The sequence below is a fragment of the Nuphar pumila genome, chromosome 4, assembly GCF_984573655.1.
Source record: "Nuphar pumila chromosome 4, dmNupPumi1.hap1.1, whole genome shotgun sequence".
NCBI lineage: Eukaryota > Viridiplantae > Streptophyta > Magnoliopsida > Nymphaeales > Nymphaeaceae > Nuphar > Nuphar pumila.
Genome location: NC_143252.1, coordinates 121,360,692 through 121,504,870, shown reverse-complemented (window position 1 = coordinate 121,504,870; position 144,179 = coordinate 121,360,692). Strand labels below are relative to the sequence as shown.

Genomic DNA, 144,179 nt, shown 5'->3' with positions numbered 1-144,179 from the left:
TAATATAAAACTTAGAAGACAAATCTTTGGTATAAACTTAAATATTTTTCTAAGTTTGGTTTTTAGGAGAGAGACCTCCATAGGGTGGGATGTCCAACCCTATTGGGCCCTCCTTAATGGCTAGACCTCTATATGAGGCAAGCCAATACTAAATCAAGGATTTTTCTAAAACTTTTAATAAAGATTTAAAGCTAATAAGTTAAAACTTTCTAAAATCCACTAAAAAGGCTAATTAGATCTAGGATTTTTAGGAAGGGAAGGAGGGAATGTTTGGGCTGGAATTGGTTTGAAAGAAAGTAAAGGTGTTGGGGGTTAGAAAAAAAAGAAAATATCAAAGCTTTAAAAAGGGGAAGGCTTACACGCCCTCCTATTTTTTTCTTTTTGATTTCTTTTTATCTTCTCTCTCTCCTCTCCAAACATTTCATCTCTTCTCTATATTCTCTCTCTTTCACCTCCTTCTTCCTGCATACTAATTTAAAGGTCTGAAACTCCATTAGAGAAGCGGCTGGTCAAGGAGGGACATATACTGTTTGGAGGAGGAACCTGGTTCAAGCCAACAGACCAACCGCTTCGATGCTTTGATCCAACGTTTTCGTCGATTCAATGTAGGGATTATAATTCGATACATGTAGACTAGAGTCAGTATGCATGAGCCTACTTCTGGAATTTAAGGTTTACATTAGAACCTTATATCAGTCTTAACATCGTTAGAACTAATATAGGTCTTAATCCCGCAACTACCCGAAATCAATTTTGAGAAAAACCTCAATTTTGGTACGGAGATGAGATTCTTCCCAAAACCAAATTGGGGTAAACCAATATATTGAATGTTATCAGATCTAAACCCCATTATTTGAACCATAATAGTCCCCTGGACTGATTGTTTTTTTTTTAAATGTACGGTGCAAATTGAAACCGTTTGGGCGCCGCTTATGGGAATTGGGCATACGCGCCTAGCCTTTTTTTTTTCAGAACAGGCTTAGGAATGAACTAGACCAGTGCTTTAGTGGGCTGGGTCTGTTCAGTTCCAAGAAAAAAAATGTTTCGATGTAGTCTTGGGTTTGGACGTTCTTTTTTTTAGGTATGTTGTGAAATGGCCTTGAGGGACTGATCCATTCCAGGATAACATTTGAGAACGGTTCAGATCAGTTTCTGACCGAGTAAGCGCATGTAATTTCTCATTTTCCTTTTTGTTGGATATATATATATATATATATATATATATATATATATATATATATATATATATATATATATATATATATATATCATGCATGTGATAATAGGCTTAAAATTAGAGTTCATTTTTACAATATGTATTAGAAAATACTCAATTGTTAACATCAAAAGATTATTATTAGTAACAATGTTTGGATTGATGAACTTGCAACAGGTTGTAATTATCAATATGATGTCTTTTACCGATTTCATTGCAAAGGCTTCTCAATTGCATCGTATTTCTAAGAAAAGAAAATTAATAGTAATATTACCTTCCTTTGGAACATGAGTCAATTGAAAACTTGAATTTGTTTAGAATATTTCACATCTTTCATTGTATAGTAGCATCTAAAGACGTTCAACAAATTCACTTTTTGTTGGCCTACTACTGCAACTTCAATAATTCAATTGTTGCCTATCTATTGAACTTATTTTTATGATTTCTTCATTAAAGTTGTGACTTTGAAGGCTGACTAGGTTGCTCATGTATTAATGGTAGAGTTTTAGATGTCAATTTTTGCATAATTCAAGACTACGCTTCTATTAGAACTTGGTTTTTTAAGACAATCATGCTTCTATATCAAGAATTTAAAAATGTATTGGTCTCATGAAATTAGCAAAATGTTTGAGTTCTTTGCTAAGAAAAAAAAAATCCGACCAGCCCCAATTGGGCTGGGTCTGTTCGGTCTAAAAAAAATATGTATATATGCATCAGTTGCCCTTGTGATGTGCAGGCCACTGTTGCCTTGACAACACAGCAGAACAATGCTGCTGAGTTGGTTGATGGGCAACAATTGGTGCACCTTCTTGATGGTAGCAGGCTGAGGTCAACTCGACCCCAGCTTGCCAATACACAACGTGAGTCCAGTAAGGTGCGACCTTGCTGGTGCACCGCAGCTAGGCTGCAACGAACTGCAGGCCTGTCATAGGACAGTTTTGTGTAAATACATGCTTTAAATTCCCAAAACACAAAAAAACAAATAAAAAAGAGACATCACATTTGACAGTTTTTAAAAAAAATAAATATATATTCTAAGTTAGCATTTAACGGTGATCATTAACCATGCAGTTTACAACCGATCACTACCTGGTAAAATGTACATAACTTCCTTGATATGGGAAGGTTTTACAAACAGTTTGCGGCATATGAAAGTTGATGAAAATATGCATGTATGACAAAAAAATGAGACTAGATCTCAATCTGTGTATAGAACAGCGACTGCTATAATAGTAGGGCAAATCTTACCTAAACGGGTCCCGAACGAAATACGACTCGGTTAAGTTATGAGAAGTATGAACTCTTGATGTTAATCCATAGATTTGAATGCTAAATTAACATGAAATTGTGACCTAAAATGTTGTGTAAATACATGCTTTAAATTTCTAATAAGCATAACATCAGATGAATTGTTATTACATGCTAATGAATGAATGGGCACTACTATTGAATTACATATGCATATGCATTGTAGTGTGACATATGACTATATGCAGATGCATGCTATTACTCATATTCAATGCCTATGAATGAATGCATGAATATAAAGTAAATGTGTTACAATTTGCATGCGCGACATAAAAATATTATTGACATTGAATTATGCATCAAGGTGCCCAAAGTGGAGGCACAAATATTACTGACAGATTTATTATGTGTCTAGTAAAACATTATAATTAATGTAATTAAAAGAATGTGATGTGAACATTAATTCTATTGAGGCTTACAATGAGAGGGTAAACGATACTTCAGGCTTCATAAAATCAAGTTTTTGAGCATGAAAAGTTGCTTCTCCTCAACCACAGAGATACGAATAGCCTTCACATTAGTTGCGAGGTGGCATGTTAAGAAACTCATCAGTAAGGTCTTATGCATCATATTGGATGTATTGGGAGCTCTCTTTCGATTAGGTCATCCCTCCTCCGAGACTAGTGAAAGGTGTCCAATCAGGGTTAAGCCACAACTTATTTGAATATACTTCTCCTGAGCCATGGTCCTAATCCAGGTTAAGAATGTGAAATACTTACATGGCTAAGAAGTGAAACCTTAAATGTTTGTGCATTTATATAGTCCTACCATGCATCATATAAAAAAACTTAAATAAAGGCAATTAAAGTCACTCATGCATGAAAGATCGCTTGTTTTGCAATGGTAAGTGCATGCATGATCTATTTGCTCATGTATAAAATTGATATTTTCCTATGAATTGATTTGTGTTATGCAGTTGTGATCATGCATCAATTTAGTATTCATTTTTTAATAAATTTGTGATATACAATGTGTGTTGAAAGCATGGGTAAAATGATTTGTTGTAAAGTGAATTAAGCATGTTCATGTATATTGGTTCGATTTACCTTTATTGGTATTCCCTATCAGGCTTTCACGAGTCTGATCTTTTTATGGGTTTTTAGGTGAAGTATAATATATAGTTGCGGAGTGGATGCTGAGGTGGCATTGAGAGCCAATATTTTTTCTTTTTAGAGATTGTTTTGAAAAAATATTTATTATTATTTTAGATTAAAAAAAATTTGATATGAATTTTAAATTATTAGGATTGGATTAAATATTAATAGTAAATATTATTCATATTTTAATTCAGTTATGATGATTGCTCATTTTGTAACCCGCTCAGAATGTTTAACCCAAAGAAACATGTTATTTTTGCTAATTTTAAAATAAAAAAATCATAATTTTTTTGAGTTAAAATTTTGGGGTGCAACTATGCTGATGTACTATCCCTTAGTTGCGAAGGAAAGACTGCATATTGTAAGAAAAAAATTTAGTTTCATTATCACTTCGAAGATGTTGTATTTGAATACCAAATTGGGTTTTGATCATAGAAAAAATTCTTGCATAAGTTGCAAGGTTTCAGATTTATATCTCATTAGATAAACCCAGGTACTTCTAGAAAAATCATCAATAATGGTTAAAAAATAATGAGCACTTGAACTAAAAGGGGTTTGGTATCCTTCCCATAAATCACAATGTACAAATTGGAAATTGGTACTAGTTGAAATAGAGCTTATGGGAAATGGTAAACGAGATTGTTTAACAAAGTGATAAATATCACAATGGTCATCAAATGAACAAGCATCTATTTTATTGAAATTAATGAGAGTTTGCAAACATTTATTAGAAATGTGAGCATGTCTGGAATGCCAAATGTGGGCAGGTGTTAGGACAGTCAAGGCTATCTCACTGGCATTCTAAAAAATATAAAGACCATTCTGCCTCCTACCCGCTCCAATGATCAGTTTCGAGACATGGTCCTGCGACAAACAACAATCATTGTCAAACATAGCTATACAATCCAGGTCTTGAGTTAGTTTTTACTTATGAAGATTAGGTTGAACTTAAATTCAGGAATATGCATAACATTTGAAAGATTAATTTTGGAAGATATTGTGGTATTTCCAACATGAGAGACATGAGTTAGGATCATATTCGAAGGTTAATAGGGGGGCAAGATGCAAGTATTAGTGAGGTGAGATTATGGAAAAATCTGGTCATATGATCGGTTGCACCAGTGTAAAAAATTCATTGTTGCAAAAGAGAGGCAACGATAGTGAAGTTTGAAACATTACCTGTCAAATACACTTTTGGACTTGCTCAATTACCTTGATTGATAAAAGTAAAAAAACTATTCAACCTGATATTTGGTGAATGGTGGGTTTGGTGTGGTTTCATTGACTATGCTTGTATGAGCCAAAGATTTCTGTTTTACACTAGGTGTCCCATCACTTGATTTTAATTGATTCATGCCCCTTTCAATTTGTTGATTAGGAAAACTGTGTTAGTGAAAGCATTTAGCCTTGATGTGATCGACTTTTCCATAGTGATCACAGTGCGGTCGAGACCGGCCTTAACGTGATTTTTCTTGTGTCTCAACTATCGCAATAAGAAGGGTATCAATAACGACATTAGGAACGTTGTGCATGCCATGTTGTTGCTCTTCTTGCATAACTAGAGAATAAGCTTTCGATATGGTTGGGAGCGGTTGCATGAGAAAGCCTTGACTACGAATCGTGCCATAATTGTCATTAAGTCCTATTGGGAACTTGATGAGGTGATCCAATTGTTGACGATCGTGAATGGTCTTCATGGCACCACAAGCACATTCATGAAGGGTGTGTGTGAATCAAGTTCGTCCCATAGGCTCTTTAGTGTTGTGAAGTATTCTGCCATTAAAGATTGTATTTACTTCGCATTGATTATTTGATATTGGATCTAATAGATCCTTGGAGCGTCTGATTGAGAGAACCGATCCTCCATGTCCTTCCATACCTGGGGTGACACTTTGAGCATATATAACACTTTTTGATAAATCTTTATGAATAACATTGAGAATCTACGAGAAGATCATATCGTTACACATCTCTCAGGAGGCTATCATTTTTTATGGGTTTGTGGGTTTTGTGATGGTGCCATTGATGAAGCCCATTTTGTTCTTGGCACTAAGCACCATAGATATTGCCCGCTTCTACATCGAATGATTTTTTATGTAAGAACTTGTGATATAAGCAACACTCTTAGATTATAGGAATGATGTATATAAAAGGGATTAGAACCTGTTGCATCTTTATTCTCTTGCAATTGATTGTTAGAAGCCATGAATGACGAGCCTCAAGTTCCTCTAGACTAAATCTCGATGCGGCAGAAAAAAATTGACATGATATGATTGTTGTGTATGATGCACTGCTTCTGAAAAAAAAAACAGATCCTACTCCCGCTCTGATATAATGAAAGTGCGCAGACCAAGAAAAAGAGGAGAAAAAATATTTCTGATATATTTACTTGCTTGATACTTTTAAGTTTTATACAATACATAGAAGAAAATAGAAAACCATGTGAGATGGTTAGGATGTTATCACATTTGATATTATCCTCTCAGTTAATGTTATCATATCCATATCCAAACCTGGTCTCTATTTGGGAAATGGTCTGGATAGGATAATTCCTTCATTATCATACCAAACGGTTGGATAGAGATAAGCCCTTCCTTATCATAACAGTATCATAACCAACGGCTAGATAAGAACAGTTCTAACAAGGTCTCCTGGTGGAACTGGAACTACCCTCGCTATTGGCCTCTTTCTCCTCCGTCTCGTCAGCCCAGCCTCCGGCCCACAGAATAGCATGCTGGATCATATTTCGGATCACGTAGTTTCACAATCAATATCATGACATAAAACATGAAATACAACAGTATGGAAATCATGATTGACAGTCGATCAAAACAAGAACAAAGAGCAAGCATGTCGGTTTCCGCATAAAACCAAAATCCAGACAACAACATATGAACAAACAGATGCATAAAACACAATAAAAACAACGAAAGCATGTTGATATTGTGTAAAAGGCTAAGGCGTACGAAAGCACTCCCCTTAGAGAAGATTCGCCCCCACATACAGTGCAAATAGTGTCCGACGTCCTTCCTCTAGGATACAATAGCCTCGGCGATCTGGATCGGTGCACGCCGATGGTAAATCGCCCTTCGAAAACAACCTCAGGAACTACAACTGCAGACCTCACAGTTTTAGCAAAGCAAGAGAGAGAGAGAGAGATGATAGAGTGTACATCCATCCCATTGGAACCTCTCTAACCACGTTTATATAGACGTGCACGAGATTTGTTCGAAAGGACATGACTCTTGAAGAGTTGCCCATTTTGAATAGACATGACCCTTCAAAGAGTTACTAGATTTGAACAAGTGTGACTCTGCCAAGGGTCACCAGTTCTGAACGGGTGTGACTCTGCCAAGGGTCACCAGTTCCAAATAGCATAACTCTTTTTCTTTATATAATCCAAGGAAAAACAGAAAATCGGGGCAAAAGGATACATTGGTCTTGATTGAATATAGCCCTAAAGGGCCAATTACCCGAACCCGAGCCTGACTCGGCTCAGCTCAGCACGACACGACGGGTGCATGAGCATGTGTGTGGTAGTCATCCCAACCCCTTGTTCTTAAAAACAAGTGTAAGAGTTTACATATGGGTTATAAAGCCCACAACAAACTCAAACACCATCAATATGGGACTATTTCACACCATCAAAACCAAACTTTTTCCAAAAAGGAAAAACACCTCACATTTCTTCTTGAAATTTTCTCTCCCCTCTCTTCTTGCACCTAACATTCCCCTACAAATTCAAAGAATGAAACAGGAGGAAACCAAGATGCAAGATGAGATAATCTGCAGCAGGACATATCATGCTTTCAGTAAAGGTACCTTCCGGTTTGAACCACTACCTTAGTTGACTAACTTTACCCCCACAGGAACAAAGTGAACTGAAGTCTTGAACTTGAACCTTTGGTATAGGAGTGTCCATTAGCAACAACGTGATAAAGGTTCTGGTTGTAATCTTTAGGGGCAGCGTGTTAAGGCCATGCGCCCGAATCCTGTTTCATGAGTGACTTTAGGAATAACCCAATTCCTTAAACTGCAGCCACACAGTCATAATCACATAGGTGGGCTTCTCCAGAGATGCACTGCTAACATCTCGCCTAGAAGGCTTTGAACCCATTAAGAGTTTTAACTCTTCCTTAACTAGCAGCTACAACACCCTTCCAGAGTAAACAGGGGAACATACACAGATACATAGTATCACATGAGTAAGATGCTATCTAGTTCACCCTACAACTTGTTATTACCACATTGAACCTACTTTGTAGGATCTTCACTCAGATAGGTTGGGTTGCTACTGTAGATGAACTACTGATGGGTTTCAGTCTCATCCCCTCTCTGGATTTCAGGACCAATGACTTATCTAGTCCTTTCATTAATGGATCAACTATGTTTTCTTTGGATCCAACATAGTCCACAACAACCACTAACTGAGACACTAGTTCCCTTACAGACTTTATTCTGACTTGGATGTGTCTCCTCTGCTTTTGGTTATATTTTGTGCTTTTAATCTTTGCTATTGTAGCCATATTATCACAATGCACATATATCGCAGGAATTGGTTTGCATATTAAAGGAAGTTCCTCAAGAAGTCCCTTTAACTATTCAGCTTCCAATCCTATGACATCTAAAGCACAAAGTTCAGCCTTAAAAGTAGATCGAGACAAAATGGTCTGCTTTATTGATCTCCAGGCGACTGCGCCGCCACCCAAGGTAAATACATACCCTGTCACGCCATAACTCCCAGAGTTCATGGCTATCCAGCTCGCATCACTATATCCCTCCAGAACTACAGAAAATCTCTTGTAATGCAAACTCAAGAAAATGGTTTCTTTCAGGTATCTAAGTACCTTGTTCAATGCCTTTCAATGAGTGTGATTTGGACAACTTGTATATCTACTTAATTTTGTCACAGAGAACGAAATATCCAGTCTCGTGCAATTTGCAAGATACATCAAACTTCTAATAATCTGGGAATACCTCAATTGAGACACAGGAACACCAGTCATATTCTTATGAAGAGAGATAGAAGGGTCATATGGAGTTGTTACAGATCTCTCTTGGTTATAGCTAAATTTCTCAAGTACTTTCTCAACAAAGTGAGATTGAGAAATGGGTATTCCTTCAGCTGAACGAGTCAGCTTTAAGCTAAGATCACATTTGCAACACCCATATCCTTCAAATCAAACTTACTACTAAGAAACAACTTTGTCTCATTCACAATTCCCATATTGGAACCAAACAATAGAATATCATCTACATACAGGCATAAAATAATACAACCATTATTTTTAACCGTGCAATAAACACATTTATCATATTCATTGACAACAAAACCAAATGATAAAATAATATTATCAAACTTCTCATGCCATTGTTTAGGGGTTTGTTTTAGTCTATATAATGACTTGAAAAGTCTACAAACTTTGTTTTCATTACCAGAAGCCACATAACCCTCAGATTGATCCATATAGATCTCTTCTTCAAGATCGCCATGCAAAAAAGCAGTCTTCACATCCATTTGATGGACTGAGAGATCATAAATGAAAGCAAGTGCAATAAGCACTCTAATAATGGTCATCCGGGTAACTGGAGAATAGGTATCAAATTAATTTATTCCCTCCTTTTGCTTGAACCCCTTGGCAACCAATCTCGCCTTGTAGTTGTCAATGGATCCATCTGGTTTCAATTTCTTCTTAAAGATCCATTTGCACCCAATAGTGGAACTACCACGAGAGAGGTCAACCAATTCCCAAGTGCCATTAGAGACGATAAAGTTCATTTCACTCTTTATGTCTTCTTTCCAATGCCTTGCTTCAGGTGAAGCCATCGCATCTCGGAAAGTGAGAGGATCATCCTCGATAAGGTAAGTGATAAAGTCACTTCTCAAATCCTTGGAAATCTGTAGTCTCTTGCTTCTTCTAGGTTCAACCACTTTTTCAGACTCAATGGGTCTAGGATGAGAACAAGATGATTCTACTCCCACATCTGTCATCCTTTCCACATGTTCGAGAATGAAACCAAAAGTTGAAGGTATATTTAAAGAAGAAAGATTATGAGGTACACCAACTTTCATGAGAAATACATCCTCAAAGAATATAGCTTCTCGAAGCTCAACAATAGAGTTTACATCTATGCCAGATATCTCAGACTTAATTACTAAGAACTTGTAGGTATAGTTGTTCTCTACATAACCCAAAAAGACAACATCTACTGTTTTAGGACCCAACTTCTTCCTATTGTGCTCTGGAACAAGTACCTTAGCAAGGCACCCCCACACTTTAAGGTATTTCAAGCTAGATTTTTTATTTCTTCAGAGTTCAAAAGGGCTACTATCCTTATGCTTATGAGAAACTCTATTCAGAATATGACAAGCCGTATTCAGAGCATCCCCCCACATATAGGTAGGTAATCTATAACTCCCAAGTAGAGCATTTTTCATGTCAGTTAGGGTTCTATTCTTTCTTTCTGCAATCTCATTAGATTGAGGAGAATATCGAGCAGTAAACTCATGAACTATGCCAACAGATTTGCAATATTCATCGAGTTTATTAGAGGTATATTCTCCCCCTCTATCAGATCTCAATATTTTAAGTTTTCTACCAGTTTGGGTTTCTGCTTCATTCTTAAAAATAAGAAACTTATCAAAAGTTTCATCTTTTGATTTTAGCAGATACACATAACAGTATTTAGTGTCATCATCTATAAAAGTGATAAAATACTTTTTATGATTTCTGATTGATACTCCATTTAACTCACAGATATCTGTGCGCACCAGATCCAATATTTCAGAATTTCTAACAATCGTATGAAAATATTTCTTATATTGTTTTGCTTGCATACAAATTTCACATTTTTTAGTTTTATCCATGGAATGCTCAAGAATCATTTTCAAGTTCATCATGCGTTTCACAAAATTGAAATTCACATGACCTTATCTATTATGCCATAAATCAGATGATTCTATATTATATGCAACTTTAGACAATGAATCAAAAGAAACATCATTTTCTAATTTATCACTGCAAACATGTTCAACACGAAGTTTAAACAAATCATTATCTAAATACCCCTTGCCAATAAAGGTTCCATAATGTAAAATAACAACTTTATTACATTTAAAGTTAAATTCATAACCCTCTCTAACAAGACATGAACCACTTAGAATGTTCCTTCTAACTACAGGCACATGGTGCACTTTGTGTCTAGATAGAACTCGTCCTCAAGGAAACTTCAGATCCATGCGTCCAATCCCTAACACCTTTGCAACCGTTGAATTGCCCATAGTCACGGATCTGCCTACAACAACCTGGTATGACACAAAGATAGACTTATCAGCACAAACGTGCACATTCGCCCCAGTGTCAACCAACCACTCAGTTGGCTCATAAATGTGATAGATTTGTGGGTTAACAGAAACATACCCTGTACTGGTCCCAACGACCTCAGTCACCATATTGACTTAAGGCATTCCATTAGTGGTCCCATGAGATTTGACCTTCTTGGAAGGACATTCCTTAGCCCAATGCCTAACCTGCCCATAGTTCCAGCACAATTTGTTCTTTGCCTTTTTCTGGATTTTGGCTTTAGGTTTAAACTGGTTTTTCATTGCAGATTTTGGTTTTTGTCCCTTGTCCTTAAAAGATCCGGTCATCATTTTCACTTTAGGTTGTTCAGTTGGCATCACGACCTGTTTCTGGCTCCTATGCTCTTCTTCAATGGCAATGGCTACCATAAGATTATCAAGGAAAATCTTCCATCTACGGTGTTTGAGAGACATACCAAAGTCTACCAAAGACTTAGGAAATTTCTCCACGATGGTCATAACTTGAAACTTCTCAGGAAGTTTCATATCAGCCTCAGCCAAACTATGGAGCAACAACAGAAACTCATGTGTTTGTTCAGTGATTGATTTGCCCTCAACCATCTGATATTTCAGAAACTTGGCAACCGAGTACTTTTTAAGACCTTGGTCTTCGGTATTATACTTTTTGTCAAGTTGATCTTATAGAGCCTTAGCAGTGGTAGACGAGGAACAGTATACATCGAACAACGTGTTGGACAAAGGCAACAATATGCAACCACGATATAGACTGTCCTTTTCTTTCCACTCTACAGCGGCAGTGACCGCAGCAGGGTCAAGTTCAATATCAGAAACTGAAGGGCAATCGAGTTCCAGAACAAACAACAACCCTATCGTAGTGAACCAGATTTTTATGCGTTGCTTCCAACGCTTGAAATTCTGACCGACAAACTTTTCTGGCATACCGGACATGTCCACTTTTGGTATAAAAGCGGAAGAGGTCGACATGCTTCGAATCTTCTTTAAGACTGCTGGATCATATTTCGGATCACGCAGTTTCACAATCAATATCATGACATAAAGCAAGAAATACAACAGTATGAAAATCATGATTGACAGTCGATCGAAACAAGAACAAGGAGCAAGCATGACAGTTTCTGCATAAAACCAAAATCCAGACAACAGCATATGAACAAACAGATGCATAGAACACAATAAAAACAACGAAAACATGTTAATACTGTGTAAAAGGCTAAGGCATACGAAAGTACTCTCCTTAGAGAAGATTCACCCCCACATTACAGTGCAAACAGGGTTCGACGTCCTTCCCCCAGGATACAATAGCCTCGGCGATCTGGATCGGTGCATGAGTCTTGATTGGATATGACCCTAAAGGGCCAATTATCCGAACCTGAACCCGAATTCGGCTCGACACGACACGGCGGGCGCACGCATGTGTGTGGTAGTCATCCCAACCCCTTGTTCTTAGGAACAAGTGTAAGAGTTTACATATGGGCTATAAAGCTCACAATAAACTCAAACACCATTAATATGAGACTATTCCACACCGTCAAAACCAAACTTTTTCCAAAAAAGAAAAACACCGCACGTTTCTTTTTGGAATTTTCTCTCCCCTCCCTTCTTGCACCTAACATAGCATCCCCGACACAACTGAGTAATGCTGTCGGCACCTGCCGGAACTGACATTAAGCCCTTCAGCAGAGGGGTCCGTCCCAAATTTCCGCCACAGCATGCCCGATCATCCCTTCCGAAAACCTTTGCAATCTGCCCGGTAATCGTCGGCAACGGGCGCTCACCGGCAAATCAGTGCAGACCGATACGACCATGGTGGTCTGTGAGGGCCGTATCCCGACGGACACAGTGAAACCCAACTACCCGGAAAGCTACAATAACGGGCTCCCTTCGCAGGCCTCTCTCTCGGTGGGTTGCGGATCCCCAAGTACAGGCACAGCTCAGCAGAGCAGGCCTTGACATCTGGTCTGTCGGCTGAGCAGCTGAGGACTCCTGGCCAGCCTCCATCGCCCTTCTCCTTCCCTCCTCTTGCGATAGCTGGCCAGGCCTCTCGATCTCTCTCCCTCCAAACGCTCAGGTCATGGACCCGAGCCCGAAACAAAGCCCCATGGTTCCAAGTACTCGGAACTATTCCAACACCTCGATCAAGACTCGAAGCAAGGGGGCAATGGCTGCGGAACCTCAGGGGTTCTCCAAGGGCCTCCTCAACCTTGTTAAGAAGATAGGAACCCCTTCTCGCTGAGGGGATCAAGACCTCCGAGAGACCAATGTGGACACCTTCATGGCATTGGATTCAAGGCTAGAGGTTAGAGGACTACACCACAGGACTCTCCTTTTTCCTATGCCTTAATGAAAGACCATAGTTTGGAATATTATGGGATTGTGTTGCCGATGGACCCATCGGCATTTTTTGGACATCAAACGGACAGCCCAGGTGGTCAACATCCCATCGAATCTGGTTTTTGTTTTTTGCAGTTTTGCTAGTTTTTGTATTTAAAAAGATAAGACTCAACTCCAATACGATTACCTTCACGACTTGCCAAATCAGTGAGAAGGGGAGTCCAAAAATCTTGCAAGGACCATCCCCAAGACATTTCCCTTCGAGGGAAGACATATAATGTAACATGCTCTTTTAGTTAATGGAATCTGGTAGGGTCTGCCTAACCCAGCTTGCCTTTAAATGTATCAATGTTGTCAGTATTAGTATCAGCCCTGAGTCGTTTGGCCACCGATTCAGCTGTATATATTGATACTGAAGTGAATCGTTTCGTGTCAACAAAAAAACTATAAAAAAGATTATGTGTCAATCATAACGTGACACATGTTAAAACTATTTAAATAATATTATAAAAACAAATTTTTTAATATTTTTTACATTTATTAAAAATAATCGATTAGGGCTGAAGTGTATCGATTTTCTGTCAGCATGAGGTTGATCGGACAATACAGGCCGATACACACTGGTACCGATAACATTGGGTTGTACACTTTCTTGATCTCAACATGCATCTTCCTCAATGGACTAACAAAGTGATTTCTTGTTGGTCATTTAGTCTTTTCCTGCATCTAAGAGCAGAGTTAGGAATCTAAACTAAGGTGGGCACAAATGTTTATAAATCATAAATCTCTCATCTATGCTATTTTTTTTATTATCTCTCATCCATGCTAATTGATGAAAACAAAAACCATTAATATTCCACCCAAAATCAAGCATTCATTGTTCAAAGATTCATGCTTAATGCTAAATAAAAAAACACATAAAAATCTTAAAGCCACAATTAAAATGCATAGACTTTGTCAACCTGGTGACGATCACCGAGATCGCATTCAATCCCTCATTGGACTTAGGAAAGCCTGTGACAAAATCCATCGTGATGTCCACTCACTTTCATTCAAGGATGGGTAGCGATTGCAAGAGTCCACCCAGTTTCTGATGTTCGATCTTCATTTGCAGACATACAAGGCATCTGCTGACAAACTCAGTAACATCCTTCTTCATTTCATTCCACTATAAGTTGTCCTTCAAATCCATGTACATCTTTGTACTACTAGGGTGAATGAAATACCTGAAATGATGAGCCTCATCTAGAAGTTGTTTCATAAGTTCCTCGTCCTTAGGAATACACACTCAATCTCGAAACCTCAAAATTTCTTGGTCATCCACCTTGAAATCTAAAACCTCACATTTAGATACTGCTAATTTAATTTCTTCTAATTCTTGATCTAAGGGTTGCTTCTCCTTGATCTTGTCTCAAATTTTAGACCCTAACGTCATCTGTATAAATATCAACTGACATGGTAAACATTGCAGTACAACTTTTTGTTCTACAATGCAGACAAGCAAGTTTGATATGGATAATCTTAAAGTCATTTATGCTCTCTGACTAAGCATGTCAGCTACCATGTTAACTTTTTTCGGATGATACTTTAACTCAAAATCACAATCCTTGAGTAGCTCAGGCCATCACCTCTGCCTCGTATTCAATTTCTTTTGAAAGAACAAATATTTCAAACTCTAGTGGTTAGTATAAACCTCAAATTGCTATCCGTATAAGTAGTGTTGCCAAATTTTGAGTGCAAACACTACCATCGCCAACTCTAGGTAATGAGTTGAGTAATTCATCTTGTGCACCTTTAATTGATGAGATACATATGTGATAACCCTACCATACTGCATTAGGACACATCCTAAGTTTTTATGTGATGCATCGTTATAAACGGTAAAACCACTAGTGCCAGAAGGCAGAATTACTACTGGTGTAGTGGTTAATCGCTTCTTTATTTCTTGAAAACTTTGTTCACACTTCTCGTTCCACTCAAACTTTGCATCCATCTTTGTAAGTTTGGTCATTGGGATTGCTAATATTAAAAATCCTTCAACAAAATACCTATAATATCCTACTAAACCTAAGAAACTCTAAATCTCAGTGGCATTCTTGGGTCTAGACCAATTGGTCACTGCTTAAACTTTTACTAAGTCCACCATCACACCCTCTTTACTGATCATATGTCCCAAAAATGAGACTTGATCTAGCCAGAATATACATTTAGAGAACTTAGCATATAGCTTATGCTCCCTAAGTGTTTGCAAAACTATTTTCAAGTGTTCTGCATATTGTTCCTTATTGGCCAAATAGATAAGAATATCATCCGCAAACACCACCACAAACTTGTCCAAAAATGGTTTGAACACCCGATTCATTAAATCCATGAATTTTTGTTGGGGCATTCGTCAGACCGAAGGGCATGACCAGGAATTTATAATGCTCATATCTTGAGCGAAAAGCTATCTTGGCCACATCCTCCTCTCGGATTTTTAACTGGTGATACCCAGAGCGTAGATCCAACTTAGAAAAACAAGCTGCCCCTTCGGGTTGATTGAATAAGTTGTCTATCCTTGGCAGTAGGTACTTATTCTTTATTGTCACTCCATTTAATTTTCTATAGTCGATGTACATCTGCAGTGACCTATCCTTCTTTTTCACAAACAAAATCGGTGCGCCCCAAGGTAACACCGATGGTCGGATAAATCTAACATCCAACAATTCCTGCAACTGAACCTTGAGTTCTTTAAGTTCTATAGGTCTTATCAGTATGGTGCAATAGAGATGAGTGTCGTGCTAAGAACTAAGTCAAACTGGAACTCGACTTTCCTATATGGTGGAAGTCCTGGTAGTTCTTCAGAAAAACTATGAATTCTTGTAAAATATGTACCTCTATCATCGTAAGATTATCACTAACTTTTGTCTCCATATAAGCCGAATACCCCAGGCAACCCTTTTATATGTAATGGTTGGCTTGAAGACATGAAATAATTATTGGTTTTGCTAGTTTTCTAACACCCTGAAAGGTGAATATCGGGGCATTGAGGTGTTGAAAACTGACATTTTTTCTCCAACAGTTGATAGTTGTATGATGGTTAGATAACCAATCCATGCCTAAGATAACATGCACTCTCTTAAATTCGAATATCAGGAGGTCTACCAACAATAGATGTTCTTCAATTTTTACCATGCATCATTTGGTAACCTTATCCACATAAAGGGTTTTCCCCACTGGTGTTTCTACTTGATAGCTCATGTCTAGAGGTGTAGGTGGAACATGTAATAGTACCACAAAAGTAGGGATAATAAATCTATGTGTTGCTCTCGAGTAAAAAAAAAACACAAGCACAAACACTAGAGATAAGAAGTGTACCTTTCACAATGTTTGGACTAGCCAGAGCTTCCTAAAGAGTTGTCACATAAACTCAGCTTGGAGCAACTAGTTTGTCTTTGGGTCTTGCTTTATCTCTTCGCACTAGCTTGAGACACTTCCTGGCGAAATGAAACCAACTAAGCAACCCGTAGCTTGACTAGGTTTGGCTCGTTCATGATCAGGTCGTGTAGATGGCGAGCCGAGCCAAATGCAACTCATTTACCTTAAACAAGTCAAGCACGACAGTTTGGCTTGGCTCGATTTAATACGTAGTCCTAATATATTACAGGTTACTAGAAAACAATATGGTACGTGGGGTTAAGAGTATATGGCTGTCAAAAAGCAGCTTCAAGGTTCAAATATCACTGTTTTCACTTTTAAAAACGCATTTAACCATATTGACATGAGCCAACTCAGGCTTGGCTAATCTGGCTTGGACTTGGCCCAAGCTCAGCGCATATATATGAGAAGGGTGTATCGTCATAACGTGTGTCGCTGATCATGCACACAAAACAAAAAATATCCGATTTCGACTGATGAAAGGGGGATCAGATGATACCCCTTTCATATATATATATATATATATATATATATATATATATATATAAACCTACCCAATGAAAAAGTTTTGCTGTTTTTTTCAAAATTCTGACTGTACAAGTTGTGTTCATCATGATTGCTAGCAATCGACACTTGGATCATGAATTTTGGATAGAAAAAATGGTATTTGGACCTTCAAAATTTTATAAAAATTATACATTGATTTCTAAAACTTATAAAAACCTATTCACGCATCGAAATCAAATGCTCAAAGAACTGATTCCTATAAAAAAACACTTATATCACATATGTATGGTCAAAATTTTGAAAAAAACACCAAAAATCCAATAAAACATGTGGTAGATAAGTTTGACATGTTTTTTAGTGGGTAGGTTTTCTCTCTCTCTCTCTCTCTCTCTCTCTCTCTCTCTCTCTCTCTATATATATATATATATATATATATATATATATATATATATATATATATATATATATATATATATATATATATATATATATATATATATATATAAAACAACATATTGTCGAACACTAGTAGCCAATGGCCAGCATTAAGGGCCGTGCTCTGGGGTTGGGCTACTAAGCTAGGAAGAGAAGGCTCCTCAGTGGGAATGAGAGAGGGAGGGAGGGGAAGAGAGCGATTGTAGATAAGTGCTTCGCTGGTGGTCGGACCATGCTCCGCTGATGGATTTCTGGCATTGGGCTCCACAGTAGGGTAGAGAGGGAGTGTGAACGAGAGAGGATAAGAGGGATAGTGGGAACGAATCAGACACCGGTGGTCAGGCCATTCTTTGCTGGTGGAGCTTTGGCGTCAGGCTCTTTAGCAGGGAAGAGAGGGAGTGGGAATGAGAGAGGGAGGGGAAGAAAGGGAGTGTGATGCAAATTGGTTACCTGATTCATGAAGATCTACGCTACGATCTACGATCTACAATATCAACTATGAAAAGAAAGTAGAGAATAGTGTTTAGAGAAAGAAGGGAAAGGAGAAACCAAGTTTAGAATAATTAATCAATAACGCTAATAACAAAATCACTCAAAATAACATATTTATACTTGAAAAAGAAAACCCTAATGGACCTTGAATACATTAAAAATCCAAACACAACTCAAAAATAAATGAACCTAAACTGGATCCAGGTGGATCATAAAACTAGTAGTATTCCAGCTTCTTCTTGTCTTTCTTCTTATTTTTAGATTGATCCAGATCTGACTTTGCCCGGACACCATTCTTATCAAGTTGGAAAGAGCTCAACTCCGACGAACAATGGGGATATGGGTCAGAACAACCAAGCATCAAGTTATAGATATCATTGTCATGAATAACGACAACATCATCTTCGTCGACAACATCACCACTTTCATCATCTGGCTCTTCACTCACTTCTTGCTCTGCGAGATGAACACGCTTGTTGAAGGTAGCGATATGCCCAACACCATCACACCTGAAGCAACGCTACCCATTCTCAATAGCTCATGGTCGAGACCGAGTATTGTATGCAGGACCTGATCCCTCGACTCAAGGCACTTGCTTATAATCTGCTTGTTCTGGGGCTTTCTCATCATAGGAACTCACTCTTCGAGTTGGAGGAGTTTCCTTATACCAAAAAGAAAGGTCTGATGTGTCACATTGAGCTTCAACATGCTCTTTTTGTGTTTGCTCCACATTAAGAGAGTAGTGATATGCTTGATTTACATTAAGAATTGTAACAATCAAATTTCTCAGAAAGATAAGATTTGAGCCCAGAAATATACCTTGCCACCATTTGTTCATCTGACTTAGTCACCTGACTTTTATAAATTAAGTGGTGGAACAACTTATTATATTATTTCGTGGATCTGGATCCTTGATGAAGTGTGATATACTACTTATGAATTTATAGCACGTAGTTTGGAGCGACAAACTTTTCTCTCATGGATCTACACAACTCTTTTCATGCTTGAACCAGAGGCAAGCCTTGATCGGCTCGACTCTGCTCCATACGTGCCCATCATGCTTGTGTCAATCCACGCAGCTTCGTAGACACCAAAATCACTTTGCAATGTTTTGGGGGATATGGTGCCATATGAAGAAGCGTTTTTGTTGTGTACTTTCATAAAAAGAACTCATATGGATCCAAGCGACCCCAAAACTCTGAGAACTCCACCTTCACTCCATAGTGGTGTCTTCGCTTATAAGGACCTATGTGGGGGATCCATATCTTGACCAAGTATCTCGCCTCCAACCACTGGACGATGATCAATATATCTGGTAGGATGCATGAGCCAAGCAAACAGATATGTTGCTCGTGTATGAACATGTTGCCCCTGTTGAACTCCATGTTGTAGGGGTTGCAAGTCTTGGTGACCAAGCAGCCCTTGGGTTCTAGTAGGTCCAAAATCTAGGTTTGGGTCATGATGGGGTGGTCAGGGTAAGGGATTCAATCGAGGATGAGTTTGTATTGGGTTGGGTTGGGGGCGACTTAGGTGTGGGTTGATTTGAATTTTCGTTCTGGTTAGGATCTGGTTCATGTTATTAGTTTAGTTGGGATCTGGTTGGATCATGATTGAATCGAGATTCACATGATTCGTTGGACCAAGATTTGATTGTGATGAGTTATGGATTGCATTTGAGGAATTTAAGGTCTTGTTTAAACGTGATCCATAACCAAAGCGATTTGGGGTCTGGCCTTGACCCGATCTAAATGCGAATTGGGGCTCCATCTGGGTCCAATAAGGTCCAATGATAACATTGTCGAAACCACCACAATGTTGCTTCCAACTGTGTTTGGGATAGTATGGTGTGGGGGTTCATTAGTTTGGGTCAATGAATCTTCAAGGGACCCAAGTGGTTGCCCGACCATATTGTTGGCCCCTTCGTAGAGGACAGGTTTGCTAACACTTGAACTAAACCGCTCGTCAACCACTCTAGACGCTCGAATCGTTCCCTAAACATCTTCAGCATCGCTACAAAATTTTGATCCATCATGTCAACTCTTTAAGTCAATCCATCGATTTTTTATTAATCCATCGATTTTCTAATTAGTAATCAAAATTTTCTCCTCAAATATTTCTTGCAGCTCTTGCACGTTTTGATCAAGGTGATCAACACACACATCTACCGAGTCCATGATTTCATGCTTTGAAACATGCACCATCACGATTTCTGATTGGACAAACTCAGACTCTTATACCAAATTGATGCAAATCAGTTGCCTGATTCACAAAGATCTATGCTACAATCTATGATCTACAATATCAACTACAAAAACAAAGTAGGGAATAAGGTTCAAAGAAAGAAGGGAAAGGAGAAACCAAATTTAAAATATTTAATCAATAAATATCTCAAAATAACGTATTTATACCTGAAAAAGAAAACCCCAGCCCTACGTCAGATCTTGGATACATCAAAAAATTTATACACAACCCAAAAATAAATAAGCCTAAACTAGTCTTCCAACTTCTTCTTGCCTTTATTATTCCATCCATATCCGGCTCTGCCCTGCATCAGAGTGGGAGAGAGAGAGAGAGAGAGAGATTTGAGGGTTTCCAAGGTTTTGCATGTCTCTTACCATTGGTTGTCCGATTTCACTTAAAATCAGACGGACAAGTGACAACATATGTTTGATAGCCGTCCGACACTAATAGCATCCAACAATACGTTGTTCCCTATATATATATATATATATATATATATATATATATATATATATATATATATATATATATACGGTTCATATTCTGTGAAAACTTGTTAATTAAAAAATCAACTTTTCTGGCTAAATTGATTCAATATAAAGCATGCTTTTTAATAAATAAACAATGATAAGCGGATATGAGGTTGAAATTAAGCAATAGATAGTAACTATATATTTTTAGTGTTTAAAATGTTTAGGAGATACCAACGCTAAAGTCTTTCAACATCAAGACAGGTGTGCGATGGACCCATTTTCATTTGCCAGAGCGAGGAGCAGGGATGGCAGTGGATCAGGGGAAAGCGGAGCCCTGCCCCGTTTGGACCGGGGATGAAGGGCATGAAACGGTGATGGAGGCGGGGATGAAGGTTAAAATCCATCCCCGTGCAGGGATGGACTTACGCTTTCCACCGCTCCACCCCGTCCACGTCCCGATCTCTGCCCCGCCCCACCCCACCCCACCCCCAATCCTTCTAAGGGATGACAATAGACCGAGGGGAAAAGGGGCCCCACCCTTCCTCGCCCCCATTTGGATCGGGGATGGAGGAAGGGGTGGAGGTTAAAATCCATCCCTGTGCGGGGATGGAGGCAGAGATGGAGGTTCGGATTTTGAGACAGGGCGAGGGTGGAGTGTAATGCCCCAAAACCCAGGACTTGTAACTTTTAGAAGAATTTGGAAAGCCTTTGAAATCATTCATTTATCGGATAATAATTCAGCGAAAATAAGGTTTTTGAAATAACAAGTCAATGGTCCTTGGGCGCATTACAGCGTAAAATTTCATTTTTAAATTCCGCACAACCATTGAAAGCAAATGGTTTCAAAATGCAGTTTCAATAATTAGGAATTGTACAATAGATTTGCAACTCATTATATTTATTGAAACAAATAAAGGAGGTTTTATAATACAGTTTAATCAAAAAGAGACTTTCAAAGATACTCTTATTACCAAATTTATCAAAATCTCCTCAGGAGCGGAATGTCAGGGAAAGAGACCCATCTTGATCTCATCACGTCATCGTGTTATCGCAAGCTGCTACATTCTGCTCACCATCTGCCCATGAAATGGGTCAGTTCGCAAAAAACTAGTAGGGGTGCAAAAGACAAGAAGGAACAAAGACTACAATAAGCGAGATAATTACTAAACTAAACAAGAGAAGTAAAACTAACAGAGCTATCTATACATGTTGAGTATTGCAAGCAACACTCGAATAAAGCAAGTAGTAACAAACAAAGTGCTAAACAAGCAAAGCAACTATAGCAGTCCGCCTAATTCTATAGGTAGGGAGTAACTAACTCTACCAAGCAGTCAAACATAGTAAGTAGAGTAACTGAATAAACAAAGCTCACAATGCATGCAATTACCACTGAATTCTTCAGTCTAATGACAAGTAACTATATTAATCACAAGATGCAAGCCATTGCACAACAACCAGTTTATAAGCTACACGCGATAAGCAATCACATGACAACAGTTATATCACAAGATGTAAGCAGCTTATAAGACAATCAACTACCTTAGTCCTAGTTGTAAACAGTTCATAAATTATGAATTGTAAGTAATCACATTCGTCATAAGAGACGCAAGCCAACAAGTGCTACATTACAATAAGCACCAAGTAGTTCAACCAAGTAGTAAAGCAAATCACATACTAATATATTGCAACTAGCATAATGTTGTTATCATAAGTATTTAACTAGTATGAGCAGTTAGTTATTACTAGCAAAGAACTATGTAAGCAATTCAACCAACTAGAGCAACGCCACAACAGACGTGCATAATTCAAGTAGTATGCTGAACTACAGAGCAAACAAATAATTCACGTCACAACACACACATCTCATAATAATGTGAGTAGGTTATGTTTTGTTCTGATTATTAGCTGACCATTGTGGGTACGCACAAGGCACGAAACGTAAAAACAACCGAAATCAATATGAGGGTTTATTATGCTATATATTTTATGATACCCCGAATGACTGACTGAGTCTGCTCCTAAGGGGATGGCCAATGGCCAAAAGAGTAAATCCCCAAAGGCATAAGTGGCCTGTGGATGTGGTTGATATTTTGAAATGATCTTTTTAAAACAAGTATTTGCAATAAACTTTGGAAAATCGTCAACCAAAAATATAAAAACTGACTTTCCACCGAAGTGGCGAGTACGGGTCGAATCCACAGGGAACAGGAACATTCTGAATTAATTCCAAAATAACACTTTATTAATAAAAACAAGTTTACAACTATGTCAATGTTTACAAGTTACATTAAATAACATTCTAACTTTGAAAATAAACTACAATAGGTACGTCTTCAGCAGGTCTTCAGGGGCATTTCTGTCTTTTCACATCAAGTGCAGTCGCACATCACAATTGAATTGCATCTGTTAACCTGTTCTAACTTAACAACCTTTTGGGCGATCCGAAGAATGGGGGGATGAAGAAGAGCGGACTTTGCTTGGCTTCGCACCGTTCGGGACCTCGTTGATGCTGGAAATATGCCATGGTACCATGTCCTACAGCTGCAACACGTTGGAAATCCACCGAAGATGAATTGTGAACCGATTCTCAATCGGGGGGCGTAGAAGACCGGATGGAGGTAGAGCCGGCCCTTCTCGTTGGAGTGTTTCGCACTTCCACACGAGAATAGATGCTTCCCACCTCTGCTGCACCTGCAAAACACAACAACAATGGAGATTAAACAACATGGAAGATAAAGAAATGAAAAGAGTTGAAAGGGAGACAAGGTAGAATGCTTGGTTCTCAAGCTTTTCTCCATATCTTCAATGGAGATGGAAGGAGGTGGAAGATGAGAAGGGGCTGGAGCTAAAATCGTGCCCCTAGGGCATGAAAACCAAGGCAAAGACAGGGCTGGAATGGGCGCCCCCGTCCTTTTTACGTTTTGGCTACTTTGGGTTTATTTTCAAAAACAGGTTTAAAATAAAAATATTTGCTGGGCGCCTCTTTCTGCAGGGGGTTTTTAGAAAATATTTTTACAAAACTTAAGTGGGCTGGATCTAGGTTAAATCCATGTAATTTGGTCCAGATCCAAAGTCCAAATGGGCGTCTGGATCCAAATCTCTCAAATCGGATCCGATATTTGATCCGTTACACTGTAAATGACATAATTCCTTCAAATTAACTCCGATTTTGATGAAATTCGAACCAGAGCTCCCTAACATCATTATGCACCTAAGTGTATGCTTTAAACCTATAGATGATGCATTTATGCAGTGAAAACATGTTAATAAAACGTATAATTTATGCATCATCAAATACCCCCATGCTAGAATAATTGCTAGTCCCTAGCAATACACTCTACCATGCAATGAAATTATGGGCTACCCAATTAACATGAAAGCTCTTATTAAAAAAAAAAAAAAACTAACTCACTTTCGTAGGAATCACGGTTGCATTTAGCATATGCAACAAGCCCTTTAAACCCCTGGGTTACCCCAGTGGACGAGTAAGGTCTCGTGAGGGTTTGCAGAGATGCTACCCACAAACATCAAAATCATGCATGAATAATTTCTCAGAAATAATAGGCAATTAAGAACTTTTTGTAAACATATATTTCATGTAATCTACATTTTCAAAACAAATTCAGAAATTTCTATGCCACCACAGTAAAAATCATTTTTCTTTCACTTCTCTAAACTTGTAATTATTTATGAATCTTTTTCAGAAAATCAAGTATTATCATGTTTTACTCATTTATCCTCACCTGTATATTTTCTGCACAGTAATTCAGTAATTATTCTTAAGCATTGAATTTCTCTCTTTAAGCTCATTCTTTTTCTTTTTATATTCAATTTTCACTCTTTTTCAATCTTCTAAATTGAGCACTATTTCGAATATCAAGTCTCATGACCCGTGTAGCGAGCTTTAGGTCAGTGACTCCCAAGTCGGCCGGTCTTAGGGTACTAGATACAAAGTATCCCTCGGACTTAATTGCTCGAGTCACTAAACCTTCAATTCTAATAGTTACGTATAGTTTTCCTCTCATCATGTGCAATGTCTATATCTCTTAGGCTTTCTATGCAGTCCATGTAGCAAGCTTTCGAATGGATGACTCCCAAACCAGCTGGCTTTAGGGCACCAGGTGTAAAACACCTTTCAGACTCTACTTACTCGAACCACAAAGGCCACATATATCGACTAGATAAGAGAATGATCTCCTTCGTTATCCATTTCGTAAGAGACTCAAACATTTCATCTCGTGTCTGAGTTCTACTACTTGGATTCACGAAGAAATCAACAACTAAACATAGCTCTATACTATTAAGCTCATTTTTCAAAAACATCATTAAATTGCTCATTTTTCTCATAAAACTCACTGTGCATACTTATACTTAAGTGAATCAAAACTTTCTAACATATCAAATACTATCTTTTCTTTTCTATTTCATAAACAACTACTCTATTTAAATCAGATAAGAAAAAAAAATTCACATGGGGCTTATCCATTTCTAAATTGTAAGATCATGCAGAAATACAATCATAAATGCTACAAATAATTCTAAAAAGACCTACTTCTATGAGTTTTAAGCAAACAGACATAAAGAAAAAAATTTAAAATTTGTGCGTCTAAACCATCCCCCCATGCTTGAATGACATTGTCCCTAGTGGCATACAGAATAATGTAAACGTGTAATACAGATGCACACTATAGAACAATAAAATGAATAAGGAGAAAGGATTGATACAACCTGGCATACTCGACCCTCTGGAGTTGTCGATTGACTGGACTCTGCACTACCACTATGCATGTACAAATGCATAGTTTTCTGCTCATTTGGTCAATGTTCTACTCTTGAAGGCTTCTTCATATCCGATTACTTGAACTCATACATTGATGGATCGATTGTTCATACATGTAAACCATAAAATTCAAATGAAATCAAAATAACATTCAGAATAAAATACATGAATACTACTACTTTATTTTAATATACATATGATACATCATACACTATAGTTAATAACATAAGAACACTAATACATAAAACGACTAGACTATGTCAGAATAATATATCAATGCAATTAGTAAACCTAAATCTAGGTCTAAATCAGTAAAACAATGAACAAAAATAGCAGCTAACCTATGTTAGAATTAAACTAAGTTAATCAATCTAATCTAAATCAGCAAATTAACAACTATTCTATTTTAAACTATGTTAAACTAATCTAATTATTCTATGAAATAAAAGATACATCTACTCTAAATCAGAAAGTTAAACAACTAACTATTTTTAAACTATGTTAAAGCTATCTAATTAATCTATGAAATGAAAGACAATATAAATTAAATAACTAAGTCAATAAACACAGAAAATCACAACTATTTCTCTAAGAATCACCTATCTAATTGATCATTGAAGCATGGAATTAAGTGAATCTCAGAAAAAACTGCAAGTGAACCTATATTTATTTAACTATGTTAATTCTACAAACTAAAACAATTAAAACAAACTAAACTAAACTAAACACATATATTAATAAAATGATATTTCAGAAATAATCAGAATAAATCGCCGTTCCCCGGCAACGGCGCCAAAATTTGGTTGATATTTTGAAATGATCTTTTTAAAACAAGTATTTGCAATAAACTTTGGAAAATCGTCAACCAAAAATATAAAAACCGACTTTCCACCGAAGTGGCGAGTACGGGTCGAATCCACAGGGAACAGGAACATTCTGAATTAATTCCAAAATAACACTTTATTAATAAAAACAAGTTTACAACTATGTCAATGTTTACAAGTTACATTAAATAACATTCTAACTATGAAAATAAACTACAATAGGTACGTCTTCAACAGGTCTTCAGGGGTATTTCTGTCTTTTCACATCAAGTGCAGTCGCACATCATAATTGAATTGCATCTGTTAACCTGTTCTAACTTAACAACCTTTTGGGCGATCCGAAGAATGGGGGGATGAAGAAGAGCGGACTTTGCTTGGCTTCGCACCGTTCGGGACCTCGTTGATGCTGGAAATACGCCATGGTACCATGTCCTACAGCTGCAACACGTTGGAAATCCACCGAATATGAATTGTGAACCGATTCTCGATCGGGGGGCGTAGAAGACCGGATGGAGGTAGAGTCGGCCCTTCTCGTTGGAGTGTTTCGCACTTCCACACGAGAATAGATGCTTCCCACCTCTGCTGCACCTGCAAAACACAACAACAATGGAGATTAAACAACATGGAAGATAAAGAAATGAAAAGAGTTGAAAGGGAGACAAGGTAGAATGCTTGGTTCTCAAGCTTTTCTCCATATCTTCAATGGAGATGGAAGGAGGTGGAAGATGAGAAGGGGCTGGAGCTAAAATCGTGCCCCTAGGGCACGAAAACCAAGGCAAAGACAGGGCTGGAATGGGTGCCCCCGTCCTTTTTACGTTTTGGCTACTTTGGGTTTATTTTCAAAAACAGGTTTAAAATAAAAATATTTGCTGGGCGCCTCTTTCTGCAGGGGGTTTTTAGAAAATATTTTTACAAAACTTAAGTGGGCTGGATCTAGGTTAAATCCATGTAATTTGGTCCAGATCCAAAGTCCAAATGGGCGTCTGGATCCAAATCTCTCAAATCGGATCCGATATTTGATTCGTTACACTGTAAATGCCATAATTCCTTCAAATTAACTCCGATTTTTATGAAATTCGAACCAGAGCTCCCTAACATCATTATGCACCTAAGTGTATGCTTTAAACCTATAGATGATGCATTTATGCAGTGAAAACATGTTAATAAAACGTATAATTTATGCATCATCAGGATGCATCCAAACTTCTGCATAAGTGGCCTGAAAACTATCTTTTGTAGCATTTTCCCTAACTCTGATGACTGGAAAAGCTGAGTCATTTGCTTGAAATAGTCATTAACGACCTGTCCATCAGAGTTTTGTACCATCCATCCTCTCTCTTGATGAACTATTTCCAACGAGCATAAAGGGGGTTTCTTAACCGCCGCCCTGTCTTACATGCTTTGGTCTTTCGACCCACTCGAGCATCTTGCCTGTGAAGGTGCATAATTACCATTATGTGAATTATACGTGCCATTGCACATTCGAGGCAACCACACACCTCTCATCCTACTCACCGCAATATGCAACATACATGTTCAAAAGTACAACCACAATAAAAGGAATCAACTAAATGTGAAGTTGAAAATATCACCATTTTGTTATCTCAAAACACGTATCATTGCATGTTCGAGGTAGACATAGACCTCTCATCCTACTCATCGTAGTACGCAACATACTTATTCAAAATGACAACCATGATGAAAGGGAAAATAGATTTCTCAAAAGAAATCCCAAAATATCTACTCTGCAAAAGTGTATAGTGTAATCATTCGAGTTCAAACTTGTCATGCTCTAGTCCTTTAGACCGTTACGAGCCACTTGCCTGTTAGGCGATCAACAACCTTACTTTATTACCATAAGGTGTTAAAACACATCTCGAGGTTGTCATAACTAAGAGTACGACTATGAGGAGAGGGGCATGGACTTCTCAAAAGAAATCCAACAACAATAATCTCATGAAGGAAGGAATGTGCCAACTATCTTAGTTTGGTGAGAAACCCAATAATTAGGTCTCACATCAGAGGTGATGTAGTAATGGTCTAGCGATGGTGCAGGTTTCCTAGTAGAACCCTCGCTCAACCCATGCATATGCCCCTAAACAGGGTCATCCGAATTGTATCGAATACATGAATTGAAGTTGTAAAACACTTTTCCCAAATACATCGATTTGGGAGATCCAACCGCTATCTCGCAAAAGACTTTTAAAATCTGCTTTACAAAACTATACATTTCAAAAATAGTTTTGTGCCTAAAACTCATCGTTTTTGGAGAACCAAAGTGCATAAGTGTGCATTGTGTCTTTTAACACAAATTAACGAAAAGAAATACGCTCAAAGCTACACTTAAGTGCAAGTCAGCAGAAGCGGGCTCGTGCACAATATAGTGCGACGATAAAGTGTGATTAATCCCTAAAGTGCAAAACTGTGTGTCGAGCGCAAAACCTCGTAGGCAATGCACAAGGTATGAAACCATACCTCAGCTAGTCAACCAAGCAAGTACGAGAATACTAAAGGCAATGCATAAGATATGAAACCATGCATCGGCCAAACAAACACGCAAGCAAGTGAATACCCAAAGCGGTGCACAAGGTACGAAACCGTACCTCGACTAAACAAGCAATCAAATACGAAAGACAATGCATGAGGTACGAAACCGTACATCGACTAAATAGACATGCAAGCAAGTAATACACAAAGCAGAAGAGCATCAACAATGTCAAAACCAGAAAAGACAGAAAGACGCATAAACCGCGGGGCAACAGAAAGGAAAGTACTGAAATAAAAAATAGAAAGTAAAAGCCTAAGCACATATAGCGTGGTGGCAACAAAAAAGTAAAGTGCAGAGAAAGTAAAGAGGACAAGGATCGCGAAACTGCGTCCTTGAGTTAAAAGACATACGTATATAATTTTATACATATATATGTATAATTAACTCTTTCTTTCTATTTTTAATTATCTTTTCTTATTTTAGCATTTGTCCATTCATTATCCTTTTACACAACATTCCCTTACCTTTAGGGGTTGCAGGTCCCCATACGCCTGCGGCGTAGGTAAGCATGGGCTCAAGCTATAGTAGCGAGCCGACTCCGTCGTGCAATCTACGAGCGTAAAAGCATTAATATGCCACAAATTGCAAGAGAAAAATGGGTTGGTAAAGCCCGACCGAACAAGGCAATAGGTTTGATCGTTAGACCAGACCTATCCTTCTGCCCAACCAGCCAGAGGCAGAGAAATGAAAAGGGGTAGGGGGCTCTGCTCTCTGTCAAACGGGTTGCAGCGGCAGGGCCCCCAGCCCCAAACATACCCAAGAAGACAGAGACAGGGAGTTGTCGCTCCCTGTCTGCAGAAAACTCAGGCGACAAGGGTCCAACAACAACATGATGCAGTGTGGCTCGACAAAACTGCATGTCCAAGCCCTCTGGCAAGATGCACAAAGAACCCTGCAGTTTGACTGAGAACACTGAGGGGACACGATTCCGCTGTGGCAAAAGGAAAGCAAACATAGAGACCCAAAAAACACCAGTCTTGCACACAGACTCATGCACGATGGACAAGTAGAGAAGCCAAGCAATCAAGCACCTCATGGCAGACTAGCACAACTCACAGCCACAACGACGATGAGCATCAAAGCCAACGCTACTCATGCGCTAAAGCATGCACAACATGCCTGAAACTCTACCCACTAGCCGGCGCAACAACCGAACGAGTGAGCAAGCAAGTCAGGGGCAACAGACACGCTGAAAGCAAGAGAGGGAGAGCAAGGAGGGGCTCAGCCCCTCCCTTGCAAACAGAGGAACCAGGGAGGGGTGCGGCCCCTACCCTGTGGAAACGAAAAGGCAGGGAGGGGCAGCCCCTCCCCTGCGGACACATGGCAGCAGGGAGGGGCCCGACCCCTCCGCTACGAAGACAAGGAGAAAAAGAAGAAGAGGACCGAAAAAAGGGAGAATAAGACACACGAAAAAGAAGGGGAAAAGGTTACCTGCGAAGACGACCGACGTCGGGGCCACTGTGATCGAAAGCGCGGGACGAAGGGGGCGACACGGGGTGTCAGGCGATCATCCGAGATCTCAGCAGAGGGGGCTAGCGGTGCTGCTGGAGAACCCAACGAGGCTGAGAGAGAACATGTGACAAAGGGAAAGAGGGCTCAGGGTTGGGTGGTAATGGAGGGTCACCGAACACTGCCGCAACCAAGGAGGAAGCTTAGGGCGGCAGGTGGCCTCTGGTGAGGCGGAGATGGGAAGGAGGTTGGTGAGGCACAGACGACAGCGAGGCTAGGAAGTTCACTGCAGGGAAAGCCAATGGGTTGCTGGCACGATCGTTGGTGGCTTCGATCGTCGGTGGCCGCAGAAGATGGGAGGCAGAGAGGAGAGAGAAAAGGGTGAGGGTTTTACCCCTCGCCTGCCCATCCTGTGTCTTTTAAAGACATAGGCTCTCGATCCTTCGAGAAGTCGGGTCTGGGTCAAACTCGGGTTCGGGTCGGGCTCAGATCTGGGTCTGACACGACAGACCAACCTCGGTACGTGCCTGACACGATTTTTTTTTTTGGCCTTTACATCCTACCTCCCTTAAAAGAATTTCGTCAACGAAATTTCATGTGAAGGTCATCTATAGAGATCACAGTCTAAGTTAATCGTTGTCAAAAAGGATGCACAACATTTGTGTGTGATCTCCCAAACATATAAGATTTTAAAAGGGTCAGGACAACACATAATGAGTTCCTGAGAAAGGTTCGAAGTCAACAACTCGGTTGAACAAATATATATGTGATTTCATTAAAAAAACTTTTGTCTTCGCAAAAGTTCATACAGAATCATAAAAAGTTTTAGCCAAAGACTATAAGAGTGTTTATTCGTTATTTTCTACTTGATTTGTCACAGGTGAAAAGACACAATGAGACACTTCTCTAGCTTGTTTTTGTTTCTAAAACGGGGTCTCTAAATTTTACCATTATCAGATCATCGTTTGCTGCCCTCACTAGGTCTAACAAAGTTTTTTGACCTGAATAACCTTGATTTATTCTCATGCCTTCCTCAAGGCCTTACGCGGCCAATTGTCTCCTGCCATAACTTCGACCAGAGATGAAGGACATGAAACGGAGATGGAGACGGGGATGAAGGTTAAAATCCATCCTCGTGCGGGGATGGACTTACGCTTTCCCCCGCTCCGCCCTGTCCCCGTCCCACACCCGCCCCACCCCATCACACCCCACCCCCAATCCTTCTAAGGGATGACAATAGACAGAGGAGAAAAGGGGCCCCGCCTTGCCCCCCGTTTGGACCGGGGATGGAGGACATGAAACGGGGATGGAGGCAGGGGTGGAGGTTAAAATCCATCCCCGTGCGGGGATGGAGGTTTGGATTTTGAGATGGAGCAGGGGTGGAGACCTTGTCCCCCGCCCCGGTCCATTGCCATCCCTAGCCGGGAGGTGGAGGTGGGGGCAAGCAGTTATCCCCTGCATCTTTCAAAATGTCAAACCAAATAAGACTTGACTCGCTCTTATTTTTATGTGTGAAACAATGTCAAACCAACCAAGGTCGGTCTGAAAAAGCAGTGATCCAGCTGCATCTTTCAATACGGCTACCTTATTATGACTTCACTCCAATCACTAGTCTAGCCTTTGGCATTCCCCTCTTTGTGGTTAAGGTAATCATTTCGGGCATGACTAGCTCTCATAATGTGATGGCAGTGCCTACAACACCAGGAAACAAATTTGCTATATATATATATATATATATATATATATATATATATATATATATATATAGAGAGAGAGAGAGAGAGAGAGAGAGAGAGAGAGTTACCAACAGTAGCAAACTCCTGTGCAACGTCCATCACGCAGGCAATGGATGGCGCATGCTTTTTTTTTTCACTGATGGGGCTTTAGCGGCGGATAGCAACCATCCCTAATTCTTGTTTTTGCATGTGCATGGTGCACCAATGCCATCCATCACCCACAATGGATGATGCTGGTGTGTTGGCCGTCCTTGGCAGCTAATCCCATTATATATATATATATATATATATATATATATATATATATATATATATATATATATATATATATATATATATATAGAGAGAGAGAGAGAGAGAGAGAGAGAGAGGGAGAGTAATGGGTAGGTGCAAAATGATAGATCATTTCTAGTTTTATTTTTAAATTCTGACGTGATCTATGCAATTGATTTTATAGGGATAGCTCTTGAAGTGTTTGATTCCCACACATGGGTGGGTTTTTATAAGGTTCAAAAAATCAACGGTCTAAAATCTTTGTAAATTTTTGAGGCTCCAAATATCATTTTTTTCATCAAAAATACATGATCCAAGTGTTGTTTCTTCATAAATCAACCATGCCCAACACATTTATGGGGTCAGAACTACGAAAAAAATACTGGAAGGGCAGAAAAACCCATTTAGCACGCATCAATTTTGCACCTACCCATTTCTCTCTCTATATATATACAGAGAGAGATGCGTATCTTACATACCATTTATCTCTGACTGTCCCAAGCCTCTTTAAAAAACATATTTATGCAAGCTTTTTTGCTGAATCCAAACCTGTAAATGTGTTTCTCATTGCTTATTTACTAAAAACCATGTTTTGGATCAAATCAATTTAACAAGAATTCTTGATTTTTAGCTAATCAAGTTTTTGATGCAATATATCCTGTTGATTTTTCATTGAGCTAAAAACACATATAAACATAAAAAATGTTTAAACTTAATACAGGTTTTCTACTAAATAAAGCATAGAGATCGCATCTATAAGTTTAGATTAAACAAAAAACACATGCTGACAGTCTTAAAGATAAATGGTCGTGAAGATACAGCTCTCTCTCTCTCTCTCTCTCTCTCTCTCTATATATATATATATATATACATAAAGCAATCTCAGTCCCATGCTCAACCATTGACATCACAAAGAGAAACATGTGGGTGTGAGTAGGCAGATGATCACATGCACATACAGATGAACAACATAAAGTTGGAAACAGATCCAAACATTAGTTTCTCAGCTGTATCGAAGCTCTCATGCTAGCCGAACAAACTGATTCTACAAACATATTTTAAAGTGGGATGAAAACTAGCTGCTGCATTTACATGCAATACTCGGTGACACGTCACAGGGTAGGTGGTATCCAAACATAGCCATGGGTCTGCATGTATCCAGCTTTTGTCAGTAGGTTATCTGCTTCATCCGGACCCCGACTTCCCACTTTGTAGGGAATTGGCTTGAATTCTCCATCATCAATTCTATGCAGCAAAGGGGTGAATATCTCCCAGGCCGCCTGCAAGAGAAATTCTTTTAGATTTTTTTCTTCCAGTTAGTCCAATAGAACATGATAATCCAAGTGAAGAAACAGCATAATTTACCTTCAACTCATCCCTGCGGACGAAATGTTGCTGGTCACCTCTTATTCTGCAAATATTATACGATCTTGTTAACTTGACACATTGTAACATCAATATATCACAGGGAAATTCCAACACTACTGTTTATAATGACCAAATAATACCACCAATGCACCTTAAGGATGAGCTAGACATGCACTCCCTTTTAGAAGGCTCAATATTTCAGCATAGGCTATGCGCACAGACACATGTAAGAGAGAGGATTTCAGGCCCTCAAACTTCCTAATTCTTCTATTTCCCTTTTCCACCACAACCCAAATAATATTGTTGTGGAGGATTAATAGTACTTTGCCAGGCTTGACTGAACAAGACTCATTTTGAAATTGATGGTGGCTAAGATATCTCTCATAATACTTGTGCTTATGCATGTGTATGCATGAATCTCAATTTAATATTATCTACATAAGCTGTTGAAGAAAAATGTAAGTAAACATGAAAACCTAACTTATCCATATGAAAGCAATACACGGTATGACTAGTAGATCTAATGCTATTAAAATAGTCTGTTGAACAATAAACAAACAATAACAGACTAGGATAATACGAGAATAAGATTGCATTTTGGTAATCAAAAAAAGATTACATCCCTTCCTACATCCACTACAAACACCAAAACTAGCATATGCATCTTATTGGGATGATAACTCAACCTAATTTCCACTCTTCATTCATACAATTAGTTATAGCAAAATGAAACCACTGAACAAGGTTATCATGAAATTCCTCGCTAGTCTATCTGATTTCATATGGATATGTGGTTTGCCATCAAACACCTTACAAAAGACATTAGACAAGCTCAATCACTTCTATTTTATTAACCAAATTAATCAGGTTGCATGAAACTTGTAACCAATTTGTACCATTTCCATAGTGCATTCACAACCATAAAGATCACAGCTGTAATCACTGTTAGTATGGAACATACGGAAAATGGAAAAGTTCAGAACATACGTGTCCAAGATTAGCCGTTCATAAGCCTCAGGAATTACAACATCTTGATAACGTTGCCCATAAGATAAGTCCATTTCACTTAAGATAGTTGACATCTCCAGTCCAGGTTGTTTAACCTGGGTGAACATAACAATGCAGTCAAAATCATATGGAGAGTGCATCTTTCTTTATCAACACCCCATGGAATCATCAAAACACAATGAAAAAGTAAAACCACTCATCCAGACCTAGCATGTCAACATAAATTTCTTCATGTCATATCAATCAAGATATGAAACTCGTTGAATAAGTGTAGCACGAATAATTGAATGGGGTGGCAGCTCTTTCCTTAACATATACAATACTACGAAATATTTCAAAAGTCAGATACTAAAATGAGCTTATTCTCTAACTAATTAACGTGCTTTCAAATGAGTATGGTCAACCGAACTGCTAGCACAAAAGTATGCTCGCATATCTATAGATAGAAATGGGGGACGGTCCATCAATTTTTCAGCTTTCCGAACCACAAAAGGTTTCTTGGACAAAATTTGAAAATAGGAAATGGGGAAGATTGAATTTTCTAATAACCATGAATTCAATAACATCATCAAGCAATTAGAAGCTAGAAAGCATTATATTGTATAAGTACGTCTGGATCTATAAGGCCAGCATATGCAATAATATGATCTCTAAACTTCTGTCAGTACAGGTGTGATAGGAATGGTATTTATGTGTTATGAATCTCAATATGGAAAATATATCATGTTAATACCTTGTTTCAACAGCATAAAAGTTGGTAGACCATTAAGGATAGTAGATGACCCACTACTCACCAATCACAATTTGGGTATATTGTTCATGCGAACTTGATCAGATGACTAAAGACCACAAGTAGTAGGGGACATTGATCAGTCATCACTGCTTAGATCCAAACAATTTCTTTCCCAATGTGTCAGACTTGAACCTGGACTGATCTGGTCAATTAGCTATAACATAAAGTTAATGGAAAAAGTAAATGAGAGGTACTGAACCACTTTGAAAACCCATCAAGATTCAAGGCATGGCCAACAGTCACAGCAACAGCAAATGGAAATAACCATGTAGTATGATTTTCGGTATGTAGTAATTGAATCATATACAATAATTGTGAAGCTTCCTTTACCACTGATGCATGCTCTACAATAGTACTATATCATAACAAATAAAGGGCATTATTCTTTCAGACTTATTATGGAATAGAGTTTGACAATGCAGCAGGCCAGCAATTACAGATGGAGCAGACTGATGGACAACTTTGCTCCTAGCCCAAAATTTTCATACATACTTTGAGTTCCAACACAATGCAAGTATTGGATATGATAATGCAGCTTTCAGAATGAACTGCTTACTGTGAGTTTCATGTACATGGCCTCAGAAGGTTGCAGTCGTATGACAAATTCGTTTCTACCATGTTTTTTGCCTGCATCAACCAAGAATCAATAAATAAAAAGAAACAGATAATTCCATAACCAAAATTAAAGAATTTGAGACACAACCAAATGAAATTCAAAAAAATATGAACCAAGGTCATCCAGTATTGAAGGAAAGTTTCTGATTTCATGTACATTCACAAAAAATGAAGGTAATGAAGGAAGGCATGAACACAATTTCAGTTTAACATTTTCAGGGAGATTTTTTTTATTGTGCCACACAACATTTATATTAAGTTGTGCTTGAGAGTCAAAGATGTCTATTGCCCTGGGTTGTAGTTGACGTCTTATGTTGCATATTTGCAACTCCTCTAGTGCTCATAAAGAAGAATTGGTCTTCACACTCTTTGAGTATTCTGCAGGATCATGTTCATCATGAATTTCATCTATTTTGTCTCATCCTCAAAATTTTGTTTTGTTTGTGCCATAGCACCAGATGGTGGCAGTAAATGCCAAAGACGCAATCAACCAGACAAAATTGAAATAAAAAGCAATCTTTATCTGATACTTCATTTTGAACAAACTAGGTTTGAGCTACCATCAGGGAAAACAAAATATCTTAGTCAATTTTGGGGTTTTCCTGAATTCTTGCTCAACCCGTCACTTCTTTGCGAGGCGGATTTATAGGTTTGCCCTATCTCTTTGCATGCTCTAGCAGTTTTTACTAGATATTTTAAGGAACCTCTGAGTTTTCATCAGTTGCAAATCTTGCAGTTGTAATATTTATGCTTGATTGACACGAACTGAAGAATATGCCTTGATGTGCTACTTATGGGCAAGAGAACACTGATCACTTATGGGTCAATACACGAAAACACAAGAATGAGCCACTAAGGGCTGAGAAACACTCATAAAAATAATGGATATTATTGGGGAATAATCCCTTTTAGAATACATGAATGGAGAGAGGGAGTCTCACCCCTTTATAAATAAAAAGAAGGCCCTAGGGAGCCGTTTGGTAGGGTCCGACTCCCTACCCATTTTCCAAAAAGCCCTTTAAGGTTGGGAATAAAAACAGAAAAAAAATAATAAAAATAAAAAAAATGAAAATACACTTATTTGAATACATATGTGAAAAAGACTAAAATGTCCCTGAATAATATATGTATAGACATACATATGTAAAATACACACACACACACACACACACACACACACACACACATATATATATATATATATATATATATATATATATATATATATATATATATATATATATATATATATATATATTATGTGTATACATTAACACTCCCCCATCAAACTTGCGGTGAAATCACCGAAAGTTTGTTCAACAAAAAATGAAAGAGTTTTGTGAAGAAGTCTGTAAGCTGATATTCTGAATATATGGCAGTGAAATAATCTTGTTCAAAAACTCTTCATGAACATAATGATAGTGCATCTCAATATGCTTAGTCCGCTCATAAAAGGTGTGATTTCCAGCAATATAGATGGTACTCTTGTTATCACATCATAGTCTTGATGACTCTATCATGAATACTCCCATATCTTGAGAAGACGCCTCATCCATACAATTTCAGTTGTAGTAGTTGTCATAGCTCGATATTCGGCTTCTGTGGAGAAGAAAGATATTTTTTGTTACTTTTTACATTTCCATGAAACTAGAGAATTTCTTACAAACACACAGAAACCAGTAGTTGAGCGTCTGTCATTTGGGTTTTTACCCCAATCAGAATAAGAATAAACAATTAAATTACAAGGAGAAGACGAAGATAAAAATAATCCTTTAGAAGCAGAATTTTTTGAATATCTAATAATATGCATCACAACACTTATGTGCACAGTGGTAGGAGAATGCTGAAATTGACCGACCGTGTGAACTGCATGTGCTATGTCGGGTCTGGTAATGGTCAAATACGTCAATGCTTTGATCATCTGCTGTAATATCACATATTTTTTCATGATTTTTAATTTTGAAAATTATGAATTTTTAATTTAATATTTAATTAAATTAATAAAAAATCATAGAAAATATATTTAAATATAGGTGACGTTAGCTGGGTCTGGGAAGAAACCAGAGCCCACTAACAAGACCTAGATGAGCCAATTAAAGTTTGAGAAACTTTTTGTTTTTAACCTTTAAATTCGAGCAAAAATTGAGCGAAATTGAAGTTAAATTCAGGCGAAATTTGGAGGCAAAAATCAATTATGTATACCGTTAGATGTGCCTCGTAATTTTGAGAATGTTGGTGTCCTGTTTTCTGAAATCGAATTACGATTGCCCCGAAAATTGCATTTTTCAAAAATAACCCGCCTTTATTTTTTACTTTTTTTATTGGATCGGACTGGATCCGTTCTGTTTGATCCAAGTTGATATAGATTTGGACCCAGTCTAGGACCCATATTAACTAGGATCTGGTCCAGGTAGGATCCATATGAATTTTGGATATAGATTTGGATTTGGATCCGAAATCCATCTATGACTAATTTAAAACTTTAAAATCAATTTAAAATTTAAATTGGGTAGGTAGAGTTCTACCTGGAGTAGAACTCTACTCCAGGAAGGCTTCTAAAGGGGGGCGACACCCTCTGGAATATTCTATAGAATATTATATTTAATAATATAATAATTAATTAATTAAAGTAATTAATTAAAAGGGGTATTATCTAGAAGAGGTAGAGTTCTACCTTTGGTAGAACTTTACTCTCTAAAGAGCTCTCTAGTGGGGACGTCACCCTCTAGATAAACCTTAGTTAAAAGAATAAAAAGAAAAAAATAAGATAAAAAATTCTAGAAAACATATAAAGAGGGTCTGGACACCTCTCACTCTAGAAATTGTGATTCTAGAGAGAGAGGGGGAGTTAGAGAGAGAGAGAGTCCCAAAATCACGTGGGAGAGAGAGAAGAAAAAAAAAGAGAGGAAAGAAAAGAGAGAAGGAAGAGAGAAAGGGAAGGAAAGAAGAAAATCTAGTTTTCTTACTATACATTCATCGATTTCTGAACTTTTTTCTACGCTTCGATTAAGGTACGAGTTTCTCTCTAAGTTCGTACGGGATGTGGATTTTACTAATTTAAAAAATGGATATGGATCGGATATGGTTTACTCTTATTGGATTGGATCTTGATTGAATTTAAAGTCCAGTAAGAAAATCTAATAAATATCCAATTAAGGATAAATCATGAATTTTAATTAAAAAAATAAAATTGATATAATTATGGATTTGGAGTTCTATGAGCTGAACGTCCAATGTGGACCCCAGATAGGGTTACACCACTTGGAAGGAGGATAAATACAAAAAAAAAAATATAATAACAAAAAAAAAAGAGATAAAGAAAGAAAAAAAGTAAGAAATTAGTTTTTAGTTAATAGAAGATAAAGGAAGGTAGAAGTCCAAATGATTTGGACTTTTTGAGAGACCTATCCACCTAGGGACTCTAGAGGGGGCGTCACCCCCTTCTAGACCTAATTAAATAAATTAAAACAAAAAAAAGTGTGAAGAAAAAAAAAAAGAGAAGAGAGAGTTACCTTTTCCCTTCTTCTTCCTCACATCTCCTTCTTCCTCCAAGCAATTAGAAAAGTTCAGACCTCCATTAGAGACCTGCAACCACCTTAGTGAAGGTCTAATCCAGCCCAAAACGAGGTGCGAGTGGAGGAAAAAGCAACGGTGTCATTGCGGGAAACACATTTTCGATAGAGAATCTCTACTTTTATGATCGATTTCAGGATGCATTAGCATACCCTCTTTTTTATCAAGGGCTTGGATCTACATGTAATTTAGGCCTAGAATATCTAATAGCTATTAGATCTATCGAAAACCCAAAACAACATTTTAGATGATCGGTTTTGAAAAAATGATTTGGTAAAGACTAGATTCAAAACTCTAAAAAGCAAAAACATGTGAATAGATAGATCTGTATTTTATTTGATTGTTCAACATGTATAATGAATGTAGAAGCATGTTTTTGAGTGTTTTTCTATAAATCTTGATGCCATAAATATGTCTCTTATATAGATATTGGTTAAAAATATGCGAAAATAATTTTGAAGAAGGTTTTTACCAAAAACGTTTTAGGGTTTTGATATTTTATGATAAAGGAAGTTAATCTGATCATATATGGTAGATTAGGACATGCATATCATGATTAAACATGTTATTGCATAAATAATCAATGATTCCATGTTTTTATGCCTCTTGTGATTCTTGCATAGAGAAATTGCATTTGAGATATTCCATAAAGGTTTTGTGATTTTTGGATTATGTTAATGTTTTAGCAAGATTAGAATAAATATGATCAAAGATGTGTTGAATGATGTTGTATATGTGTTTAGAGCATCTAAAAATCGTGATTGTACGTGTAAAACCCGAAAAAAAAAAACTTGGATTCGGGTCGGACTCGACCCGAGGCCACCGCCTCTCTCTCTGTCTAATAAAGGCAGTGAGGCAAAGGGGGGAGGTTTCTAGAAACCTCCTTCCCCTCTGCTCTCTCGTTCTCTCTCTCTCTCTGCACTTTCTCTCCCCCCCGGTGTCCGGTCGACGCCACCACCGTCGCTTTGCTCCCTCTCTGCGGCTCGTCCAGCCATCGCCACTCATGACCGGCGATAGTCCCCCTTTCGTCTTCTCTTTATCTCCAACTCTCGTTCGACCACCGACTGTCATCGCCCTTGCTCCAGCAGCTCGGCCAATGTCCCCGACGTCGTCACCTTCACCTGTGCCATCCGTGGACACCCCCCCCCCCTCTCCCCATCGCCGCGGTCTTCCCAGGTAAATCCCATCCCCTTTTTTCCCTTGTTTGTTGTCGATGGACCAGAGCCACCATCGTGGGTGGTGGCTCTGGGTCTACCAGGAGGGTGGTGCCGAGCACCCCTCCTCGTTGTCTCCTTCTCTCCTCTTCGTCTCCCTCAACCCTCCTGTTTAAGGGTCGGTGGACCAGAGCCACCATCGTGGTGGCTCTGGGTCTGCCAGGGAGGGAGGTGCTCAGCACCTCCCCTCATTATTTCCCCCTCTCCTTTTTGGCAGGCGGCAGGGCTGCTGCCTGCGTCACCTCTTCTCTCGGGCGTAGGACTTCCGGGGGAGGGGCTGCTCGTGCCTTGGTCGGCAGGGTGGCAAGGCCCCCCTGCTTGCCTCTTGTTCAGGTAAGTCGGCAGGGGCTAATCCCCTGCCACTTTGCCGACAGGTCGGTAGGGGTAAAACCCCAGCCGCCTGTGAGAAGGGCCTTGGGGCCCTTGCCTGCCCTTTTGTTTTCACCAGGGAGGGTCAAGACCCCTCCCTGACTCCTTTTTTATTGCGCATGGGAGGGTTCGACCCTCCCTGCCTCTGTTTGTTTCGGGGAGAGGATCGAGCCCTCCCTGCCTTCGAGCTACACAGGGGGAGGGGTCGAGCCCCTCCCTGCTTGTTTATTGCGCAAGGAGGGGGGGGGGGGGGCTCCCTCCCTGCTTCCCTGTTTCGCTGGGGAGGGGCCGAGACCACTTTTCTCCCTTGGTTTGGGCAGGGGAGGGACTGAGCCCCCTCCCTGCACCCTCTTCTTTAGGGCAGTGGCATCGCCCCTGCCATCGCTAGTTTTCAGCAGGCAGGAGCGAAGCTCCCTGCCTCTATACTTTCCGATAGGCAAGGGCGAAGCCCTTGCCTTCGTCAGGCAGGGGCGCAACCCTTGCCTCTGTCTGAGCAATCGGTAGGTAGGGGTGCAACACCCTGCCTCGCAGCTCCTGCCCCTGCTTCTTTCACGTTCAGCAGGTTCGCAGGGGCACGCTGCATCTGCTTCCTTCACGTTAGGTCAGCGGCAGTGCCCCTGACCTTCTATTTTTAGTGTTAGCTTGCTAAGACTGTCGCTTTTGTAGCTCGTACGATGGATCATGCTTGCGCTCCGCGACCCGAGCCGTCAATCTTTTACACCCGCAGGCGCCAGCAAGCTTGCAACTCTCCAAGGTAGGGAAAGATTGCACAGAGGACTTGGACATGTGAATTGAGTTCAATTAACTAAAAAGGATAATTAAATAAATATATATATATATATTTATACGAGTACGCATTTAACTCAAGGACGCGGTTTCGCGATCCTTGTCCTTTACTTTCTGTCATGTCTTTACTTTGTCGTCGCGCTTTGCGCCCAGGCTCCTGCTTTTGCAAATATTTCGTTATTGCCTTGCCATTGCAGATGATGCTCAGGTTTTCACTCATTGCATGTGCTATAAAAGCATCTTCGTGGAGGATGCAAGAGGCATTTACTACTCTCCCTCTTGTGACAAGAGTTGAGTCGGGAGCTTAACGATACATCCTCGTCTAAGGAAAGGGATCCCTAGCAGGGATCCTGGCTTTTCGAGTGAGCAGTTCTGCAACATAGACTTGAGAATTTAGGGAGCTGAGTAAAAGCATTAAAGACTGCCCAAATCAAACTATTTGGAAGGATGTGATTGACTGGTTATGTTCGTCTATTCAACATATCTCGGGTAACCCCGAATTGGGGCTTGAGCAAACTTCTTAGTGGGGGTTCTGTTAAGAAACCCGTATCCCGTTTATCGAGGCCGGTATCGAGTCATGCGAGGCATGTAGATACCACGATAGTGGATAAGATTCTAGAAAATCGCATGCCAAATGTTGGTACAAGTTGTTGGCTGTTTCAAAAGATAAAGAATGTCAAAAGTAAAGTTTGAGAAACATTACATCTTTGTGAAACACTTTTGTTGAGGATCCTATTGAGAAACTATACCCCTTTCATCCTAGAGTACTTGTAGTCATGCACTACATGCTAGTACTGCGATGATCGGATGAGACGGTCGTGCGACCTCGAACAATGCTAAATATACAATGTTGTAAACACATAAAAATGTGATCGCCTTCACATGTAAGATGCTCATTTGGTTAAAAGACCAAAGCATATAGAATGAGTCATCAGTTAATTTACCCCTGACGCGCTCATTCGTTTCTTGTAGTTTGTCAAGGGAGAGGATAAAGTGGTACATACTCTAATGGACAGGTAGTTAATAACCACCCCACGGGCAAAGATTCGGTCTCCTCAGTCATTCGAGTTAGGGGAAGGGACTACCAGACATTATCCTACGTGGTAGATCCCATGGACTTCTGCAGAAGTTGGATGCATTCGTTGCCAAGTACCTGCCTTTGGAGAATCCTCTCTCGGCTAAAGTGGTCCCTTTAGGAGCGAACTCAATTAGCTATTTGGGTTATTGAAAATACATAAAACAACAGACACCCGAACCAGTCTCAGTTGTTTCTACGATTTGTCTGCGCGTACTTGCAGGCCAGTAATATCGAAACATAAAGTTTGTTCACACTAGTTGATGGGTCATGAGACTTGCTTGTTGCGTGGTAGTTCACAGCTTACGATCAAATGAATTGTCATGCTGCGTTTTGACAGTTGCACTGCTTACCTGCTTTAAACTGCTTACCTGTTTTGAACGACTTCCCTGTTTAACTGCATATCTGCTTTAAACTGCTTAGCATGCTGAATTAAATGTACTTAATCCAGTTTCATGTAGTCTCTCTTGTGCACCTACTAATTTTTCGCGAAACTAACTCATTCTATGGGTACAGATGATGATTAAGTACACCACGGACAATGACGTGATGGCAAGATGGCTTCAAGATTTCCTTTTCCTGCTCTTAGCTCGGGTCTTGAACGTTTTTGGGTTTTGTCACGGATTTTCCTTTAGATATCTGAATTTTGTACTATTTGAAAACTTCTTTAAATGAAAGTGGCTTTTCCAAGTGTTTTGCAAGTAACATTGTAGTGAGTTTTGGTTCTTTTAGCTAACGTCCCCAAAGTTGTCAGCTTGCCTTTCTAAATTCAACAAAAGAATTATCTTCCGCTGATTACATAAATAAACTCTGAAAGGAAAGAGATTTTTTCTAGTCTCTTGCCTGTTTTCTGAAAGGTCCACAAGTTTGAAATTTTGGGGCGTTACAATACAAGTTTCACCATGATTCTTGTTCTTGCATAATAGATTTTGCATGAGTTTGAATCTTGGTTATTCTGTCCTCGTTTTTTGTTCTAATTAGTCTCAGAAATAAATTGATATCTTTATGAAAACGAGGTCAATAAATAAAACTAAAAAAACTGGAGTATTCTATACATCCAGGGCTTGAATTTATAATCTTGCTTTGTCCTGTTTGGTTCCGTTTTGAGACTGAAACGTCTATTGCAACAGAGCACAAATTTTCTGCCCTGTCAGCAAGACTGTTCCGACCAAAGATTTTGAAAGCTCTAAAACCATAATCAAAACTTACCAAAATAAATTGTGAAAAATCTGGGTGATGTGTCGTGCATGTGCAAATCTAATCGGATCTGCTAAGTCCAAGATATATGTAAAGCTGAATAGTTTTACAGTATTCAGGTTCATCTTTATGTTTGTTGCAGGATTATGTATCCGATTATATATTTAGATTGGTTATGCATACTTATGCATTCGAATATCATGTTGCAAATGTGTATATCATACGCATGAATCTGAAGTTTATTTTGATGTTTGCATAAATATGATCATGTGCATATTTGGGTATTTATGCATGGAATTGATCATGATAATGTCTATTGCAAGCATTTGTTCACATGCATATGCAATTGACTTTATGTGCATTCATGTTGCATTGTAGACATTATCTGAAACAAGGTGTTGCATGTTCACTGAAATTTTGCAAAATATGCATAAATCGCTTTTGAGATGCTTTAGTGGTCAGATGTGAACCACTGTAGGTCATGTAGGCCAGGAGCATGTGTTGCTCTATTTTTGTTGATTTTATTTATGCATTACAAAATTTATTTCTGAAAATTATTGGTTTTCCAAAAATTAATTACACTGTTAAATTTGTATAGGGCAGGACCCGAAATTGGTTTTACATGTAGATTTGCAAAACAATTCTTGTGTAAAGAACTTGAAATTGTTTAAAAAGAGTAAAAGAGACCAAACAGTGTAATTAATTTTTTCCTTGATATCCTTTTTATAATGTGGGAATCTTGGATAGTGGTCTCGAAGGACCGTGAGGATATTAAAACTCCGTGTGGGATTGTGCCCATGAACCCGATGTGCTGGTTCACCTTCCGACCACGGTTTTAGGGAGACTTCAGTCACTTTGTCTGGGGGGTGTTGTTGACTCAGCTATAGTTTTGGTATACCAAGAAAGTGGCATCCATGGTTGAGAATTTTTATTGATGTCTCGGCATTAGGTGAAGATTCCTAATATTCCGATGGAAGGTGAGGATTCCTGATACCGGTCTAGAAACAAGTGTGGAACCCAGTAATAAAATACAAATTGTGTGTTAAGTTATAACTGAGAACCTAACTTAGACTTCAAGAATTTTGTGCCTATTTTGAGTATCTGCGGGTTTAAGGAAAAGTGAAAAGTAAATTTATGTGCATTTAATAAGAATATGCATACAAAAGCAACTCTAATAAATAACTTAATAAGTTATTCATGTATGTGCATTGAATTATACATATTTATTGTTCATCATTAGTTCATGCATTCATGCTTATTTTGTTTCGCGTGATAAATTGTTATAGCATGATATTTTTTTAAATACTTAAATGGTAAGTTGATTATGGTAAATTGTTATTGTGATATTCCTCTGAAATTTATGCATGAATTTGGTTTATGTTATTCCTTCATTGTTTGGATTTTTAGAGGAATTCGTACAAAGAACTTTGGTTGTTATCTGTTTTCATAAAACTGTTTTACAGGAACGGATGCTCAGTGATGTCTCGACTGGCTGACTAGAGACTGCGAGCCTAATGTGACTAAGTCTGGGTTCTCTGACAGAGTGACTCCTTGTAATAGACGATTTTACTATCTTGGTTTATTTGACATTATTCATTGATTAATAAAGTTTAATTATTCTTCTTTGATTCAATACACAATCAGTTATGGTTTGGTACATTAAATTTGTAAGGCCCTGGATCCTTGGGTTTGTTTTCGCAATTGTTTTAAAAAAAAATCCACTATTTTTACGAGGATTAATTGGGGTCGTTACATCTGCCGATATGGAGTAGGGTTATCTAGTCTTTGCATTTATCACCTTTGGAGTATCTACTCTTTTGTCATTAGTAATTCTAGACCTATCAATAATTTCATTTGCAAATTTGGATTGAGACAACAGATACCCTCAAGGGGAATTTTGAACCTCAATCCCTAAGAAAAATCTGAGAAAACAAAGGTTGTTTCAAAACTTTTCTTGAGAATAAATTTAACTTGATCTACTCATTGTTTATTTGTTTCATATTATCAACATAAAGTAATAAAATAACAATACCTGACGAAATTCTTAACAAATAAAGCAATATCAGTATAACAGGAAGTATATCCAAGCTTAAGCATAACAAAACTAAAGCGATCATACCAAGATTTTGGAGCTTGTTTAAGACCATACAAAGTCTTTCTAAGCCGTAAAACTTTTTCCTTAGGAACATTATATCCAAAGATGGATCCATATATACTTCTTCTTTTAAATCACCATTTAGAAATGCATTTTTAACATCTATTTGATGAATTGAACATTTCCTAATAGGGACTATGGCTATGAGAATTCTAACAATGGTCATACGTGCTACAGGAGCAAATGTTTCATCGTAGTCAATACCATATTGTTGAGCATATCCTTTAGCGACCAACCTAGTTTTATGTCTTTCTAGGGATCCATCACTTTTAGTTTTTACTTTAAAAACCCACCTCCATCCTATTGATTTCTTGTTGGTTGGTATATAAGACAATTCTTAAGTTTGAGATTTTTCCAAGGCTCTAATTTCTTCGCTCATTGCATTTTGCCACTCAAGATAGTCCTTTGCTTGATTATATGTGGAAGGTTTAAAGTATGAATAAATTTTTGCTAAACAAGCTCTATAGTGAGGTTCGAAAGATTCATATGGCACAAATCTATCTGGAATTCTACATGGTCTCTCTGAGCGTCTAATTCTTGTGTTTTTTTGTTCTATGGTTGAATATTTTTCAAAAGCACTTAGTTGTTCGTTATCTTGTCTTCTTTGATATTGAATGACATTTGGATGATTGTGGGGCTCAATAGCTTGAGATTCGTTAAGTTATCTCATTAATGTCTTCATTTAGTGAAGACATTTCAAAAAACTTGTATTCACTTTTATCTTTGGATGAGACAGTTTCAAAACCATTTTCTTGTTCTAGAAATGTGACATTCCTAGAAATATAAAGTTTGTTATTTTTAGTATCATAATACCTAAATCCTTTTTGGCTTTCTCCGTATCCTAAGAATATACATGGAATTGCTTTAGAAGATAATTTATTATTCTTATGGGTGAGAACAAAGCATCTACACCCAAAGACTCTTAGTCTAGGATAATCAGGAGAGATATTATAAAATTTTTCATATGATGAAAGATTTTGAATTTTTAAAGAAGGTAGCCTATTTATGAGATATACGGAGGTGAGAGTTGCTTCAACCCAAAAGTATTTGGGAACACTTTTAGATATAAGAAGAGTTCTAGTAGTATCTTTTATGTGTCAATGCTTTTTTTTGGCCAACCATCATGTTATGGCGTATTAGCACATGATTTTGATGAAGTATTCCATTTTCTTTTAGATATTGTTGAAAATCATTAGACATGTATTCACCCCTTGAGTCAGAATGAAAAATAGACATATTGGACTTTAAAAGATTTGTCACTAACTTATGAAATTTTTTGAAATTCTCAAATACTTCATTTTATGTTTGAGAAAATATATCCAAGTATAGCGGGAGTAATCATCCACAAAAATAACATAATAAGTGTATCCTCCCTAGGGGCAGGACCTCAAACATCATAATGAATTAGTTGAAGCGGTTTAGTAGCAGAGAAAAACCTCTCTTGATATGAATTTGAATTCATTTTTGCAAGAATACAATCAGTACAAGAGATTTGTTCATTACAGAAGATCCTCAAATGAGGAATATTGGATAATTTATACATACTAGGACGTCCTAGTCTTTGATGACACAAAACTTTATCCAATTTTTTAGCATTAAGGCAAAAAGTCTTAACAAAAATTTTCAAAATAGTACAAGTCTCCTTCTCTATGCCCTTACCCAATTTGCCCCCCGTACATGAGATCATGTATTAAGCATTGGTCAGAAGTGAAGGAGACTCTACATCCATGATCAGTAATTTGAGAAATAGAAAATAAATTTAAGTTTAGTTTTGAAACAAATTTTACTTGAGAAATACTAAAACTAGAACATTTTTCAAAATTTTCATTTCCATTAATATCAAGAGAGGTTTCATTGGCAGTGCAAACATTTCTTTTACTAGTAGAGCTTCTACAATTTGAAAGTATAAATTTATCATATGTCATATGAAATAATGCACCCGAATTTAAAATCCAAGAAGTCATACCTGGAGGAGAAGAAGAGGAGACAACAGCGCCGATCACGGATTGTCCTCTAAGTAGAGGTTGCAATGCCTCCGCGAGTTGACAAAGAGACATGTTCGAAATTGATTTACTTAAAGAATCTTGGTTAACTTGTTAAGTACCAACTGAAGCAACCTTCTTTTCATCTTTGTTTGTGAATTTCAGACAAAAAGGTTTAATATGACCCGGTTCCCCATAATTATGGTGAAAAATGCCTATTTTCTTTCCATCCTCTTTTCCCTCATAGACATGATTCTTCCCATAGTTATTGTTATTATAAAAGTGTGAGGGTTTTTATGTATGAGTGTTGGCACTCGATTTTGAAACAACCAACACATTGTCCTTAGCTTCTTTTGCTTCATTTTGAGACCTTAATCTAGTCTCTTTCATGCAAACTTGAGCTAAAACCTCTTGAATAAGAGGAAACTCATATTGTCTTCTATGTATGATGTTGCTTCTCATTTGTTCAAATTCGAAGTCGCAACCCTCATAAATTGAAAGAATTGCTCATTGTTTATTTGTGTCTTTCTAGTTTGGGCATCATTTGGAGTTTCCCAAACGGGTTCTAACTTATCCATTTGATCTCATAACTTTTTTAGAGAGCCAAAATACTCTCTAATACTCAAGTCTCCTTGTTTACAATTGTGAATCTTGTCTTGAAGCTCCCATCGAAATGCATTGTCGCATTGAGTATATCTTTTCTTAATGAAGAGCCATGCTTTATTGGCTTTTTCAAACTCCAAAATTGTTTCACATGTATCTTTGTTCATACTTTCCATTAATAAGGAAAGTACCTTAGCATGGGCAATTTCCCATTCCTTTAAAGCTTTCTTATAGCCTATAAGAACTTTTTCCTTCTCTTATCTTTTAAGAACCTCATCTCTAATGGTTTCATCCTTTTCTTTAATGGATTTTGTGAGAGTGAGTTGTGGTTCTATTGTGGAACCATCAACATACTCCCATAATCCTTTACCAATAAGGATTTTTTTTATGGCGGTAGCCCATAAATTATAGTTCTTTCCATCAAAGTTTATTGGAACTACCGTCACCACTTCTTTTTCGGCCATAGAACCAAAGAACACAAAGTAAGAGAGAAGAAAGAGGAAGATGAATAAATACTTGAGCAAATTTTCAACTCTCTTTGAAGCACCAAAGTCTATGCATTCATAAGAAGACCAATCTTCAAGAAGGTTGGTAGGCATGCTTCCTGGCGCAAGGCCCAATCTTAATAAAGCCTCAAAATACGCTTAAGAAAGAGTTGAAAAGAGTCGATAGGCTCTGATACCATGTCACGAACTAAAGAATATGCCTCGATGTGTCACTTATGGGCAAGAGGAACACTTAGAGAATATGACCTCGTATGGGTCAATACACGAAAACGCAAGAATGAGCCACTAAGGGCTGAAAAACACTCATAAAAATAATGTATATTATTGGGGAATAATCCCTTTTAGAATACATGAAGGGAGAGAGGGTCTCACCTTTTTATATACAAAAAGAAAAGAAGGCCCTAGGGAGCCGTTGGGACCTACCCAATGGCTAGAATTCTAGCATTTGGATAGGGTCCAACAACTCCCTACCCATTTCCCAAAAAGCCCTTTAAGGCTGGGAATAAAAACAGAAAAGAAAATAATAAAAAAATGAAAATACACTTATTTGAATACATATTGAAAAGACCAAAATGCCCCTAAATTGTAACAGCAAAAAAAAAATTGTTTGATTCGGGCCGGATCCGGACCCGACCCGGATCACCGCCTCTCGCTGTCTTTTAAAGACAGCGAGGCAGGCGGGAGGAGGGTTACGAAACCCCCCCTCACCGCCTCTCGCTCTTTGTTCTCTCTCTCTTACCCTCTCGTCCCCGACTCTCTCCCTTACCGACCCTCTTGTCTCCCTCGGTGTCTCTGACTCTCTCTCTCTCTCGCTCATCCATCGACGCCGGCAGCTCTCGACAGCCCGCCGCCACCGACATCATCAACCCTCTTCCTGCCGACGAGTTCCCTCTGGCGACCACCAGGTACGCCTTGCTCTCCCTTTTCTCTTTCGTTTCGCCGCCTCTCCTCCCTCGTTTCTCCTCTTCTCCCTGTCATCGACAGGGGGCAAAGCCCTTCCCGTCGGTTGTTTACGATGGGGAAGGGCCGTGCGACAGGGGTTTTAACCCCACCTGCCGCCTGTGAGGAGGGTTTCGGCAGGGGGTTTAGGGGCCCCTGCCTGCCCTTTGTGCATTTCCAGCAGGGGCCATCGGCCCTTGCCTTTGTGCATTTTCAGCAGGGGCCATCGGCCCCTGCCTTTGTGCATTTTCAGCAGGGGCCATCGGCCCCTGCCTTTGTACATTTTCAGCAGGGGCCATCGGCACCTGCCTTTGTGCTTTTCCAGCAGGGGCCATCGGCCCCTGCCTTTGTGCATTTTCAGCAGAGGCCATCGGCCCCTGCCTTTGTACATTTTCAGCAGAGGCCATCGGCCCCTGCCCTTGTACTTTTCCAGCAGGGGCCATCGGCCCCTGCCTTTGTACTTTACCAGCAATGGCCGATGGTCCCCTGCTTTTCTTTCTCTTTTCTTTTAAGATTTTCAACAGGGGCCGATGGCCCTTGCACCTGTTCTTTAGCAGCAAGGGTCATTTGGCCCAGCCCTATCTATCAGAGAAGTCGAGTCTTCTCCTTGCTTTTGCTTTTGTTTGGGTTGCATGTTAATATCGCATAATTGCAGCTACGACGGATCCCACTCGCGCTCCGCGACTCGAGCCGTCAATCGTGTACATCCGCAGACGCCAGCGAGCTCGTAACTCTCCAAGGTAGGGGAATATTGCACGGAAGACTTGGATAATTGAATTAAGTTCAATTAAACTAAAAGGAATCATTAAATGAATATATATATATATATACAAATATATATATTTATACGGGTATGCACTTCACTCAAGGATGCGGTTCTGAAATCCTTGCCCTTTACCTTCTATCAGGTTACTTGCCGTCACGCATCGCGTCGAGGTTTAGCGTTGCACTTCTGCTTACCGCCTTTACCTTACGTCGCACTCTACGCCCAAGCTCTTGCTTTTGCATAATGTTGGCAAAAGATAAAGTAAAGTTGATAAACTTTATATCTTGGTGAAACACTCATGTTGAGGCTTCCATTGAGGAGCTATACCCCCTTTATACTAGAGTACTTGTAGTCGTGCACGACACGTCTAGTACTGCGATGATCGGATGAGACGGTCGTGCGACCTCGAACAGTGCTAAACGCACAATGCTGTAATCACATAAATGGCCTCACATTCGCCTTCACAGGCAAGATGCTCGAGTGGTTTAAAGTGTTAAATTATGTAATTAAACTTGTAATTTCGTATATATATTTTATATATATAAGGTAATACATATACATATATATAATATATGTATATGTATTTACCAATTATATATATAAAATATATATAGTCATAGTAAGGGTAGTTTAGGAATTTTACACATATTCTTTTTCAAGAATATGTTTTTTTGTATTTTCTTTTTTCTTTTTCTTTTTGTATTTTTGTTTTTGCATTTAATGCATTGTACATGCATTGGGAGGGGCCCAACCCACTAGTCGTTGGACCCCTCCAACGGTCACATTTGTGACCGTTGGAGGGGCTCCAATGACTATGTGGAGCCCCTCCCAAGGCCTCCTCCAAGCCCTATTTATATGGGCAGCTCCTCTTGTATTTCTCCAAGGGATTTGGGATTATAGCCCAACCTCTTTAGTGTTTATGAAACTTATGGGTGCAAGTGCACATTTGTGATTTGGTGTGTTGTGTTTGTTGTGCACAAGTGTTCTTGGGTGTGTATGTTCACACATTTATTCTTAAGGTTGTTGTGTTATCGACTAAAGTATCTTGTTGAAGATACTTTTACATGGTATCAGAGCCAGGTTGAAGAAGAAGAATTGCGACTCGCCTTCTTTTGCATTCCTCGGGAAGCGTGCCTTCAAGTTTTTTTAAATCAAAGAGGATCATCTTCTTCGAGCAATATTTTAGGAGCTTCTTTTGTCAAGAAAGACGCAAAAAGTAATTAAGGTACATACTATCTCTTGCATTCTTTCCTCTCTAATGGGCGAAAAAGACTCTCATTTCTCTCTTGGGTTTCAGCTTAATGGCTCAAACTATCATGTTTGGGCCGGTAATATGGAAGCCCATATTAAAGGAAAGGGGCTTTGGGGTTACGTTTATGGATCCATACCGGAACCGGAACCCAAAATTACCATTGTTGAAGGAGGTGATATTAAGATTCTTGAAGGGGATGAAAGACAAAAGGCCCTTGAAGAGTATTCTAAGAAACATGATGATTGGGAAATGAAGAACTTCAAGATATTATCTTGGATTTTCTCATCCGTCGAGACCAAGATAAATGCCAACATCATCAAATTTAAAAGGGCTTCCGAAGCTTGGGTATATCTTGAGAAAATGTACACCTCAAGAGATCTATCCCACAAGTACTTTCTTCAAAAGAGGGCTTTGACTCTCCAACAAAATGACATGACCATTCGGGAGTACTTTGCCGAATTATCCTCTATTTGGGACGAGCTCGCAATCCTTGAACCTAAATGGAGTGGTGAGGCTATCGAATTAAGGCATAAACAACTTGAAGAAGACCGGTTCTTCAATTTTTTAAATGGCCTTAGACCCGAATTTGAACAAGTTCGGTCCTCTCTTCTCTCCGCCTTCACATCCCCCTCACTCGAAGATGTTATCACCAAGCTAAGTGGTGAAGAAACCCGTATGGGGATTGGCAAAAATAACCCTAGCATTCTTGTTACTTCTTCTACTCAAGAAGATGGTGAAATGGCTAATGCCGTGTCAAGACCGGAAAATAACATGAGGACCTATAGACCTCCTCATTTCAAGAATCAAGGTCAAGGAGGAAATGATCGGTATGACAAAAGAGACTATAGCAAAGTAACTTGCTATCATTGTAAAGAACCCGGACATATCAAACCCTTGTGTCCTAAATGGAAGAAATTGATTGCAACGGCTATGGCATCTCAAGTTGAAGAACGACCCCCTTTATCAAGTGAGTCTCTTTCTCTTCAACAAATCGTGGAAGCCCTACAACCTCTTCTCAAGGGAGGTACTTCCGGAGCCGCTATGTCATCCTCTTCCCCCGGTAAGACATCTTGGCTTTTAGATTCCGGGGCATCCTTTCACATGACCCCTAGTTATTGCACTCTTTCAAATTTTTCTAAAAGTGCTTTTCCATCCTTTGTATCAACTGCGGACGGTATATCTCTTGAGATTAAAGGAATAGGTAATTTTGAAAAACAAGACTTCTTTGTTCCAAAAATTCGTTTTATCCCAAACCTTAACCTAAATCTTCTTTCCGTTTCCCAACTCTCGGACCATGGTTGCGATATAAAATTTTCTTCTAATAAATGTTGGATACAGGATCGCCAGTCCGGGAGATTGATTGGGGAAGGCTCTAGAAGAGGAGACCTCTACTACGTAGATTTTCTTCAAGTTCCCAAGAGTCAATTTTGCAACGTCGTCCAAAACAAAGACATTCATGTATGGCATAAGAGATTGGGTCATCCCAATATTGTTAAAATCTCGTACTTGCCTTTTGTTAAACATCTTTGTAAAAGTGACTTTTTGTGTAATGAATGCATTCTTGGGAAAATGAAATGTTTGCCCTTTCCTCAAAGATCCATGTTTACGACAAAACCATTTGAAATTGTCCATTCCGATGTATGGGGACCGGCTCCGGTAATGTCTAAAGGAGGTTTTTCATATTATATAATCTTTGTGGATGACTATACTAGGTTTTGTTGGATCTATTTCCTTAAACATAAACATGAAGTTTTTTCAACCTTTAAAAATTTTCACATGATGATTTCAAATCAATTCAATGGATGTTTAAAAATTTTTAGGTCTGACTCTGGAGGAGAATACCTCTCAAATGAATTTAAGGGTTATCTTGAAAATTTTGGAATTCTTCACCAAAAATCATGTCCAAAAACCCCTCAACAAAATGGGTTAGCCGAACGAAAACACAGGCACATCATTGAAACAACTAGGACTTTGCTCATTTCTCAAAACATTCCAAAAAATCTTTGGGCTGAGGCAGCTCTTACCTCTGTCTATCTCATAAACCGACTTCCATTGAAAAATTTAAACAAAATTTCTCTCTTTGAAAAACTGTATGATAAGGAACCTGATTATAGCAGGTTAAGGGTCTTTGGGTGTAAGTGTTTTGTTCTTACTGATAAGAATGACAAACTTTCTCCAAAGGCCATTCCTTGTGCCTTTCTTGGCTATTCTGAAACCCAAAAGGGGTTTCGTTGTTATGATATCAAAAGTGATAAGTTGTATGTTTCCAGGAACGTGAGTTTTTTGGAAAATGTTAGTGGATTTGAAAGTTGTGACCCCCATAATGAAAATATGGATTACTCTTTTTTATTTGATTTACTGAATAAGGACGATGATACTAGTGATAATGAGTCAGATCAAGATAACCCAAATGAACTTGAAACCAACGAAAACATCTCCTTGTCTCCTTCGTCACATCAACCTATTGAATTACCTAGAGACCCTATCACCTACTCTCATAGAGATCAAAACAACTTTAGGAGTGCTCTTGACAGATATAATGATGCCAGTTCCAGTGCCTCTCAGAATGAAGTGATCCCTCGTAGAACTGAGAGAAGTAGAAGGCCTCCTTCTAGGTTCATTTCCTATGACTCTTTCTCACCAAGATATAGAGCCTGCCTTAGTGCCATCCACTCTTATATAGAACCTAGAAATTTTGAAGAAGCACGTAAATGCCCTGAATGGATTAATGCCATGGACAATGAACTTGAGGCTCTGAGAAGAGCCAAAACCTGGGAATTCCAAAATCTTCCTAAAGGCAAGAAAACAATAGGGTGCAGATGGGTTTTCAAAGTAAAAACTAAAAGTGATGGATCCCTTGAAAGGTATAAAGCTCGCTTAGTTGCAAAAGGATATAGTCAAGAATATGGTATTGACTATGAAGAAACTTTTGCTCCTGTAGCTCGTATGGTCACTGTTCGATGTCTTATAACCGTTGCCTCTATCAACAAATGGAACATCTATCAAATGGATGTGAAAAATGCCTTTTTAAATGGCGATTTAAGCGAAGAAGTCTACATGGATGCTCCTCCTGGAATGGAGACTCCTAAGGGAAAGGTGCTTCGTCTTCAGAAAGCACTCTATGGCCTAAAACAAGCTCCCAAGGCTTGGTATGATAGATTTAACTCTGTTATGATTGAGAATGGTTTTTCCTCTTGTTTTACTGACACTGCTCTATTTGTTAGAAAATCCAATGCAGGGATTGTTATTTTACTTCTGTATGTTGATGACATGCTCATCACTGGGAGTGATTCTAACGGGGTTAAAAGTATAAAATCTATCTTAAAAGATAAATTTGAAATGTCTGACTTGGGTTTTTTAACTTATTTTTTGGGAATTGAAGTGGCATACTCTCTTCGAGGATATTTCTTATCTCAAACTAAGCTTGCTTCTGAGATCATTGACAGGTCAGGTATTACAGATGAGAAGCTGTGTGAAACTCCTGCGGTAGTAGGAGCAAAGATGAAAATTGATGATGGAGTTCCCCTATTGGACCCTACACCTTACAGACAGCTTGTAGGGTCCCTGATGTATCTGAGTATTACCAGACCAGATATATCCCATGCAGTCCATACTGCAAGTCAATTTCAGCATGCGCCTACATCCGTTCACATGAGTGCCATCTTACGGGTCGTAAGATACATAAAGGGTACTCTAAATAAGGGAGTTTTTCTGTCCTCTTCCTCTGATTTAAAATTGATTGCTTATACTGACTCAGATTGGGGAGGTGACCCAAATAACCGTCACTCCACCACTGGTTTTTGTGTGTTCTTAGGAGACTCACTAATTTCGTGGAGATGCAAGAAGCAACAAAAGGTGTCGCTCTCCTCAACTGAAGCTGAATATCGTGCCATGGCCACTACTACCATGGAGATTGTTTGGATTCACCAACTGCTAGAAGACATGGGGATCAAAATTGAAGGACCCACCAAGCTATGCTGCGACAACAAAAGTGCAATCTACATTGCAAAGAACCACACCTTTCATGAGCGGACAAAACACATCGAAATGGACTGTCACTATGTTCGTGAAGCATATCTCCGAGGAGTTATCGACCTTCCTTATGTCACGTCCGAATATCAGTTGGCCGATTTCTTTACTAAAGCCCTGTGCGCTCCGCGGTTCAACTTCCTTCTTGGCAAACTATCGGTCATCTTGCCCTAAGTTTGAGGGGGGGTGTTAAATTATGTAATCAAACTTGTAATTTCGTATATATATTTTATATATATAAGGTAATACATATACATATATATAATATATGTATATGTATTTACCAATTATATATATAAAATATATATAGTCATAGTAAGGGTAGTTTAGGAATTTTACACATATTCTTTTTCAAGAATATGTTTTTTTGTATTTTCTTTTTTCTTTTTCTTTTTGTATTTTTGTTTTTGCATTTAATGCATTGTACATGCATTGGGAGGGGCCCAACCCACTAGTCGTTGGACCCCTCCAACGGTCACATTTGTGACCGTTGGAGGGGCTCCAACGACTATGTGGAGCCCCTCCCAAGGCCTCCTCCAAGCCCTATTTATATGGGCAGCTCCTCTTGTATTTCTCCAAGGGATTTGGGATTATAGCCCAACCTCTTTAGTGTTTATGAAACTTATGGGTGCAAGTGCACATTTGTGATTCGGTGTGTTGTGTTTGTTGTGCACAAGTGTTCTTGGGTGTGTATGTTCACACATTTATTCTTAAGGTTGTTGTGTTATCGACTAAAGTATCTTGTTGAAGATACTTTTACATAAAGACCACAGCATAGAATGGGTCGTTAGTTAAGCAACCCCTAACGTACCTATTCGCTTCTTTGTGTCTGTCAAGGGAGAGAACAGAGCGGTACAAACTCCAATGGACATGTTGTTAACAACCACCATACGGGCAACGATCCGGCCTCCCCAGTCATTGGAGTTAGGGGAAATGGGCTACATTAGTTAGCTCAACACTTCTGCAGAAGTTGGATGCGTCCGTGGCACAACCTCCTTTGGGGAATCCTCTCTCGGCTAAAGCCGTCCCTTTGGAGCGAACTCAACTAGCTATTCGGGTTATTGAAAATACATAGAATAACAGACGCCCGAACTAGTCTCAGTTGGTTCTACGTTTTGCATGCGCGTACCCGCAGGTTCGTAATTATCGAAACATAAGGTTTGTTTACACTGGTCGTTGAGTCGTGAGACTCGCTTGCACTACTGACTCGCATGCACTACGGATTCGCTTGCACTACTGACTCGCATGCACTACTGATTCACTTGCACTACTGACTCGCTTGCACTACTGATTCGCTTGCACTACTGACTCGCTTGCACTACTGATTCGCATGCAGTACTGATTCGCTTGCACTACTGACTCGCTTGCACTACGTATTCACTTGCACTACTTACGCGCTTGCACTATTTTACCTCGTGCATTGCTTACTTTTTTGACTGCATATTCGCTTTAAACTGCGTAACCTGCTGAATTAAATATACATAATTCAGTTTCCTGCAATCTCTCTTGTGCACCTACTAGTTTTTCGCGAAACTAACCCATTCTATGGGTACAGGTGATGATTAGGTACACCACAGGCGATGGCGCGATGGCAAGATGGCTCCAAGACGTTCTTCTTCCTGCTCTTAGCTCGCGTCCTGATGTTTGGGTGTTTTGTAACGGATTTTCCTTGGGATATCCGAATTTTGTACTATTTGGAGAACTTCTTAAATGAAAATGGCTTTTCCAAGTGTTTACAAGTAGCATGGGTTGTGCGTTTTGGTCCTTTTAGCTAGCGCGCCCAAAGTTGCCAGCTTGCCTTTCTGAAATTAATAAAAGAATAGTCTTCCGCTGATTTCATAAACCATCTCTGAGATAAAGAGATCTCTTTTTAGTCTCTTGTCTGTTCTTCTGAAAGGTTTGCAAGTTAGAAATTTTGGGGCGTTACATGAATAATATATGTATAGACATACATATAAACACACACACACACACACACACACACACATATATATATATATATATATATATATATATATATGTCTATACATTAACATTGATATCTGCATGACATGTATTTGTGATGGCATCTTTTACCAGTTATCCACAATTTCTGGTCATTATGACAGTAATAAAGAATTTTTGATGTTAAAATCCTGCCTACCATAAAAAATCAATACACTTCACATGCATTCCATAGAGTCAAAGGTAGTTTACCTATTACATTAATGTGACTGACAGTATCAATAAATATATGTGACCAAACACACTCTAGGTTGGAACTTGGAACTATGCTCCTCTTGTTGACATTGCTTCTTGAGCTTATAGAATACTCATATGTGCACCGGTAGACAACCTTTCTGATCCATAGCATACGCTAGCTTCTACATGTCTGGTTGATCCATTGGTTTTAGTCGGAGACAAGCAGAATCATTGTGAATGCCCCAACATTCTCTTGAAGCATTGCTAGCAACAACATTAGGTGAGCTTTCACTGAGCAGCTCTTTGACGGCTATACACAGCCATACATATCAGCAGATATTGCCAACTTCCGCATGAAAGTTACTTTTATCTCACTTTCCTAACCTCCTGAACAAACTTCTCTTTGTATTACAGGCCTTAATAAACACCTACTCATATCACAGTGACTTGGACAGTTAGGACGCACAGTTCTCATACATGATCTTTTGACACGAGGCACTTTATCATTTTGCCTTGTTTTCTACCACATTGTGTGTCTTCATTTCTAAAGGGTTATTCTATTTTCCCCCCAGTTGGAATATAGATTTCTTTGTATTCATTATGGTCTTTTTCTATCTAGAGCTTATGCATGATTAGTTGCACCCTTGTTTCACTCCTCTTGTACTGTAAGAGCATTATGATCATGCATTATGTTTGCATATGCAAGCATAAAAGAAAGAAATTTTCTTTTGTTATCCTAACACGACACGAACCCCCATCTTCATCTTCCTTTCCCTGTCTCCCTCTACTCTCAAAATCTTGCACCTATTCAGTTTTCTAATATGTAGTTCAAGAGTGCTGAACCAGTCCTAGCGTGCACTCGCTAATCTTGTTTATAGTGAGTTTTTACCATTAGGGTCTCAATAGGTTGGATTCAAGTTGGATACCAGCATGATCCTGATCTATTGGAATGATGCGAGTATACAACATTAATATGAATATAAAATAGCATGTTTGGATTGATTTTGCTATAATCCAAATCAGATTTGCATCTCATGTGATATCTAACCCAACCCACTCCAGGCAACCGGTCTAGGACTCAAACTTGAGACCTTGAATTGGAAAAGACTTGGACCTTACCATTAAACCAAGGTAAGTTTTCAAGTTTTATTATGTTGTCAACATAGTAAAATATTGTAACAAGATCTCTATTTTTCTGATGTTAAGTTTAGTCAAACTTCATCAGACTATCAGACTAGTTATTACTGGTCATAGTCACATACATCTGTCTTGGATATACTTCAGCAAAGCAAAATCTCAGGATATTTTAGGCTTTTTGATAAATCCTAAAAACTCTTGGGAAAATCTTGGTATTTGAAACATAAAAACATAAAATAAAACAAAATAAGAAAATGATAGTTCTTTTTAATATAAAAAAATGCTAGGATCTGTTAAGAGTCAAGTAAACCTCATGGAGAAGTCATGGGTATGATAAAGTCTAGACTGTCGCTATGAGTACAAGGGTCAGAGTGCTTTGAGAAGGGGATTATTAGCTCTGGTAACAGATTTAAGCTCATTTTAACACAATAAATCATTACACAAAAGCAGCAAGGCAAGTGTTCAACCAGATTAGTGTTACGGACACCAACACGAGGTGGGAAATTGTTATTCTTCAGACACCTATATAACTAACATTTGAATAGTGAAAATAGATACATTGTGAAGAAGAAAAGATTTTGAGGCTACATCAGTTGACATGAAAAGAGAAAATACATCTTAGCTGCAACTTCAGCTATCATGAGATGAAGTGGAATTAGGTGAAAGTGTAATCAGTGAGGTGAAACAAAAAAAAGGTGAAAAGTTAGTGGAGAGTTGGGTCTAAAAAGCCAATCTCCAGGGATGCAGCTAACTTTCTGCTTGAATTCAATTTCAAGATTTATCTGACTAGCAAAGACTACACCAAGGGACTAAAAGTCACTGCTAAGGATTGAACACATCAAGGATGCAAAGCATAGTTAGCAGAAGCTTCTTAAAACCCTGGAAGCTTGCTTTGGAAGTGCAAAGCTACACATCTACAAAAATTTACGAGAAACTTGCTTCCTAAAAATGGAAAGCTGGCTTCTCCCATTATGAAAATAAATTTCTTTGATATTATCAATGCCTTATGTAAAAAAATGTACTTTCTCTTTTAAGTCACATGTAATAAATAACTTTTATCACTAAAATTCCTCTTAATTAAAGAATACAGGTTTTAATTATATTTTTATATTATTTTCTACTTATTTCTACTGTTTATTTTTAACTCACTTCCTCTTATGCATCTTAAATGCTTCACACTTCACACAAGCAGCTCTTAAACATTCGTTTCTCATTTCACATTTCATGCATCGCTTCTCACTCGTGCTTCTTACTTTGGGTAAGTATCTTTATTATATAAAATAAATCAGGATTAAAGTAAAAGTCAAAAAATGACTGAATCATACATCTAAAAATGTCACCAGGAACATCCTTGAATTGAACACGAATTTCTGCTTTCCTTGAGTTCAGTGCTTTTCCCGCTTTGAGTATAAAGGGAACACCTGTCCAGAATCCAGATAATATATATTATGTTAAGAAACATGGAAAGTATGGCAGTTGGAACTATAGACACAAATTTATTCGACAATAGACTCTCAAAAAAAAAAATGGTAGTGTGGACCAAGTTACACATCATGCCATTTGGCCAAACTCAACATCAAGAAGATAGAGATCTTAAATTTTTCTTTTTTAGAAAACTTACACATGTCCACATGCACACAAATGCATGCACAAAGATGCTTGCGTTCGCACACACATATGTGCTGTTAGTAGAGGAATGTAGATATACATAGTTATCAGAAAAAAGGATCAGATAATATAAATTGTAACTTGTAGTCCATATTTCTTGCACAAACTCTCTATCATATGAAGTGCAAAATGCATGGGAAATTGGTAAGTCCAGATGATATTGTTAAGATGGATGTACTTTTCTATGTATATATATATATATATGGTATCTTAGTCAACCTAGGTTGACTAAGGCTAGCCGTTGGACTAGCTCCAACGGCTATAAGAGCTCCTCCATCTCCCATTTTCTCTCTCTTCTTTCTATATATTGTAGTGGGTGTGTGTGAGTGAGGGTTGAGAGAGTGAAGGGTAGCCTTTAGTTTTTTGTGTGTTTTTTAGTGTATTGTAGTGAGGTCTTTATGCATTTTTTTTATGTATATTATTATTCATTATGAATAAAATCAATTATTAATTTAACTTGTATCAAGTTTGTATATTGCGAGTATTCACATACATTTTGGTTGGCATTTGGACTACAATTTGGAATGTCTTGGGTTCCGTGTTATTTCGTGACATGGTATCATAACAAGGCATCTTGGCCTTGACATCTTGTTTGTGTTTGTACTTCAAAAGAAATATTTAAATTGATGTACGGTTTGGACTCAAGACTTTTGTATTCCGGTATGTATGTTTCTTTGGATTCTCTACTTCAAATTTTTATGGTATATATTTAAAAAATGTATTTGAAATATTGTGGTTATTCATTAAAAATAAATATATTTTTAAATTAATTAAAATTAGAATTTATGAAAATTATTGACTTTTGACATATGTTTTTGCGTAAGCATGTTTACTTGAAATATATATTTCGATTATGAATATATATTTTTTGAAAAATATTGTAATAAAAAAATATATTTTGCAAGAATATGTGGTTTCTTAAAATCTAAAATACTATGCTTATAAGTTTTTCATATTGTTTACAAAAATGCTAATTTTTGTTATGTGTATTGTGTTTTATCGTAATTGGTGACTTCATGCACATGTCAAAGCATGTTCTTTAAATTTTATGTGGTGCTTTCATTGAGATGTGACTTATAATCTAGATTGAGATACCTCTCTATATAGTTTGCATATATTCGCCGTGCTTATTGTGCATTGTTATTGATGTAATCTTGTTTTGTGAAAATTTATCATTTGATATCTTGTTTGCATATATTTGCACCACATATGATTGTATTAATTGGCATCTTGTTGTGCACATGATTGCACTATATTCATTCTAAAATTTTCATCTACCATTATTTGATTTGATTTGAAAACTTTGTTTTGTCAAATCGTTCTTATATATGAACTCACTTATTTGAAATTTGATTTCCATGAGTATTTGTTGTCTTCTTATGGAATTTGTTTGTCCATCACAAAATTTTATATGATACATCATTTCTTGGCCTTTTTGTTTGGGTGAGTTATGTGCACCTCAATTTGTGTTAGTTTATATTGTCAGCTTGTAGTCTGGTTTTAACTGATGTTGTTTGATCTCTGGTTAGTGTATCACTCATTTGTTTATTTGGCCATTGTTATTATGGATTCTTATAATTATGATTATCTCTGATGGCTATCTATTTTTGAAACCACGGTGTTTCGAAAAATTGGTAAAATTGATATCTTTATTCTTCTTGGTGACAATAGTTTGTTTTCATTACAAGCTCTCTTACCTCGTATATTCTTCTCCTATTATGTCTCTTATTTAAGTGTCATTATATGTAGACAAGAGATATTTATTCACACTTTTGTGTGTTTGTTTAGCCCATAAGTGACATTGAGATTATACTCTTGTTCTAGTAGTTGATACACTTATTTTGAGTGTCATTACATGTACACAAGAGATGGTTATTCACACTTTTGTGTGTTTGTTTAGCCCTTAAGTGACATTAATGATTATACTCCTGTTGTAGTAGTTGATACACTTATTTTGAGTGTCATTATATGTAGACGAGTTTTCAATGTGGTGAGTTATGTACACCCATTGGTTATGATCTTGTTCTAGTCTCTGATACACTTGATTTAAGTATCATTTTATGTAGACAAGATTTTAATGTGGTGAGTTATGTGCACCCATTTGTTTTAGTCGTCGATACACTTGTTTTTAGTGTCATTTTATGTAAACAAAAGATCTTGGTTATTCATATTTTTGTGTGTGTTTTTAACCCTTTAGTGGCATTATAATTATGCATTTGTTCTAGTCGCTGATACACTTGAATTTTGAGGTTTGGATGTAATATCCCAAAAATTTTGTCTAATTTTAAATTTTAATAAATATAATTTTTATTAAATAAATATATTTTTTATTAATTAAATCGAAATAATATATATAATATAGTGGGTGGCGTTGAGAGGATCTTAATATGGATCTTGGACCCATTGCCAAGATCCATGATCCATTTGTGATATGGATCTTGGACCCCTTGCCAAGATCCATGATCTAGTCATAATATGGATCTTCGATCTGATGCCAAGATCCATGATCCAATTGAAATATGGATCTTAGATTCGATGCCAAGATCCATGATCCGGTTATGATATGGATTTTGGACCGTCGCCAAGATCCATAACTCAGTTGGGCTAAGATAAATTGATCTTTATTCTAAAATTTTAATAAAACCAGATATTATATATATATATATATATATATACATATATAAGAGTCCTAGTATAGAAAGACTTCTATTTCCATGAGGAAATAGAAGCCTTTCTATTTCTAGAACATATGGGACGTCCCCCTTAGAGGAGTCCCATGTGCTTTATAAAAAGCCATGTGTTAGCCTATCTCATTTTGAGAGAGAGGGAGAGGGATGAAATACAGAAAAAAAGGGAGAGAAGAAAAAGAAAGGAGAAAGGGGCTAGAACCGTGGGTGAGAGAGAGAGAGATAGAGCAGCAGGTTAGATAAAAAAAGGGGGGGGGGGGGGGGGGGAGGGTGCTGCTGCAATGTGTCCTCCTTCTCCACCTTCTTCTTTAACTCTTTTTCTGCAGTCATGAGCAAAGATACAGGTCTTCTTCTTAAAATCTGATAGGAAAGGGGTTTAGCCTTAATCAGATCAAGCATGGGTTGAGAAAAGAATCAAATTTGTATGTACATATACAGAATTTTTATTTTTATCAAACCTGGAATTGTTTGGCTGATGCGAATATCAATTTTAATTTGGTTTGGGTGGGCATGAGCATCAAATTTATCGCACATAACAGTAAAAAGAGTTGTTGTGATTAACTGTGTTTGGACCAGATTTTTTTGGCCGATTTTTTGCATGTGTTTGGTTTTCTTGAATCGAGTTCACATTAGATGGGTTATGATATGTCAAACCAATGCTTAAGTTAAAACTGATTCTCCTTTCTGTTTGAGAAAAGGAAAACTGTTGGGTTTGTGTCATATGGATTCCTTCATGCTGTCATTTTTTTTTGTCTACTGAAACTTTAGCATAATTTTTTTACTGCTGTTAGAAATTTTTTGTTATTCTTTTAATCTATCTTAAGTCTGGTCTGAATGGATACTCTAACAGGTGACGTCAAGCCCTAAAATTGTATCTCTTGTTAGATTTAATTATTGTTGGATCTTGTAATTCTGAACAAAGATTTATGTTGTCATACTTATTATACCTAAACTTGATTACAGTAAGTGGATATATATGTCTGCGTTTTTCTGTTCTTGAACAGAGTTGGCTGCAGGTATATATATATATATATGTTTATGTTTTCTGTTCTTGAACCGGGTACACAGTGGATTTATAAACTTTTAAATTTGTGTTTATACTGGATTTGAGTTTAAGATAAAAATTTGTGTTTCTTTTGCAGAACCAATTTTGAAAATCTGAATTTTTGGTTGGGTTTAATACAAATCTGTGTAAATTTTGGTTGGGTTTAATACACACATATATTTTTTCCTGCGTGTGTGTTGACATGACCACACGCAGACCTGTCATTATTTTTCTCTGTGTGTGTGGACAGGAACCATACACTATTCTGTAATTTTTCTTTACGTGTGCAAGATAGTGTAAAAAAAATCAAACTGGAATCCAAGTTTTTCAGATGCTTAGATCCTTGCTTTCCATTAGGTAAAATTAAAAGAGTTCTGTCATATAGTAAATCCGAGGATTTTAAATGTTTGATTTCTCTGTTAATATGGTAAGACTGTTATACATGGTTCAATATGCATCCATCAACTTGTTGTGACTGTACAATGAGTTGTATTGTGAATATAAAAATTTGAATATTTATGTGTGCTTCATGTTCACTGAAATTTTCGCAATGTTATCTTATTGTATTGTGGTAAATTGGTAATGTATGAACCACTGGTGGGCCTTTGAAGGCTATAAGCATGTGTTGCATGAAATGTTAAATTGTAATTTGCATTGCAAAATGATTTGTTGAAAAAATATGGTTTTTGAAATAATTACATTGTTGATGTGACAGAGCAAGGGCCCAAATATGTTATTGCATGATAATTTGCATAATTATAAATTAATTAAGACTGGTAAAAGAGACTAAACAGTATAATAACTTCTCTTCCTTGGTGTCCCTCTGAAAGGTTGGGAACCATGGATGGCAATCATGGGGGACCGTGAGGATACTAAACACCGTGTGCGTTTGTTATCCCCAAGAACCCGATGTATGGTTCGTGTTTTCATTCACGATTATAGGGAACTTCCGCCACTTTGCCTAGAGTGGTGTTGTTAGACTCAGCTATAGTTATTGGTATACCAAGAAAGTGGCATCAATGGATGTCGATTTCCTTGTCGTCCCAACATTAGGTGACGATTCTTGACATCGGACTGGGAACAAGTGTAAGACCTAGTAAATAAAATATAAATTGTGTGCTAAGCTATCACTGGGAACTGCCTTGAACCTTGAGAATTTTACCCGTCTTTAAGTATCTGCGAGTTTTTAAAAAAGTGAAAATTAAAGTTTGTGTGCATTAAATAGGAACATGCATGCAAAAGAAATACTGATAATTTAACTTAAAAAGCTATTCATGCATCCCTAAATGTTTAATTTAATATGAGATTGTAGATTGTTTTGTTTGAACTGTTTATATTGCAAACTTGTTCTAAATGTGTGATGGTTATTGAGCCCTCTTAAACTTGTATTTGATCTGATATATGTTAAATTCTTTACTGTTGGATTTCGATAGGGTCTCGTACGAGAACTTCGGTTCTTACTCGATTTTAAAAAAAATCTTTTTCAAGTACTAAGGCACTATGATGGAGAGACCAGCTGTAAAACCCCATTTAAAAAAAAAAAAATCTGTTTGGACCCGGGTCGGGTCCGGACCCGAACCGGGCCCCCTTTTTATTTTAGGGTTTTCAAAAGAAAAACCCGAGCATTCGGGCGCCGCAACCCCCCCCCCCCCCTTCTTTCCCCTTCGTGTGCGGGCAAGTTTGGGAAACCCACCAGGGGTTTCCCCTTTCGATTGCCCCTGCGCCTTTTTGAGGGAGGTTGGAGGGCGAGGGGAGTCACGCCTCCCTCTCGCAGCCCCTGCTCCCCCCTCCGCGCTGGTCTCCTCCCTGCTGCGCGCGCCGCCGACGCCGGCCACCACTTCCAGGTACGCCGTTCTCTTCTCCTCCCTCTTCTCTCCTTCCCCCCCCCCCCTCTGTCTCCTCGCCGGGAGGCCGACAGGCGGCGCACGGCCCCTGCCGCGCCCTCCCGCGTCCCCTGTACCTTTCGGAGGGTCGACAGGGAGCCCTCGGGCCCTGTCGCCATTTTTTCTTTTTTCCCTTTTCTACCGGGGCTGTCGAAGGGCCAGCAGGGGTCCAGTCACCCCTGCGGCACCTGTTGCCGTCATCGTTTTGGGGGTCGCCATGACTCGGTCTGGCAGGGGCCCAGCCCCTGCCATTCGTTGACTCGGTCTGGCAGGGGCCGAGGCCCTGCCACCTCACCGCCATCGGCAGGGGCTCAGCCCCTACCGTCTCGTGTCTGTCGGCAGGGGCTCAGCCCCTGCCACCTTCATTTTCGCAGGCAGGGGCTCAGCCCCTGCCACTTGACGTTTCTGGCAGGGGCTCAGCCCCTGCCACCTTCATTTACGCAGGCAGGGGCCCAGCCCCTGCCACCTAATCGGTTCTGGCAGGGGCTCAGCCCCTGCGGCTTTCACTTTCGCAGGCAGGGGCTCAGCCCCTGCCACTCGGCTGTTGCTGGCAGGGGCTCAGTCCCTGCCACTTGATTGTTTCTGGCAGGGGCTCAGCCCCTGCCACATTTATTTTGCCGGCAGGGGCTCAGCCCCTGCCGCTTCTTTGCGTTGGCAGGGGCTGACCCCTTGCCGCCTCAGTAGTTTTCGACAGGGGCTCATCCCCTGTCGCCCCGTTGCTGTCTGCAGGCAACGGCCCGCCCCTTGTCGTTTTTCGGTTTTCGGCCAGCAGGGGCACACCCCTGCTGCCTCTCTTTTTCTCCTATAGGCAGGCTTGTTTTTCTACTTCTCCGCATAATAATTAGAGTAGCACTGTTGCAGACCTCGCATCGGACCCCCCGCTCTGGCTCCGCGGCCCGAGCCTCGTATCATCTACACGCGTAGACGCACGCAGCTGCACGACATCCCGAGGTAGGGGAAAGTCGCACGATGGGTTTGTAAGAATGAAATAAAATTATAAGGATTTTGTGATAGAATAGTTTATTTGGCATGCATTCTGAATCGTAGAATTTCCTAACTGGTGATTGCCTGTGTTGTGTTTCTGCATCTGTAATTTCATACTTATTGTTGAAGCTCTACGAGTAGACTCATTGCTAGAAAGACCGTATTCCTGTATGTTCGCCTGGCTCACTGTTATAAGTTACTATAAATGCCTTATTGATTATTGCCTGATGAATCTTGGAGGTGACTTCTTGATTCTTAGTATTCGAGCATGCCAAGCATAATACAGACATTTATAAAACCTCGTGATAGGCTATCTATCGAAAACCCACAAATTTACTTTGGTAATTAGACCTGAAGAAAAGTATGATACAATAGTACGGGAGGTCATTCAGTACCTCAAAGTGATTAAGAAATTCCTTATTGATATCCATGAGATGATACCGGCCTCCCCAGGCCCCTCTGCTCAGAGAGCAATTCATGTTACATATGAACCAAAAGAATCATAAACCATTATGATGCCCTCTCATCGTAGTTGTACCTCTGGGAAGGTACGATCGTACTTTTGGACAAGTACGTCCCATGTGGGTTACGATGGTGGGATGATGAGGTTGTGGCAACCTCGATTAGTGCAATTAGCAAAAGGCTGAGATCACATAAAAAGGTGACCATTCGCCTTCACAGGCAAGATGCTCGAGTGGGTCTAATAGACCAGAGCATGTAGGATGGGGCGGCGGTTAAGAAACCCCCGTCGTACCCATCCGATCTTCACGGTTCATCAAGGGAGAGGATGGATGGTACAAAGACTCCGATGGATAGGTTGTTAACAACCACCCACGAGCAAAAGACTCGGTTTTCCCCAGTCATCGGAGTTAGGGGAATTGGGATTACCATAAATTATCCTAGGTGGTAACTCCCAGGCACTTCTGCAGAAGTTGGATGCATCCATGGGCCACGAATGCCTTTGGAGATTTACTCTCTTGGTCACTGACCGTCCCCTTAGGAGCGGACTCAGTCAGCCATTCGGGTTAATGAAAACACCTGACATAATAAACTCCCGGATCGGTCTCGGCTGTTTCTACGTTTCGCGTCTGTGCGTACCCACAAGCCAGTTAATATCAGAACTTAAATAATAATTTTATGAATAAATGTAGATGACTGAGACTTACACTGCTTCAACTAACCACTCTTTGCACTTATTACATTTGTTAGAATAGACTACAACTGCTTTAATTGCTTAAATATCATAACTGCTTATCTCATGAATGTCCTGTTTTATTTTTATTATACTTATCTGTTCGTGCACCTACTGGTTTGTTATGAAACTGACCCATTTCATGGGCAGGTGAGGAGTAGGACTTCACTGGCGGCCGATGGCGTGGTGCAACATGGATCAAGATTCATCTTCTTTCTGCTAACGGCTTAGCTCTGGGACTTTTTAGAGTTTTTCTTAGATTTATTGAACTTTGGAATAAAATGCTCATTTTGTAATAAACTGCAGATTTTAATCGATTGTCTTATTTCTTAAATTCCTTTAAGATGTTGTACATGTGAATGATGGTTTTTCAGCTAACGTACCCAGGATTGTTGACTTGTGTTCCTTTCTAAATGTCTTCCGCTGTTGTTTTTAAATATTAAACTTTAAATCTTTGAAAGGCTTTTCGAAATCACAAGTCGAAATTTTGGGGCGTTACAACTTGGTATCAGAGCCAGATCAGAAAGAAGTGAATCTTGACTATTGAGCATCCCATCGCGCTGTAAGTAAGTCTTTGATATTTTATAGCATGTTTAGACTAAATTATATTCTTGTGTTATTCGTAGTACCGTTGGATATATGGATCCGGTTACTGGTTCTAATGGTAGTCGCGGTAGGAGCACGCGTAGTGTACGTGGCCGTTCCGTAAGGGAGAGGGGCGGACGTGAGATGTTCGGGGCTGGTTACTTGGCTAACCGCCCTCCTCTACCCATTTTTACGGATGAGCAAGGCTTCGCACTACCGATCGCCTACCAGATACCCTTGGCAGCAGCGTGGGCTGAGGTGCATGCTCGAGAAGGTGGTTTCGCGCCTTCACGCATTCGGGTGCACCATCAGACACCACAGGAGTCATCGGGAGATTTTGTTCCCCCTGAGTTAGCAGAGGAGTGTGGTTTCTGCGGAGAAACAGGCCACACCATGGATGCTTGCCTCCACAAGGCTGAGCATGACGGCAAGATCGCATTTTCAACTGCAGGCGAGCAACCGCCCCCTCCAGCAGACCCAGTTGGCAGTGTATCACCCACATACACACCTGCGACGGATTCTTCAGATTATAGCCTTGCTCACCGGAATATACTCCGGCGACGCCCCTTTACGGGCAGGAGCCCTCCTACGATGAGCCACTTCCCTTCACCCCTAAGCGCAGATTCAGGCGCACGGGCAATAGAAGGGAATATCTTAGGAAGTATTCTAGTCGTCCCTAAGGGGAGGTAGCACTTACCCAGTTTTGTTGGAGTCTGTGAACTCATTTATAATTATAGAATAGAACTTTTGCTCATGTACCAGCACAGCTGGATTCTAAATATTTGACTTTCGTAATAAAGATTTATGTTTTTGCCTTTGCTTCTATACTTATGCCTACTTGTACGTCTTCAGTATTTTTTGACTTTAATCTTGGTTGCTTTTTAAGGATGGCGGGAAACTCAAGCCACAGCATGGCCGATGAGTTGCGTGAACAGAGGGGATTCATGATGGATACCCTCAACTCCTTAGCTGAGGCGATTCGTAACCAGGGTCGCCCCCATCAGGATCCAGGTTCCCTTGTTGAGAATGCAACAACCGCTACCTATGAAAAATTTCTGAAGCTGGACCCTCCTACTTTCTCTGGCAAGGTTGATCCTGACTTGGCGGAGAGTTGGGTTAAAGAGGTGGAACGGGTGTTCCAAGTGTTGTCTGTTCCTGATGATAAGAAGACAATGTTCGGGTCCTTTCGTTTGAAGGACGACGCTCGCGAATGGTGGGACACTACGCGGGAGGTGCAGTTTCCGGGTGCTGAGGTGATTCCGTGGGAGGCCTTCCGAAGAGTTTTTCTCGGAAACTATTTCCCTCCTCATGCGAGGGAAAAGAAGAAGGTGGAATTTCTGGAGTTGTGCCAAGGAAGCTCAAGTTTGAACGAATATATCGCCAAATTTCAACGGTTGGAGCGCTATTGTCCTCACCTATTCGAGGATGATCATGAGCGGGCCGGGAAGTTTATTCGCGGACTGAAGGAAGGACTCAGGCATAGGGTTCTCACCAGCATGCCCGCGACTTTTTCTGCGGCAGTAGCAGCAGCCACCCTACTGAACGAGGATTGGGAGCGTTCAAAAAGTGTGCAAGCCAAGAAGTCAACCGCGTCAGGTGGTGAGCAGAAGAAGACATTTTCCGACGGCCCAGGGCAACGACCACCTTTTCCAGTGAAGACTGAAGCAGGGAAGAAACAGTTTCCTCCAGCAAAACGCCAGCGACAACAGGGCCCTCCACCGTCCAGGCAGCCGTCTGGTGATAACTGCCCCAGGTGCAAGAGGCCTCATGTGGGACAATCTTGTCCGCGGGACACCAGCGGATGCCTGTACTGTGGCAAGATGGGCCATTTCATACGCAACTGCCGGAAGAAAGCAGCAGATGACCTCAAGCGAACCGGCAACGTATCTCAGCCTCCTCGACCACCTCATCAGCAGCAACAGCGAGCACAACCAAGCAGTGGCAGAGAGCCGGGTCGAGTTTATGCAGCCACGGTCGATCAATTGACCAAAGGGGATCTCGATCAAGGTACCATTCTTGTTGCCAATCAAGCAGCTTTTGCACTCTTTGATTGTGGTGCTACACACTCGTTTGTGTCAGAAAAATTCGTAAAACAATTGCATATAACGGTAAAAACGCTTAATAATGCATTAGACGTGTATAACCCCGTTGGGAAGAACACGGTTTGCACCACTTACATACCTGAATTGGATGTAGTGGTGGCAGAGCGGCACTTGCCTGCTTGTGCTATCTTGCTGGAGATGACTGAATTTGACGTCATCCTAGGCATGGATTGGTTGCACAAGTATCATGCCAAGATCTTTTGCCGTGATGGCAAGATCGTTTTATCACCTCCAGGCTCTTCGAGAGTAGAATTCAGAATCCCCAGACCTGTTCGAGCAAGCCGGATGATCTCGGCACTTAAGGCACAGAACTTCTTGCGGAAGGGATGCACTGCCTTTCTGGTTAGTGTTATCCAGTCAGATCCAATGCCTATTCCCATCGGTGAGCTGGATGTTGTTCGCGATTACCCCGACGTTTTCCCTAAAGAGCTGTCGGGACTTCCCCCGTCTCGTGAGGTAGAATTCAATATTGAATTGCTACCAGGTACGACACCAATCTCCAAAGCACCCTACAGAATGGCGCCAGCTGAGCTTGAGGAGCTGAAGAAGCAGTTGCAGGAGTTGTTGGATCAGGGATTCATTCGCCCCAGCGTTTCTCCTTGGGGAGCTCCTGTGCTCTTCGTGAAGAAGAAGGACGGGACTTTGCGGTTGTGCATCGACTATCGAATGCTCAACCAGGCCACAATAAAAAACAAGTACCCATTGCCGCGTATCGAAGACTTGTTCGATCAGTTGCAGAAGGCCAAGGTTTTCTCGAAAATCGATCTTAGGTCCGGATACCATCAGCTCAGAATTAGGAATGAGGATATTCCTAAGACGGCCTTTCGGACGAGATACGGACATTACGAGTTCACAGTCATGCCGTTCGGACTAACCAATGCCCCCGCAGCTTTCATGGACTTGATGAATAGGGTGTTCAAGCCATTTTTGGACACCTTCGTGATCGTGTTCATCGACGACATCTTGGTGTACTCAGAAAGTAGAGAGAAACATCGAGAACACCTAACAGTTGTGTTGGAGACCTTGCGAAAGGAACGTTTGTATGCCAAGTTCTCTAAATGTGAATTCTGGCTCGAGGAAGTCATGTTTTTGGGACACGTTATTTCTAAAGAAGGAGTGTCCGTGGACCCTGCAAAGGTGGAGGCTGTACTTGGTTGGCAGCAACCAAAGAACGCGCGTGATATCAGAAGTTTCCTTGGACTAGCGGGTTACTACAGAAGATTCATTCAGGATTTTTCTAAAATTGTGTTACCCTTGACGAAGTTGCTGAAGAAAGAGACTAAATTCTTATGGGACGAGAAGTGCGAGGCGAGTTTTCAGTTGTTGAAGGAGCGACTTACCAGTGCTCCTATTTTGACCTTACCTTCTGGTAAGGGCGGGTTCGTGATTTATACTGATGCCTCTGGGTCAGGCCTAGGGGCCGTGCTGATGCAGAATGGGAAGGTGATCGCTTACGCTTCTCGACAACTTAAAATTCACGAGAAGAACTACCCAACTCACGATTTAGAGTTAGCGGCAGTGGTGTTCGCACTGAAGATATGGAGACATTACTTGTATGGGGAGCAGTTTGAAGCATTCACCGATCATAAGAGTCTTAAGTACCTATTTTCGCAGAAGGAATTGAACATGAGACAACGGCGTTGGCTTGAATTCCTCAAGGATTACGACTTCACCCTCTCCTACCACCCAGGAAAGGCGAACGTAGTGGCGGACGCCCTCAGCCGCAAAGCACCAGAAGTTTCGATTAATGCTTTATTTGCTGGGTGGAGGTTGGTCGAAGACCTAGCCTCTTGGGAACCTTTCGCAATCACTCAAGGTTCAATCGGTTTATCCCACCTTGTTGCTCAACCTGAGCTACTAGCGAGAATCGTCAATGGGCAGAAGACTGATGCACGCTACGAGAAGTTGAAGGCTCAGGCGATACTGGTAGATACCCCTTTTCGTCTGAAGGAGGATGGAAGTATATGGTTGAGGGAGCGCCTTTGGGTTCCTGATGACCCGGTTCTTCGAGATGAAATTCTTGCAGAAGCCCACAAGTCTAGGTACACAATTCACCCGGGTAGCACGAAGATGTTCAAGGACCTACAACGCAGTTATTGGTGGAACGGTATGAAGCGAGACGTGGCTGAATATGTCTCGAAGTGTTTAACGTGTCAGCAAATCAAGATCGAGCACCAGAGACCCGGTGGGGTCATGCAGCAGATAGAAATCCCTCTTTGGAAGTGGGAAGATGTTACCATGGACTTTATAGTCGGTCTTCCGAGGACGCGGAGGAAGCATGACGCGATTTGGGTGATCGTCGATAGACTCACCAAGTCGGCTCACTTCCTACCTATCCGTCTCAACCAATCGTTAGATAGTCTCGCTGATCTCTATGTTAGAGAGATTGTGAGATTGCACGGTGTTCCAGTCTCGATTATCTCCGATCGTGATCCTAGATTCACTTCAAGGTTTTGGGGACAACTTCAGTTGGCGTTGGGCACCAAGTTGAAGTTCAGCACTGCGTTTCATCCTCAGACCGACGGGCAGTCGGAACGTACGATTCAGACCTTAGAAGACATGCTTCGAGCCTGTATGATGGACTGGAAGGGAGAGTGGGATTCCCACATCAGTTTGGCGGAGTTCGCGTATAACAACAGCTATCATGCGAGCATCGGGATGGCCCCATATGAAGCTTTATATGGGAGGCCATGTCGATCACCTGTTTACTGGGACGAGGTTGGCGAACGAAGTTTGGAGGCACCTATAGTTTTGCAACACTATACTCAACAAGTGCAGATGATTCGGGAACGACTCCGTACCGCTCAGAGTCGGCAGAAGAGCTATGCAGATAGACGCCAACGAGAGCTTACCTTCGATATTGGTGAGATGGTTTTTGTTAAAGTATCTCCGACGAAGAGCGTATTTCGGTTCGGGAAGAAGGGAAAGCTGAGTCCTAGATACGTCGGACCGTTCGAAATCCTGGAGCGGATTGGAGAAGCAGCTTACCGCGTGGCATTACCTCCGCAGTATGCTCAGATCCATAATGTTTTTCACGTATCCATGTTGAGGAAGTATGTTCACGATCCATCGCATATCATTCATTATGATGATGTGGACATTAGAGGGGACTTGACATTCAAAGAAAGACCAGTGGAGATCATCGACCGTCGTGACCAAGTGCTTAGATCAAAGACCATTTCCTTTGTAAAGGTTCGGTGACAACATCATGGGATTGACGAATGTACTTGGGAACCTGAGAACGATATTAGGGAAAAATATACTGACCTGTATTTTGATTCTTCAAGGTAATAAATATTTCGCGGACGAAATTCTTTTAAGAGGGGTAGGATGTAAAACCCCATTTAAAAAAAAAAAAAAATCTGTTTGGACCCGGGCCGGGTCGGGTCCGGACCCGACCCGGGCCCCCTTTTTATTTTAGGGTTTTCAAAAGAAAAACCCGAGCATTCGGGCGCCGCAACCCCCCCCCCTTTCTTTCCCCTTCGTGTGCGGGCAAGTTTGGGAAACCCACCAGGGGTTTCCCCTTTCGATTGCACCTGTGCCTTTTTGAGGGAGGTTGGAGGGCGAGGGGAGTCACGCCTCCCTCTCGCAGCCCCCGCTCCCCCCTCCGCGCCGGTCTCCTCCCTACTGCGCGCGCCGCCGACGCCGGCCACCACTTCCAGGTACGCCGTTCTCTTCTCCTCCCTCTTCTCTCCTCCCCCCCCCCCCCTCTGTCTCCTCGCCGGGAGGCCGACAGGCGGCGCACGGCCCCTGTCGCGCCCTCCCGCGTCCCCTGTACCTTTCGGAGGGTCGACAGGGAGCCCTCGAGCCCAGTCGCCATTTTTTCTTTTTTCCCTTTTCTACCGGGGATGTCGAAGGGCCAGCAGGGGTCCAGTCACCCCTGCGGCACCTGTTGCCGTCATCGTTTTGGGGGTCGCCATGACTCGGTCTGGCAGGGGGCCAGCCCCTGCCATTCGTTGACTCGGTCTGGCAGGGGCCCAGCCCCAGCCATTCGTCGACTCTTCCGGGCAGGGGCCGAGGCCCTGCCACCTCACCGCCATCGGCAGGGGCTCAGCCCCTGCCGTCTCGTGTCTGTCGGTAGGGGCTCAGCCCCTGCCGATTCGATGTTTCCGGCAGGGGCTCAGCCCCTGCCACTTGACGTTTCTGGCAGGGGCTCAGCCCCTGCCACTTGACGTTTCTGGCAGGGGCTCAGCCCCTGCCACCTTCATTTTCGCAGGCAGGGGCCCAGCCCCTGCCACCTAATCGGTTGGGTTGAGCCCCTGCCACCTTCATTTACGCAGGCAGGGGCCTAGCCCCTGCCACCTAATCGGTTCTGGCAGGGGCTCAGCCCCTGCCACCTAATCGGTTCTGGCAGGGGCTCAGCCCCTGCCACCTTCATTTTCGCAGGCAGGGGCCCAGCCCCTGCCACCTAATCGGTTCTGGCAGGGGCTCAGCCCCTGCCACTTTCGCAGGCAGGGGATCAGCCCCTGCCACTCGGCTGTTGCTGGCAGGGGCTCAGTCCCTGCCACTTGATTGTTTCTGGCAAGGGCTCAGCCCCTGCCACATTTATTTTGCCGGCAGGGGCTCAGCCCCTGCCGCTTCTTTGCGTTGGCAGGGGCTGACCCCATGCCGCCTCAGTAGTTTTCGACAGGGGCTCATCCCCTGTCGCCCCGTTGCTGTCTGGAGGCAACGGCCTGCCCCTTGTCGTTTTTCGGTTTTCGGCCAGCAGGGGCACACCCCTGCTGCCTCTCTTTTTCTCCTATAGGCAGGCTTGTTTTTCTACTTCTCCGCATAATAATTAGAGTAGCACTGTTGCAGACCTCGCATCGGACCCCCCGCTCTGGCTCCGCGGCCCGAGCCTCGTATCATCTACACGCGTAGACGCACGCAGCTGCACGACATCCCGAGGTAGGGGAAAGTCGCACGATGGGTTTGTAAGAATGAAATAAAATTATAAGGATTTTGTGATAGAATAGTTTATTTGGCATGCATTCTCAATCGTAGAATTTCCTAACTGGTGATTGCCTGTGTTGTGTTTCTGCATCTGTAATTTCATACTTATTGTTGAAGCTCTACGAGTAGACTCATTGCTAGAAAGACCGTATTCCTGTATGTTCGCCTGGCTCACTGTTATAAGTTACTATAAATGCCTTATTGATTATTGCCTGATGAATCTTGGAGGTGACTTCTTGATTCTTAGTATTCGAGCATGCCAAGCATAATACAGACATTTATAAAACCTCGTGATAGGCTATCTATCGAAAACCCACAAATTTACTTTGGTAATTAGACCTGAAGAAAAGTATGATACAATAGTACGGGAGGTCATTCAGTACCTCAAAGTGATTAAGAAATTCCTTATTGATATCCATGAGATGATACCGGCCTCCCCAGGCCCCTCTGCTCAGAGAGCAATTCATGTTACATATGAACCAAAAGAATCATAAACCATTATGATGCCCTCTCATCGTAGTTGTACCTCTGGGAAGGTACGATCGTACTTTTGGACAAGTACGTCCCATGTGGGTTACGATGGTGGGATGATGAGGTTGTGGCAACCTCGATTAGTGCAATTAGCAAAAGGCTGAGATCACATAAAAAGGTGACCATTCGCCTTCACAGGCAAGATGCTCGAGTGGGTCTAATAGACCAGAGCATGTAGGATGGGGCGGCTGTTAAGAAACCCCCGTCGTACCCATCCGATCTTCACGGTTCATCAAGGGAGAGGATGGATGGTACAAAGACTCCGATGGACAGGTTGTTAACAACCACCCCACGAGCAAAAGACTCGGTTTTCCCCAGTCATCGGAGTTAGGGGAATTGGGATTACCATAAATTATCCTAGGTGGTAACTCCCAGGCACTTCTGCAGAAGTTGGATGCATCCATGGGCCACAAATGCCTTTGGGGATTTACTCTCTTGGTCACTGACCGTCCCCTTAGGAGCGGACTCAGTCAGCCATCCGGGTTAATGAAAACACCTGACATAATAAACTCCCGGATCCGTCTCGGTTGTTTCTACGTTTCGCGTCTGTGCGTACCCACAAGCCAGTTAATATCAGAACTTAAATAATAATTTTATGAATAAATGTAGATGACTGAGACTTACACTGCTTCAACTAACCACTCTTTGCACTTATTACATTTGTTAGAATAGACTACAACTGCTTTAATTGCTTAAATATCATAACTGCTTATCTCATGAATGTCCTGTTTTATTTTCATTATACTTATTTGTTCGTGCACCTACTGGTTTGTTATGAAACTGACCCATTTCATGGGCAGGTGAGGAGTAGGACTTCACTGGCGGCCGATGGCGTGGTGCAACATGGATCAAGATTCATCTTCTTTCTGCTGACGGCTTAGCTCTGGGACTTTTTGGAGTTTTTCTTAGATTTATTGAACTTTGGAATAAAATGCTCATTTTGTAATAAACTGCAGATTTTAATCGATTGTCTTATTTCTTAAATTCCTTTAAGATGTTGTACATGTGAATGATGGTTTTTCAGCTAACGTACCCAGGATTGTTGACTTGTGTTCCTTTCTAAATGTCTTCCGCTGTTGTTTTTAAATATTAAACTTTAAATCTTTGAAAGGCTTTTCGATAAGGTTTTCGAAATCACAAGTCGAAATTTTGGAGCGTTACACCAGCTGGTTGAAGGACACAAGGGTTACGATCTTGTGGCCCGGGTTTTGACGTATAAGAGATATTATGTTTTTGTTTTAGAAACTATGTGAACCTTCATTGAGACTATTTGATTAAGTCAATTCATGGATTAAATTTTTATTCTATATTTGAATGCTTGTTGGGGTTGTGTATATTAAATATGTAATGTGCCCGGATCCCTGGGATGTTTCTCGCAATGTTTAAAAAAAAATTGTATTTTTCGAGAGTTAGTTTTGAGGGGGGTATATTGGAGGTCTAGTGGGGTGATTGCTTGTGGTGGTCAAACTATTGTTGAGATTTGCAAATATAATTCATTGTGTTATGTGGGATTTTTAAATTTGTCTATAAAATTTCTAAATTTTTACTACTCATTTGTCCTTGTATGGGAAATGATTATTGAAATACTTTCATGATTTTGCACACTTGATTTATGTAATAAAATGTATATTTTTTATATTATGTTTATTCTTGTGAGTGTCTCCTCCGTGGGATTTGTGAGTGTGTTCCTTAGAGAACACTTTTGTGATTATCCACTCTAGTTAGTGGATTTTTGGTTTGTGATTAAAGACTTTTTGCATCTTTACATGATTACTTGTGATTATCCAAATATGCTTTAATTGCATGATTAAAGATATTTTTCCATATTGGTTGTCTTGCGTGTTTTTGCATAATTAATGCTTCTAGCTAAGCGTATTATCAATAAAATCATTTATTTTATTTGTTGCAAGTCGTTAGTTGGCTTGTATTTATCTTCCGCTCATATCTTTCATGACTCATTCATACATACATCAGTTGTATGGTTAACATTGCGCCTAAAAATGAAATAGTTAATTAATTCATGTTTGTCATACTTATCTTGTCGTGATCTTTATTGAATGATTTGAATCATTATATCTTTCGTTGAGTAAAAATGTTTTTTTATTAAAAGAAAATCTATCTAAGAGAAATTTACTCTCCTTTGTGGAATTTTATGAGTTAAACTCCTTTGTGAGTTACTTATTGATGTTGTTTGAAAAATCCATATTTAATGCCTTTTATGCATTAATATGTTTTTTTATGATAAATATAAGTGAGTATTGATTCTGAATAATGCATATTTTTATGAATGTTTAAAGTAATTAATGATTTATAAACTTAGCTTTGAGATATTTTGTGCATGCATTTCTTTCCCTTTATATATGCAATTATGCTCTCTTATGAATTAAGAACTATGATTTCTTAAAATTATCTATTGAAGTGATACTCTCGATGACTATTGGGTTTTGAAAAATTGATAATTTTTTTCTACCTTGAATAATTTTTGAAAAAATGTTAAATTGTCTTATTAACTATTTTCTATAAATTATATTTTTTGGTGTGCTTGGCCATCCACTCTCCATAATATATAACTAATATAGTTATCTTTTGAAATCTTCTTATGATATATATGTATATAGTTGGGATATTTTGTTAGCTCTATTTACATGTTCTCAAGAATTAATGATATCGAAGATCCTAAAGATCCTTGTACAATGGAGCATATGATTGATGATCAAGGCACCCTTTAAAGAAGCACCAAACAAAAGAACTTGATGAAGTTAATGAAGACATTTTATCTAATGGGTTTCTTCTTTTTGTAATTGCAAACATGCAGTGAATCACGTAAGTTTGAGAGAGGGTGTTAAGATGGATGTACTTTTCTATGTATATATATATATACATATATATGTATTATATATATATATATATATTAATACATATAATATATATTCATATATTGTATATAGTATGCATATATATATGGTATCTTAGTCAAATTAGGTTGACTAAGGCTAGCCGTTGGAGGCTAGAAGGGCTCCTCCCTTTTTCTCTCTCTTCTTTCCATTCTTCCTTCTATATATTGTAGTGGGTGTGAGTCAGTGAGGGTTGAGAGAGTGATGGGTAGCTTTTAGTTTTTTGTGTGTTTCTAGTGTATTGTAGTTAGGTCCTTATGTATTTATTTCTTTTATGTATTTTAGTATTCATGAGGAATGAAATCATTTATTCATACAACTTGTATCAAGTTTGTATATTGTGAATATTCAAATACATTTCAATTGGCATTTGGATTACGATTTGGACTGTCTTGGGTTCCATGTTATTTCGTGACAGATCTTGCTTGACTTTGTGCAAGTAATCAGATGTGTGTTACATGGTGAATTAAGTATTTGGGATTTTTTAATCTACAATTAAAGAAAAATACATATTGAAATTGGTTTTAGTAAGGTCCTGTCATTAGCACTGCAACTATTTATTTGTTTTTTCTAAATCTACAAAAAGGGGCCTTTTATTAGTTGTTGATTAGCAAATTCATGTTATTCATATATTCAAATTAGATAAGCATGATTCAAAATTCTGGTGACGTTTTGATCAGATATTGAGCAAAGAATTTGTGAGGCCTTGAAAGTGTCATAATTTATGCTTTTAAAATCTTAAAAAAATGGTTATAATAAGAATCAGAATATGAAATAGGCAAGGTATTATATGAAATTGTACAGATATATTGAAAAGGAAGAATTACTGCAATTACTATAGCAATAGTACCCAAAACATGATTTTGAAAAGGAACTTGCAGTTCATAATGGCAGGTGAGGTAACATGATCTCCCTTGGTATGGAAATTTCATACACATCTATACGTGCAAGATTTTCCTTTCTCTCAATTTCTTTTATTTTTTTTAACATTATTTTGCCTAGAACTTCAAACCAAATTGTCATACTTTTTCTTCACAAGGGTATACAAAGATGTCAAAGAAGCTCGAGAAAGAGAGGCTATCAAAGTTTTCAAGCAGGAAACTAATTTTAATGAAGAATATCATTTTATTAATTGTAATTTAATATCTCCTCTAGAACTGTTTGATTGAGTGATTATAATCTGTTCTAATGAGAAGTGTGAAATTGTTTACATGTGCATTGCTAAGGTTAGATTTTTTTTTTTGCTTTTTTGCAGTTAACGTGCATTAACCTCAAAGGGTCTTTTGTTCCATGTTATTCGAATTCTATTTTTCCCCTTGTGAAGATAAGCCTGAAAGATTCTACCCAAGCTATGCTATGAAGGCACATAGTACTTATCAGATATCACAGATTTTTTTTTTATCACAATTACGCACCTTCCCATCTTTCATTGTGAATTCGGAAAATCACAGTTGCAAAAGTTGGCGTATTAGAATTCTTAGGAACTGTTGGATCATCTTTGTAACCTTCATACTGTCCAAGAACAACATCTTCATCCTCTATGGGCAAGACTGAACGAAGAACCTGGATTACATCAGACCATGAATCAGGACATGCTTATAACATACTTGCTGAAATACATTAAGTGAACCTAGGCCAACTATTGATTGACCCCTTGGCAGAGGAAAGAAAAGTAATTAGTTAGAAAGGGTCATAATAACCATATTCATTTATTGATAATAATTGGAGAAAATTACAAACCTTCACTTTCTCATCTCGAATATGCTCAGGTTTAAGAGATACTGGCTTCTCCATTGCAACTAAACAAAAAACCTGAGAGAACAACAGCTATTAATACTAATCAACTTTGATTTTTCTAATAAATCTGAGGATTAGACAAGTAAATACAAGACATTCTATGACCACCAAAGAAAATAATGATGAAAAAGTACGAGGAAAACGATGAAATAAAAAATGTTGAAAACTTGAAATAAACGTTCAATTCAAGTCATAACATGCATTGGAATTTAAGCACATATAGAAACAAAGTAGGAAACTTGACCAAAGTCACAGGTTTAAATTCATATTGTAAATACATTACACTAATTGTTTCCTCTATCTCAAAAGAAAAATCAAGAAGCCTCAAACCAGATGTGGGTTTAAGACCTTATCATTTAACAGAAGCAAGAGTTTACAATGTTTAACAGGTATAATGCAAATTCATGTCATTTTTCTCATTAGTTTTGTGAAACTACCAATCAGATGACTAACTATGCTGCTTTGAGGTGCAGAAATACTAACACTTGGACTTAGATTTGATCATGGAAGAGCTTGCTTGTTAGATATTTCTAAACTGTTACTTCAACAAATGCTTCTGTATCTCAAGTTCTCAACCTATATCTCAATAACTAAGACATGATCCATTCCATATGATTCTTTATGTTTTAGATATTTGTTCCCATCATGTTTTATATGTTATATGTCTGTTTATTAATTACTGAAAAAATATACCCATTTATCAGTCATTCAAAATATGAAAATTGTGTACGCTCATTGTTTGGGCTTCTGTAGCCAATAATCCACAGTCAGTCTTGTCGAGGTTACTTCATCTCTTTTGTCATAACTTACATGTAGTATAAGTTTTCATTTAACTTTTCACATTCTTTGATCTTTCTAAAAAAACTTGCAATACTATTTGTATTTAACATTGAGTTACATTCATTGATATAAATTCTTTCAGATTTCTCAATAGAATCACCATTATTCCAGAATCTTCTTCCATTGCTTAACAAGAATTATATCCATCTTTTTACTTTTTTTACTGTCAAGAACCAAGAGTATTGGGATACCTTTGGTCTAACAATCACATGCAAGCCATTTTTTAAAATTCTTCTCACAATGGGTGTATTAAGTTTTGTGCTTATGTATCACAACTAAATGCTTCTCACAGAAGAAGCACTAAGTTTTACATCTGAACTCATTCTGCCCTACCCTATCAGAAATTTCAAGCATAACAAGTATGAGAACAACCATATTATAATTGTGTGATTAATTAGTAAAATTACCTTCCCAAATATTCTTATAAGCTTCCAATAATTTTTGGGTTGGTGATTAATAATTTTTTGTATGTATCATTGCATAAATCAAGCAAGAAGTTCATACCTGCAGCAAATGATTTTGAATGATGTCGCGGATAATTCTGCAAAAGAATCACACGATGGAAGAAGTTACCATTTGAAGGTGTCACCTCTTATAACTAATGTAACATGCAAAAGTCAACTGCTACAAATTTATGCAATGAAAACAGGCGACCAGCAACCATTGAAATTAGAAACACTATAAGTTATAAATGAATAAACACACAACCTAGTAGTATAAGCAAATCACAATTACTCTTCCACAAAGAGTAAAGAGAGGTGATCACAGTTTGGCGTGTATACACAAATGTCATTAAATCAAGTTGTTACCGCAGGATTCAATAATGATTGTACACTTAGTGCTCAACAAGATTTTAAACACAATTACATTATTGCAGTAGCTTTTTAAGTTGTAGGACAAACTTATGGTTTCAATTGTCACACTATAACACTGTATAAGTTGGGAAAAGAGAAAAGGAAAAAGAAAACCATCTTGATTCCCCAGTTTACTCAGTCTTAAGAACAGTCGGTGGCAAATGAACCATGACAATCACACTGTTTAACCCCAACCAACTTTGTGACAATTTAGTCGATGGCATTTATTACAGTGTCTTAAAGCATAACCATGCATGAATGCCACATGTATGTGGATAAGAAAAAGACAATACATACCCATATTGATCAAAATATCCACCACGTCCTTCAGTTCCAAAATCCTCCCTGAAGACAATCTGTGAAGAAAGAAAAAATAGCAAAGTTTTGAAACATTTCATGAAAACAAAGGGTTATTATTTCCAACATCAGGCAATAGATAATATAATTGGAGTGGAACTGTATTTTCACTGCCAAAATTAGAAATCACCATCAGTGCTCAGTATTGATTTGTCCAATATCCTATATGGAAAAAGAGAAAAAAGAAAAGGCAAAAGAGACAACTGAATGCTCCTAACCTATGTCACATGTTAAAATGTAAACTGTAATATATATATTATTTAATATTATTATATTTTCTTTTATTATTTTCTTTTTCTATTTTTCTTTATTTTCTTTTTTAGCATCTAGTTCAATAGAAACTAGATATTTGATCCAGTCAAGTTCCTGTTGGAACTTGACTGTGCAAATAGCTGTTGGACTGTAGTCCAACTGTAATATCCGAAAGAATTAGGGTATATTTAGTCGATTTGGGTATAGGACCCGATATCCGGACCCATAAAGGAATCGATAAATGGGTGTTAAATTCGGATTTCTATAATGAATTTAATTAGGAAAATACTCAGGCATTAAGGTCGGATCCACAGTTGGACCCGCAAGGATCCACTGAGGATCCATTAGCCCTGAGAGACCCGGATCCATGCTCATGTTGGATCGGGTGTTGCGGGTCGCAGGGTTTGGACCCGGACCCGAGTGCGAGCATTTTTAAATAAAAATCAAGAATCGTGCCTCAAGCACGATTCTTGCAGTTTCAAAAAGGCGAGAAGGGAGAAAGGGGGAGGTTACGCCGAACGTAACCAACCCCTCTTTTCCCGGAAGGAGGAGGGAAGGGGGAGGAGCTCGGCGTTAAAAAGGAGGGGAAACCCCCACATCTAGGATTTTGTTTCCCCCACTCGACCTCCCTCCCTCTCCCGACCGGTGCGCACGCAGTGAAGGAAGGAGCCCTTCACGGCAGTAAGGGGGGGGAAACACGATCGGCCTGCACCTCTTCACGCCGGAAGCCACCAGCCGCCGGAAATCACCGTAATCAGGTACGGCTATCCTCGGAAATGGGTGAGAGATCGAACGTGGGTTCGATCTTGTATGAGGGTTTGAGGGTAGGGTTTGGGGGTTTACCTTAGCCCTAAACCTAAAACCCAAATCGGTAAGATTGGGGTTTCAAATCTTCCATGCGAGGGGTTTAGGGGTAACGATCTGGGTTGGGAAATGATGCGGGGGGGGCAAAGACAGCCGGATACGGCAGCCAAGTTTTGCTTGGAATACCCCGGATTTGGGGGATTTTGTAACCTGGAAATCGATGAACACAGGCTGGGGGTGTGTGAGTGAGTTAAGCTAGGGGTTTTTGCTATATCTCGTGTGCTCAACTGTGTAGTAGATCATGCTATACATAACCTGTTATTTTCTTTGATATTTTGAAAATATTTGCTTTGAATACAACATGGAAATGATAAGTTAGAAGCTGAAACATTAGATGAAATTGAGGGTGTGTTTAGACCATGATTCTTACCATTAACTCGGTGAAGTAAAATATGTTATTGCTGCATGCATGAGGATTTTGCTACGTCTGAATTTACACCTTTGTACTCTTGAAAATTGAGGGAGAAATGGAAAATTTTGGTTGCTGTGTCAAATCTGTTATCATATAATAGAAAAGATGGGGTACAAGGGTTGCACAGGTGATGTAACAGGCATGACAGCAGCCTACCTCGTTGGATACCTTCAATGGGTACCGATGGCTGCCAATATTAGTATCTTTATGCCATTACTGTCTCTCCATGGTCGGCTGCTAAGAGTGATTTCTTTGTATAAAGACCACCAGCCGTAGGGGACTGGCATGTTGTGTTCTTCTCTGTTTTTGTTGTGTGTATGCAGTAATATTAGCAGGGGATGCGCTGGATGCTCTCATCTAGCTAGTATAGCCAGCAGTCGTGGCAAGCCTAACTATTTCTTCTAGTAGGTGCTGGGATTTTTACATCATCCTGATGGATGGATGAATGATAGTATTCCATTTTATGATATTTAAATGGGAGTTTGGTTAGTATACTGCTGGTTGTCTTAATCATGAATGCTTGTTGAAATATGTGGCATGATTACATGGAAGTATGTATTGTTTAAAGCCTTATGTGCATATATGGATCAATGTGGGTTTTAAAATGTGATATCATGCATAGATTGTTGTCATGAATTTATGAACGATGGATGAATGCATAAGAGGTAGGGGGTGACATAGAGACACTTGTACATGGATAGTACATGCATATGGTGTGGTAATTTGTGCACTTTATTAAGAAAGTTGGTTTTGTTTCCACATTGGCTGCATCATCTACACAACGTAAGATGGTGGCATACCACTACACTGTTCACATGGTATTCGTGGGCGGAAGTCCCATATGATCTCTCGCAGAGGCGTATGCGAGTTTTACACTTCACTTTTGCATAGGGTGTTGCAGAATTTAGAACTGAATTAAATAAAAATATAATAAAGAACAGTGTAACTTTTGATCTGAGGTCTTCCATCTGGAGAATGGAGATCTTAGAGTTTCCAGTCCTGGGGAGACTGTGAGGATATAAAAAAAAACTCCGTGTGCGTGAATTTTTGGTCCCCAGAACCCGATATGGAGGTTCTTTCTCCTGACCACGGTTTTAGGGAGAACCCGCCACTTTACCCGGGAGTGGTGGTGATGGTCACAGCTGTGAATTTGTTGGTACCAAAGGAAGTGGCACTTGTGGGCGTGGGGTGTCTCTTGTGTCCCCGACATTAGATGGGGAGGTCTAATGTTCCGAGGGTGACTCGGTCGAGGGCTAGGTTGGGACCCAGTAATAAAATACCAAATTGTGTGTGAATCTACCCTGGGAACCTACTTGACCTCGGGGTTTTTACCCGTTTGGTGTATCCGCGGGCGATGGAAATTTAAAAAGGAGAAACCTAAAGTTGTATGCATTAAATAAGGTTATGCATATGGAAAGAAAACTCAAACTTAAATATAAGATAATGAGGAAGCTATGCATTTTCTTCTTTGCACTAAGTCATGCATCGATTGAAATGATCTCTAATTCATGATATGGTAAATGTATGCAATTCATTTCTTAAAAGCATGTTGAAATGTTTTATTTTTGCTATGTATTACTGACTTACTGTCCTTTAGCCGTGAGTATGAAAAATCTATTACACTTATGCATGATTGGATGTTGCATGTTGGTGGTATCGGCACTCACTCAAACTCACATATGAAATCGCACTCATGATCTTTGTCTCACCTAATTTCCTTGAATTAGTAGTGCTCAGAATTTTGTTCTGACCCTTCTACTTCGTTGGTTTTACAGGAAATGGAGGGCAGTGAGAGATGAGCTGTTCACTATGGATGGACGAGGTTCACAATTTGGAGTGGATAGTTCGGCAGTGGCATAGGGATTTTATGTTTGTGTTTTTGGCTCCATAATTCTTTTCAATTCCTGAACTCTTTGATTGTATGAAGAATGGTAACAACAATTTACTTCGGTTCATAAATAATAGGTTGGTGTTGCTACTCATTGATGATGATTGTCAGTGCTTTGTGATGATGGAATACCCAATGGAAAGTGGAACTGTGAGGACCCCAGATCCTTGGGAAAGTTTCTATAAAAAAAAAAAAACAAAAAAGAGGGTTTCTTGCATTTTTGCAAGGGAAGAAGTTGGGGTCGTTACAGGTTTGGTATCAGAGCCATCATAAAGGACTGAAACTTTTATCATCTCTAAGTAGTAAAAGATCTTTATTTTTGTAAGAAAGTCCTGCCCGGAATATCCACTGGTTGTGACCCGTCCTCCAGAGCAGTCATCCTCACTGGTAAAGTTATTTAATGTTGTTATTTAAAATTATATGAATTATACATGATTTATTGCATTCATAAGTTTGATGTGTTTGATTAGTATGGAATTAAAAGTTTAATATGTTTTTACGAACGTTCTTGTTCGTGATTAAACCCGAGAGGGTAGGACCACTATGAGGTTAATCATGTTATTAATGTGGGTATTGTAGATGTCACATTATACCCGCAGGGGTGCTTCGTCATCTACTGCTGCTCCCGCAAACTGGCAGGAGCAGAGAGATTTTATGATGGAAGTCATTCACACCCTAACCGAGACTATGACGGCTCAGGCAAATCAGACTGCTCAGGCTTTGCAGGCTGCACAGGCCATGCAGGCGGCGCAGGCTGCTCAGGCAGCACAGGCGGCTCAGGCGGCGGCGCGTGACCATCCGATCGACATTGGTACACATGTGGGTGGTGTCTCGTTCGAAAGGTTCCTGAAGTTAGACCCGCCAACTTTTTCAGGAAAGTCGGACCCAGAAGCCGCCGAGAGCTGGGTCGAAGAAATGGAACGAGCGTTCGACGTCCTACCTGTTCCCGAGGACAGAAAGACTCCATTTGGCACGTACCGTCTGCAGGGAGATGCCAAGAAATGGTGGGATACCCTACGAAGGGTAAAGTTCGCCGGCCAGGACGAGATTCCCTGGGGATTGTTTAGGGATGAGTTTTTGGATGCATACTTTCCTCCTTATGCTGAGGAACAGATGCAAAGAGAGTTCCTTGATCTGACTCAGGGAACCATGAGTCTGGTGGAGTACACTACCCGGTTCCGGAATCTCGAGAAGTATTGTCCGAACCTCTTTAAGAGCGAGAAGGCAAGAGCGGCCAAATATGTGCACGGACTGAAAGATGGGTTGAGGACTCGTGTTCTGACTAGCCGGCCTCCTACGTTGGCCGATGCTATCGAGTCAGCCACTGTCCTAACCAAAGATTGGGAGAAGTCTCGAGCTACGTTTAAGAAAGGAGGCGGCAACGGGGATGGTTCTTCTGGTGGACCAAGGAAGAACCCACCAACCGGGGGTAAAGTGCATGGTGGCAAGAAACAACGGACCCATGGTGGGGGACAACAGGGAAGACCCCAGCACCAGAGGCAGCAGGGGAGGGCCTCGCCCATGTGTCGTAAGTGCGGCAAGAGCCATCAACCAGGCTTCTGTCCATTGTTCAAAGGGGTTTGTTTTCAGTGCCAGCAACCGGGGCACATCGCTCCCTTCTGCCCAAACAAGCCAGCATCCGCAGGCCAACCGCAACAGAGGCCCCAACAGCCACAACAACAAGGTCCACGAAGAACCAATGGGCGAGTCTACGCTGCTACAGCAGCCCCTCAGGACGATCAGCCTGACCTGATCGAAGGTATATTCCTAGTTGCTGATTATATAGCACGTGTGATGTTTGATTCGGGTGCAACCCACAGTTTTATTTCTTCTGCATTTGCAAAAACACTCAATTTAATTCCTTCTAGCCTCGAAAAAGTTTTGGATGTGATGTCACCAATGGGTGTGTCTTCTTCCTGCGGGAAGTATTTTCCCGCGATATGCGTTGTGATCGAGGACCATGAATTGTCCGCTGATTTGGTTATTTTGGATATGACCTTTTATGACGTTATCTTGGGTATGGATTGGTTATCAAAACATAACGCGACTCTCCAGTGTCGGGGCAAGAAAGTGATCTTGGAGCGCCCCGAATTGTCTATGTTGTGTTTCTTTCCGCAGAGACCGACCAGTGGAGTAAAGGTTGTCTCCGCCTTGAAGGTATCCAAGTATTACAAGCAAGGTTGCATGGTGTTCTTGGCTAGTGTATCCGCTCAAGATAATCAGGCGATACCTTTAGATCAACTAGATGTTGTCTGCGAGTTTTCGGACGTTTTTCCTGAGGACTTACCGGGGCTTCCCCCGCAGCGGGAAGTCGAGTTCTCAATTGAGCTAGTGCCTGGTACGACACCAGTCTCTCGCGCCCCGTATCGTATGGCACCCGCGGAATTGGGAGAATTAAAGAAACAATTGCAGGAGCTCCTGGACAAGGTATTCATTAGACCAAGTGTGTCTCCTTGGGGAGCACCGGTCCTTTTTGTTAAGAAGAAGGATGGTTCTATGCGGCTTTGTATTGACTACCGCATGTTAAATCAAGTGACCATAAAGAATAAGTATCCCCTGCCGAGAATTGACGATTTGTTTGATCAATTGAGAAAGGCAAAAGTATTCTCAAAAATTGACCTGCGGTCGGGATATCATCAACTGAGGATTAAGACTGAGGACATTCCAAAAACAGCTTTTCGGTCCAGATATGGGCATTATGAGTTTTTGGTGATGTCGTTTGGACTCACTAATGCTCCTGCGGCGTTTATGGATCTAATGAATCGTGTTTTCAGATTATGGCTGGATTCTTTTGTCATTGTGTTTATTGACGACATCTTAATCTACTCGGAAAGAGTGGATGATCATAGGGAGCATCTGCGTATTGTACTGCAGACGCTGAGGGAACATAAGTTGTACGCTAAATTCTCAAAGTGCGAGTTTTGGATCGATAGAGTGATGTTTCTCGGTCACGTAATATCAGAAAAGGGTGTTGAGGTTGATCCAGCCAAGGTAGAAGCTGTGTTGTCTTGGGAACAACCAAAGACTGTGACTGATATAAGAAGTTTCTTGGGACTGGCGGGGTATTACCGTCGATTTATCCAAGACTTTTCTCGTATTGCAGCACCAATGACTAGGTTGTTGCAGAAAGGGGTAAAGTTTGAATGGTCCCCTCGATGCGAAGATAGTTTTCGGGAATTAAAGAAACGGTTGACCACGGCCCCAGTTCTGTCATTGCCTTCCGGTACAGGTGGTTTGGTGGTATACAGCGATGCGTCAGGGACTGGGTTAGGGTGTGTTCTTATGCAGCACGGAAGGGTTATAGCATATGCTTCCCGACAGCTGAAGGTGCATGAGAAGAATTATCCCACGCATGACTTGGAGTTGGCGACAGTGGTCTTCGCGTTGAAAATTTGGCGCCACTACCTCTATGGGGAACAGTTTGAGGTTATGTCCGATCACAAGAGCCTCAAATATATTTTCACTCAAAGGGATTTGAATTTGAGGCAGCGGAGGTGGTTGGAGTTCTTGAAGGATTATGACTTTTCCATCGCTTACCATCCGGGTAAAGCGAATGTGGTGGCGGACGCGCTCAGCAGAAAGGGATCAGTCACAGCGGCAATCTTGTTAGAACGTAGTTGGGATATGGTCGAGGAGTTTGTCAGATGGCAACCTTTTGTGGATAACTCTGGACGCATCCTTTGTTCAGGGATGCGGGTACGACCAGAAATATTGGGACGGATCGAAGAACTTCAGTCGGACGATCCAGATTTTGAGAAATTATGTGAGAGTGCTAAGAAACCAGAAGCACAATTTCGCAGAACAGAGGATGGAGTCATCATGTTTGGGGATAGATGGTGGGTCCCGAAGGCTTTGCGAGAAGAGTTATTAAGTGAAGCTCATAGGTCTAGGTTCTCTGTTCACCCTGGCTCCACCAAGATGTTCAAGGATCTTCAGAGGACGTACTGGTGGAATGGAATGAAGGGGGATGTAGCGGAATTTGTGTCTCGATGCCTCACGTGTCAACAGGTAAAGATCGAGCACCAAAGACCTGGTGGACTTCTGCAGCCACTAGAAATTCCAGAATGGAAGTGGGATGATATTTCAATGGACTTTATCATAGGATTTCCTAAGACTCGACGTCAGCATGATGCCATTTGGGTAATTGTGGATCGTTTGACTAAGAGTGCGCATTTTCTTCCGATAAGGATCAGCCAAAGTTTAGAGAACTTGGCCGATCTCTACGTAGAGGAGATTGTTAGGCTCCATGGTGTGCCTCGTTCTATAGTGTCAGATCGAGACCCAAGGTTTACATCTCGATTTTGGCGACAACTGCAAAAGGCTCTTGGTACTACTTTGAAGTTCAGTACAGCTTTCCATCCACAGACGGACGGGCAATCAGAACGTACAATCCAAACTCTCGAGGATATGTTGAGAGCGTGTGCCCTGGACTGGGCAGGAGATTGGGATAAGCACGTAAAACTTGCGGAGTTTTCATACAACAATAGCTACCATGCTAGTATTGGGATGGCGCCGTATGAAGCTTTGTATGGTCGACCATGTAGGTCTCCAGTGTGTTGGGGTGAAGTTGGGATTAGAGCGGGGGAGTCTCCCGAAATCATTCAGCATTATACGGATCAGGTGCGCTTAATACAGCAAAAGTTGGTCGCGGCTCAGAGTAGGCAAAAGAGCTACGCCGATCGACGGCGTCGCGAGCTCAATTTTGAGGTTGGCGACCACGTTTTTGTTCGGATTTCACCTACGAAAAGTGTTTTTCGGTTTGGTAAGAAAGGAAAGTTGAGTCCCCGATACGTGGGACCTTTCGAAGTTCTTGGTCGGGTCGGAGAAACTGCATACCGTATAGCACTTTCTCCTCAGTTTTCACAGATTCACGATGTGTTCCATGTCTCTATGTTGAGGAAGTATGTACCAGACCCCTCGCACATGATTCGTTATGAGGCAATCGAGGTACAACCCGACTTAACTACAGATGAAAAACCGATAGCGATTGTGGAACGCCAGGAAAAAGTGTTACGCAGTAGGACGATCCCTTTTGTAAAGGTGCTCTGGCAGCATCATGGGTTGGACGAATGCACGTGGGAACCTGAGGCGGACATGCGCCAATATTATCCACACTTATTCGGTATGTTCAAATTTCGTGGACGAAATTCTTTTAAGGGGGGTAGGATGTAATATCCGGAAGAATTAGGGTATATTTAGTCGATTTGGGTATAGGACCCGATATCCGGACCCATAAAGGAATCGATAAATGGGTGTTAAATTCGGATTTCTATAATGAATTTAATTAGGAAAATACTCAGGCATTAAGGTCGGATCCACAGTTGGACCCGCAAGGATCCACTGAGGATCCATTAGCCCTGAGAGACCCGGATCCATGCTCATGTTGGATCGGGTGTTGCGGGTCGCAGGGTTTGGACCCGGACCCGAGTGCGAGCATTTTTAAATAAAAATCAAGAATCGTGCCTCAAGCACGATTCTTGCAGTTTCAAAAAGGCGAGAAGGGAGAAAGGGGGAGGTTACGCCGAACGTAACCAACCCCTCTTTTCCCGGAAGGAGGAGGGAAGGGGGAGGAGCTCGGCGTTAAAAAGGAGGGGAAACCCCCACATCCAGGATTTTGTTTCCCCCACTCGACCTCCCTCCCTCTCCCGACCGGTGCGCACGCAGTGAAGGAAGGAGCCCTTCACGGCAGTAAGGGGGGGGAAACACGATCGGCCTGCACCTCTTCACGCCGGAAGCCACCAGCCGCCGGAAATCACCGTAATCAGGTACGGCTATCCTCGGAAATGGGTGAGAGATCGAACGTGGGTTCGATCTTGTATGAGGGTTTGAGGGTAGGGTTTGGGGGTTTACCTTAGCCCTAAACCTAAAACCCAAATCGGTAAGATTGGGGTTTCAAATCTTCCATGCGAGGGGTTTAGGGGTAACGATCTGGGTTGGGAAATGATGCGGGGGGGGCAAAGACAGCCGGATACGGCAGCCCAGTTTTGCTTGGAATACCCCGGATTTGGGGGATTTTGTAACCTGGAAATCGATGAACACAGGCTGGGTGTGTGTGAGTGAGTTAAGCTAGGGGTTTTTGCTATATCTCGTGTGCTCAACTGTGTAGTAGATCATGCTATACATAACCTGTTATTTTCTTTGATATTTTGAAAATATTTGCTTTGAATACAACATGGAAATGATAAGTTAGAAGCTGAAACATTAGATGAAATTGAGGGTGTGTTTAGACCATGATTCTTACCATTAACTCGGTGAAGTAAAATATGTTATTGCTGCATGCATGAGGATTTTGCTACGTCTGAATTTACACCTTTGTACTCTTGAAAATTGAGGGAGAAATGGAAAATTTTGGTTGCTGTGTCAAATCTGTTATCATATAATAGAAAAGATGGGGTACAAGGGTTGCACAGGTGATGTAACAGGCATGACAGCAGCCTACCTCGTTGGATACCTTCAATGGGTACCGATGGCTGCCAATATTAGTATCTTTATGCCATTACTGTCTCTCCATGGTCGGCTACTAAGAGTGATTTCTTTGTATGAAGACCACCAGCCGTAGGGGACTGGCATGTTGTGTTCTTCTCTGTTTTTGTTGTGTGTATGCAGTAATATTAGCAGGGGATGTGCTGGATGCTCTCATCTAGCTAGTATAGCCAGCAGTCGTGGCAAGCCTAACTATTTCTTCTAGTAGGTGCTGGGATTTTTACATCATCCTGATGGATGGATGAATGATAGTATTCCATTTTATGATATTTAAATGGGAGTTTGGTTAGTATACTGCTGGTTGTCTTAATCATGAATGCTTGTTGAAATATGTGGCATGATTACATGGAAGTATGTATTGTTTAAAGCCTTATGTGCATATATGGATCAATGTGGGTTTTAAAATGTGATATCATGCATAGATTGTTGTCATGAATTTATGAACGATGGATAAATGCATAAGAGGTAGGGGGTGACATAGAGACACTTGTACATGGATAGTTCATGCATATGGTGTGGTAATTTGTGCACTTTATTAAGAAAGTTGGTTTTGTTTCCACATTGGCTGCATCATCTACACAACGTAAGATGGTGGCATACCACTACACTGTTCACATGGTATTCGTGGGCGGAAGTCCCATATGATCTCTCGCAGAGGCGTATGCGAGTTTTACACTTCACTTTTGCATAGGGTGTTGCAGAATTTAGAACTGAATTAAATAAAAATATAATAAAGAACAGTGTAACTTTTGATCTGAGGTCTTCCATCTGGAGAATGGAGATCTTAGAGTTTCCAGTCCTGGGGAGACTGTGAGGATACAAAAAAAAACTCTGTGTGCGTGAATTTTTGGTCCCCAGAACCCGATATGGAGGTTCTTTCTCTTGGCCACGGTTTTAGGGAGAACCCGCCACTTTACCCGGGAGTGGTGGTGATGGTCACAGCTGTGAATTTGTTGGTACCAAAGGAAGTGGCACTTGTGGGCGTGGGGTGTCCCTTGTGTCCCCGACATTAGATGGGGAGGTCTAATGTTCCGAGGGTGACTCGGTCGAGGGCTAGGTTGGGACCCAGTAATAAAATACCAAATTGTGTGTGAATCTACCCTGGGAACCTACTTGACCTCGGGGTTTTTACCCGTTTGGTGTATCCGCGGACGATGGAAATTTAAAAAGGAGAAACCTAAAGTTGTATGCATTAAATAAGGTTATGCATATGGAAAGAAAACTCAAACTTAAATATAAGATAATGAGGAAGCTATGCATTTTCTTCTTTGCACTAAGTCATGCATCGATTGAAATGATCTCTAATTCATGATATGGTAAATGTATGCAATTCATTTCTTAAAAGCATGTTGAAATGTTTTATTTTTGCTATGTATTACTGACTTACTGTCCTTTAGCCGTGAGTATGAAAAATCTATTACACTTATGCATGATTGGATGTTGCATGTTGGTGGTATCGGCACTCACTCAAACTCACATATGAAATCGCACTCATGATCTTTGTCTCACCTAATTTCCTTGAATTAGTAGTGCTCAGAATTTTGTTCTGACCCTTCTACTTCGTTGGTTTTACAGGAAATGGAGGGCAGTGAGAGATGAGCTGTTCACTATGGATGGACGAGGTTCACAATTTGGAGTGGATAGTTCGGCAGTGGCATAGGGATTTTATGTTTGTGTTTTTGGCTCCATAATTCTTTTCAATTCCTGAACTCTTTGATTGTATGAAGAATGGTAATAACAATTTACTTCGGTTCATAAATAATAGGTTGGTGTTGCTACTCATTGATGATGATTGCCAGTGCTTTGTGATGATGGAATACCCAATGGAAAGTGGAACTGTGAGGACCCCAGATCCTTGGGAAAGTTTCTATAAAAAAAAAAAAAAAAGAGGGTTTCTTGCATTTTTGCAAGGGAAGAAGTTGGGGTCGTTACACCAACAGCTATAATAAATGTTGTTGGACTATAGTCCAACAGCTATAATAATAAATGTTGTTGGACTATAGTCCAACAGCTATATTAAGAGACGTTGGAATCCAACGTCTCTTTTGGAGAGCTCAAAATGAGCTCTCCTCTCTCTTCCACTTTTTTGTATATATAGGGGTAAACCCCTTCAATGTAAACGATCCATGCTTCTTAAGCATTTTGTTCATGAATAAAGTATTATTTATTTTTCAAGTGTTCTTCCTTTTATACCCTTTCAAGGGTCATGCTTGTAGTGTCTCCAATAGACACTTGTTTGTGAGTTATTTGTGCATTTGTTGAAGACCACCATTTCATTACATGGTATCAAAGCTACGAAATCCTTAGATCTTGAAGTGTTTCCGTCTCGATTTCCGTGCCACATTTACAAAAGGTGTTTCATCACCTTGTTCTTGGCTCAAGAAGATTTGTTTGAAGAAAGGCGAACTTGTGCTACAAAAAATTTTGGTTTTGTATCCTCTCTTATTCCTTTGTCTACTCTTTTTCTTTTCTTTTTATTTTTCTCTCTCTCTCCTCCTATTTATTCCTCTCTTACCCTTGTAAAAGATGGATGACAATGATAAGATCACCATCATTCCTATGAAACTAAATGATACTAACTATGTAATGTGGGCTTCGGTTATGAAGCACCACATTTGGGGAAAAGGTTTATGGGGTATAGTGGATGGTTCCGATTTGGAACCTAAACTATCGCTTACCAAGAAAGAGGGTGATAAAGAGGTTCCTCTAACGGAAGAAGAGAAGAGTAAGGCGTTAGCCACTTATGAAAAGAAATGGAAAGAATGGAGGATAGGGCATGCAAAAATTATGTTATGGCTCATCAATAGCATAGACATTAAAAAATGCTCTAGTCTAGCTAAGTTTGAGCATGCCGATAAGGCTTGGGAGTACCTCAAAAATATGTATTCCCTTAAAGATATTGCATATGTATGCAATTTACAAGATAAAGTTCGGACAATGACTCAAAAAGATAAAACTATTCGAGAATATTATAATAAGTTGTCCGAACTTTGGGAAGAGTTGGCGCTTCTTGAGCCCAAATGGCATTGTGCCGAAGACATCGAGCTTCGCCAAAAGCAACTCGATATGGAACATTTCTATCAATTTGTGAATGGTCTAAGGCCGGAGTTTGAATCCACCAAATCGGCCCTTTTACATCGTGGAAAAATTCCTTCTATTGTTGATACTATAGAAGAGCTCACTATGGAGGAAAATAAACTTAGAAAAAGTACTCCAAAAGTTGATGATGACTCTGTTTTAGCTGTATCTAGACCGGAGAATCATACTCGTACTTACAAGACGCCTCATTTTAGAAGGCAAAACGGCGACTTTGATAAAAGAAAAGTTATTTGTCATCATTGTCATGAACCGGGGCACTATAGGCCTCAATGTCCAAAGTTAAAAAGAAGAGAAGAAAAAAGAGTTGCATCTGTTGAATATGAGTCAAAAGATCAAGATGCACCTGTGTCTATGGCTCAACTGATGGAAATCCTTCAACCTCTTCTCAAAGGGGTATCCTCCTCAACCGAAGCCTCAACTGGAGCGGCAGTTGCATCTTTCTCCGATCCAGGTAACTTTCCTTGGCTTTTAGATTCTGGTGCTTCTTTTCATATGACCCCAAATGTTAATAGTCTATCTGAATGTCTTAAAAATAACTCAAGTGTGTCAAAGGTTTTTACAGCCGATGGCACATCTCTTGAAGTAAAAGGAATAGGATGTTTTGAAAATCTTCAAAAATCCAAAAGATTTTTTATCCCAGAAGTTAGATATATCCCTAAACTTAATTTGAATCTCTTATCTGTCTCGCAAATATCTGATTATAGATGTAATATCTCCTTCTCTTCTCATGGTTGTTGGGTACAGGATCGCTAGTCAGGGAAGCTGATTGGGGAAGGCCATAGAGAAGGAGGACTTTATTACATGGACTTTTTGGAATTACCCAAGAATGCATTTTGTTATAATATTCAGAAATTAGAATTGGATTTATGGCACAAAAGGCTTGGCCATCCTCATATGTCTAAAATTCAATATTTTCCAAGTTTGGAAAAATTTTGTAATTCTGAAATTTTTTCTTGTAAAGACTGCATTCTTGGCAAAATGAAAAGGTTACCATTTCTTAGTAGAACTTTTGTTTCCTCACGACCACTTGAGTTAATACATTCGGATGTTTGGGGGCCCGCACCAGTTATTTCCAAAGGTGGTTATACATATTATGTCATTTTTGTTGATGACTTTTCTAGACATACTTGGATTTATTTTCTTAAACATAAATCTGATGTCTTTGCAAACTTCCAAATATTTCATAAAATGGTTAAAAATAAGTTTCAAAATGATATTTCTGTTTTTCGCACTGATTCAGGGGGAGAATTTATGTCCAACGAATTCAAAGACTATCTCAATTTACATGGTATTACACATCAAAGATCATGTCCACACACTCAACTACAGAATGGCCTAGCCGAACGCAAACATCGGCACATTATGGAAACTACTAGGACATTGCTAATTGCAAATCAAGTTTCAAAAAGTTTTTGGGCTGAAGCGGTCCTAACTGCCACCTACCTCATTAATAGGATGCCATCTTCCTCATTAAAGAATACAACTCCAATAGAAAAGCTTGTTAATTTAACTCCAGATTATTCTAGATTAAGAGTCTTTGGATGCAAATGTTTTGTTTTCACCAACAGAAATGACAAACTCTCTCCTCGTGCAATCCCATGTGCCTTTTTAGGATATGTTGATAATAAAAAAGGCTACAGGTGTTTCGATTTTCAAAATGACAAATTATATGTGTCAAGAAATGTATCTTTTTTGGAAAAAGAAAACTTCTTTGAATTTGAAAAATCCAAGGATGTCACTGAATACTCGTTTTTAATTTATCCAACTTCAAAATCCAATGAATGTGATGTTGGATGTGACCTTGACAATGATCAAAGTCCTATTGTTGTTGAAAATGATGATAATGAAGAGCAAATCCATAGGGATGTTAGTCTACAATATTCAAGACGTAGAGAGCAAAATCTTCCATGTGCATTACAAAAATACTCTGAAGTCTCACCTAGAAGAACGTCTAGAATCTCTAAACCTCCAGAAAATTTTGTGTCTTATGAATCTTTTTCACCCACGTATAGGGCCGCCATTACATTAATACAATCATATGTTGAACCATCATCCTATTCTCAAGCAAAAAATCATATAAAATGGATAGAAGCCATGAAAATAGAATTGGATGCACTAGAAAAGGCCAATACTTGGACGATACAAGATATTCCTCCGGGTAAGAAATCTATAGGTTGTAGGTGGGTATACAAAGTCAAAACCAAAAGTGATGGGACCCTGAAAAGATATAAGGCCCGTTTAGTAGCAAAAGGATATGCCCAAGAGTATGGCATCGATTATGAAGAAACATTTGCTCATGTGGCCCGTATGACCACTGTTAGAACTTTAATAGCCTTGGCCTCCATTAGAACATGGCCTATCTTTCAATTAGATGTCAAAAATGCTTTCCTGAATGGGAATCTCGTTGAAGAAGTATACATGGAAGCCCCACCTGGTATTAGTATCCCTAAGGGTAAAGCTCTTCGTCTAGAAAAAGCTCTTTATGGTCTTAAATAGGCTCCAAAAGCCTGGTATGACCGATTTAGTCATGTTATGCTTGATATTGGTTTTCAACCTTGTTTAACTGACACTGCTTTGTTTGTTAAGAAATCTGATGCAGGCATCATTCTTCTTCTTCTCTATGTGGACGATATGATCATCACCGGAGGCGACAAACAGGGAGTTGCAAATATCAAATTTCTTCTTAAAACTCACTTTGAAATGACTGACTTAGGTTTATTAAGATATTTTTTAGGCATTGAAGTTGCTTATTCCCCTCGGGGGTATTTGATATCTCAATCTAAATTTGCTCTTGATATCGTTTCCAGGTCTGAAATTACAGATGATAAGAAAGTAGACACTCCAGAAGTTGTCAATGTTAAAATGAAAATTGATGATGGAAAACTTCTTGATGATCCTACTCCTTATAGACAGTTTGTTGGAGCTTTTTCTTATCTTTCCATTACTAGGCCAGATATAACTCATGCGGTTCATACAGTCAGTCAGTTTCAGCATGCTCCCACCTCCGTGCACATGGGAGCGATTTTGCGTATTATTAGATACTTAAAATCCTCTCTTTCACGAGGACTCTTCTTGTCTGCTTCATCTTCATTAAATTTAATTGCATATACTGATGCTGACTGGGGAGGTGATCCCAATAATAGACACTCAACTACTGGTTTTTGTGTGTTCCTAGGTGAAACCTTAATTTCGTGGAGGTGCAAGAAGCAGCAGAAAGTCTCTCTTTCCTCCACCGAAGCTGAATACAGAGTCATGGCAACCACCACTATGGAGGTTGTTTGGCTCAGACGATTGCTAGCGGATATGGGAGCTAAAGCAACGCAAGCTTCAAAGATGTGCTGTGACAACAAAAGTGCGGTCTACATTGCAAGCAACCGGACATTCCATGAGCGCACTAAACACATTGAGATGGACTGTCACTATGTCAGAGAAGAATACTTACATGGAACCATTGATCTGCCATATGTTACATCAGAATATCAATTAGCAGACTTCTTCACCAAGCCTCTCGCTGCTCTCAGATTTCACTTCCTCTTAGACAAACTTTTGCTCATTGTACCGTAAGTTTGAGTGGGAGTGTTAAAATGTAAACTGTAATATATATATATATATATATATTATTTAATATTATTATATTTTCTTTTATTATTTTCTTTTTCTATTTTTCTTTATTTTCTTTTTTAGCATCTAGTTCAATAGAAACTAGATATTTGATCCAGTCAAGTTCCTGTTGGAACTTGACTGTGCAAATAGTTGTTGGACTGTAGTCCAACAGCTATAATAAATGCTGTTGGACTATAGTCCAACAGCTATAATAATAAATGATGTTGGACTGTAGTCCAACAGCTATATTAAGAGATATTGGAATCCAACGTCTCTTTTGGAGAGCTCAAAATGAGCTCTCCTCTCTCTTCCACTTTTTTGTATATATAGGGGTGAACCCCTTCAATGTAAACGATCCATGCTTCTTAAGCATTTTGTTCATGAATAAAGTATTATTTATTTTTCAAGTGTTCTTCCTTTTATACCCTTTCAAGGGTCATGCTTGTAGTGTCTCCAATAGACACTTGTTTGTGAGTTATTTGTGCATTTGTTGAAGACCACCATTTCATTACATCACATAGGTGCGAGTGCGGATGCGGGTGTGAATATGGGTGCGGGTGGCGATGCGGAACTTTAAAAAAACTTGGGTGCAGGAGTGTGGGGAGGGTATATATATATAATTTTTAACAGTTTTAAGTTAACCTAGGAATGGGTTCGGTTCTGGTAAACCCAGTAGGCCTGGGTTTGACCCTTGCGCCAACGAGGTGAGGAGGAGGAAGGAGAAGGAAGAAGAAGAAAGAGAGGAGGAGGAAGCAGAGGGAGGAGGAGGAGGCAAAGGGAGGAGGAGAAAGAAGAAAAAGAAAGACAAGAGGAGGAGAAGGAAGAAGAAGAAGAAAGAGAGGAGGCAGAGAAGGAAGAAGAAGAAAGGAGGAACAAAGAGAGAGAGAGAGAGAGTTGCATACTTTCGTCGTTGCCATCGGAAGAGGAGGAGGACGTCGCTGCTGTCGAAAGATGAGGAGTCGGGATGAGTCGTACCCTAACCCCCCCCCCCACCCCCGCCAAAATTTCTTTTTTTTAAAATGGACCAAAATGGACTCAGTCAAAGTTGACCGAGTCAATTTTGGACAAGGATAACCCTGAATGCGGGTTGACCGCATCAGGTGCTGCACCCGTGTTGCATCGCATCGATGCAGCGGCCTATTTGGCAAGTCCATGTGACATTAGCTCCTAACTCTTCAAATGCATGATGCTATTTAGTAATTCTGTGAAACACTATGACCATTATAACATTATTATCATCAGCTGGAAAACCGTCTATATGATCACAAACAGGAGAAATTTTTAAACTCACTATACATGGTGTACTAATGAAGTGCAACTCTGGCATATACATTCATTTTGACAGAAAATGAAGACATTAAAATATGATGTCAGAATGACATAATTAGAGTCTAGTCTCAGACAGCTCTCAGTAAGGATATAAAGTTATTGCATAGCATAAAAAAGCAGTTTAATAGTCAGAAAGAAAAGAGTTTATAGAGAACTTTTTACCTGTATGTTACTTATGTTATCACGATTCCAAAGCGGCATAAATAGACGATTGGCAAAACGAAGAACCAACTGGCAATTTCAAGTATTGAAAAATAAAGATTAGTGGCAAGTGGATAGGGCTCTTATTGAACACAATAAAATCTTCTTGTGTACATTACCAGGTTCTGCACCAACTCCTTTCCCAAGTAGTGATCAATACGATATATCTGTTGTTCGTCAAAGAGCCCACCTAGCTGGGAACTCAATTCCTCTGCACTGGCCAAATCTTTGCCGAAAGGCTTTTCAACAACCACTCTAGTCCAACCACCCTGATCAGCTGAAAAAGGAAAAAAGCATGTTACACAGTACACTAAAGTGGATTATAAAATCATTGTAAACTATGTACTAAGAATGCATGGTTTTCCAGATGGTGGCCTTCATTAGATTACTTTACTAAAATACCAACAAGCTTCTTGTGAAAATCTCAGGCTTGGCTTGCTTACGCTTAATAAGCTTATCTAATATAATCTTAAATGTACACACACACACACAAATATTTAGTGACACTTCTAACTTAGAAAAACACTTGCTACCATGGTTATCGTGTTTCCCATAACTGGAGGACACATTCAAATCACCTTAATTTCTTTTTTTCAGTTAAAAAAAAATGCAGCTTGAGCTTAGGTTAGTCCAACTAGACCAAGCATTAGTCTGGCAAAAGATGTACCAGGCTGGATTCTAACATCCTAAGTTCAGGCCAGGCTCAGCTCGTGTGCAGCTTACATACAGAGGTATTCTTAGTCTTAAAGGCTTAAACTGGAGGTTAACAAGTTCAAGACATCTTTTGGCCCCAAAGAATTTTTTATTTAACATGGTTCCGTATGCTTTCTTGCCTATAAATGACTGTTACTTTGCTCTCTTTTATACATTCACTAAAAGGCCCATAAGGTGACAATCAATGTGAAACCACAATTTTTGGATCAATAAGCAAAAAAGGTAGTAAATATTAATGCTCAGTAAACGGCCACAGACATTAATAACACCCTATATATGCACATGCCTGCACACACACACACACACACACACACACACACACACACACACACACACACACACACACACACTAAACATGGACAAATTTAAACATTTTAATCTATGTCACATGGGTGCGGGTGTGGGTGCAGGTGCGGGGGTGCGGCAAATATATATATATATATATATATATAATTTGTGCAGGGGAGGGGTTGAGCCCCCTCCCTGCACCCTCTTTGTGCAGGGGAGGGGTCAAGCTGATGAGTTGTGGAGCTTGATTCAGAGTTTTTGCCCTTGCAGAAAAGGGGGTCCGGGGGCTCCCCCCCCGGTGCGGGTCCCGCTGTGCGGTCAGCGGGCTGGGGTCAGGGGGGCAGCGCCCCCAGAAGAATTTTTTTTTAATAAAAAAATTGGACATAAATGACCCTGGGTGCGGTCAATGCACCCAGGGTTGGGTTGACCGCACTGGGTGCCGCACTCGCGTCGCGTCAACGCGGGTGCGGCACCCGGTTTGCCGAGTCCCTATGACATAGATTTTAATATATCTTAACAGATTCTACATGAATAAGCTTACCAACAACAGCATGGATGTGTGCATAGTGCACAAATACAGATCCAGCTTCCAACAGAAAACTTTATGCCCATTGCACAAGAGAGAAACACAAAAATAAAAACAATTTTACGGATATGTGTCACAAAAGTTTAAAATGGAAAAAAAAGCATCAAAGTTCTAGTGACAAATTCAAATTTTTTAGTTTTCTCATGTTCTTATTGGCAAAATATCAGCAAAATTTGTGTTCTTATTGGCATTAAAAATTGGGAACAAAGATATGCAAACATAAAAAAATAATATCATGTTTTTTCCCAAGAAATAGCAATTAAAAAAATCATTAAAATGATAATGTGATGATATTTTCAGAATATTGTTACATTTTGTCCATTTAAAATGGCAATCAAAATATCATGTTATTTTTACAATATTTTCAAAATACCACAGATACCCGTATGCATGTAAAGACGACTACAATGAAGAAAATTTATAGAGTTTTCTTCTTTTGTTGATGACTGCTTTAAGAATGCAAACTCTATTTGCAAGGAAAAGCATGAAAATATAAAGAGCACTAGAATCTGGATAGATGGAAATAAAGGAATAAACACATTAACCTAATCAAACCCAGATCAAATTAACAAGTTCACAGATAAAAGTAACTATCAGAGGCTCACCTCGGTTCATACAAAAGTGCCTTATCATTTTGCAGACAGGTGGATATACTGATGGTGGGAGTGCAAGATAAAAGAGCCTTCTAGAATATCCTTCATGACTCTTTCTGGAAATTTCATGCTCAGAGATTCCCTTATCTAGAAGGATAAAACCTGACTCATCATCATATGAACCACAAATGTATTTGATCTGCAAACATTCATGTCCAAACCACGTAATTGACATACGAACAGAAAAAAAATAGTGCGTAAAATCTACAATTGTCAGATTATATACCATTTTCAAAAACTTTGAAACTACTTCTGAGGACCCGGATGAATCATCATTTCCACTTTTAAGATATCTGTGAATTCAATAGCAAGCATGAAAAATCAATAATATTGATTCGATACAACTCAATATGTGTAGAGAGAATGTGGATAACAAATCAATCTTGCAGGACTTCTAAAATGGTATAAGGAAACTGCACTCATATATAATGTAAAGCCGATGGAAGTTCTCACCTTCTCTCTTGATGACACAGATTCCCCAAAGAGGAAAAGGACAAACAAAAAATGAATAATAGTCATAACCATATCTCTTATGTAGTGGCAGTCAACTTCATTATGTTTTGTCCTCTCATGAAATACAGGATTATTTGCTATATATGTAACCGCCTTGTTATCACACATCATTACCATAGGAGATGAAAACTTCACTTGAAAATCATTTAGTACAGTTCGAACCCACATCAATTCAGCTGTTGTTTGGGTCATAGCCCTATATTTTGATTCGGCACTCGACCTAACAACCACAGTTTGCTTCTTACTTCTCCATAAAATTAAGTTACCTCCCACAAACACACAGAATCATGTGGTAGATTTGTAAAATCCACAGTTTTAAAAAAAAAAAATTATATTGGACCCGGGCCGGGCCGGGTCGGGTCCGGACCCGACATAGGAGAAAGGGTTTTGAGAAAACCTTTTCCCCTGTGCGACGCAACTCCCCCCCCCCCCCCCCCCCCCCGCGCCTGCGACCTGATAAGGGAAGCCAATCGAGGCTTCCCCGATTTTTCGCCCCTCGAGCTCTTTAAGAGCACTGCAGGGAGGGCGAGGGGAGGCACGCCTCTCTCTCTCTCGTCGCCCTTCGCCCCCATCGCGCCGACCTCCCCCTTCCCTACGCACGCCACCAGCGTCGCCGTCGCTGCGCCCCACGCCGACGTCGGCCACCGACGTCATTCTCCTCCCAGGTACGCCGTCTCCAACCTTTTCTCCTCCCTCTTCTTCTCTCTCTTCCCCCCCCCCCCCCCTCTCCTCTGTGGCCTGCGAAGGGGTCGGTAGGAGGTTGGTGGCTCCTGTCGCCCCGGTCTCTCTCTCTCTCTCTCTCTCTCTGGCAGGGGTTAGTCCCCCTGTCGCCTCTCGATCTCCGGTAGGCAGGGGCAATGCCCCTGTCGCTTCCTGTTTCCCGACAGGCAGGGGCTCGCCCCCGCTGCCTCTAGGGTTTTGGCACGCAGGGGTAATGCCCCTGCCGCCTTCCTATCTCGGCTGGCAAGGGCAATGCCCTTGTCTCCCTTTGTTTTGCTGGGCAGGCAGGGGCTCGCCCCCCGCCGCCTCTTGGCTTCTGGGAGGGCAAGGGATATCCCCCTGCTGCCCCTTGGTTCTCGGCACGCAGGGGCTTGTCCCCCTGACACCCCCATCCCGATTTCTCCCTCCCTCTTGGGGCTGTCAAAGAGTCGGCAGGGGCCCAATCACCCCTGCAACACCCTCTTTTTCCCCCCTTTTTGGTGTAGCCGTGACTCTGTCAGGCAGGGGCTGAGACCCCTGCCATTCGTCGATTCATCAGGCAAGGGGCTGAGGCCCCTGCCATCCCTTATTTCGTTAAGCAGGGGCTGAGGCCCCTGCCATTCCCTATTTGAACGAGCAGGGGCCAAGGTCCCTGCCGTTTATAATTGTGCCAAGCAGGGGCCGAGACCCCTGCCATTTCTTGTTCGCCATGCAAGGGGCCGAAGCCCTTGCCATTCTCTGTTCCGCCTGGCAGGGGCCGAAGCCCCCTGCTGTTTATTAATTTGTTTGGCAGGGGCCGAGACCCCTGCCATTCTGTGTTGGCAAGCAAAGGGGCCGAGGCCCTGTCACTTGTCGCCTTCGAGAGGCAGGGGCTGAGGCCCCTGTCGGCTGTTTTGTCAGGCAGGGGCCGAGGCCCCTACCACCCAATGTTTGTCAAGCAAGGGCCGAGGCCCCTGCCATACGTTGCTTTGTCTGGCAGCCCTTCGTTTCACTGTCAGGCAGGGGTCGAGGCCCCTGCCATTCACTATTTCGTCAGGCAGGGGCCGAGGCCCCTGCCATTTGTTGTTCTGTAGGAAGGAGCCGAAATCCCCGGTCGCCTAATCCTACCCTGGTCCCCGTTGCACCATAAAATTTTATTATCATAATGGAATACTCACACTTTTGCAGACTTCGCATCGAACCCCGCTCTGGCTCCGCGGCCTGAGCCTCGTATCATCTACACCCGTAGACGCACACAGCTGCACGACATCCCGAGGTAGGGGAAAGTCGCACGAAGGGTTTGTATGAATGAAATAAGATATAAGGATTTCATGATCGAATGGTTTATTTGGCATACATGTTTACCTATAGGATTACTTAACTGGTGATTGTCTGTGTTTTGTTTCCGCATCCGTATTCTTTAAAATTACATGCTTATTGTGAGCTCTACGAGTAGACTCGTTGCTAGAAAGATCTTATTACTGTATTTCCGCATTGCTCACTGTTGTAAGTTACTGTAGATGCCTTACTGGTTATTGCCTGATGAATCTTGTATGAGACTTCTTGCTTCTTAGTATTCGAGCATGCCAAGTAAAATACTGATTTTATGAAACACGGTGATGGGTTATCTATCGAGAAACCCACGAACTTACTATCGTAATCAGACCTTAAGGCAGGTATGATACAAATAGTGCGGGAGGTCATTGAGTACCTCGAAATGAACCATCAACACTTTATTGATATCAATGAGATATATGTTGCTAAAAGAGTATCGGCCTCCACAGGCCAATTGCTAAAAGAGCAATACATGTCATGTATGAACCAAAAGAATCATAAAACATTATATGTTGCCCTCTCATCGTAGTCGTACCTCTAGGAAGATACAATCGTACTTTTTGGACAAGTACATCCCATGTGGGTTACGATGGTTGGATGATGAGGTTGTAACAACCTCAATGCGTGCATTTAGCACAATGCTGAGATCACATAAATGGTGACAACTCGCCTTCACAGGCAAGATGCGCGAGTGGGTCTAATAGACCAGAGCATGTAGGATGGGGCGGCGGTTAAGAAACCCCCGTCGTACCCATTCGACCTTCACGGTTCATCAAGAAAGAGGATGGATGGTACAAAAACTCCGATGGACAGGTTGTTAACAACCACCCCACGGGCAAAAGACTCGGCTTCCCCAGTCATCGGAGTTAGGGGAAATGGGATTACCATAAATCATCCTAGGTGGTAACTCCCAGGTACTTCTGCAAAAGTTGGATGCATTCCATGGGCCACGAATGCCTTTGGGGATTTACTCTCTTGGTCACTGACCGTTCCCTTAGGAGCGGACTCAGTCAGCCATCCGGGTTAATGAAAACACTTGACATAATAAACCCCCGGATCGGTCTCGGTTGTTTCTACGTTTCGCGTCTGTGCGTACCCACATGCTAGTTAATATCAGAACTTAAAGAATATCTTTTTGAATAGTTGTAGCTGATTGAGACTTACACAGCTTGAACTGCTTCGAACAATAGTTCTTTGCACATATTACACTTGTTAGAATAGATTACAACTGTATTGATTGTTTTTAATTGCTTATCTCATGAATATCCTGCTTTATTTTCATTCTACTTATCTATTCGTGCACCTACTGGTTTGTTATGAAACTGACCCATTTCATAGGCAGGTGAGGAGTAGGACTTCACAGACGGCCGATGGCGTGGTGCAATATGGCTCAAGATTTCTCTTCTTTCTGCTGGTGTATTGACTCTGAGTTTTAGAATTTTTCTTTAGATTATGGAACTTTGGGAAATTGCTCATTTTGTAATAAACTGCAGATTTTATTAATAATCTATTGCATTATTTCCTCAATTCCTTTTTCGTAGTTGTTCATGTGAATGGTGGTCTTTCAGCTAACGTACCCAGGATTGTTGACTTGTGTCCCTTTCTAAATGTCTTTCGCTGCTATTTTTTTTAAAAGTGAAAACTTTAAATCTTTGAAGGGTTTTTCGATAATGTTTTCGAAATCACAAGTCGAAATTTTGGGGCGTTACAAGATTTCCTATCCTCTACAGATCCAGCATAATTAGCATCAGAGTAAGCAACTATCTCCAGGGTCCCCCCTTTCTTGAATAATAACCCTTTTTCAGGAGAAGATTTTAAGTACCGGAGTATCATTATTACAACATTCCAGTGTACCTTAGTCGGTTTATCCATGAATTGGCTAACCTTGCTTACTGCTAAAGCAATATTAGGTCTAGTTATTGTCACATATAGTAGCTTCCCTACCAGTGAGCGATAGCTTCTACTATCAACAGGTTTTGACCCTTCTTCCAATAACTGAACTTTGTGATCCATGAGAATATATGTTGGTTTAGCTCCCAACATTCCTGTCTCTTTTAATAAATCAAGAACATACTTCCGTTGAGACAAAACCACGCCTTCATTGTTCCTGGCAACTTTTATGCCCAGAAAGTATCTAAGTGGACCAAGGTCTTTTGTAACAAAATGTTTTTGAAGATGAGCCTTTGTAGCGGCAATATCTTTCATATCATCTCCTGTAAGGATGATGTCATCCACATATACCACCATAACAACTAGACCTGAGTTAGTTTTCTTAATAAATAATGTGTGGTTTGACGCTGACCTATTAAAACCAAACTTTGACATCACTTCAAACAACTTTTAAAAGAGCTCAAGAACTTTGCTTCAGACCATATATCGCCTTTCTTAATCTGCACACCATCTGACACTCCCCCTCAACCTCGAACTCAGGAGGTTGTTACATGTATACTATTTCAGACAGATCTCCATATAGGAATGCATTTTTCACATCTAGTTGACACATACTCCATCCATGGTGAACAGCTACGGAGAGAACAAGACAAATGGTACCCATCTGTGCGATGGGAGAAAATGTTTCAAAGAAATCAACACCATATGTCTGAGTATAACCTTTTTGCTACTAATCTGGCCTTGTATCTTTCAATTGAACCATCTGAGTTGAACTTAATGGTATATACCCATTTGCATCCAACAATGTCTGCATCCAATGGGGGATCAACCAGGTCCCATGTCTGTTTAGCTGTATTATAATAAATTAGACCATCTGCAATATGAGGTTCGACGCTATTCATGATCCATATCATAACAATGTCATTATCTTCATCCCAAGTAATATATTTTCCCACTTTATCATTTGGTTCAGTTTCCAACAAAATATGTTTTCTACGATGTCCAGATACCGACATCATAAACATTCTGGACCACCTGGCATAGTTTGTTTTATTTAATTTTACGGAAGAACCGTAAGAGAAGGGATTTGCAAATGCTTTATATTCTCCAATAGTCTCATTCTTGGAATCGAATTTCGGAACTTCACCCATAATGAATAATGCTAACTCAGGAGATATTGCTAATAACACTTTTTCTTTACTCGAGCGTTTGTGCAGACAGAAGAAGTGCTCACGCTCCCAAAGACCTATTGCTCTGATACCATGTGGAAACTCTAATGGAGCACACAGGAACCGAGGCAGAGAGAGAGAGGTAGGCAGAGAGAGAGGGAAAGTCATTATCTCATTAGGGCTAATCTCCTCTAGTTTAAATAGAGGTTAGCCTAAAAAGAAAATTACATATGGGTCCCTCATTATATATAAAATACCAAAAAACAACTTTAAGAATAAAAGAAACTTCAGATGGTCGACTAATCTTAACAGGTTCCAATCGAGCTAGGCTTGGTTGGGTTTCAACCGAGCCAGGCTTAGCTTTTTCCTCTCTTGCGCAAGAATCGAGCCTGGCTCGACTTTTTTTTTCTCTCCTGTGCAGGAACCGTGCCTGGATCGGCCGTGGGCTCACGCTGGGTAGACCCAACCGAGTTGAGCTCAGTCAATATCGATCCCAGCTCAGTTTTTCATTTATTTATTTATCAAGTTCAACCGAGCTTGGCACGGTTGGGTCCAACCAAGCCCGACACGACCAAGGGCCAGCCACCTTACGACAGAAGGGCCTGGACGTCGGCCCTCTCCCCCTTTTTCTCCCTGTTGTTGAATCGAGCAAAACTCGGTCATATCTCGAACCGAGTGCGGCTCGATCTGACCGTCGAGCCCTCACCCCCCTCTTTGCACGAACTCGGATCGGTCAAGAGGCAACTTAGAGCTGCCTCTTACTTGGCTCAACAAAGCTGAGTTCGGCAAATGTCGATTAGGTCAAACCGAGTTCGGCTCGGTCAAAACTAGTCAACTCGATTCCCCACCGAACAAAACCCGACTTTTTATGCCTCATTCCACCCAGTTCGGCTTGCTAGCGAAGTTGGCTCAATTTCTTGTATCGAGCCTCGATCGGTCTGGTCGGCTCGAACGGGGTTCAAGTTTGACCCCTGCAATGCAATCGTCACCTCATCCACTAAAATAAGGTTTTAATATCATCTTTTATGCAACACAATATAATCATTTTAGCGCTCCACACCGGCACAACGAATACGACACGCTTGCCAAGGCACGGGCCTTTAAGAACCTACACTCGGAATCATCAACGAGTTAGACCATCTCTGAGATAGGGGAAAGATGCATACGAGGACAAATAACGGAATACTTTTAACTTATATGTATATATATATATATATATGTTTTTAACTCAAGAATGCAGTTTTGCATATTCTTGTCCATTTAAATTATATTATTTACTTTGCCGCCATGCTATAATGTGCACAGGCTTTTGCTTACGCAATTTATTTAGCCGATGTACGGTTTCGTACATCGTGCACCGCTTACATAATTTATTTAGCCGATGTATGGTTTCATATATCGTGCACTGCTTACGCAATTTATTTAGCCGATATACGGTTTTGTACATCGTGCATCGCTTACGCAATTTACTTAGCTCGATGTGCGATTTTGCACATCGGACCTTGCTTTATGTCATTTACCTTGCTGCCGCACTACAATGTGCACAGGCTTATGCTTTAATATATATGTATTCTATATACATATATAACTTTATAAAGTACATAGTTTTGCGTACTCCTGCATACTTTAGATTATGCGTATATTTAAAGATGCAGATTTGTGTATCCTCGCAAAGTCTCTATTTTTAAAAGGATTTCACATGCAAGATTTTAAGCTCGTATTATTCGTTGTCTCGAAAAAACAAAACAAGTATTTGGCATTTACGTATTCGCAACCGAGTTTTTTCCCTCAAATCTGCGTAACAGAAAGACATCGACTACGTAGCCCTAGGTGGTACGTACGTTTGGTCCTCCTCTTTCGTATTCGAAATGACTCGGATATTTCCCGGTCTAAAACATAGAACTTTGAAATTTCTAAATAAATGTTGGGATTTCTTATCAAAAACCGATATCCCTCAAATCGTAGTGGTACTATCAAACATGCACGGCATGTTAGTACTACAATGATTGGACGGGAGGTTATGGTAACCTCGTAGTGTAAAAAAATGCATGATGATTAAAAGAAAATCACATAAATTGTGATAATCACCTTCACAGGCAAGATGCTCGATTTAGTTTAAAAGACCAGAGCATATAGAATGGGTCGGTTAAAATAGAACCTGACATACTCATTTGTCTCTTTAGTTCTATTAAGAGAAATAATGAGATGGTACAAAAACTCTGATGGACAAGTTGTTAACAACTATGTTCTTCGAGTAGCAATGACTCGGTGTTCCCAGTCATCGGAGTTAGGGGACTGAGCTACCAAAATTATCCTAGGTGGTAGATCTCAATGACTTCTGAAGATGTTCAGATGCATCCTTTTGAATAAGTGACTTCTGAAAAATTCTCTCGGTCATTGGTTGTCCCCTTAGGAGCGGTCTCAGCTAGTTGTTTGAGGTATCAAAATACATAAAACAACAAACCCCCGAGCAGTCTCAGTTGTTTCTACGTTTTTCCTGTGCATACCCTCAGGACAGGTAATTATCGAAATAAGATTATCATGCTCATTTTGCTTATTTTGAACTACACATCACGAAAGGAACAATGTATATGTTAATCTTGTTCCGAATTTTGATATATATGCACTTACCAGATTTTTATAAGTCTAACCTGTTTTATAGGGTACAAGTGATGATTAGGTCGATACAGCAGGCGATGGCACGATGACGTGATGATATCAAGATCCCACTCTTTCTCTGTTGCGTAGCTCTTGAGGACGTTTTGTAACTTTCTATAAGAGTTTCTTTGAAATTCCTCTTTTTGGGTAAACTTTAATTATTAAAAACCTCATTTTGAATCTATATGGTTTCCATGCTTATATCCAAATCCATTATGTAAAGGAAAGTTCGCCTGTAATGCACCCAAGGTCCGTTGACTTGTTATTTCAAACACTTTTTTTTGAACTGCCACTTTAAACTCTGAAAAAGGATTGATTGCAAAGCATTTAAATTTTTCTTAAAAAATTACAAGTTCGGGATTTAGGGGCATTACATAATATCAAACAAATTACAGACGAACTTGTGAAAAACTATTTTCTAGATAGACAATTCTCAATTTTACATTTATCCCAGATGAAAACAAATAAAATGAAAATGGAGTTTTTTTTTTTGAAAAGGAAAACTTACCCACGTATCCGGTTCCTTAAATCATCATCTGAAATCTTTGTCCTTGCATATCCGAAAATGTGAACTTCATTTTGTTGTAGGAAGCCCTAGATAAAGTTGGAGAGAGATCCTTAGTGGAGTATGTAATTCAAATGACATCTATGAGTACCAAAATTAATACTATCACATGGAAAAAGAAAAACTCAATGCATAATAACTAGCAGGAATAATTACACAGAATGAAATTAAACATGACGATGAATGTGAGGAACTAAAAGAAAATACCAGAAATCAATTATAAGTTTGGTCCATTGAACAAATAAACTAAACAAATAAGGTAAATGGTTGTAAGAAAATCATGTGAGAATGTTAAATGTACCTCCTGAGATTAACTGTTAAAACAGATGGATGCCACACCATGTGAGAGATGTGATGACACACGTATCATCATACACTGGCATGCACATGTACACAAAAGAGAAATTTACACAATCTGCAGACATGAATGTGCATATGGTGCATCTCCTTTTTTACTGTAATCATTTCTTCTCATTAGGGTCAACAATAAGTCAGACAAATATAATCCACCTATTATCCTTAGAATCATCTTTGTTTATTCTTTTTCTTTTGCTTTTATTCCTCCCTGCCTAGGCTGTGGTAGGGATTGCTAGACATTATTGAGCCATTGTATAAAAATGGAGAGAATTTAATGCAACTCCGTGAAAGATATTGGACCCATTTTGTGTTAACACCAATATAGCACAGATTGACATAATGTTTCTAAGAGCTAGAGACTGATGTTTCAAAACTGCTGATGAAGGAATGCCAGAGGAAGATGAGAGATGAAAGATGGCGAAAGTAGAAGTATAAAGCTACATACAAATACTCATTAGCCACTCTTTTATATAAAATAATGTTCGATTTGTAAGAAAATGAGTTTGCCTTCAAAGTAATAATTCCAAAGATTTTCTACATGTATTATGTGGATCCTAGCATCTTAAAAATGTCATGAAAACATATAAAAGAAAAAAACTTTCAAAGTGTTGACAGTAATATTTTCACAACATTTTGAAAATTAAATTATGCACTTAAAATTCATATTGTAGCCAAAGATCTTATATTTCCAACAAACTAAAAATCACCCAATCCACGTTCAATTAGCTACATCATTATATAAGTTGATTGTAGTGACCCCAGACCTGAATAAAAAATTCATCCAAATTTTTTTTCTTTTCTTGAACTGAAAATAGATACAACCTTGTATCCTTGAGCTGTTGGATATGATCAACCAAAATGAGAAGATTACACTGTTCAGATAATGCAGTTGACCTAACTGTAGAACAAATCATTGGCTTTTCTATATCTCTGTGCAACGGAGACATTTTTAAAAGATCATAAAAATCCCCAAGCATGGAGCTAATTTATATATGTTCTGTCTTCACCCAAAGATCAAGTTTTAGTGAAACTTCTAATGTGTTCATTGCAAACATGTTTCTCTCATGCCGCATGGCGATGAGCTGAGCTTCTTGGTAAACAAGTTGAGCTCACACATAAGTCTTTCTAAAACTTGTTAAACTCATCAAGAGCTAGTTAAGATCCAAGTGTGTTAATAACATTTTATCAAAAATTATTGATGGCATTTAAGTGAATTTAGAAATGATTATTAATATTTACAACATTATGTTGTATTAAACAATTAAATAAGATGTACAAGATGCAGATTTAATTCTTCAAGCATTATAAGGTAGTGTTCTTTGTTAAAATTAGTATAGATTTTGTGTAAATACATACATATTTAACTATATATATATGTGTGTGTACATATACTTTTCATATACTTTGTATATGATAGTATGTTTATATATATATATATATATAGTTAAATATATATGTATATAGGCCATGGCTGCCAGTTGAGGAAGCGGGAGCGGGACCGGGAAGCGAGGCACTTTCAAAATTTTAGGAAGCGGGAAGTGTGGGACCACTTAGGAGCGAATCGAGAATCGTATCGGAAAAGACCTAGGAAGCGAGGGGAAAGCAAAAAAAAATAAAAATAAAAAAATTTGAAAAAAATAGGGGAAGCGAGGGGGAAGTGTGATGGGAAGCGCACTTCCCATTAAAGGGAAGCGCGCTTCCCATTTAAAAGTGGTGCTTCCCCGCGCCGCCGCGCGTTTCGGAAGCACGACGTTTCGCGCTTCCGAAGCGTGCTTTGAGGAAGCACGCTTCCGAAGCGTGCTTTGAGGAAGCACGCTTCCCCACTTACCTAGGTGCTTCCGGTAACTCTGATATAGGCTACATTTTGTACTTTTCCTTTTCTTTCTATATTTTCTTTTTTATTTTATTTTCTTTCTTTTTAGGTTTGACCATGGGATTGACCAGCCGTTGGAGCTGGCCCAACGGCTGGCCAGCACACCTCTCTTGTTTATAAATAGGGGATAAATCCCCTTGTAAGCTTTTTTTTAAAGCTCTCTCTCTCTCAATAATATATTTTTCTTATGCCTTTGTGCATTTGTGCCCATTTGTGAGTGTTATTTTGTGCCTTTGTGCACATATTTTTCGTTGTGAATATAGTGGGTTAATTAAGTCGTCTTTTGACTTCATCTTCTTGAAGATATTTTTACATGGTATCAGAACGAGGTTTATAAGAAGCTAGCGTGTGTGCTGCAGTCAACGTGATTGTTGCCTCGAAAAACATGCCTACTCCTCATTTTTCTATTTTGGCTTGGAAAGTTCTTGCAAACTCCTTCTCCTTTGGCATGCTACAAGAATAGCTAAAGAAAAACCCGTTGTGGTGTGTGTTCAATTATGAAGATTCTCGTGTCTCTCAAAAAGCTTTTCCATGGCGGAAAATGATTCACATTTCTCTCTCGGATTCAAACTCAACGGCTCAAACTATCATGTTTGGGCCAGAAATATGGAAGCTCATATCAAGGGAAAAGAGCTTTCGGGCTACATCAAAGGTACGATTTTGGAACCCGAGCCTAAAATTACTATAATTGAAAAAGGAAAAATAAAAGTTCTTGAAGAAGAGAAAAGAGTGAAGGCATTATAAAATTCTTTCATGGATTTTTTCTACGATTGAGACTAGGATTAATGCCAATATTTTAAAATTCAAGAAGGCATCTCAAGTTTGGGAATATCTTGAGAGGATGTATACCTCGAGAGATTTATCTCACAAATGCTATCTTCAAAAAAAGGCTTTAACCCTTCAACAAAGAGAAATGACTATTAGAGAATATTTTGCCGAATTATCATCTATTTGGGATGAACGCGCTCTCCTTGAACCAAAGTAGAGTAGGAAAGCTATTGAGCTACGATACAAACAATTAAAAGAAGACCGTTTTTTTCAATTGAGTAGTTCTGTTGTGTTTAAAAAAAAAATTGTTACCAAATTGGGTTAAAATTTCGGATCGTTACACTCAAGCCCAACCAACTGCTATCAAGCATACTTGTACTAAGCCTGAGAAATACTCATGCTCCACTTAAGCCCCAACAACAAAGCTCGAGCTTGGAAAAGTTAATTATGAAGTCAAACTTGAACACTCCAATCATTCTCAGCTCAGATTATGCTTCACGTGCCCAAAAACTACAAATTTTCTTGCAATTTAGGCAGAAAAACATCCTTCAAGTCTCTTATGAAGCTTATGAAACAAAAATCCTACAGAAGGTTTTATTTGGAGGAATGTGCATAAGAAAGTAAAACTAGAAATAACCTGACAGATATTCCCAAAAGTGTAAACTTGTGCAGATGAGAGAGTTCTAGGATAGATAAATAAGGAATTGGCTTCAATGCCTTATAAAGAGTCAAAAGATAAGAAAACACACTTGAAAGATTCTTCAAGATTTTTTGGATTTTTTGGCATTTTCTTAGTTATTTTAAGGACATTTTGGTTAAACAGATTGTATACAGACATATAAATTTAGAAATGAAAGCAACAAAAAGGTTCATTTGAATTTCCAAACCACAGTATCCTGTAGCGATTTTGCAAACAAAGCTGCTTTTTTTTCCTTCTCCCAACATCTTCTTTCAAATGCAACAAAAATAATCCTCTGGAACTCACTGAATTGTAACCTAGAACAGATCATAACACTGAAAAGGAACATCCAGCTGTCATAACATGTCCTGGACATTCAACTCAGTGTATCATGTATTGCATTGGCTACTTGCTAAACCCAAATAACCAATTAGCTCTATCTTCAAAGACTATAAATGGTATTGCATGTGCATAACATCTTCCATTAGCAAACCATAAAAAAAACATATAAAAGAAAATATGAGAATTGTTAGAATTTGAAAAGGTAATAAATCATAATTAAACCTTCTCGAAGATCTAAATCAGAAATTAAAAAAATCAGGAAAAATATGTTCAGTTTGGCAAGACTTATGCACTCATGCTTCTACTCCAACCAAAACTGCACGCATTGTAGCAGTTATAACAGTTTGTTAATGGTTCCAGGAAGGATATACAACATGACCAACAAAAATCAGAAATTGAAGCAAGCATCTCTTATTATCTGTAGCATACCTGCCTGAAAAGATTGAAAAGAGCTGGAAATGTCTTTTTCTTGGCAAGGTCTCCTGAAGCACCAAGGACAATGATGGAAAGGCATCCGTTTTCTGACAAAGTTTCAGGTTCTGTTCTGTCAGAAAAGGATTCACCCTTCACAGAGTCCCCATCTGAGAAAGAGTCACTTCTCACAGTCACAGGTAATATTCTAGATCCCATGGCAACAGTGGAATGGGTACTGAGACTGCCTTGTGATCACAGAGATAAATTTTGTATGATCTGCAGTTTAAAAAATTTAAAAGAAAATATTCTACTCAAAATTAATTGTATGAACCATACTAAATAATGCAGACAGTTATGTATCAGAGTAAGTATAAGCAAACAAGATCAACCAAAGATCAGCTTTGCTACCCATCTATTTCCTTGAGTGGCAGGTAACCATGAGGAATAACAAAAGAAAGAAGAAAAACTACATGAATGTATCAGTGCAAACTACTGTGTCAACGAATCCAGAGGTGTACAATTTAAGAGGCTGAACAAGAAAACTTTTAGTGTTTGTTATATGTGGCCCATTAATAAAGCCCCCTGAACCAATGACTTCTAAGAAAAGTAGTGGACATTGTAGTGAGCTGATAGCCATCAAAGCCCCTATCTATTGCATGTCTACTATGGCCTTGAAGCTCCCTAAACCAATGATTTCTGAGAAAAGTAGTAATATTGTAGCGAGATGCTAGGCATCAAAGCCTCTATCTATTGCATATATATTATGGCCTTTTGTATACTGTGTTCCAAAAGTAATCACGCTATCTACACCATTCAGATAGATGCTTCTACACAAGATTTTATACCTAATCAACAATGACTAATAAGTCTCCTTTCAAGCAATTGCTCTTGCCAACATGATTTCAAAACAAGTGAAATGGCAATTCATGCATCTTCTTTGTTTCAATGTGTCAAACTCATCAATTAGGACAATATTTGATTTGAAGATACCTTTAGATCTTGATTTTTAAATTGTTTTACTCAGGAAGCGATTCGGGAAGCGTAAGCGGGAAGCAGGAAGTGAGGCACTTTCAAAATTTTAGGAAGTGGAAAGCTTGGGACGACTTAGAAGCGAACCAGGAATCGTCTCGTAAGTGACCTAGGAAGCGAAGAGGAAGCGAGGGGGAAGCGAAAGGAGAGAAAAAAAAAATACAAACAACAACTACGCCTTCATCCCAAAACAATTGGGGTCGGCGATATGAACCAAAAAAGAAAATCATTCTGGGTCTTCCACATGAATCCTTCTCCTCCAATCATTTCTATCCAATGCCATGTCCTCGGTGAGGTTCAAAGCATTCATATCCTTTCCTATCATCTCCATCCAAGTCTTCTTAGGCCTACCCCGACCTCTTTTAACTAATACATTTTTCCATTTCTCCATCCTTCTAACTGGAACATCATTAGGCCTTCACCGAATATGTCCAAACCACCGTAAATGATTCTCTCTCATCTTATTTTCAATGGATGCAATGCCTACCTTCTTACGTATCTCCTCGTTTTGAATCTTATCTTTTATTGTATTTCCACACATCCATCTAAGTATCATCTCAGCTACACTCATTTTTTGAATATGATGTATCTTGGCAGCCCAACATTCCGTATCATATAGTAAAACGGGCCTAATTGTCGTTCTATAAAACTTTTCCTTCAACCACAATGGCATTCTATGATCACACAACACTCCAGTTGCACTTTTTCATTTCATCCACCCAACCTTTATCCTATGATTTACATCTCCATCAATTTCTCCATACTTTTGAATGATAGATCCCAAATATTTGAAACAGTCATCCACCAGTATTTCTTGCTCACGAAGCTTCACTACACTCCCATCATTACTTCGTTGCTTACTAAACCGACATTCTATATATTCTGTCTTACTCTTACTCAACTTAAAATCTCTTGCTTCCAATGTTTGTCTCCATAATTCTAACTTAGCATTAACCCCGACTCTAGACTCATCAATCAAAACAATATCATCAGCAAACAACATACACCACGACACATTTTCTTGAATTGATCTCGTAAGCTCATCCATCACTATAGCAAATAGGAAAGAGCTTAATACAGATCCTTGATGTAACCCAACCGTTATAGGAAAATTGGTTGTCACCCCTACATAAGTGCAGACAATGGTTACTACTCCTTTGTACATATCTTTAATTATACTAATGTACTTAAGAGAAACACCTTTCTTCATCATTGTCCACCAGAGAATATCCCTAGGTACTCTATCATATGCTTTCTCCAAATCAATAAAAACCATATGCAAATCTTTGTTCCTCTCTCTATATCTCTAAAAATAAAATACAAAAAAATTAAAAGGGGGGGGGGAAGCAAGCTTCCCCTAAATTGGGAAGGGCGCTTCCCATTTTTTTGTGCGCTTCCCGTCACGTTTCGGAAGTGCGCTCCCCTACTCCCTATGGTGCTTCCGGTAACTCTTGTTTTACTAAAGAGGTCCAAAAAACTGCAAGGAGTTGGCAACCCTAGACTTTTAAAAAATTCTTCAAAACTACTAAATTTCTACTTTTAAAGAGGTGCTTGAGATTGACTAATTTTGGATTTGTATTTGATACTTACTGTATGATATAGAAAGTTTTATAAAAGAAAACTAATTTACAAGAGCGCCTAAAATACAATGATATAGCTCGTCACTTGATGTTGATTATTTCCATCATTGAATTGTTAACCTGACTAATTTTAGCAATTCTTGGCAAGTTGTGATGCAGATGCAAGGACAGGCATAGTTCAAAAGCCTGGCAGTCCAAGGTAATCAAAGGATGAAACTTTAAATTGCAGCAATTTCATAAACAAAACTTCAGAATCAACACCAACCAACCATCACCATCTTACATCAAACAATAAACCCCCCGAAAAACATAAAGAATACTTAACGCAAAACCAACACACAGATACGCTCCTAAACTAAAACCTGCATCATGATCATCAAGCAAGAACACCCTCATAAATAAAGAAAATTCAAACTCCACCACCACCACCACCAAAAATTAGACAACTAAATCATCAGATCCATGAATTACTGTGAAAATCTTACATGAAGTAAAGAGCTAACTACTGAACCAACAAGAACACCGATGGGTGACTCCACAGAAAAGAACCAAATAGACCAACAAATTGGCTCTTGAATTGATTACAGAATTCAGACAGAAGCAAAGAAAAAAATGGAGTTCCCGTTTACCTGTAGCAAAACCCAAGTTGGTGTTCTCCCTCTCTACTTTTTGCTTTCAATGTGAATAATGGGAAGGAGCGGTGTTTATAGATCCTGACAGGGACGGAGACAGACTCGTGCTGTGCCACCAACCCAACGTCGTTGTTGAACTTTGCCACCTACAAAGGAGAATTTTAATGGACAGACTTGCCATTGGTTCTTTCCACAATGTCTGCTGTGTTTTGATTTTACATTTATACTATATTACATCGTTTTGTTAAGAAATTATAAACAATTTAATTTCGTTATGTGTTATGAGGCAAATGGGGATAGCCATTGTTGACTCAATGAACCAAGTCTCTCTCTCTCTCTCTCAAATACATAATACAAAGGTATGTATCGCCGTTTCATCGACGAGAGGAGTCCGATTGCGACTACACTGTATGCAAATGGCTGGAATCTGAACAGCTAAATACAGGGGGGAGGCGGATTCGGTCAGATCCGAAACAACCAAAGATTTTAATTCCTCCATCCTGGATCTGACCCATTTGCATGTCTACGGAGGACTTGCCCACCCTGAAAAGTCCTGCTCAGTGTGGCACCCAACAGTGGCGGTTTTGGTTGGGTGGGCAGATTTCGGGTCTCGGGGACAATGCTATGGATGATCTATTTATTCGGACCAGTGGCAGAGCCAAAAAAAATTTGTTGAAGGAATAGTCATTCGTGGAGAGATAAAACTTAAATAAGCCTTTGAATTAAACAATATGCCACAACAGAACAGGGAGGCACAACTCCGTTAGAAAAGAGAAAGGCAATGGCTCCACCTCTGCCGGCAACAAGAACAAGGCAGGGGAGGAGTCAAGGGAAGTAGAGCTCCTGCTGATAATCGAGGGACAGAAGGGGCAAAACCCCATGTCGAGAAGAGATCACAGAGGCAAGGGGGTGGAGCCCCTTGTCGGAAACACCAGCAGAAGCAGGAGGGGGTCGCCTCCCTGCCGAGAAACAATAAAGGGGGGGGGGGGGGGGGGAGGTCACCCCCTGCCGAGAACCAGGAAGAGGGCAGGGGAGGCTTCGCCTCCCTACTGAAAAAATATCAAGGAAGCAAGGAGCAGAGTCTCCTACCGAAAAACATAAGAGGGAAGGGGGGAGGGGCCTCTCCCCCATCGGAAAACAACACAAGGCAGGGAGAGCGAAGCCTCCTGTCGAACAACATCAAGAGGCAGGGGCCCCTAAATCCCCTACCGATCACACCCGCAGGCAGACCGTGCCCTGTCGGAAAACAGAGCGACAGACAGAGGCTTCAGCCCTTGCCGATCGACTAAAAAAGCAAGAGAGAGGGGGTGGGGAGGTTACTTGCGATGGCCGACGGCTGGCGATGGTCGCCGACGAAAGAAAGATGACGAAGGAGGAAGGTCCGACACAGACGACTCATGTCGCCAGAGCTTGCAGCAGAGAGGGAGAAGCTCAGAGGGGGGCACTGCGGGTTCACCGAAGGGAGGTCGACAGTGCAATCGCTGATGGCTGCAGAGCACGGGGGAGAAGCACCAATGAATGTGATTGCCGGTGACAGATGAGGAACAGAGGGGTGGAGCAGAGGAGAGAAAGAAAGTGGCGAGGGTTTTACCCCTCACCCCTTTCGGCATGCGTCTTTTAAAGATGCAGACTCTCAAATGATTGAGAGCCTGGGTTATGCCCTGGTTCGGGTCAAGCTCTGATCCGATCCGGGTCTGACTTAAGGGAGCACCCTCGACACATGCCCGATATGTGTCTGACATGTGTCCGAATTTTTTTTCTTACTCGGTTTTTAATTTTGGGTGGGCGACGACCCACCCATGCCCACCCCTGGCACTAGATCAAATCGACCCAAAGGCAATTCAAAAGTAGTCGATTTATAATATTTTGTAATATTTTTAAGAAAAATAATTATAAATATTTTTTTAATATTTTATGTTTAATAACACGTCATTTTATGGTGAAAAAGTACCTATTCACAAACTATTGGATATGATTCAATTCAGAGGGTTTTTTTTTAGAATCTATTTTAACAACATTGGTGTCCCCAATTGTTGCATCATCACCAATACCAGTTGTACAAAATATTGTATTTTACAGATATATAAAAGAAACAAGTTTTGGCGATAACAATTTTTTGTTTGACCAACTTGAGTTCAGCTTGTCGGGTAGGAGCAGCTAATGCACATCACCTTGTGTTGGACATTTACAACCCGATGGTATGATTGCCTAACTAGTAGGAGTCTGCCTAACCACAGCTTGCCTTTAAAAAAAATAAAAAAATGTTTGAATTTTGAGAATACCGAGTCATCTTTTTTTTTCTTTTCTGTAGATTAAATGGTCATTCTCTAAAACTGAATGGCAAAATGGTCTTTCACAAGGTGTCATCTCTAATATGTCATGTCAACTAAACCTGAAGGATACTTCGTAGTTTAGTATGTAGGATTTGAGACATTTAACAAATAAAACAAGGCAAATTAGTTAATTTAGTTAAGGGGGTCCATTAGTCATTTTATAATACATAAAGGTCACAAATATGACTTTCTTTTTTCTCTTACTAGTAAAAATACTTAAATAGATAGCAAATTCATTTTCCAATAATCAGAATGCTGGTGGGAAAACAAAATCCTGGAGTAAAATTTTTATATTATACTATTTTGGAATTGATGAGTAGGTAGGCCACCAGTATTGGGTTGAGGGAGTTAGCTCTGTGGAATAAAATTTGTTACGGTAAATGACCAAAATACCCTGCTTGTTTAACTCTTGCAAGTATCCCAGGCAGAAGATTCTGTGGACATATCTGTCATTGTGAAAAGGTGTTGGCCCTACCCTGAGCTCGTGGTTGGTCCCACATGGTTTCATTCACACACGAGTCCACGTGATTGCTGGTAGATATCTATCTCGTTAATCATTAATTGTCCTATCGTTCCGCACCCAAAATGTTGTCGGAATCGGTTTCTGATCCTGAATCGTTTTTTTTCAATCGGGTTCAGAAAGTCCCCGATCCAATCGGTTTATTTATTTCATCAAATTGATTTCTTAAACGAAATAGATGATGGCTTAGAGGTTCAATCAAATTACGAAATGCACATTTAAAAATTAAAATAACAAATACGTATCATTATCACAAAATATTGAAAAAATAGAAAACCGATTCAGAAAGATTTTCGATAAATCGGTGGAGTGCCACTTTGAGTCGAACAGTCCGAATTCAGGTTGATTCGATTCCATTTCGATGGTACCAATTAAGGGTGCCAAGGGTCGGGTTTACCCGGACCCCACCCGAACAAACCCTATAGGGTCCGGGTATGGTGATAAATAATAAGACCCGATTAAGACAAAGGCCCGGACCTGAATGTCCGATTAATACATGGACCCAGGTACAATTTATGAAATTTTATGCCATACCCGGACCCGACCTGAGTTCCAATTAAGGTCCACAAATTTTCAATGTAAAAATGATGAAAAATATGCTTTTACCGGGTATGGTCCGGGTGTGGTTCATGTAGTTCTTATCGGGCCTGGGTATGGTTTTTCTTATAGTGGACCCGATCAGACCCAGGTCTGGACCCTATACCATACCCGAAAACCAGGTCCAAATCGGGTTTCACCTGGGTCCGAACGAAAACCGGCCCCTTGACACCCCTAGTACCAATGCCATGGTCAGGCGCTAGTGCTAGAATGGTGCAAAGTTGAACTCATTTTGGGCAGATAGATCCTTAAATGGATTGGACTTGGGTAGAACCGTGATGAGTTCTGGTTTGGATCCAGCTTTCCCAGTAAGGTCATATAAGGTTCGGAATTGTGTCCAACTGGACCCACTATAAGAGAAACCATATAAGTCAGGTCATATAAGGATCACATGAGCCAGACCCAGACTAGAGCCGGTAAAATAATAATTTTTACTTTTTTTTACAATGAAAATTTTTAGATCTTAACCTGAACTTGGGTGGGACCCCCTTATATAATTTGATAACATAAATATCTAACCAAACAGGAGCCGATCTGGCCCCAATTTAAACCTAGAACCAACAAGGTCAAGATCAAGTCTAATAACACCATAGATATTGAATTGGATTCAAGCCATATCCAATTTGCTTTGTGTTTTTTTTTTTTATAACAAGGAACCCTCGCCGAAGCGACTACCCTGCTTTATGTGACCCACCACTGAAAGCTATGGACATTTGATTCAGTGCCTTCATCTCAACACCCTCACAACCACTCCACTGGCCACGCAGGCGACCCTGCAGTGGTGATACAATTTGCTTTGTGGTGCATAGAGTTAGTAACCATGCATGAATATATGCTCAGCTAATCTCTCCCTTCATATCGATGCGAACAATAACCGAATATCTACCATCTTCAATAATTTTCAACACCTTTATCTAGTGAAACTGATCCCACTTTTTGAAAAAGAGATGACTTCTCCACATGTCCATAGCATTTACTGACACCCATGGGTTTCCAACTTGTGATGTCCCCTCAACTTGGTGACATTCATGAGGGTCAGCTACCAACGGGTTGTCTGGTAGGAGCAGCTAGTGCACGTCACCATGTGTTGGGACGTTGCAGGTTCAAAACCCAATGGTATGGTTGTATGTCTGGTAGGGCTCTGCCTAACCCCAGCTTGCCTTTCAAAAGAAAAAAAAAACGAGGTCCTTAGCCATTGTCCTTGAGAAATATTCGGGTTTGGCCCATCCCTTGAATGAAGTTTTTATGAGATCTATATCCACTAAAATCTCCTCTTGGAGCTAAACTTTGAATGTGAAAAGCTTTCGTTCTTTTTGGGCCTTCTTCTATCACCGACCTTCAATTTTCTTCCCTTGATAATGGCCTCTTCTTTATCACTGTCCAGAAAGAAGAAACTGTTGCTCTCATCAGATGCACTTGTGTGTGACATGTTGCAGGAAGGACAGTCATGGTTAATCTTTTGATCCGCTTACCTCCCCTCAGGAGCTTTGGAATAATGTTTTTTTTTTAATGGTGTTGCTCGCTGCTTAAAGAGTTCTCTTGTTCATGTCGAGTCGTCGACATGCGGACACACAGTAGGGCTCATATGGCATATGCAGAGGATCTGTATTACCGTTCCTTTTGGGTTCGTTCCTACCTCTACTGTCGATGTTCCCATCGAAAATGGTTGTGCTTTCTCCTAGGAAGTGCAATATGAAGGTCAAATTCGAGTTTGTTAGGTTCGTGGTTCTACTGACCACTCCAACTACTCATGCCCCTCTGGATCTTCCTCGTCCTCTGTAGCAGCTTATGATGATTTGGGCTCATGTTAAAGTGTTCAGCGAAACTTCGCAAGTAATTTGCCTATGAATGGTGGCTACCATCATCAACCGCAACGCCTTATCTGATTTATAGGGAGAAGGTGATAATTTGGATGTCATGCTTGTTGGAACAAGTGGTGTCAAAAAACAAGATTTAAGAAAATCAAGATTCTAAGCTTAGTGGCACATTCTTAAGATTGCTATCTCTAGAACTTTAATTGCCGCACTTCAAAAAATTTTGAAGATGTGAAAAATGTTTGTTCACGACTGAATTATTAAGATACAACTATACTTGAACCTCAAGAGAGTCACTGTTTCGCAAGATCTGCGGACCTCTCCCATACTTGAACTTGGTAAGCCAAATTAAGAACAAAAGAATAGAAAGAGAAAGCTTAAGAATACGAAAATCTGATGATTTAAAAGACAAATTTTTTTTTTATAGACTTTAGGAAGAACAAGATATTTTTGTGATAAATTAAATTAAAGGCCATAAATCTAACAATTTAAAAATTGAATAAAAATTATTCTAAATAGTCACCCGCCTTTGACTAAGGATCAAACACTTTCATAGATACTATATAAATACAATTTTAAAGTCTTTCAAACAGCCAAACCACTCCACAAATGAAAAGTCAAAAGACGGCTTGGTTAGCGAAGTGCAAAGTGCGCCATCAAAATGCCACATTGCATCCTTGCGCACACACACCCATGTGCACAAATGGCGCATCCATTGCAGCGCGTCCGTTCCTGCACAAAGTGTTGCAACATCCGTAAGTCACCCTAACATGCAAGGTTTACCAAAGTAAAAAATAGAGAACAAACACTCTATTTAAACCACAAATATGCAACTAAACATTTTCAAAGCACTTTTGGTGGGAAACAATAAATTGCCAAAAACTTTATAAATATGTTATATTTTGAAACTTTTTTCAACAATTCCATTTTGAGGTGATTCCAATATCTTTGGCAAGGCTCACGATTTTTCAACCCTTACTGAAGTCAACAAAACTTCTTACCTTGCCCACTAGCCTCATTCCAGCTCAACCTTTCCTCCGTCCATGGTACTCTCCTCCTCAACCGAACCACCACCATGTGCACTGCCTCCCCTTTGCCAGCTGGGTCTAGTTGCATGCTTCAATGTGGGTCTATGGTGTCACCCTTCCCCAACACCCTTGACTAAGTAACTCAGGATCATCACGATGCTGACGATATCCAATGCAAACTTGATTGGTGTTTCATCTCCACACATTGGACTTCTGTTTTTGTCAGCAACAACCAACTACGGGTTCTTCCTAGAACCATGTCAGATCACAATCCCATCTTAGTACCCACTAAGGGTATTCGTTTGCAAGTTTTTTGAAATGTGGATGCTTTGGCACAATTATAGGGCTATCATAGAGGCTGCTTGGTGCACCCGAGTTAGTGGATTCCCTATGCTATGTGTGCTATAAAAATTAAATGAAGTCATATACAATCTTCAAGTCTTGGAACGGTCTGTCTTTTGGTTCAGTTGGTCGTAGAATTCAAGATCTTCAAACCGAGCTAGCTGGTCTACAATCGGTTGTGGACTCTGGTAACTATGACGCAATTAGAGAGAATCTATTGTCCGCAATGACCTTTCCTAGGCCATAAGGGAAGTGGAGTTGTTCTGGAGTAAAAAATCGTGACTCACTTGACTGTCACTGGCCTATTTCTTTCAATGGGCCAGCGCGGCGCGACGGTCCCTCCCCACCGCCGCAAGCCTACTTGTTAGCTCGCTTGTCGGTCGCGGAAGCTTGTAATTAGAGTGTAAGAGAGCAAGGGAGAATAGAGGGAGAGAAATTGCAATCACAATGAGGGTGAACAAAAGAAAGTTCAACACATTTACTTCATTCACAATTTTGCCCGCAGGCTATTATAGTTCAAGTATACGGGCTGCCCCTTCGGGTTATTGATTCACCTGAACTAGGCAGCTTACATCAGACTCAACAAAAGCAAAACAGAATTTAAGCGCAACTGTACAATGTAAGTCGCAAGGGAACATGCTCCCCCCTTCAAATCATGTGTCGTCCTCAGCGCCATCTGTTTCGTGGTAAGCTCTGACTTCAGCCGGGTAGCGGCTGTTCATTCAGAATGCAGCCCCCACTTTGGTTCCGTCGTTTTCTCCCACTGCACCAAGTATTTCTTTGCCTATCCCAAGTAGTTGACCTTGTGGCAAAGGATCTGACTGAGGTACTTTTCGGCCCGTTGTGTTGCTGGGGCCCTCTGCATGATGAGAGTGCGCTGTGGCACATTGTGTTCCGGGTCTCCATCATCCGGATGAAACTGCTTGAGGTTGCACACGTGAAACATCGGGCGTACCTTGAAGTCTGGGGGAAACTCCAACTTGTATGCTAGCTTGCCCACCTTTTTGTGATGGTGAAGGATCCTTCATACTTTCTGAGCAGTTCGCGGTGTCGCCCGTGGAAGATGCCTGTATGACCAGGATATAACTTCACCAACACTTGGTCCCCAACTTGGAATCCCGCGGGTCGATGATGCTTGTCTGCCCACTTCTTTATTCTCTTTGTCACCTTGTGTAAGAATGCCTTCGCCAACTCATTTTGCTCGTGTCAGTCATGAACAAACTGATAGGCGAAGAATGACCTTCTCTTTTCCTGTGTGGTAAGAGTGTGCGGGGTCAGTGGCTGCTGCCCCGTAGCTATCGCAAACGAGTTGTGTCCTGAAGACTCGCTTTTCTGCAGATTGTAACAAAATTGTGCCACATCAAGGAGCTTCACCCAATTTTTCTGATTGACACTAACAAAGTGCCTAAGGTACTGCTCAAGTATCTCATTGATGTGCTTTGTTTGTCCATCTGTCTGCGGATAGAAGCTTGTTGAAAACAGCAAATCAGAGCCAAGTAGCTGAAATACTTCACGCCAGAACTTGGCCGTGAAGCAAACATCGCGATTACTCACAATGCTCTTTGGTATGCCCCAGTGCTTCACCACATGCTTTACAAACAACTCTGCAGTCTTCTCTGTAGGGCACTCCTTGGAAGCTGGGATGAAGGTGACATACTTTGATAAACGATCCACCACAATCAAAATAGAACTGAGGCCCTCTACCTTTGGTAGACTAACAATAGAGTCCATGGAGATGTTATTCCAAGGAGACCGACAACCTTCTGGTTTGTCCCCTTATCTTGCTGGCAGATAAGGCATGTTCGTACATACGCCTCAACGTCGTCTCTCATTTGTGGCCAATAGTAGTCACACTCAAGGAGTGCTAAGGTCCGCTCCTGACAAGGATGGTCGGCCTATAGTGTATCATGACACTCCTTAAGTAGTTCTCGGCGGAGGCTTCTCCACTGCGGCACGAAGATGCGTATCCCTTTTGTCACAAGGAGGTCATCCTATAGCCAAAATCGCTAAGTTTTCACTGCCTGCGTTAGAGAAACAAGGTGTTATGCAGTCGGATCCTGCTGCGTACCTTTGCGAATACGGCTCAGCAATGCGCCCTCCAAATGTACTTAAGAAGGTTCCGCGCGTGCAACTGCCAATTCAGCCCTACGGCTCAGAGCATCCGTCACAACATTGGTCTTTCCAACCTTGTACTCCAAGGCAAAGTCAAACTCAGCCAAAAACATCTACCATCGAGCTTATTTAGGCGTCAACTTTTTTTGTGTCTAAAAATAACTCGTGGTCATATTGTATCTCTTGACGATGAACTAAACACCCAAGAGGTAGTTCCGCCAGGTCCTAAGGCAGTACACAATGGCGGTCATTTCACGTTCATGCACTATGTAACGCTTCTCTGCATCTTTCAGCTTGCGAGTCTCATATGCGATCAGATGACCATCTTGCATAATAACTCCGCCAATTGCAAAGTCTAAGGCATCCGTGTGGACTTCAAATGGTCTCGAATGATCAGGCAGTCGCAGCACTGGCTCCCTCACTAAGGCTTTCTTCAAGCCATCAAAGACATCTTGGCACGCTCTTGTCCAGAGTCATGCCCGATTTTTCTTTAACAAATCGGTGAAGGGCGCAGCAATGAGGGAATAGCCTTCGATGAAACGCCGATAGTAGTTTGCCAAACCAAGGAATGATCGCAATTCTGACACTTTGCTTGACGGAACCCATTCTTGGATGACCCTTATCTTTTGCCCATCCATACACAGCGCACCATGCCCCACAACGTGGCCAAGGAAGTTGATCTCCTCCTGCCCGAAGATACACTTCTCTCGTTTAACATAAAGGTCATTCTCCTTCAGCACCTAAAACACGGTTTGCAAGTGCCCGACATGTTCCTCCATATTGATGCTGTAGATCATGATATCATCCAGGTAGACTACCACGAACTTGTCTAAATAAGGGTAGAAGATCTGATTCATTAAAGTCGTGAACGTAGCTGAAGCATTTGTCAACCCGAATGACATTACTAAGAATTTGTAAGCACCATAGCGAGTGACACAAGTTGTCTTTGGCTCATCACCTTCAGCAATCCTCACATGACAGTAACCCGATCACAGATCTAACTTGGAAAATATACAGGCACTGCCTAGATGATCAAACAAGTACGCTATCAATGGCAATGAGTACTTGTTCTTCACCGTAACTTTGTTCAAAGCACGGTAATCCACACATAACCGCTTAAAGCCGTTAAGTTTCATCTGAAAAATGACCGAAGCACCAAATAGGGCTTTTGATGGACGAACAATGCCTACATCCAACATCTCATCTAGCTGCCTGCGCAGCTCCTTCAGCTCAGCTGACCCCATACGGTATGAAACCATTGCAGGAGGCTTCGCTCCTGGGGTCAACTCAATCTTGTGGTCGACCTCACGTCTTGGCGAAAGATGCTTCGGCAATTTCAAAGGCATCACCCCCCGAAACTCTTCTAATAGTGAGGCTAGGGTCGGCGGCACTTTGCTTCTACCTTCTCTTCTTCTGCGCGCACTGCAACTAAGAATGTTTGTTCCCCATGCTTGACACCCTTTTTCAGTTGTATTGCCGATAGCACTGAAGACTTGCCTTTCTGCGTAAGGCACTACACTGTGTGAGACAAGTCTGACCCTATGATCGTCAACATGTTAAACTTTGGCAGCATCATAAAGGTCTTGTACGAGACTTTTAGCAGCGACAAAAGTCATTGTTAAAGCACTTGTTCGGTGGAAACAAGCGTGGAACGTCTATCATGTGCGTGATGGATGCTCCATGCCAGGACATTTGGTCATGTTTAAAAGTGATCATGCAACTACGTGTTACTATATATATATATGATGGGTACGTGCCTGATGCTTTTTTGTGCCTACCAAACTTTGAAAATTTTGTTTTTATTTTTTCTAAAATCTAACCATAAAGATGTGATCTACATGCTTGATTTTATGGGAATCAACTTTTGGATCGTCTAATTCCAACACTAAGTTAGGTTTTTATAAGATTCAAAAATCAACGATCTACAATTTTAAAAAATAATCAATGCTTAAAATTTTTTCTCAAAAAAACATGATCTAAGTATGATTTTCTAGCAAATCGATCATGCAGAACACATCTGTAGGATTAGATTTTTGAAAAACAACCTGAAAATCCCCATCCAAGCTTGTTACACATGCGGTAGGCACAAAAAGCTTCAGGCACCTAACCATTTTCGTAAATTATATATAGAGAAATGGGTAGGTGCGAAATTGATACGTGCTAAATGATATGTGTGAAATGGGTTTTTTTGCCCTTCTGGTGTTTTTTCAAAATTCTAACCCCATAAATGTGTTGGGCATGGTCGATTTATGAGGAATCCACACCTGGATCATGTATTTTCGATGAAAAAATGATATTTACGGATTTTGGACCATTTATTTTTCAAATCTTATAAAAACCCACCCATGTGTCAAAATCGAACACTTCAAGAGCAGGTCCTTATAAAATCAAGCACATAGATCACATCTATACAGTCAATATTTAAAAATAAAACTCTAAAAAACTCATTTAGTACTTATCATTTAGCACCTACCCATTACTATATATACACAAAAACACGTAGGTGCATGATCACTTTCGAACATTACCAAAATGAACTTGCACAGAGCGTCCATCATAAGTATATAATTTAAAATTTATAATTTTAGACGTTAAAATCATGAAAATTTTATGAGATATTACATCCCTACCCTCTTATAAGAATTTTGTCCACAAATTTATAACATACCGAATAAATGTGGGCAGTGTTCACACATATCAGCCTTAGGTGCCCAAGTGCACTTGTCCAGTCCGTGATGTTATCAATGCACTTTTACGAACAAAATCATCCTACTCCAAAGTATCTTCTCCTAGCGATCAATAATCTTCACCAGTCTCTCCTCCATCGTCATATCATGTTCTACCTCAACCGCCTCACAGTGAATAACGTGTGAGGGGTCGGGCAAATACTTTCTCAACATCAAGATATAGAATACATTGTGGATCAAGAAAAATTGAGGAGGAAGTGCCACATGATAAGCTGACTCACCAACATGCTCGAGGATCTCAAAAGTTCCAACGTACCAAGGACTTAGCTTCCCCTTCTTCCCAGACCTGAACAAACTCTTTGTAAGCGATATTCGAACAAACACGTGATCATCCACAACAAAACTAAGCTCCCTGCATCGTTGGTCGGCATAACTTTTTGGCATGCTCTGCATTGCAACCAAAAGCTGATGAATCATTCGTACCTGGTTTAAGTGGTGTTGGATCGCCTCTGGAGACTCAACTACTCTCACTCTAACCTCATCTCAGTACACCAGGGATGCGCATAGTCTACCATACAGAACTTCATATGGGGTCATGCCAATACTGACATGGTAGCTGTTGTTGTATGAAAAGTCTGCAAGTTTCATATGCCTGTCTCAATCCCCTGCCTAATCCAGTGTGCACGCTCTAAGCATATTCTCAAGAATCTAAATCAAGCGCTTTGTCTGCTTGTCAATGTGAGGGTAAAAAGTCATACTAAACTTTAAAGTAATACCCAAGGCCTTCTACAACTACCATCATAAACTAAACTTAAAACAAGGATCTCGGCCTAATACGATAGAACGTGATACCCCATGAAGTCTCACAATCTCATGCACATACAAATCTGCTAGGCTCCCCAAGCTCTGACTCACTTTGATCGGTAGAAAATGGACACTCTTCGTCAACTTGTCCACTATCACCCAGATGGCATCACGCTAACGACGTGTCCTTGACAAACCCATGATGAAGTCTATCGATATGTCGTCCCACTTCTACCCGATAATGTACAAAGTCTGCAGTAGTTGACCAGGTCTCTAGTGTTTGATCTTCACTTGCTGGCAAGTGAGATATCGAGACAAACTCTGTGACGTCCTGTTTCATCCTATTCCACCAATATATTTTTTGAAGGTCTTTGAACATCATGGTAAAACCTGGATAAACGAAAAACTTTGACCTATGCGCTTCGCTCATCAGTTCCTCCTACAGTGCCTTTGAAATCCATCATCTGACCCCAAACATGATAGTCCCATCCTCCTCATGATGGAACTGTGCACCTGGCTTCTGGGTACTCTCACACAACCTCTCGAAGTCTGGATCAACTGACTGAAGCTCCTCGATATGATCAGTAATATCAGGTTGCTTCATCATCCCTACATAAAGGATGTGTTCGGCTTCATCTACAAATGGTTGCTATTTGACAAACTCCCCAAGCAAGTCCCAACTCCGACCAATCAAGCTGGCTATCATAACCATTGTCTTCCTGCTTAGTGCATCTACCACTACATTTGCTTAACCATGGTGGTAAGTGATAGTGAACTCATAATCCTTAAAAAACTTTTACCACATGTGTTGCCTCAAGTTCAGATCTCTTTGCATGAAAATATACTTGAGGCTATTGTGGTCTGACAAAACCTCGAACTGCTCTCTATATAAGTAGCGACACCAAATCTTCAATGTAAAGACAATGATCGCTAATTCCAAGTCATGCATGGTATAGTTCTTCTCGTATACCTTCAGTTGCCGAGAAACGTAAGTAATGACCTTCCTCTGTTGCATCAAGACACAACTCAAGTTGGTCTACAAGGCATCACTATACACTACGAAGCTTTCTATCCCAGAAGGCAAAGAAAAAACTGGGGTTGAGGTCAACCTCCAATTTAGCTCCTGAAAGCTCTCCTCACACCGAGGTGACCACACAAACTTCACCCCTTTTGCAATAGCCTTGTTATCAGAGCAACTATATACGTGAGAAGTCTTGTATGAATCGATGGTAGTAGCCCACTAATCCCAAGAAACTCTTGATCTCTAGCATTGTCTTCGGCTGCTCCCAAAACAATACTGGCTCTAACTTGGCTGAATTCATCTCTACTCTCTTCTTTGATATAACGTGACTGAGGAACATCATCATGTCAAGCCAAAACTCACACTTAGAGAACTTATCATATAACATATATTTTCTTAGTGTCTGCAACATGATCCTCAAGTGCTCTCTGTGCTCCTACACTCTCTCAAAATATATTAGGATGTCATCTATGAACACAATGACAAACGGATCCAGTCATAACCTGAAGACTCGATTCATCAAGTCGATAAATGTTGCAGGAGCATTCGTGAGTCCAAAAGATATTACCAAGAATTCATAGTGCCTGTATCTGGACCTGAACGTTGTGTTCAAAATATCCTCTATTTTGATCTGCAACTGATGGTACCCTAAATGAAATTTGATCTTGGAGAACACTTTTATCGTGTGCAATTGGTCAAACAAATCATCAATCCTAAGCACAGGTTACTTGTTCTTCACAGTAACTTGATTTAATATGCAGTAATCGATGTAGAGTCACATGAATCCATCATTCTTCTTGGCAAAAAGAACTTGTGCACCCCAGAATGACACGCTCAACCTAATGAAACCCTTGTCAAGAAGTTTTTGCAGCTGCTTCTTCAGCTCAACAAGCTCTGTAGGTACCATACGATATGGCGCACGAGACACTGGTGTCATGCCAGGCACTAACTTGATCGAGAACTCGATCTTCTTGTGAGGTGGCAAACATAGTAAGTCCTCTGAAGAGACATCCAAAAACTCGTGGACCACGTCCAACTGCTCCAAGGGTGTCTCCTGATTGTCCATGGTGGATACACTAGCCAAGAACATCGCACAATCGTGCTGGTAGTACTTTAAGATCTTCATTGTCGATATGATCTTCACCTCACTCACAAGCCTAGGTCGACAAACAACTTATGTCCATCGATAACAACAACTGCAAGAAGGTACTTCCCATATCAAGTGGACACACCCATAGAAGGTGTCACATCAAGAATCTTCTCTAAGCTAGATGATTCAAGGTTAAGTAGTCCAGCAAAAGATGATGATATAAAAGAATGGGTTGCCCCATAATCAAACATAACATAAGCAAGATGGCCAATGACAACGATAATACCTTTGATGAGGTCAGCCTAAACACTCTACTCGGTGGCTATGGTAGCGTAGACTTACCCATTCATCTTCCTTTGCATCTGCTGATGTTGTGGTTACTAATGTTGATTGCTCTGAGCCGCTAGTTGTTCAGACAATACTGCATCACATTTCTCAACAACTGGCATTGGTAATAGACCCCCTTAAAGAGCGGACAAGAACCCTGAGGATGGTTCTTATTGTACTGCATGCAAGTTGACTGAGCCTTTCACTATTGATGTCTCTACTGGGGTCAACTCTGTTGGGTCTTCTGCATCTTGCTTTTGGCCCTCCGTATCTTGCCACTTGCAGGTGGGTTCTTCCACGCTCTGCCATTCTCATTGCCTCTCTTCTTTGGCTGTCCACCGGTGAATCATTCTCACTCCTCATTTAGGATGAAAGCAAATTCAATGGCATCAGTGAAAGTAGTAGGACGACTGGTCATCACTCGAACTCGAAGCCTGTCCTTCTGCCCATGCATGTACTTCGCCTCCCTCGCCTTATCATCAACAAAAAAGTTGGGGTAGTACCTCTCAAAGCTCTTGAATTTGGTGGTGTAGTCCACCAAACTCATGTTCCCCTTTGTGATCTCAAGGAAATGTTGTTGTATCCTCTCCCTGACAAAGGAGGAAAAGTATGCCTTCAAGAACTCCTCTTTAAATTAAGGCCTCTCAGAGGATGGTGTAGACGCCTGCATACTTCACTCTGTGCAAGGTATCCCACCACTGCTTGGCATCACTCAGCGCACGGTACATGCCAAAGTTGGTATGCCTGTCCTTCGACGCTGGTAGGACACAAAACACCCTCTCGGTCTCCTCGACCCAACTCTCGGTAGCCTCTAGGTCAGCCTTTCTGTAAAAGGTTAGCAAACATAACTTTAGAAACTTCTCATAGGTAATTGCACCAGTGTTTGCCTAGACAATTGATCCAGAAAGGACACATGTCGTAGGTTGTGCCATTTGTGCTTTGGCATGCGTGATAACATTCATAGCAAGACTATTGAGGGCATTCATCAAGAAGTCCCTCTGCTTCTGCCAGTCTGCTGGAGCACTAGAAGTAGAGCAAGTACGAGCATATATCTATAAAACAAATTTAACCAAATTTTATAAGTAAATTATATACCCTTGATCAAGCCTACCCTCTTAGGATTGATCCTAGAACAACAAGCACAATCATATCAAGTACAACATTTAAATCACAACACATTGATTTAAATATAATTATCCATACTGTCAAAAATAAAAATTCTTAAATTTCAAGACAGTAAGAAAGCAAAATTTTACAAGATAGCTCTTACCAGTGATGTAGAGACTGCTTATGGAGTACGAGTTTATAACTTTTGTGGTGGTGGTTCTGAGTAGACCTAACTGCGCCCTGACACCAACTTTTTCTTATCCAAAAACAGATTGGTATCCCCAAGTAATTCTATGCATGACTCTAATACGAACTCTATAACGACCCCAATTGATCCTCTTTACAATAGTAGATTTTTTTTAAACAATTACGAAAACCCTTCCAAAGACCCAAGATATATCACAGATTTAATATAAACAAACCACAAACCATTCCATGCATTGAATTAACTTGAAGTAATAAATAGAACTTCATTAATTGAATTAAAAAGTTAAAATATTAAAGAAAAACATAAAATCAACTATATCAAAATTATGTGCTCTAGTCACAACCCAAATACCAAGTCATAAGTTTCTCGTATCCTTCAGCTAGCCAGTCCTAGACATCACTGAGTATATGTGCCTGTAAAACAGTTTTAGAAAACAGGAAGAACCGAAGTCCTCATACGAATTTCTCTAAAAATTTAGCAGTAAATGAAATAACATAAATTAATTCATGCATAAATTTTCAGAGAAAATCACAAGGAATAACTTACCACAATTATCTGACCATTCAAGCATTCAACCAAATATCATGCAAAGTCAAATATGCAAAGATGCATGAACAAATGCTGAACAGTAAAATATGTATGATTCAATGCGCATGCATGTCCCTATTTAAATGCACACAAATTTAATTTTCACTTTTCCTTAAACCTGCGAATACTCAAAATGGGCCTAATTCCCAAGGTTCAAGTTAGCTTATCAGTTATACCTTAACACATAATTTATAATTTATTTACTGAATTTCACGGTTGCTCCTTGATCGATATCAGGAATCCTCACCTTTTATTGAAACATTAAGAATCCTTACATAATGTCGGGACATCAATTAAAATCTCCAACCATTGACTCCACTTTCTTGGTATACCAATAACTAAAGTTGAGTCAACAACACCACCTTCAGGCAAAGTGACTAAAAACTTTCTAAAATCATAGTCGGAAAGTGAACCACACATCGGGTTCTGGGTCACAATTGCAAACAAAGTTTTAGTATCCTCACTAGTGACTCAATTGACTCGGCCCGAATCGCCTAGTCACTGAGTCAAAAAACTCGCCGAACTCAATTTTTATAAAACTAGGTTGAGTCATGGGTGAGTCATGCATATATATAAATTATATTTATATATAATTACATATATTATATAAAATATAATATAAATATTATATATATATATATAAATATGGTTATACATGTATTAATAAAATTATACATTAAATATATTATAAATATATTGGTAAAATACTATAAAATATAAAGTTAACATGACCCAGCCGAATCACCGAGTTGACCCGGCCGAGTTACGAGTCACTCAAGGATGAGCCAAGTGATGAATCAGTGGGTTTTAAAACCATGTTCCAAAGTTTTGGAGGATGATACACATATTGTATGGAAGGAGAAGCCGTCATTTTGGCTTGACTAATTTTCTACTTCTCTAATACATGGAGGGAGCCTATATCCCAGTATTCTTTTATCGAAAAAAAAGCTCTTCACTGTTGGTCCCGGTGAATGCTGATTTTTAGTAGGGCCTGATTCGGCCCTGAAGCAAACTGATATGGGCCGGTTGAGTTGATTCAAGTATGATAACACTGGTTTGACCAACTAGACTCAATAATGCACCAAAATCAAGTTGAGCACCCAAGCCATGTCTTCTAGTAGGCCAAATGCATTCCTTTTGATCCTCATCGAAATGTCAAAGAATTTCTTGGATGATCGTGCATGGAATTATTGACTAGATTTTGTGTTTGGGTGTCAACAAATTTTCAGAACTTCCTGCACTTATGGACGTTTCATTACCTAAAACATGAAATGATGAGAATCTTCAATGCTATAGAAAGAGAGTCCTAGGGATTTTTGTTGTTCCATATCACTGCAAAAATTATGATCTACGAGTCTTTTCACAAGGGAAAAAGCAAGAAAATGTTTTTTGGGAAAATATTGAGAACATCTCAGTACATTGGAAACATGTGACATCTTAAATTTCTGGCAATAGTATCAGGATTTTCAGGGCAAGTGAATATCCCACATAATATCACAAAATATTCAATATCTTGTCGATATTTGTTACATGGTTCCATTATATAGGCTACAAATTGGGAACCAAAACTCCAGGCAGTGGCATCCACATACTTTGAGGGCTCTGTTTACGGTCACTGTTTTGGCAGCGTAAAACTCCGACTACTTACCCTTTGCCCCCAAGAGAATCGTCATGCTTCAGCTTGAACAGGGGATGGATGACACATAAAATTTGAACCTAGACCACCACCCTAGCAGGCTAGGACCCACCCCACGATGCCAAACCCCTTGGAGCCAGCAAGCCTGGCAGTCTATTAAGGCCCAAAACGCCCCACCTATACCCAAGCAACCCAGAGCCTGACCCAAATCTTGTCGGGTCCCTGCCGAGCTCGAGACTTGTCAGGCTGGGTCTAGGTCAGTGGGGTCATGCCCTTTAAGCTGGACAAGTATTTTCTTTTTCGTTTTCTTTTTTTTTACTAGGTTGGGCCAGGCTCTATCATAGTCATGTTTTGGCCTTACCTAGTCAGGCCTTGTCGGGCTTAGGCTGCACATGACAGCCCAAAACCAGACTCGTCTTATTCAAATATGTGATGATTCCAAATCAAACTGTACGCCCATCCTGTGATTTTGAATCACATGTGATGCAAGCGAAACATGAATATGTATTGGAATGAGAAAACGACTGAGAGAGCAAAAAAAAGATTTCACGTGATGCAAGCTAAACATGCATATGTATAAGAATGGGAAAAACGAGGGAATATATATATATATATATATATATATATATATATATATATATATATATATATACACCAAAACACGTTGGTGCAAGATCACTTTTGAACATGACCAAAATGAACCCACGTCCATCACGTGCGTGATGGATGCTCCGCGCGTGGTTCTGCCAAACAAGACCTTTAGGTATTGGACCTTTAACAGTGACTTTTATCGTGGCTAAAGGTCTTGTACGAGACTTATAACAGCGACAAAAGTCGTTGTTAAAGCTCTTGTTTGGTGGAAACAAGTATAGTGCATCCATCACGCGATGGATGCTCCGCGCGAGTTCATTTGGGTCATGTTTAAAAGTGATCATGCACCTACGTGTTACTATATATATATGATGGGTAGAGGTGCCTGACGCTTTTTGTGCCTACCGAGCTTTGAAAAATTTGTTTTTATTTTTTCCAAAATCTGACCATAAAGATGTGATCTACATGCTTGATTTTGTGGGAATCAACTATTACATCGTCTCATTCCAACACCAAGTTAGATTTTTATAAGATTAAAAAATCAACGGTTTACAATTTAAAAAAATAATTAATGCTTAATTTTTTTCTCAAAAAAAAAACATGATCTAAGTATGATTTTCTACCAAATCGATCATGCAGAACACATCTTTAGTATCAAATTTTTGAAAAACAACCTGAAAACCCCTATCTAAGCTCGTCAGGCATGCGGTAGGCACAAAAAGCTTAAGGCACCTACCCATTTCGGTAAATTATATTTATAGAGAAATGGGTAGGTGCGAAATTGATATGTGCTAAATGGGTTTTTCTAACCTTCTAGTGTTTTTTCGGAATTCTAACCCCATAAATGTGTTGGGCATGGTCGATTTACGAACAATCCACACCTAGATCATGTGTTTTCAACGAAAAAATTGATATTTACAGCCTCAAAATTTTACAAAGATTTTAGACCGTTCATTTTTCAAATCTTATAAAAATCCACCCATGTCTCGGAATCAAACATTTCAAGAGCGTATCCTTATAAAATCAAGTACATAGATCACATCTGTAGGGTCAAAATTTAAAAATAAAACCCTGAAAACACATTTAGCATTTAGCATTTAGCACCTACTCATTACTATATATACACAAAAACACGTAGGTGATGACTTTTGAACATGGCCAAAACGAACTCGCACAGAGCGTCCATCATAAGTATATAATTCAAAAATTATAATTTTTAGACTTTAAAATCATGAAAAATTTATGAGATATTACATTCCTACTACCTTAAAAGAATTTTGTCTATGAAATTATAACGTACCGAATAAATGTAGGTAGTGTTGCGCATATCGACCTTAAGCTCTCAAGTGCAGTCATCTAGTCCATGATGTTGTCAATGCACTTTCACGAACGAAATCATCCTACTCCGAAGTGTCCTCTCCTGTCGATCCACAATCTCCACTAGTCTCTCCTTCGTCATAATATCAAGTTGTACCTTGACCGCCTCATAATGAATAACATGAGAAGGGTCAAGCATATACTTCCTCAATATTGAGGCGTAGAATACATTGTGGATTGAAAAAAACTAAGGAGAAAATGTCACACGGTAAGCTTACTCACCAACATGCTCAAGGATCTCAAAAGGTCCAACATACCGAGAACTCAGTTTTTCCTTCTTTTCAAACCTAAATATACTTTTTATAGGCGATATTCGAACAAACACGTGGTCGCCTACATCAAAATTAAGCTCCTTGCACCACTAGTCGGCATAACTTTTCTGTCTACTCTGCACTGCAATCAAACGCTGATGAATCATTCACACCTGGTCTAAGTAGTGCTTGATTGCCTCTCGAGACTCTACTGCTTTCACTTCAACCTCATGCCAACACACTAGGGATCTGCATGGTCTACCATACATAGCTTCATACGAAGCCATGCGAATACTGGTTTGGTAATTGTTATTCTATGAAAACTATGCAAGTTTTATATATATGTCTGTCTCTATCCAGCGTGCACGCTCTAAGCATGTCCTCAAGAGTTTAGATCATGCGCTTTGTCTGCCCGTTAGTTTGAGGGTGAAAAACTGTACTGAACTTCAACGTGATATCCAAAGTCATCTGCAACTAGCACCATAAACAAAACATGAAACGAGAATCTCAGACTAATACTATAGAATGTGTTACCTCGTGAAGTTTGATAATCTCATCAACATACAAATCTGTTAGGCCCTCTAAGCTCTGACTCACCCTGATTAATAGAAAATGAACACTCTTTGTCAACATGTTCACTATCACCCAGATGGCAACATACTGACAATGGATCATCGGCAAACCTACGATGAAGTTCATAGATATATCATCCCACTTTCACTCGGGGACGTGCAAAGCCTGCAATAGTCCACTAGGTCTCTAGTGTTCAATCTTTACTTACTGGTTGGGGCAGGGAAAACTTAAATAACATGAAATGTTTTACATGAGCTAGCTCGTGTTTGGCTCGTCTCATTCAGGGATGAATCGAGCTCAAGTTCGGCTCAGCTAAAAATGAGCACACGCTCATTCCACTGATAAACGAGCCACACCTGAACATGCCCTGCTCGGTTTATTTGGCTAGTTTATCAGCCCTAGTACTGGCACTCGAAATATGAGCGCAGGTCAAGTCGGTTGTGTCATTGACATCTCTACTCTGGGGATGAAAATGAGTCAGGCCTTGATGAATGTCAGTACTAACGAACAGAAATATTTAGAAATTTTGTTTACATCTTCCTATAGACCAGACTATATATTTGATTTACATGACTTGTTTAGTAGGAAATGGTTTTCAAGTTATGATTATAACATGCAAGTAGGGTTTTCAAGGGCTTCAAAGATCAACGGCCCACAGGATACCAAAACTCACGACTTGTTCATATATTGGAAAAACACGATACTAAGTCCAATCTTTACCAAGCAAACTATGTTCAATGCAATTTTGTGGTCAAATTGAGTTGATGTGGCTTTTTTTGTTTTTTTAAATTTATAACCCGAAGAAACTGCACCCAACATGAAGACCTGGTCACACTGGCTCAGCCTGCCATACCTACAGTCATCATGCCGACTGTGTAAAACTCCGAGGCTAGGATACCTGCCCCCGGGGCCTATGTTAGGCATTGGCTTGCGCAGATGGGTGACACCTATGAGAATCGAACCTTGATTGCCGGTCTAGCAGCCAAGGCCCCACCCTATTACGTTAACCACCCTTGGGGCTGAGTTGATGTGTCATGCACCTATAACTTCCACCTCAATAGTTCCATATCTTCATCAGTATCAAATACTTACCCCAACTTCATGCAAAGCACTTCCATAATCGAGTATAACCTAATCTGGGTTGGACTCGTGATATCCAATTAGCATACAAAGCTATGTATGTTTATGAAATTTAATATCATACCCAGGTTTTACTCAAGTTCTGATTAGAATCAGCGAATTTTTAATGTAAAAACATGAAAAATATTAGGTTAACGGCTATGGAAAATTATTATTTTACGGCGTGGACCAGGTCTGATCTATGTAATCCATATAAGACCGGAGTATACCTTTTCTTATGGTAGATCCAGTTGAGGATGGGTTTGGACCAGGTATCAGTACCTCAGACAGATCTGGGTTTACTTCCGCTGGGTCCGGCAAAGCTCTGACCTGTTGACAACCCTACATGTGACTCACATTGAGGATTCCAAAGTCGGAAAAAGGGAAAGAGAACAAGTTAAACCATGGTTGTCGGAGGGGCACGGGTACTGATACAGGTAGGGATAATGCTTAAAAAGTTTCAGGTATGGCTTTGTTTGAAATGCATATTGGAACAGTTTCAACAAAATTGAATGAGATACTAATAACATTAATATGTTTTTTAAAAAATATAAATAATGATATGAATTTTCATTTATGCTCTCTGTGTAGGAGTCATGCATTGAGATGAAAACACCATTTCCATATATTTACCAAAATGTGGTGGTGAGGATGGAGTTACCCAAAAAGATCTTGTGAATGCTGTTGAAATGCAGTGTTGGAGCTGCCAACTCCATTCCTAATGCAGTGTTTGGCAACATTGCTGCTCCCAAACAGCAGAGGATGAGAGACTGGGGGAAAACTGCAACACGCCTCTGATTCAAGGCTCCCAAACAGCCTTAATTTCACTAAC

General features: G+C 40.0%; 2 protein-coding genes across 4 annotated transcripts; both read right to left on the bottom strand.

The window, feature by feature from the left end:
- Positions 1–33,399: 33,399 nt before the first annotated feature.
- LOC149840851 (glucose-6-phosphate 1-dehydrogenase, cytoplasmic isoform-like) lies at positions 33,400–121,272 on the bottom strand. Of its 3 annotated transcripts, none has more exons than XM_090003383.1 (16): positions 121,220–121,272; positions 117,997–118,257; positions 113,492–113,577; positions 104,967–105,033; positions 104,693–104,879; positions 102,619–102,776; positions 102,461–102,529; positions 84,309–84,367; positions 83,662–83,698; positions 82,261–82,332; positions 81,936–82,083; positions 61,343–61,438; positions 36,195–36,265; positions 34,825–34,940; positions 33,835–33,880; positions 33,400–33,749 (listed from the first exon to the last, which is right to left on the bottom strand). In XM_090003383.1, the coding sequence occupies exons 2-16, from the start codon at positions 118,195–118,197 to the stop codon at positions 33,582–33,584; spliced, it is 1,581 nt and encodes a 526-aa protein (XP_089859509.1). In that variant the 5' UTR covers positions 118,198–118,257; positions 121,220–121,272; the 3' UTR covers positions 33,400–33,581. The 3 variants fall into 3 exon arrangements, with proteins under 3 accessions (XP_089859509.1, XP_089859510.1, XP_089859511.1); XM_090003384.1 differs by lacking the exon at positions 121,220–121,272 and adding an exon at positions 121,076–121,163; XM_090003385.1 differs by lacking the exon at positions 34,825–34,940.
- An 11,485-nt stretch (positions 121,273–132,757) lies between these two features.
- On the bottom strand, positions 132,758–134,066 carry LOC149840850 (uncharacterized). The gene is made up of 2 exons (XM_090005148.1): positions 133,929–134,066; positions 132,758–133,102 (listed from the first exon to the last, which is right to left on the bottom strand). The coding sequence occupies exons 1-2, from the start codon at positions 134,064–134,066 to the stop codon at positions 132,758–132,760; spliced, it is 483 nt and encodes a 160-aa protein (XP_089861274.1).
- Positions 134,067–144,179: the final 10,113 nt, after the last annotated feature.

Bases quoted from the DNA above. Each gene is read 5' to 3' on its own strand.
- LOC149840851 (XM_090003383.1), bottom strand. From the start codon at position 118,197: ATGGGATCTAGAATATTACCTGTGACTGTGAGAAGTGACTCTTTCTCA. The intron at 105,034-113,491 runs GTAAGTTTTCCT...TTGAATTCACAG, and splicing joins TTAAGGAACCGGATACGTGG to ATATCTTAAAAGTGGAAATG. The intron at 61,439-81,935 runs GTGCGTAATTGT...GATTCTGGACAG, and splicing joins TCACAATGAAAGATGGGAAG to GTGTTCCCTTTATACTCAAA.
- LOC149840850 (XM_090005148.1), bottom strand. From the start codon at position 134,066: ATGATGAAGCAACCTGATATTACTGATCATATCGAGGAGCTTCAGTCA. The intron at 133,103-133,928 runs GTCAGATGATGG...GTTGCAATGCAG, and splicing joins ATGGGACTATCATGTTTGGG to AGCATGCCAAAAAGTTATGC.